A 133,585-nucleotide genomic window follows, 5' to 3' on the forward strand; every position below is an offset into this window, starting at 1 on the left:
GGAGATTTTGGGCGAGACACCCACCCTTGGTGACATTATTTAAAAAAGGGTAAAAAGATAAGGTAGAAAGAAGACGGGGGGGGGGAGAGAGGACCGCCAACCCATCAATGATAATGTAATTAATATTGACTTAGAATCTACGAGTTGGGTAGGGGTCCATTTTATATCCCTTAGTGTAGGATACAATTGTTATTTTATATCCCTTAGTGTAAGCTACTACTTCACTCACCCTAAAACCCTAAAACCCTAAAAAGCGTACTTCTCTTTGTTATTTTGTGAGTTAATAGCATTGAACTAATTCCGAATAAAACCAAATAAAGCTACAACGAGTACAACGAGTACATCTTGTAGGTGTGGAACAAAGGCCGACATTAGAGCCCTTGGGGGGGGTGGGGGGTGGGGGGTGGCGGGGAGGATGGGGGCCCTGCGCTAGCCTTCACTTTGCCCTCGTGCCCACGCGCCAGTCCACATAATATCGCCCTGATTCGGGGAATTCACCGTACTTTCTTAGGGCACACACCGGTAAAAGGTGCAGATCATCATCTTGCTTCAACAATTCCCGAACTGGGCCCGGCCATCATGCGCTTCACCCCCCTCCACAAACCCGGGTCTACAATCATAATCCCGGTCCAGAGCATGATGGCCTTTTATACCCTTCGTAATTTTTTTGTGCTAGGTCCCACATATTATACTGGCTCGAGCGTGGCGGTTTATGCAGAGAAACGAGCGAACGGCCCCGCTGCTGGTCTGCCCCCGAGATTCCAACCTGACCGACTGTCATTGTGGCCACCTGGCCACTCTTATGTCCAAGTTGCCGTCTTTTCTCTATCAATCATAAACCTACACGTGTTATTTTATTCGTGTCATTGGTCTGCCCCCGCTGCTTTTGATCGATATATTTATATTTCTAACAAATTAATAGTAAATATAAAATATAGAAGAATTTTTAAAATAATTTAGAAAAATAAATATAATACAAATGAATATTACTAATAATTTTTTATATATAAACAAAAATAAATAAATAAATACAGGAGAGCTCGAGCGATCGGGCCTCGCAGGCGACAGAGGAAAATCTCGCGCGGCGGGTCCAAGTAAATAGTGCACATCAGTCCTTCAGTGTATCATATGAAAATGGGACCCACTTGTACAGCTTGCATATCACGTCACTTATCCTAACAAGTGATTTACTATAATACCCATAAATTTGTCAGCACACCATGTTTTTCTTTCGGTTCAAAACTTGATATTGGGGGTATTATCGTCTTTGTGACATTTAGTTTTAACGGAAGCGGGTTGTACCATAAAGGCTAGTTAACGAGTGTGCAACTTTGGCTTATCGGACGGATACGATTGCGTTTAGGTTCTTAACTTGATGAATCTTTAATTACTCTTCCTACAAAAGGCACCCTGTGCTCCAACCAGCTCAGCTCCTGCCGCTTCTGCGACCGGCAACGTTTCAAAGCTCCGACAATGGCGACTCTGCGGAGCGGCCTTTTTTTCTCGTCAGAGAATCTGAAACTTCTCGTTAATATGCTTCGATCGGCTGTCCTTGAAAACGATCTGTGATGTCGCTTTGTTAAAAACTGGTGAAGGATCGCTGCGAGGTCGAGGTTATAATCTCTGTTCGTGTCAGTAGCTGTAGAATTCGTGTTGCTTCTTTTAATAGACCAGCAGTTTTGTATTTAATACATTCCTGCGGATTTGGAGGAAATCGCTCTGTTTTATTTTTATTTTTATTTTTATTTTGCTGTTTCTAGCAGTCTTTGTTTAAAGCCTGCGATGAAAATACTGTCCAGGAAGCTGTTATAGTATGCGATCTGGTGATTGTGGTGTTCTTGCTTTTTATTCGCGCTTTTGTTGCTGAATACTAGGTTTAGCCAGCTGAATGCCACTTTAATGGCAGGTTTTGGAAAGTTGATTTAGAGTCGTCTGGTGATTTTGCTTCCGGTAATGTTGTAGCTCTCACGCAGAGACGAAGAAAGACAGCGTCTCAGAGCTTAAAGAACTTTTAGGCTCAGAGCTTTGAGGAGCTGAAATTTGACATACCGGGCTTGGTCACAGTCAACAATGACGTTTGTAAATTTCAGTGTCTAGACTTACCTTCACACCTCCTACAACACTCTTTTCTAGTTTATTTCTTTCCGATTTCTGCCGTCGTTCCGATGCGCCTCTCGTTCAAGAAACTAATGGACTACGCTTTCTCGGTATCGTTCAAGGGCAAAGTCCAGACGGCTATCTGGACTGTCCGGCTGGCCTTCCTGTCCATCGGAATAATCTCCACGGTCCAGCTAGTGAAGCTTTCTATTCCTTATTCCTTCAGCCTTCTCCTCTCAGCTCTTCCGCGCCTTTGGGCTTCTCTCTGTGGCTGGCTAGCTCCTCCGTATCTCTACATTACTGTTAACTTCATCATCATTAGCATTGCAGCTTCTTCGACTTTTCAGCAAAAGCAGAAGGACAAGAAAAGCGATGAACGAGAGGGAGAAAATCTTCAGCAGCAGAAGAAACAGGGAGATTATGATGCTCCTTCACATCAAAAGCCATCGTCAGAGATCTGGTCTGAAATCTCACTGCTGGCCACTTCCGGCGAAAATCCCTCCGACTCTGAGGAGAAACCGTCTGCGTTTGTACTCCACGAGAAAGCCGACGACACATCGACGGAGAATTGGTCGGATATCTCGTATTTGACGGTTTGTGAAAAGAAGCCGCCCGTTTCTGCCGTCAAAGAGAGCGAACTTTGGGGGCAAAGAGCCGAAGAATCACCGGTAAAGCCGTCGATTGCTCCCGTCGACGAGAAGCTCGAGCAGCATGCGACGTTGGACGCAACGTGGACGGCAATCACAGGTTCAAATGCCAAGCCGCGGCTTGAAAAGAGTGAAACATGGAACGCGCGGCCAAGCATTGTTGAGAACAATCGTTTGGCCTCGGCCAGAGGCGAGCTGAGAAAATCCGAGACCTTCAACGAAACATCTTCTGATTCGCCTGGTTCATCTTATTCGAGAGGTGGAGTCGGGATAAGGGCTAGGGAGTCTCAGGTGATCCACGACGACTTGAATCGGCGGGTCGAGGCGTTTATCAAAAAGTTTAATGACGAGATGCGACTGCAGAGACAGGAGTCTTACCAGTATTACATGGAAATGGTTAATCGAGGTTGTAACTGAACAGAGGATACAGAGAGAGAAACAAAGGGAATCGTTTTCTTCATATTCCCTTTTTTTATTCTCCCTCGGAAATTTGAAGACCCATTTGCAGGTTTTTTTGAATTGCCGTAAAGATGCCACCAGGTGGACAAAACAGGGGATGATTTGCACAGTGGATACCTTTATATCAAACTAGTTGTGGTTAGTATTTTTTTTTTTTAATCCTATATTTTATGAATGCTAATTTTCTGGCACATAAATAAAAGTGTATTCAGCACGGATAGAGAGGTAGTGTTACTTTATGTTGTCCCTGATTTTGTCTTTCTTCCGCCTCTAGTGTTGATAAAATATACTCAATTTGTATGAAAACAGAGTAAAAAACAGATAATTGTTGAGAAAATAGAGTCATATAGAAAAAGGTAGTGTTTATATACAGAAAAATAAAATGAGTAAGTTGGCTAACTTAAATTATACAACTTAGTATTATAACTCAACAACTCAGCATTACACTTTACAAGCATAAAACTCTTAATACATGTAATATCATCGGATGAAGTATGGAATTAACCAATCTAACTGAATGCAGATCAAGAAAATTTATAACCATGAGAAAAATATAATTGTTAATCTGAATTAATTTACAGGTAAAAAACGTCACAATACAGTATACTGCAATAATTTATAATAACATCATAATAATGGTGGGCAATAGTTGAAAATTAAATTGGTAGCACATGAACAAATAACCGATTCAGCCACCAAAGTAACTAAATAAGAGGATTCGATCTTTTCCCATCGCCTCGACATACCCAACGAGTCCTGGAGTCGGTGGTCAACAATCTGAGTGCCCTCTGGAGTTGTGAAAGTAACCATTGTCGAAATCGGCAAGCATGGTTACGTCGTTGAAAGGAGACCCTGGTCCAGACATGGGTTTCTTCGGCTGTGGGCGAAGTGTTTGTCCATGGTGAGATTGATGTCAAAGGTCTTATTGTATGCGCATATCCTGGACATTTAACTCTTTTAAGCGGGAGAGGTCGATGGTGTGGCCTCCCGATAAGACCACAATGGTCTGGACTGTTAGCCCTTAAAAAGATGTGATATCTCTGTTTTGTTGCCGACATTTTGTGGGACACCTCGTGGGCTAACCAAACCATCAACTCTCTTTTCCATTACCTAAGTTTAGAGTTAGGTTAAGGTATTGAGGTATATAAAATTGGATATATGAACACTACTTTTCATGTACTCGAAGGTACACCTCCAGATTAGCATCTTTTATGTGAAGTTTGATTTAACACAAAATTCAATGACGAGATCATATCTGACTTACGACATATCAATGAAAAGTTAGGGTTTGTGGTACACGTGTTACTATTAATCACTACGGGGGGAACCATGAACGAGAGACTCTTTCACCATGCCATCTAACCAACCAATGGTTAGTTAGTACTAAGCACTCTATTACACAAGGATAAGGTTGTCTTTTTTATTGAGTGATTGTCGGATTCCAATTTTCAATACCAAGTTTACAAGGTCTCTGGTGGCAATGGCCAGAATGTCAGCACACAGGGCACGAGGCTATCAACACGGAGGCGTCATCCCTGTCAAAAGAACTACACGGTAAGAAATCTGGAACTCTTGTGTTTTTTTTTTCCTCAAGGAAATTGGTAAAAAGAACTCGATAGTGCGTGTTCCCGACATCAACAATGCAATCGTGGAAGAAAGTACGGAGAGCTTCGAGCAGCTTCTACACCCAAGAGTTGGAGACTGATAAGGTGTGGTTCTCAAATAACATTAATAAGGAGACAAACACCAAACATTCATACTCCTCTCAAAATTGTCCATTTCCCAGCAGAACTTGCAGATGCTGCTACAATAACTCTGAACTGTCAACTGATAAAGAAAGCTATTACCTTCAATGTTATTTTTCCAGTACCTATGAACAACCCCACAGATTTAATTTTACAGAACAAGTCCACGACCTGAAGACAAAATCAGTTTCATGGACTAAAGTAAGAGAAAGAAATCGGAGCCTTATACAACTGTTTTTGGCATGGTAGTCTCCTCTTCTTCTTCCTTTTTTATGACAAGCTTTCCTTCTGTAAATTCACAAGCCCTTATGGCAACTTCTAGCTGTCTTCTCAGCTTCTTTACAACAAACACCTCTGGTTCTTCGCATATAGTAACCACACTACCCTTCCGCCCCAGCCGACCTGTCCGGCCTGCCCGATGAGCATAGTGAATAGAGTCGTTTGGAAGCTCCAAGTTCACCACAAGATCACATTCTGCCACATCTAACCCCCTTGCAGATAATTCATTTGTGACCAACACTCTCACTTCTCCCTGTTTAAATTTCTTCAACGTTGTTGACCTGCCAAGCTTGCCGAGGTCCCCATGCAATTCGGCAGCTTCTATTCCCCGTGCCTCCAGTTTGAATACAGCATCTTTTAGCCGCTTAGTATGATTCATGAAAACAATAACAGACTTTGCTTCAAGTGCATGAATACATCTCCTTAAAGCGTCAACCTTGTGCTGTGCTTTTGCCACACAATAGTAGTGTTCCAAAGCCGGTGGCAAACTCTTGATGGCTCCGTGAGAAGCTGAACCCGATGAAGATTCAGAAGCAGTAGTTAGTACAGGACCTGATGGGGTTATTGCTACAAGAGGAACAACGGTTTTTGCTTGAACAAGAAGTGGCTCCCTGCCCCAGCTGTTTGCTGCCCTTAATACTGAGAATGGTACAGTTGCAGAAACCATGATAATCTGACGTTCAGCCCGTCTAGCAAGTGGGCCAAGGGACCCGACTCGCCCTGCACCACATCTCCTCCCTACATGTTCCAATATTCTATGCATATCCTCACGGAAATTGAAAGCAAGAAGCTCATCAACTTCATCCAAGACTAGAAAACGACATCCATGTGTGTGAAGCTTCCCAGAAGCACTGATCTCTGCAATTCTTCCCGGCGTCCCCACAACAATTACAGGTTTATTTTTCTTGAGAGCTTCTTCTTGCCTTGCCCTGTTAGCACCTCCCACAAGCTGTTGAACAAACTTCTTATTCTCAGGTCCAAACAATTTCTCTACTTCTCTCACAATCTGCATGCCCAACTCTCTTGAAGGTGCAATTACAACAGCTTCTATTCCATTTTTTTGGTCAGAATCATCTCCTGCTGAGAGTTTCTTCAATGGACCCACTTCTGAGAGTATGGGGAGAAGGTAAGCAAGTGTTTTCCCAGAACCTGTATATGACTGAATAACCACATCATGATTCTTGGATATGGTAGGAATAGCTGTGGACTGAACATCAGTTGGAACAGTCAGGCCAGCTTTCTGTAACCTTTCAATCAACAATGGTGACAAGTTAAGTTCAGAAAAAAACTTTGCAGAAAAAGGAGCTGCTTCTATATCCAGTGGGTTTTGCACCTTCTGAGGTCCTACATGACCTGTTTTAAGAGGTTTTACTTCAGCAGAAAAAACCCTTTCATCTGAATTTATTTCTTGAATTCTGATTTTATCCCCCTTCTGTTCAGCTTCTTGTTTGAACCCAAGAGTTGCAAGGGTAAGGGAACTTCGTTCATGATCAACCCGGTTCTGAAACTGAGTGGCAGTTCTGAACTTGACTATCCTATAACTTGGTAAGTATGTTATAGGTAGAGAATCTCCAAACGGTAGAAATGATCTTGTGGAGAAGAGGAGGATCATATTTCGGTAGGCAAGGATGCCCCTCTAGTAAAGCAAATACCTATGCAAGCTTCTTATGTAGCAAGGAAGTCTCAGTTCCAGTTCAGTTACCAATCCAAACCCATAGGATCATAAATGAAGATACCATGACTTAAGGTGTGCATAGCCATCAACTCACCTAGCCTGCAGAGAAACAGAACCAACCACGAGCATGAATCAAAACTAACAACATAACGATTGAGAAGTAAAAAAGAAAGCGAAGACTTGACTCACTGAAACAGGAGCTTCCTTTGACTACTTAATACAGGGAAAGAAGCTCACCGTCACAGAAGAACTGCATAACAGTATCTTACATCACCGTACTCAATAATATTTATTTTTTAAAAAACAGTAAGCTCTAAGAAATTGCTTCGAACACCTGACAGGCATTTAAACCGCACCATAGCCCATCCGCACATCACTTACAACAAGGGGCAAAACCACAAGTAAGGAAAAAGAAAAAAGTAAATCGTTCCAACCAAAGCAGGCGAAATGCGTTTAGCAGAATAAAAGTGATATGAGTAATGAATTCAGCATCTAACAATGGAAACGAAAATCCACGAACAGCGTTACCTCGAATGAAGGAGAAGGGGTTGAGCGGAGAAACCTGAAGCACGAACTGGCAGAAGACTAACACTGAATCAAATAAGATATTTGCAACGGTGGAGGCTTGTGACTTGTAAGGCTATTTCTCGCTTCTAACGACGGGCAAGTAGGGCGTACAATCACTTGAGGGCAGCGTATAATAATGAATATTATATTAATTAATGAGAGCAATTAGAGTAAATTATATTTTCATAAAAAATCAATATTAACGAACGAGCTAACAAGCCGAGTTTGAACTAAATAAAACTTTAGCTGAGCGAAGCTGTTTTTCCACGTCAGTAAATATAAGCATCCCACCCGGCACCACACTTAAATCTACGTGTCCTTCTATTAAGTTTGTATCTCTTTACAATAGTCTCAACAGTGAGGGCCTTACTTTAAAAGAAAACCTTCTTTTCTTCAGTCGAGCGGAACTGCGAGGCTTCCCTGGATAGTCCCTCGCATTCTGCAGCTGGATAGCCGGAATGGCGATGATGCTCGGTAGACGAATTGGGAATTTGGGACGTAGGTTCCTCAGCGCAAGGTCGGCTCACTCTATGTTTTCTGCGCCCTTGCAGTCGGCGATTGACACCTCGACCGGGGCTCCCGCTGTTCTGCCGGAGTTCGATGGCGGAGTTGAAAGGAAAAGCTTCGATTTAGGTGGTTCCATTGAGCTCATGGCTGTTCCAAAGAAAAAGGTTCTATTCCTTCCGATGTTAGGGATTTTCCCTTGGCGTATTACCTTGTCCTTTTTGGTTATCATTTTCTGTTGCTTCTATTTTTCCGGCGATCGATTATTGTGTTGTTTGTCGAAGTGGTCTATTTTTGCACTTAATGAGTCTTTTCTCGTGCTCTCTTTTACCCTATTTTTTTGGGTTTACGAAGTATTTTTTTTTTTTTTTTTTTTGTTGTGTGATATCTTGAAGTGTCTTTCCATGATTGTCACGGTGTTCATTGTTCTCTATAGTAGAGCCAAAAAAATTTTTTAGGAACAAGAATGATTAAGGAGGGTTTTTGAACTGTGCAGATCTCTCGTCATAAGAAAGGCATCAGAAACGGTCCAAAGGCCTTAAAGCCCATTCCTGTGATTGTTCGGTGCAAGTAAGAGTACTTATCACCTTGACTTGTCGGTTCAATAGTGGTCCATGGTTACATTAATGATGGATTGAAACTTTTATAATACATGCTGATTGTAGTGTTAACTGTATGCTGTGAGAGGGTCCTGAACTTGGCAATGAGTATTCTTAATAGAAATTATCTACAGTTTATGTTACTGTAGATTGGATGTGGAGTTAACCTGTAATTTTTTATTTGTTTAAAGAGGATTTTTCCTTGTTGAAGATGTCTATAACTTAATTCCTTTACTTATATGAGCTGATTGCTCTTACAATTTGACATTAGGACTTAACGTCTGTCAGTAGACACATAAAAATTAAAATAAACAAAGCAATTATACTTTTTTTCCAAAAATGAGACTGAATGAAAGAAAGAAAATGGTCAACTTTAGAGATCTATTGACTTAAGTGGTGAAAAACAGTTGTATCAGTAATCTGTTCATTGTCACTATTTTTTTCTCATTGTAGTATTGGGCCATGAATGAGAGGTCAGATTATTGGCCAAATTTTTTTAATCTATATGCTTGTTGAATTCACTAGTATACAGAAAAGTAGCCATAAAATTAGTTAACATTCATTCATATGTACCTTGTATATGCATGCAAAAGAAAATTAAATGATCCATTTTAGAACACGAAGTGTTATTTTTTATGGATTTTTTATTTTTTTATTTTTCTGAATCAGTGACTGTATTAGGCCAGAGGCTAGAAGCTTGACATTAGCAACAAGGCAATGAAGGAGGCATCCTAGCTATGAGGGATCGAGGATTCCTCTTGTTAATGATCCTGCTACATATGATATCTAAAAATGTGGAATAGGATGTTTAGTCATCAATGACATCAATCTTAGGTAGAGGATGCACCACTACTAGTTGGCAATCACTTCCTCCTTTCCTATGTCCCACAGGTGGCTTTCTGCCTTGTTTGTGATGTCTAAATTTTGAAAAAAAAGTAACTAGTAATGAAAAGTCACTGAAAAAACTGAAATTTTATTCTTTAAGTCAAAATCCATGCAGCTTTTTTTCTGCTTGTTTTCTATCACACCATAGCTGTATTATCCAATGTTAGGCCCTTAGGGATAAGCCAACAACGGATGGTTTCATCAGGAATGAGATAGGCAGGTATTAGTACAAAAATGCCTGACCTGGTAAATACTGCCTTAGGAATTGGGTAAGCATGGAGATTTACGATTGTTTCCTAGTCAAGTGCATAAGACAGTATCACATGGGTGGTGCTCCCTTGTTTAACATATTAATGGAAAGGTTTCCTACTGGTTCAGCCAACCTTGTTCTGTTATAAACTACGAAGTGGTAAAAGTAAGGTTTCTACTGAAATTGCTTCCGCTGCATTACGTTTTAAAAATCTTAGCTACTTGGGTTAGCAAATTCACAAGCTTTTGAAAGTTTAATCCCTGCATGTTTTACATATGGATGAACTTCTTTCACTTAAAGGTAATGTGGTTATCCATAGTATGTGGCTGAGCACAAAATGAATGTAATGCTACATCTTTTACATTTGAATCACATCAAAGGCTTAAATCCACTTGGTAGTTCACAATCCATACATTGGTTGTTTATATAGGAATTTTCAAAAAGACAATGACCCACATCTCACCCACAAACACTCCTTGTGATGTACATGGCAAACTTTAGCTCTCGTCTTTCCACTGTTTGTTGATAGAATCAATTTTATCTTGCAATATTTTCTGATAACTTGAAAGTATACCCAAAAACAAAGTCAAAGATGTCTAGAAGTCTTCATGATTTGGTTTTAGAAGATATTTGTAGTAACAGCTATAGTTGACAACTGTTTTTAATTGGACACTACTGCTATTAGCGCTGTACCCCTGGATTTTGTATCTAGCGTCCTTTCTGGCTGGGAAGCAGTCTGGCGTTTCTTTGGGGGCCCTATGGCTGGACAAATGCATAACCCGTAGTTGTAACCATTCATAATGCAGTTCTTGTGAGTAGCGTATCAATGGATCTCACAAACTCCACCCAGAACAGAACAATTGGGTGGAATTTCTACTACATGGATGGGTTTCACTTTTTAGTAACAGTTGATTTTCTTTCTCTCTCTCTCTCCCCCCTCCTGTCTTCTTGTATTTGTTGGCCAGTTGGCTCTTAAATTTTTGGTTAAGTCAGTGAACAAGTGGTTAAGTCATTTCAGCTTTTTACCTTGTTGTGATGATACTTGATATTTCATTCGTGTCAGTTTGCAATTGTTGTCTTTTAGCACACATCTGTTTTTGGTTGGCTTGTTTCCCTTGATTCGAGGGTTTACTAGTTTCAATCTTGTATGTTGCAGGGGCTGTGGACGTGTTAAACTTCAACATTTCTACTGTTGCAGCGGGGATAGAGGGTCAGCAGATGGGCATTCTACGAATTAATTGCAGTTATATACAAGACTGTTGATTTGTTTTGAAAACATGTAGAAATTTTAGGCCTTTTTTTTTTTATCATGTAACTGTTCAATGGCTTCGTTCGCCATTACCCATTTTCACATTTCTCCAATTCCTTAGTCTTTTATGCCAATGAAATGTAGCTGAAGTTTTCCAGCTGTAGAGAACAAGATAATGAGCTAGATCCAAATCGGCCTTTATCCATTGTTCATCAAAATGCACGAACAAATGTTTGTCTCCAGTGTTTCTGCTCATGTGAAAATTTCATATTAATTGCAAATCCTATATTGAAATTGTATGTGCTCTAGGGAAAATTCATGTCAACCCATTGAAACTGCAAATAATGTAGGGTGATTATGGAAACGGAAATCATAGAGATATGTTCTTCCTGCAGAGTTTTAATAATGGGTTTAGTTTATACTAACAAATATATTAAAAATACTGTACTGAATCTCACTTGAATTGTCACTCCCATCTTGCTCTTAACAAAAACCCCAGCATTTGTTTTCTTGTACAGAACATTGACTGAAAAAAGGGGCTTTAGTGTAAAGACTGATCTGCAACCTGCAAAAAACATGCCTTAGTCCTGTCCAACAGAGCTCCAAAGAGTGACTTTAACATCCAGAACTCTTTCAGCCCTTCTATTCTATTTCAATCATGAACCACCACAACTACCCATTTCGTACTAGCAAGCCTCTTGGCTTCTGGGTATGGCCCTCTTGTCACTTTCACACCAGCACCAGTCCCCACAATGAGTTGAGCAATTCATGCTTCTCCCCCTTCCCAGTTTTCCTACGAGAGACATCAAAGTCAGAAACCTCCGGAACCCACATTTCTTCTCACTGTCAGTTGGTCAACAAGTGATGGAGATTGCTCATTCAAAGTTCCATGATCCAGACAGAGGTTACTTCATTTGTGAATGACAGATGTAGATATAGATATTTCATATTAATTATCTAATAGTCTTGCTAGAATGGAAGCCACATTGATGCAAGGGGGCCTGTCATAAAAAAGCAGTTTGTGAGTATGAAGCCTTGCATTATTGTCTGAGCATTGGACCCCCTGGTGTGACCTTTTTATCTCTCTTTTTTCCACCCCTTGCTTTACAACACATGGGTGGGTAGCTTGTTCCCCTCTCTCCACTTCTCCATTTCATTCAACGCTCATCACCCTACTCAGGGGCTTACAATCCATATCACCTTTTAAGGACAAAAGTTTCTCATTTTTTGAGATTCATTTCTTTGTTGGCAACGACCAACCCTCAAAATCAATTTGGGAATTTATCCATCCCATTGGTTTAATCAAAATCATGCGATCAAACAGTCTTCTAGTTCTCCTCGGAGTCCCCAAAATCACCCTATTCACAGGCTTGCCACCCATATTAGTCTTCAAAGGACTAAAACTCCACGTTTTTGTTCTTTACTTGCTGAGTTTGTAGAAACCAACCCAGAAACTAGTTTGGAAATCAACCAGTTTTCCTGTTGGCGTCGTCCCGTCCCTGTTCATCATCTATTCTCAGGCTTACTGCCCAAAATCAGCTATCAAAGGACAACATTTCCTCGTATTTTGTGGTTTGCTTTTGAGTTCGGAAAAACTAACCGAGGAATCAAACTGGGAATTTGGGTAATTTATCAACTCTCCGGTTAACAGTTTCCAGATCTCTTCCATGCCCATTACCTATTCACAACGCAGGACAGAACTTCCTCATCTTTTGTGGTCTACTTCTAAGTTTGTAAAAACAAACCAAGGAATCAAACGGGAAAACTGAGTAATTTATCAACCCTTTTGGTTGACTTCTGGTAAAAAAATGTCGACAAACAGTTCTCCAGTTTTCTTCAGCTCATCATCCAATCACGGACCCATCACCCAAAATCACCCGTTAAAGGACAAAACTTCCTCTTCTTTTGTGGTTTACTTCCAACTTTGCAAAAACAAACCTAGAAACGAAACAGGAAATCTGGGTAATTTATCCAACCCTTGGGTTTACTTATGGACGAAGTCATTTGATCAAACAGTTTGTTAGCGGTTGGACTTGTCAGCATGTTGATGTGTGTATAAGAGCTCACCACTTGATCTCGAAGCTATCCACTGTCCACGGAGAAACAACTTTACTTCAATCTCATTCACAGAACCAGAAGGAAAGAGAGCGAACACCAGAAACTAAAGTTAGCTCGCTGATGTTCAACAAGGCCCAAAAAAGGCTTCAGGAGCACCAACTCTTCACAGACCAAATAAATGGTATCTAAGAACAGTTCGACATTACCAGTAGGGTCGGTGTAAAGGGTCTTCTGAAGAGCGGAAATCTCTCGGTCAAAAGACTCGAATCCATTAATAGTCAATGCGAGACATATTAAAACATAATAAATACGATTCCCATCCTGTTTTCTTTCAATGGGTCGGACAGAGGATCTCAATTAAAAAATTTACGGAGAAGACAGCAATACGGACCGGATTAGTCGTAACCGTCCTCAAATTTGTTGTCTTCCGTTGAAGATTGAATCAGACTCTCCTCCAGACTGTTCCAAGCTCCAAAATTTGCACGACAGGTGTTTTGCTTAAGAGCCTGTATGAAAGCTTCCCTTGATCTTCCACCCATATCAAATTCTCCCTCTTGTTTCTCTTTTCAATCTTTGTTAGGTGGGTTTGATTAAGACAGATTGAATCTATTAAGCATCAGGCTTCCAATTAATGAAGATGAACTACTGAATAATCACTTTACTAATTTCAACTCCCTTATTGCTTTCAGTATAAAATTTAATTTTGATTAAAGGCATGATCCTCTTTCTTTAATCTTCATGTTCTTCAACTGATTCATAAGTCCATATAATTTCATAAATAAATTTCAGAATTTATACTAGAACACTCAACCTGAAATTAAAAAACGAAAATCTAAATTTATCATTTATCAATTTTTGATAAAATATTTTTTTCCCAGTGAAGACTAATTCATGAATTTCAATTCCGTTTGAAGTTTGAAAATGGGATCGTTAATAAAGAAGCTCTTCAATTAGCACCAGACCCGGAAAGAGTCAATTATGATTTATGGTACTATTTATTATTTATTATTTGATATTTATTATCCTTCCAAAAAAGAAAATTTGAAAAATAAATGACGTGTCTGATAGAGAGAATCTAATTGGCGTGAGCTGGGCCTGGAAGCCGGAGAGGGACCTACGATTAGCCGACTTTCAGTATAGTTTCGGTCATGTTCGTCCGATCTGGATCGGACAGTCAGAATTTTAAAACGGGCTTGTGGCGTGTTCACTCTGCGTCGTTGCCGCCGCTTTTCCACGACGGAATAATTGCTTCCACAAAATCTGTCACGTGACTTATATGAAACCAGCACGCCAGCATCTGTATCTGTCAAATTACTCTTTTGTCCCTTAAAGAAAATTAATCAATTATTGAATAACTAAATTCGCTTCTCCAAAGGAGAGAAATCTTTATTAAGTCATAAATAACCCAAGTTGTTGTTCAACCTCGTATTTATATATAAATTAATTAAAAAATAATATTATTTTAAATTGAAAAAAAATAAAATCCTGAAATTCCAACTAAATTTTTATGTTTATTTTATTATAGTTTAAATACCAAAAATTAATATTTATCTTTAGTATATTAAGTATATATTTTCTATGGTGATTTGTGTCATTCTAAATCCCTTCGGCCTTGTTAGTGCTCTTTAAAGGAAGAGTTGAAAATGTATTTATAATAGAAATATGATTTCCTTATAACTAAAAATTATTATAAAAAAATCATATATTTTTCTAAATAAGATTTTTCATCCAAGATAGGATGAAAAACCGTATGAAAAAATTTTAAATAAGTATTTGATGATTAAAACTGTAATAATTTCAGCACGAGACGATATTTCAAGATAATGTTATATTTGATATTTTATTGCACTAAAAATTTATCAGATATTTGAGATTAATTATTAATTTTTATTTATTTCCTTGGAAAAGATGGTCGATGTAATTTAATAAAAATATGTATTCTAGGAAAAATATTTTCAACTTTTTTGGAATATGGATTTCCAATCAAGGGCACTAACAAGCCCTTAATTTAATTTGCACAGAAAAATAAAACTAATTGTTGAAAGGTAATCTGTTATCAATAATGATTTACATTTTAGAAATTTTACTTATCCAAAAAATAGAGATATTACTGTCTTTGCTAGCAAAGGTGGGGGTAGTTGTGTCTTTATACAAATTTGATTTTTTTTCATTAAGTTATTGGAGTCCATTGTCCGTATAAAATGGTAAAACCTCTGACAAGACTCAGCTGCTTTTATCTCCCACCAAATGAAAGAAAAACGAAAGGAGCAGAGAGAGATAAAAGGTAAAGCTGTTATTTTTCCGGCCTCCACTCTCCCTGGAAAATTTTGAATGCTTCCGTGAAGGAGATTCAATTCAACCGTCTGGAAGAACGAGTCGCGGAACTGCGAGGAGACTGAGACTCTTCAAACTACGATGCCTGCCCAACTTCTGTTGTCGGTTTGGAGGTTTCTAACAGCTGAGTCTCATCACGGGCTCCCGGAATTTTAAGATTCTTGTAGCAGATTTAGTGTTGCAGTTTGTTAATTTCTGGGTTTTGGTGTGGGTTTGGGAAGTAGATCTGTTGGTGGAGGTTAAGCGTTCGACTCTCTTTTTTTCGTGTCTTGTTTCTTGGCCTGGAGGTATCTGCTGAATTTGGTGGTTTGAAGTTCTCGTGTTTTTTGAGAAGGTGTTATATTGATTTTGGGTTTTTTTTGAGGGTGGTTGTGAGCTTGAAAGACAAGTCTCTGGGACTGGATCGGTTGAAGTCGGACGTTTTTGAGGTTTTTTTTCAGGTCTGCGATCACTTTGAGGGGAAAATGGCTGTTGGATTTTATTTATTTGAAGAATTATTTGAACATTTATCATGTTCTCTGGAAGCGTAAACCGCCACCTTCTATAGAGGATTTCGAATTGAAGTTTGGAATTTTTTTAAGTTCTGTAGTCAGGTTGTGTTTTCGTTCCCTTCTCTGTCCGGCGGATGTGATCGATTTTTTGAGCTATTCGCCTATAACTGTTTACCATTTACACTTTTATCTTGAGAATTCTTGCGATTCCTTGTGTGGGACTCTTTCTTCTTGAATGCGCAACTAATGATTGACAAATGAGAGCACTTTCCATGATTTTTCGAAGCAAAGGCTAAGTGGAAGCAAAGGAGAGACCTTTCTCTTCGAGTCTACTTACAATGACATCGACTGAAACGCCTTTATCAGGACCACAGCACCCTTTCGAAAAAATGCCTGAGAACACGCATCATGCAACCCGGCTACCCGTTGATTTCAAGTCTGCTGGTTCACCTGGGTCTCTTCCTACGAGGAGGTCTGCTGATGACCTTGGTGCAGAAAATGGTCATATAGAAATTTCTGATCAACCTGTGAAAGACGATAGTGAGGGTATGGATCGGATTAACGAAGATTCTCCCTATGGTCGGAAAACAGTATCCTATGAAGAGGGGCCTTATGATGGTGATGACTGCTCCGATTCCATGTCTTCTCCCTCACCTGTTTTCTTGCCATCTCGTGTGGATGGCAGGTGGAGTGACACTTCTTCTTATACTGCAAAGAAGGTAATTTTTATTCTTATACTTGTCTTTGTATCTGTCAATTCGATTTCTTTGGTTTATTTTCTCTTATTTTAATGTGGACTCTGAGGATTGAGTTGTTGTTTTTATACACTTAAATGTGACGTTGATTGTCATAAAATTGCAAGTACAAAATTTTACTGCAACGTTTAGCTGTATTACTTCAGCTAGTTATACACGTGGGCATGCTTCTCATGTCTGGGTGTCACACATACTCTTGTACTTAGTCTAAATGCACTTTGATAGACTAACATGTACAAGCTTTTTTAATTTGAGTTTCAAAAATTTTCATGAAGTGAAGCAATTTGTCCCCCTCCCCCTCGCCTAAGTTGGCATTGCTGAACAGGTATATCTGTCTTGTTTATTGTTGAAAAAGTAATACCTCCAAGAGAACGGCTTATTAAAGTACAGCAAATTAGTTTGATATTCATGAAGCATACCTCTTCTACAAGATGCTTTCAAACTGTTCTTTGATTATACCTCCCTTTGTTTCTGTTAACTTTACATGCAAGAAAAAAAGTACATGAATAGAATGCACTCGGTTTATTGATTGCAAGACCTACATGTTGAAGTTAATTGCTGCAGAAACTTCAAGCTTGGTGCCAGCTTCCAAATGGGGACTGGGCCCTGGGGAAAGTACTATCAATTTCAGAGGCAGAATTTGTCATTTCACTTGTTGATGGAAAAGTAAGTCTTTCTCAGAGACGATATTTCATGCGAGTGTTCTATATAATTTCTCTGTCTTGGTGTCTCTAATCAATTGTTCAAATCCTGTTTTTAGGTTTTAACTGTCAACTCTGAAAGTCTATTACCAGCAAATCCAGATATCCTTGATGGAGTAGATGATCTCATGCAGCTCAGCTATTTAAATGAACCATCAGTTTTATATAATCTTCAGCATAGGTACAGAGGAGATACAATATATGTAAGTGCTATTTAGGCATCAAAATGTTTACTATTTTATTTTCAATATTATATTAACATCTCATTATCTTTTGTCTTGCAGACAAAAGCTGGGCCAGTGCTTGTTGCAATCAACCCCTTCAAGAAGGTTCCTTTATATGGGACTAGCTACATCGAAGCATATCGGCGTAGATCTATGGAGAGTCCACATGTGTATGCTATTGCTGATACAGCCATCCGTGAAATGATTAGAGGTTAGACTCTATGAGTTTTATCTTGGCATTGAGCACTTGCATGCTGAAAGTAAAATCTCAATTTACTATTAAAAGAAAAACCAACCCAAAAAAAATCATTTTTGACTGTCGTATTGGCAAATAGCCGTCCTATTGGTCACAACAGGGTAGTTGCAACACGGTTTGCTATATTGTACACCGAAACTGCTGATATGATCATGCTTTGGAACACTCACATATGATATATGCATATCATCTTATCAACTAAAAGGATATTCTCTGCCCATTTCTGAAACCAAGGGCAATGTTTATTGGATGTTTAGGTGCCTGGTGCATGGGCACTGCTGATTTGGAGTACTTTCTCAGAAAGACTAGATGCATATGCAGAGTAGGAAATCTCAGTTCTATCTATAATGATTCAACTTCTCTAATACTGTTTGGGCTCATTTTTGCAGATGAAGTCAATCAGTCTATCATTATAAGGTTGGTGAGAAATCTTCCCCTTCAGAATTACTGTTTGACCTATTTATGCTAGTGGTAAACACATTGTGTCTTTCCAGTGGTGAAAGTGGTGCAGGGAAAACTGAAACAGCAAAAATTGCGATGCAATATTTGGCTGCACTTGGAGGAGGTAGTGGAATAGAAAATGAAATCTTGCAAACTAACCCAATATTGGAAGCTTTTGGAAATGCAAAAACATCCAGAAATGACAATTCTAGTAGATTTGTAAGCTTTAACTCCTACTTCGTGTTCTTTATTTCTGCAAATTTACTTCATTTAGAAGTCTTGACTTACCTTTTCTAAACCTTTTGTACTGGCAGGGGAAGCTGATTGAGATTCATTTCAGTGTGACGGGAAAGATATCTGGTGCCAAAATTCAAACTTGTGAGAACAATCCTTGTCATTGACATGTTATTGTTTCCGAATAATTTTTTTTTCCAATTACAATTTAATTTGCTTTATATTCTTTCAAAAAAATTGACTTAATTAATTTTCTTTAATCTGTAATGTCTACCGCTTGGCATTATCAACTCTCAACAGTTCTCCTTGAAAAGGTATTATCTTTATCATCTTTCCACCATAGGCTTGAGGAAAGTCTTATTCTCCCATAACAGTAATTTGACACATGCCTACATTTATGTAGTCAAGAGTGGTCCAATGTGCCGAAGGTGAAAGATCATATCATATATTTTATCATCTCTGTGCTGGAGCTCCTGCGCCTCTAAGAGGTGTGTTAATCTCTTTTTTCTCCCCAATGTTATCCTCTTCCTTTAGAAATAGGTTGTGACTCTGCTTTTAAGATGTTGTGTTCTTGCTATTCTTACACAAAGGTTGATCACTCCACACAGAGAAATTGAACTTGAAGAAGGCACATGAGTATAAATATTTGAAGCAGAGTTATTGTTATTCCATTGCTGCTGTTGATGATGCAGAAATGTTTCATGTTGTGATGGTACTGTCTCAACTCATATCTTTTACTGTGTTGGGGAGAGAAGAAATTCTTATTCCCTTGTCATGGGGCATGATGTAGACTTTTTTAAAATCTATATTTCTTATTTCAATCATTTCATACAAGTACATCACATTTATATACAAAGAGATTACAGTTATTTTAACTAGTATCTCGGATCATTTCTGAATCCATTGTTACAGAGGTCTTCTTCCTCTATTTTTACGGATCTGGAAGCTCCAAAGGAAAAAATTCTCCTTTGGAGGAACTCACGCCAACAATCCCCCTCAAGTTGGTGCGTATAGATCTGCCCAACTTGCCAAGTGAGTTGTAGAAGTTCTTGCCACAACTGATTTTCAGATTTAACCAACGGGAATCAAATTATTTTGGCTTCAAAAAGTTTTTCTCCATGATCTGATATGGTCTAGGCCATATATCTGCTCTTCTTTAGTGTTTTATCAAGTACGCTCAGCGGAAGTCTATTTCATGTCAGAGGCCCTCGAAATTATTCTAGAATATTTCAAGATAGTCACCAAAGATCATACACCTGGGAGGTGTCAATGCCATCAACATATGTAGTAGCGATGTTGGTGGTTTTGGTCGCGACTGAAACTTTGCTCCAAGCTCCAGTCATTCTTGTGGTCACCTCAACCATGAGTAAAGGAGATCGCCTTCCAAATACCCAACTTGTCTTTGCCTGATATATACATCTCGACAACCTGGATAGGTTCGAGTCTGGTCCGACTCGAGTCGAGTCGCGACTGAAACTTTGCTCAAAGCTTCAGTCATTCTCGTGGTTATCTCGACCACGAGAAAGAAGATTGCCTTTCAAATACCCCAACTTGTTTTTGCCTGAAATATACATCTCGACAACCTGGGATTGGTCCAACTCAAGTTCGGGTCTGAATTTGGTCTGATCTACCAGTCTGGTTCGGGTCGAGTCTTGTCTGGTTTGAGTCGAGTCTGGTCCGAATCTGGTCCGGGTCGAATCTTGTCTGGTCTGGTCTGAGTGGAGTCTGGTTCGAATATGGTTTAGGTCGATTTTTGTCTGGTCTAGTCTAATCCAGTCCGAGTTCCGTCCGGTTGGGTCGCTGGGTTCGAAATTAAATCCTCTCCCTTACTTTGGGTGGGTTTAATTTCAAACCCTCATTGTCCCCGCGACGCTGTCTCTGAGCCGTGCGGGGCGAGGTATCTTTCGTTGCATAGTTCATCATCTCTGCGAGTGCCGTCTCCCTACGACGTCCCCGAAAGATCAAAAGATCTTGATCAAATCTTTGGGTTATTAACCTGCTCTGATACCATGTAGACTTTTGTAAAATCTATCTTTCTTATTTCAATCATTTCATACAAGTACATCACATTTATATTCAAAGAGATTCCAGGTATTTTAACTTGTCTCTCGGATCATCTCTGAATCCATCGTTACAGAGGACTTCTTCCTTTGTTTTTACGGATCTGGAAGCTCCAAAGGAAGAAGTCCTCCTCTGGAGGAACTCACGCCAACACATGAGAATGACAATTGTTTTTCAGGCTAATTATATTCTATGGCTCTTGTTCAGGAAGCTTTGGATGTTGTTCATGTCAGCAAGCAGGACCAAGAGAATGTTTTTGCTATGCTTGCTGCTGTCTTGTGGTTGGGGAACATCTCCTTTACTGTCATTGATAATGAAGATCATGTTGAACCTGTGACAGATGAAGGTAAATTTCTTTCAAACATTTTGGACCAAGTCCAATGTCCAGAATGGCACTGTGATTACCTAAACATGTGATGGACTGGGGTTTAGTGTTCTTAACTGCTTTTCTTTGCTTTAAAAACTCATTAAGCATGCCTGTTCAATAACAGTGTTTTGATTTGTGTTGGTATTCTTTATTGCAGGGTTAAATACTGTGGCTAAACTGATTGGATGTAATGTTGGAGAGCTGAAATTAGCTTTGTCAACCCGTAAAATGAGAGTGGGAAATGATAATATTGTCCAAAAGCTCACATTATCTCAGGTTACTTTCTTTCATTTCTATCTAATAGTCTTCTTGCATGGACAACATCTAAAGTCTCTCACTCCTTTTCTTCAGGCAATTGACACTAGAGATGCGTTGGCAAAATCAATCTATGCTAGTTTGTTTGAGTGGCTTGTTGAACAGATCAACAAGTCTCTTGGAGTAGGCAAGAAATGTACTGGAAGATACATTAGCATACTTGACATCTATGGTTTTGAATCGTTTGAGGTGCATTGGCCATCATTATAATCATCGTCATTGCCTTCTCTATCTGATGCAATTTATTGTTATTTTTGTCCATCTCCTTTGGAGAAGTTTTTAAATATAGTATCCTCCATGGTGCAGAAAAATAGTTTTGAACAATTTTGCATTAATTATGCAAATGAGAGGCTGCAGCAGCATTTCAATCGCCACTTGTTCAAGCTGGAGCAAGAGGTAGTTTGTTGCTTTCATTGTTTTATAAATTTTGTTGTTGGGATCAGAATTACAAAAAAAATGTGTCATAGTTTTTTCTATTTCTTTTTCTTTGTTTTCATATTCAAATATAACTCACTGTTACCTAATACCACTTTCTTTTCTTCTCAGGAGTATGTTCAAGATGGAATAGATTGGACGAAAGTCGACTTTGAGGACAACCAAGACTGCCTGAATCTTTTTGAAAAAGTAAGCAAGTGCTACATCTTTTCTTTTTAGGTTCTGACTGCTACATTGCAACTGTTTTTTCCCCGGTTTCTCTAGAGATTGCAACATTGTGATGCTTGTCTTAGTTAGTTTTTCATATTAAGCTACATTGAAATGTGTCACCGAATAACTTTAGGATCTTCTTCAATGTCTCAATCCTATTCATGCAGCTACCTGCAAAATCATGGAGGACATACTACTGGTTTATGACTTCTTCTTTTTATTTAATTTTATGTTATTTTTAGCTTTTTTAATTTTCTAATTTTAATTATTTTAAAATTGAGTGTACAATGCCTATTTGGTGGACAACAAGGTTGTTAACTTTTTCAACTCTTCTGTGTCATCCAAATTTCTTTCTTCTGCTTATATGTAGTGTTTGTTTAGCAAGTAAAAATCAGTAGCTATGAAATTGAGTGCCTTGAGCAATATGTTAACTCATTTAGTTGTACTTTTCCTGATATCCTTGTGCAGAAACCCTTGGGATTATTATCTCTTTTGGATGAAGAATCCACTTTCCCAAATGGTACTGACTTGACATTCGCCAACAAGCTTAAGCAACACCTGAACTCCAATTCTTGTTTTAGAGGAGAAAGAGGCAAAGCATTCTCTGTATCCCATTTTGCAGGAGAGGTTGATATTAAAATTCTTTGTACTTAATTTGATACTATATCATGTTCACCTAGCAAGGAAAATGAAAACATGTGTCTGATGGTTTAGCTGCTTTTCCCACCCAGGTTATATATGACACGAGCGGATTTCTGGAAAAGAATAGAGATCTTTTGCATTTCGATTCAATTCAACTTCTTTCTTCTTGCAATTGCCCACTTCCTCAGATATTTGCATCCAACATGCTCAGTCAATCTGAGAAGCTGATAGGGAATTTACATAGATCCAGTGCAGTCGATTCGCAAAAATTAAGTGTCATGACAAAGTTTAAGGCAAGCTTCTATAGATCTTGAGATCACTTCCAAGATCCCCAGTGGATTGTAATTTGTTGTTCCTGTTTGCTACTACAAAGTAATTACTTTGATGATCTGCTGTAGTCTTTCTTCTGAGAAAACTATTTCCTGGTGTTAGGGTCAACTATTCCAATTGATGCAACGGCTGGAGAGCACAACACCACACTTTATACGTTGTATTAAACCAAACAACTCTCAGCTTCCTGGCCTCTATGAACAAGGACTTGTACTTCAGCAGCTAAGATGTTGTGGGGTGCTAGAGGTGGTTCGCATATCCAGATCTGGTTTTCCTACTAGGATGTCTCACCAAAAGTTTGCAAGAAGGTAATCTTATAAGAGTTTCCAACTTATTTTTTTAGCGAATCGTCTCCATTTCCTCTCGGAGTATTTTGTATTTATATTTATAATTTCTGTCCTGTAAATGCTATTAGGTATGGCTTTCTTCTACTGGAGCATGTGGCTTCTCAAGATCCACTTAGTGTCTCTGTTGCAATTCTTCATCAGTTCAATATTCTGCCAGAGATGTATCAAGTGGGCTATACAAAACTTTTTTTCCGGACGGGACAGGTAATATTATTTTTTTATCATCATTAAATTTGTGAAAGGTTGCATAAACTTCTGTGCTACCTTTTTGATGCACAAATTTGACAGCCAAATTAGTCTTTTTTTTTTTTTTTTTTTTACCCTTTTTCTTTTCTGGCACTTGATCATTAGATTGGAGTTCTTGAAGATACAAGAAATCGCACTCTCCATGGCATTCTAAGGGTACAAAGCTGCTTCAGAGGTCATCAAGCTCGAAGCTATCTTGGAGAGCTAAGAAAAGGAATTTACACATTACAATCATGTATTGCCTCCTGCTAAAGCTGATTTTTCAAATTCTTCATTTTTGGCGTAACTTAAAAAATTCTTCACCTCATCCATGTTCATGCAGTTGTACGAGGTGAGAAAGCTAGGCGAAAATATGTGGAACTTCTATGTAGACAAAGAGCTGCCATAACTATACAAAAAAAAGTAAAATCCAGGATGATGAGAAACAATTTTGTCAAGGTTCGGAATGCATCAATAGTGATACAGTCTGGTAAGACGATTAAATGAGTCACTCTTTAACCTGAGCATGATTAATGTGTATGATAAATTGGAGTCCGCACTAATGCATGGTCGATAATGATTTCTTTGACAGTTATCCGTGGCTGGCTTGTTCGAAGGTGTTCTGGGGATGTAAGTTTATCGATCCCTACGAAGAAAGTAGAAGCTCCAAAGGTATGTATGTCGTGTTCTAAATACTTTCAGTACTCCGCATGTTTTCATGGTGCCATTTGAATATTGATAAACTGCAACCCTCATGGAAATCCAGGGCTCCGAGTCGGATCAGGTGTTTGTAAAGCCGTCAGTGCTTGCTGAGCTTCAAAGAAGAGTTCTAAAAGCAGAGGCAGCACTAAGAGAGAAAGAGGAAGAGAATGACATTCTACGCCAGAGACTCCAACAGTATGAGAGCAGATGGTCCGAGTATGAGCTGAAAATGAAATCTATGGAAGAGATATGGCAGAAACAGATGAGATCTCTGCAATCAAGTCTCTCCGTTGCCAAGAGGAGTCTTGCCATTGATGATGATGAACGGAAGTCGGATTCATCGGACTGGGATAATAATGGTGATTATCTTGCAAGCAAGGGTAGGGAGAGTAATGGGCTGATGACCGAGTCTCGGACCACTACGGATAGGGAGATGAATGCAGGTCTGAGCGTTATTAACAGGTTAGCAGCAGAATTTGAGCAGAGGAGGCAAGTATTTGGTGATGATGCCAAATTTTTGGTAGAGGTGAAGTCAGGGCAGGCAGAGGCAAGTTTGAATCCTGACAGGGAGTTGCGAAGGTTGAAGCAAATGTTTGAAGCATGGAAGAAGGATTACAACTATCGCTTGCGTGAGACCAAGGTACTTCTTCACAAGCTGAGAAATGAGGATGGGAGTTCAGATAAGGCACGAAAGAAGTGGTGGGGAAGGATAAACAGCACCAGAGTATAATTTATCATTCATAGCAACGCTTCATCTTTTCATTCTTCTCTTTTGCATATGTTTGCTGAGTGAAGAGAAATTTTAAAAGGTGTTCAAGGCAAAGGATGGATGTGGTTTTTGCTAGTGTTGTGCATATGAAATATCATCAATACCATTTGAGTTCATTAAAGCTATCTTCTGTTTTTTAATAGTTTTTGCTGATATCAACTGCTGTTTGCAGTCAAATTTCAAGACATCGTAATGGCTAACTTTGTTCTTTGGTCCTCCATTTTATTGCATAACAAACTGCAAAGCTCTAAGAGGCAGAACAGGAGAACTTGGCCCAAGAAAAAGATGTCAACTTCTTTATGCCAGCTGAAAAAATTTATCCAGTCCTGCCATCTCAAACAAGCATGAGTAATTCCTAATTAACAATCAAACATTCATTTCTTCTTCCAACCACACAATCAGACTAACTTTAGACGCATCAATATGTTCACAGGTCCAGAATCAATCTTTACAAGAGTTGATCCCCATGTTTAAACTTCCAGTCATTGCTGCCAAAAAAAAAAAAAAAAAAAACAGACACCATATAAACGCATTTTTGACAACATGAACAAAACATTAGCCAGTTGCGGCTTCTGTTTTCAGTATTCCTCAGCGCGCTTCATATTGAACAACTGCAACAGAAGTTAAGTGGCTGTTAGTAGACCATCTACATGAGAAAATGAGAGCCAAGTAGGGGTAAATAAAAAATTAATGAAGATCTATGTATGCTTGAATGAATTCAAAAGAGAAAAAGACACAAATACATGGATTTAACGTGATGCTATTAGAGAAAAGTAACATCATGAACAAATGGTGGTTTGTTTCTGAGGGAACTTCAGTACATCGGTTCTCCAAACTTACGCTGGTAAATGGACCCCATTTATCTATTACTATAAAAAGAAGCATCGTTTTCTTAATTGAATCTCTACTAACATGACACATGGGCACTTAGTTTCTATCAAGAGATTTGTTATTTCAACAATCAGTAATCAATTCTCTTATAAGTCTCAACATCCCATTATCTAAACTTTGATCTAGGAAACCAAAAGTTATTCCAAAACTTATTATCAGTCCCAGACATAACTTGTGACCTTTGGATTGTAGTTCATTGTTTTACATAAATTGACTGCATAATAGCATGTACCCATTACCTAAATCCGTCCCTATGAATGAATAGCAAACAGTTAATGGATAATAAGCTACGTTGCTGAGCTGCTTTCTAACTATACGTCCTTCACTACAGGCAAAAACAATCAAGATTATGCTTTCTTCTAAACATAGCGCAGAAGGCAAACAAATTCAAATTAAAAGCCAACATGCAAAACACCAAAATTACATTCAAGACAAGTTCGCCAAATGAGTTCTTCATTAAACAGCTTCCACATAAGCACATACAATAACTCCTCTTTTTTGTTCACTCTTTAAAGGCATCCTCGATCTACAGAACCAACACAAGTAGATTTTTGGCCCTTTATACTGCATCCAAACTTAGTTATCTAGCAATTTTCTTCAGAACTTTGTAATCATATAAGTCAATACAGCCAAAGTCCTACTTAGTCTTAGGCATAGATAGGCTAATCTCGGGAAAGGCATGTGCATGAACTGTGCTGCCTGATGATAGGGAAAGTAATTCTAATGCAAGAGTTTAAGATTGAAATATATATCACCACGCACTTTTTAATTTTTACCTGCAGATCACTGATTTCCTTGTAAAGATTGACGGAACATAAAAAGACATCATAAGACATCAATAACTTAAAGAACAGAAACTTTACATACTTCGACGAGTGCGCTTCTTGTACAGAATACGATAACCACATTCACGGCATTGAATCACATCGCCTGGTTTGAGTGTGTTCTCTGCTCCACAATCTACAAAACAGGAATCGAATTAAGAAATATCATAACTATGTTAGGAAGAGCTATAACGGGTTTACAATAAGCGGAGTAAGAGCTACCTCCGCAGATATAGCTCACTGGTTCCGGTTGAGGGTCCATAGCCCTAGACTGACAGGTCCCTGAAAATTGGTAAAAGATACTATCACCCTCATATAAAAGAAGCGCAGAAAATCAATCTCCAAAAGGGAAGGTCACAAAGTAAAGAATAATGGACGAAGAGAAAAGCTTTGATAACCGATGAAACTGACACCGAAGAATCAAGCAAGTGGTTCGGAATGTCAACGCAAGAATGCAGAAATAAAAATAAAAAACATTGAAATTCGATAAATCTTCAGGTAATTTCAAGAGCATACGATATTTTCAGAAACTTGGAAGAGAGAGAGGCTAGGGCAAGACTTGGAGCACGGATCTTGCAACTTCAAACAGCTGAGGATCGTAAGAAATATATTTATCGAGCGGCGAAGTGGGAAGAAAAGAAAAATATTACGCGGCAAAAACTCGCTTTTCCCTAATCAAGAGCTGGATATTAGCTCAACCCATGGGCCAAAGCCACTTGGGCCCACAGTGCGGAAAACGAATGCACCTTTTTTCTTTAGGAATTTTATTTTATTTACAAAATATGATTTTTATCATTAAATTTTTATAGAAATAAGAAAAAAATCTAAAATAAAATTCAAGATATATGCATAAATAATGAATAAAATTATAATAAAAATAAATCAATTTTAGATCATTCAATTCAAATTTGATGATAAATTTAAAATCTGGATGCATTTAAACTTATGTGAACTTAGATTCATAATCTTTTTTTTTCCTAAGTATTATAATCAGTAATACCATATATTATATGATAATGGCAATTTAAAATTTGCATAAACTAAAATTATATATACTAAACTATAATATAATACGAACAATTATTTGATGATTCAAGCTGTTGCTTCAACTAATGTAAAAATTACCAGAACAATTTCCAAGCCATCACCTGAGTAAGTGTCAGGTTCATAAAGCAGACTTTGAAACAGGACTTTCTCAGTATGCTAATGATAAAACCATATCAAGTTTTTCAAAGAAAAAGTTTCTTTAAACGATCCATAGATGCAGCATTTGTTCAAGAAGGACTTCTTTGCTTTCAGAGTAATCCGTCTCTGTTGTCTCCCTACAAAGAAGTTGGTGCTAACCTGATGGAAACATTTTGATCCATGGACAGACTGAATCATTTCTTCTTTTCCTCCATCTTCTTCTCCACTACTTTCCGTGGCTGCAAAAGAGTGAAACAAAGATCAGAAGTAAGGTCTTTACAACTCCCATCTCCCAAACAGGTGATCAAGAGTTCCTCTGAAATCTTTCTCACTTTACTACCCTCCCCCAAACCCTACCACCAAAAAATAAAAGTTTCTGTCATCCACATGCAGTAAGACCAACAAAAGAGAGAAATTTTACAGTGGTAATGGTCTAAAAATTTGGGCATTTCGGTTACGATTCTCATTTGTCTTTCAATTCAGAAGATACATTGGTTAAGGGATTTGCTAGAGCTTCTTTCATTGTAATTTTGATCAAAACAGAAAATATCTATTAATTAAAACTTTTTTGTACTTCACAATGGAATAAAAAATCTTACTCATCACAAAGTGTCCTACAACAAGTACTTGAACCGGACAGAGTAACACGGTCTCACTTGTAGGATGTATACAGATAGCATGTTGAAAAACTTACATTGCAATCAGTACTCAAGTTAGCCATTGTACAAACCCTTGGTAAAGTTCCATGGGGTCTAATTATTGTTTAAGAAAGGTGGGAAGACTCAACCATTAAAAGACGGATATTCAATACCCTCCTCAAGTTTTCCAAGCTGGTGAATATCAGGAGCAGTTCCTTCCTTCATTAATCTTTTTTCTTCAGCTTAGGCGTAGCTATGTCACTCAGTTACTAAGTACAACAGCAACAGACTAACCTGAACTACAATGGAAGTAAACCAACGCAGATAGGGTGATTGATTCACAAGCAATACCTTTTAACTACAATTATTAACTGATCTATGACTAGACATGCAGTTTTACTAAATAATTTTTTGGTCTAAATTCATGGGAAGCTGCCACCATTACTTCATGAACAGAACTTAACAATGCAAATAGACACCAATTAGCAATAAGAAAAAAAATTGATGTCTGGTATTTATCTTAAAGCAGTAGTAAAGTTTTGCATGAACATATCCTTCACCATAGAAAACACAGTCCTGATTGCAGATAGAAGAAATTTTTTAGACTCAACGCTATCTTGACCTTTTTCACTACAAAAGCTATTCTATTCGATGTTCAAATAGTAAGAAACAAAGCCATCAGATGGTTGACCTACGCATAGAGATCTTCATTCTTCATGTTTGGGCAACCATCAACTGCCCAGACCATTAACTTGGTAGCCATTGTTGGGTAGCTTCCCCAGAACAATGCACCAGCTTTTATGTGCAAAATGTCAGTTTAAATAAAAATCAGTCCTATTGCTTGATGAAACACCAGAGTAGAAAGACGAAACAACTAACTCAAAACATGCTCTCAGACCAACACCTACTATTTGATATCATCTCCCAACAGAAGCATCCATAAGAGAGTCAAAGAAAGATGAGATGAAAAGCTCATTACCTTAATTCCAGGGTAGCTTCTGTGAAGCTCTTCTTCTGGTATAACAACTGGCCATGGCTCTCCAGCCTCTCTGAACATCTGCTCTGTCTCAAGCATTTGACCCTTGTCGAGTATATTTTGACGTATTGTCTGGGCAGAGGTGGAAGTAGCATCAATGACCTCCTCAACGCCATTAACAAAGGTGACTGTAATCTGTGGTGGTTGGTCGTCCACCCGTCGCTTCACTATTAATTGGCAGGCAGGGTTGGACTCCTTGGCCTTGCGTGCATTGCATTGAGCCAAAAATTCCATACATGCTGCGGTTCGTGGATCCAAAGCATTGAATTCAATGCGTACCTTGGACAAAAACTTCAGCATATTGTAGCAGTCGTCTTTTTCTCCTCCCTCTCACTCTTCCTTCCTGCTTTTTTTACTCTCTTTGTGGAGATGAGCTTTCCCCTAAAACAACAATCGCAAACATCCGTAAATATATCTAAAAACATATACATAACATAAATGGTGAAAGGACTATGTACACCACTTATCTCCCCATTGATATGATATTGTCCCTCCCCATTTCTAGCCAACGGGACTTTAGTGGTATACCCGACAAAATAGTAGAATGCTGTAAAACAACGAAAAACCAATCTTCTCATGGAATAAGGAGTTTTCAATCAGTCAAAATAAAAAAATTCAAATCCTGCCCCAAAAATGTTTAGTGATTACTGATTGAGGAAAACGATTCAGATTGCCAAAGAAATACGTCAAAGCAGAAATAAAATAAAAAAATAATTTTTTTTAGCGTATTGAGAAAAGCCGAAAATTTTACAATGAAAATAATAATATTCGAAAGAGCCATCACCAAATTACTAAAAATCCCCAATCTACCATTCGATCAACAACAAAACACATCAAAGGACCCAAAACATACGATTGTAACAAAAAACAGCGAAATTGCGGCTGAAAGCACAAAAAAGAACACCCACGAAATGAAACCAAAGACCCAACCTGACCTTCCGGAGCTCCAATCCCAAATCCTCCTTCGCCGGAAGCAAAAAATAAAAAACAGCACATAGAAGAACGCCTAACAGCCAACGAAACGGAATAAGAAAAAACGACTTGAACCATGTTCTCTTGCCTAAATTCGCGTGCCGTCTCAGCTATCATCACATTAATAAAAAATAAAAAAACTCAAAAACTTACCGAATTTCACCCTTTCGAAGATATTCAAAAGTTCGCAGATGGAGGGAGAATGAAGAGAAAGCGAGAGGCCCGAGCAGGATTATGCGGACAGCTATTCTACGCTGATTCGCGAGTAACACTTTTGATGGGGATGGATGGCATCCCACAATCTGGCAGGGGACCCGCCTCTTTCTGGGATCGAACGGTACCTTCGCGGACCTCCGTTTCTTTTTTCCGGCCCGCTCGCGCTCTATGGGCTTTGTCCGCGTGTTTTGAATGTGGGAGCGGTTTTATATACGTGGCGTAAGGTGATTTGAAGAGAGTAAAAATTTACATAAAATAACATACATATCATCATTTCTAAAATCATGTATTGTAGTGTACCACCGTGACAAAGACCGAGTTAAACCAGTCCCTGCTATTTCCTACGAGTCAACTTGACTCACCTAGTGTCCAACATAGGGCTAAAAAAAATTGACCCAATCTGAATTTCATTGGAGCCATGTCAGATCTGAGTCAGGACTGTGATACCTTGGTTAGAACTAAAACTATCATTATTATTGTAGAAAATTTAACTACTTAAATGCCCTCAATATACATTAGAGATAGTGAAATACCTTGTGTATACCCCCAAGGCTAGGTTGAAAGAACTTTTGAGTGTTAGATAAAATCAGGCAATAATTGTTTACTGAGTCCTTCCAGGACTGAATAAATTTCTTTGTACAGATGATGGGTCTTGTCTTCAACAAGAAACTGATGGGCAATACCATTTACTTCAATCCAACTATACCCGGGTTTCTTCTTGACTCTCCTCTTGATCATCAACCTTCTCACTTTCTGAGCTTCCTTCCATCTCTTTCCAGAGGCAAACATGTTCCACAGAAGTACATAAACTCCATCATCGTCTGGTTCTAGCTCGATTATCTTCTTTCCTGCTTCTACAGCTAATTCCATGTTTCCCTGAACCAAACAAGCGCTCATGAGTGACCTCCAAATGACTCCATCTGGATCTACACGCATTGCTTCTATAAGCCTCAGTGCTTCATCTAGATGGCCTGCACGTCCAAGAAGGTCCACCATACACCCATAATGCTCTAGCTTGGGTTCCAAGTCATGGAAACCTCTCATTCTGTCAAACCATCTACGACCCTCTTCGATCAGTCCAGTATGGGAACAAGCAGAGAGAACTGCAAGGAATGTAATCTCATTTGGTTTTATTCCCGCAGCCAACATCTCTGAAAATAATTGAAGTGCTCTGCTTCCGTTTCCATGACTTGCAAAACATGAAATAACTGTAGTCCAAGTGTAGACATCTCTCTCTGCCATGCTTTTAAAAACTTTCTCTGCTGTTTCAACGCTCCCACTTTTGGAATACATATCTATAACTGAGTTGAGGACGGTAAGATCAGAATCAGTGTTTGTTTTGCAGATATACCCATGGATCGATTGGCCAAGGTCCAAAGCACCAATGTCAGCACAACCAGAAAGCACACCCACGAGTGTAACCACAGTTGGCATCTCCCCTGCTAGTCTCATCCTTTGAAAGAGCTGTAAAGCACGAATTGGGTCCTCGCATTGTATGTAACCTGTGATCATTGTTGTCCAAGAGATTGCGTTTCTTACAGGCATTTCGGTAAAGACATGGTAAGCAGACTCCAAATTCCTGCATTTTATATGCCCGTGAACCATACTCGTCCAAGAAACCACATTTTTTACCCCCATACTGTTAAAGACTGTTTGAGCCGTCCGAAGTCTCCCATTTCTACTGTACATATCAATTAACGCATTATTAACAAACACATCATCGACCAATTCAAGTCTGTAAATCATTCCGTGAACTGTTTTACCATGACCCAGATTTTCTTTCCTTCCACAAGCTGAGATTGCACCAACCATGGCGAAGGAGTCTGCTCTGTATCCTGCAGAAACGATATCCAAAAAAACCGAAAATGCTTTGTTGGGATCATTAATTTGCAGGTAGAGAGACATGAGACTGGTGAGAGACACTACATCTGGGTCTTGTATTTGGTTGATAACCATCTCCGCCTCCGCTATCCTGCCAAAACTGGCATAGGCGTTGAGGATTTTGCATGACGCAGGCTGGAAATGTAGGAAACCCTGGATTACTCCCTGAGCATGGATTTGCTTCAGTTCTTCCAGGCTTTTACGCTTGAGCAGGAAACAGCTCCAACTTGCGCGGTTCATCTACACATACGTGATTCATGTAGATAGACCAGACCGGATATTAAAGGAACGTAATCTCATTAAAGTATTTGTTTGTGTTAATGTGCACAAAGTAAAGTTCAGTGTAAATTACTTGTTTGTATTAGTGTTTACAATGGAAAGTGCGATGTAAAATATTAAATATAATGACGAAACAAATTCTTACTTTTATACTATTAAAATTGTAATCAAATTCTTACTTTTATTCCTTCCGGTCATCTAAAGCTCATAACAAGTAGACAATGAATCAAAAATAATTTGTTCTTAAAAAAAATAAAAGGAGAAGAAAACAAGGAAGGGGGAATCTCCCCCTTACCTTACCACTTAAAAATAATAAATGCCACTAAAACATTAATTAACATAGTGATAAAGCAAATAAAAGGCTAATGCATACAAAATTGAGGATCAAGAGAACTAAAGGCCTCAACAATTCCAACATCATCAGGTTAGGTGTTGTCAATCTCAACTGTGCTGGGTGTGTCTCTTATAACGTGCCACACATTCAAACAACCGCTAAAGAAGGGTAAGAGCACCAATATGCTATACAGTAAGGAAACGTATTTCCTTTTATGCTTTTAATTGCTCAAGCAAAGCTACAGACTCCAACCGAATACAAATACAAGTTTCATTGCATATAGGATGTCTTTGAGAACAAATAATGAAACTGCAGAAATTTGTCCTCAGGAAGATTTTCTGACACTGGATACTGAATACTTGAAATAGTAAAATAAGAGAGACTTCGGAAAATCACTAGGAACATTCAAAGGAACCAGATCTTATACTCCTACATACTCTGTTGGGATCTTGTGAAGAGAAAATTACGCAAATCAATTTGTTTAGAGAACGGATTGACGACGAGCAAGAGACCAGGTTGTTGGAATTGGTTGCCTGTCTTTAATATTCACGTTACACCTTCTCTAACAGGTCAATCTTTTAGATCAAATGGTTTCAACATGGTATCAGAGCAGGTTGGTCCCATGTTCAAGTTCCGCTCCCACTGAATTTGTCTCGGGTTTTTCCGGTGAATTTATCTCAGGTTTTTCTGGTGAGTTTGTCTACGGGTTTTCCCCGTGCGGGGGAGTGTTGAAATATTTGTTTGTATCGACCGGTCAGTCTTTGTATAAAATCCGTGCGGTTGCTTTCCTAAAAAGTTTGAGCTTTTTAACCCACTGGTTTCAACATGGTATTAGAGTAGGTCGGTCGTGTGTTCGAATCCCATCGCCCCCAATATCTGTGTTGGCGGATTGACGACAAGCAAGAGACTAGGTTGCAAGACACCCCATTTCTAACCAACGTGGAACTTTAATCGTATACCCAACAAGTCGAGGGAGTAATCCAAAGTTTCCTACATTTCCAGCCTGTGTTATACAAAATCTTCAATGCCTATGCCAGTTTTGGCAGGATAGCGGAGATAATTATCAACCAAATACAGGACCCAGATGTAGTGTCTCTCACCAGTCTCGTGTCTCTCTACCTGCAAATTAATGAACCCCACAAGCATTTTCGATTTTTTTGGATATCGTTTTTGCTGGATACAGAGCAGACCCCTTGGCCATGGTTGGTGCAATCTCAACTTGTGGATGGAAAGAAAATCTGGGTCATGGTAAAACAGTTCACGAAATGGTTTACAGACTTGAATTGGTCGATGATGTGTTTCTTTATAATTGCGTTAATTGATAGGTACAGTAGAAATGGGAGACTTCAGACGGCTCAAACAATCTTTAGCAGTATGGGGGTAAAAAATGTGGTTTCTTGGACGAGTATGGTTCACGGCCATATAAAATGCAGGAATTTGGAGTCTGTTACTGAGTTGTAGGAATACGAGTTTGACTCGTTCAGTTTTTTCTTAAGATAAGTCTCGAGATTTCCTTTAACTTGTGAGTTGACTAGTTAAAATAATCTTTTTATTAAATACGCTCTTCAAATCACTTTACGCCACGTGTATAAAACCGCTCCCACATTCAAAACATGCGGACAGGGCCCACAGAGCGCTACGGGGGCCGGAAAAAAGAAACGGAGGTCCGCAAAGGTACCGTTCGCTCCCAGAAGCTTCGGGGAACCGCCTCTTTTTGGCGGGTCCTCCGCCAGATTGTGGGATGCCATCCATCCCCATCAAAAGTATCTGTCCGCACAATCCTGGTCGGGCCTCTCTGTTTCTCTCTTCGTTCTCCCTCCGTCTGCAAACTTTCGAATCTCTTCGAAAGGGTGAAATTCGGTAAGTTTTTGAGGTTTTTGTTTTAATTAATGTGATGATAGCTGAGACGGCACGCGACTTTAGGCAACAGAACACGGTTCAAGTCGTTTTTTTCTATTCCGTTTCGTTGGCTGTTAGGCGTTCTTCTCTGTGCTATATATATATATATATATATATATATATTTTTTTGGGCTTCCGGCGAAGGGGGATTTGGGATTGGAGTTCCGGAAGTTGGGTCTTTTGGCTTCATTTGGTGGGTGTTCTTTTTTGGGCTTTCGGCCGCAATTTCGCTGTTTTTAGTTACAATCGTATGTTTTGGGTCCTTCGATGTGTTTTGTTGTTGATTGAATGGTAGATTGGAGACTTTTAGTAATTTGGTGATGGCTCTTTCGATTATTATTATTTTCATTGTAAAATTTTCGGTTTTTCTCAATACGTTAAAATTTTCGTTTTATTTTTATTTTTTTATTTTTTATTTTTTTTATTTCTGCTTTGACGTATTTCTTTGGCAATCTGAATCGTTTTCCTCAATCAGTAATCACTAAACATTTTCGGGGCAGGATTTGCATTTTTTTGTTTTGGCTGATTGAAAACTCCTTATTCCATGAGAAGATTGGTTCTTCGTTGTTTCACAGCATTCTACTATTTCCTAGGAACCGAAAATAACTTGGATTTCCTGTTTTATGTGATGTTATTTTTTTTGGCGGTAAAGATTGATAGCCTTTCCTGATGTTTTCTTTATTTTCCGAGTCACAGAAATTTTTCAGGAGACGAAGGGAGAGCTGATACTGTAGCTAGCGTCTTTTTTTTCCGAAGGACTTCTATTCGTGATGGCCAGGCTGTCAAGATCCTTGGCAGCCTGGTTCTTATGAATGTACCATTCGTCCATCGTAGACTTCTCGGTAAGGCCACACGTCTTTCTTCTTCTTCTTCTTCTTCTCTGGACTTTGCATGTGGCAGAAGACGACACCATTTCGTAACTTTTACGTGACCCTCTTGATCTGATATGTAAATGTGAGGTTACGCGGGTAGACTTCCTTCTTTTTTCTCCCTCCTGCCGACCAAAGTCAGCTATTGTGATTTGATTCATTTTTTCATCAATTATCTCGTGCACTTTTGTCTTTCAATTTTTTCACCCTGCCGACAAAAGTCGTTTAATTTGATTTGACTCATACTTTCATCAATTATCTCGTGCCTTACTTTCTCTAAGAAGAGTAAATCTCGTTCTTGAATGAACGAGTTATTGACACTAAATCTGTTGTTGCTTTCAGACGTATTTCTTAGCATCTTTCGTTTTTTGGTGCTGCCGGTTTCTCTATTTTGCTCGAAGTATTGAGCACTATCAATTTGTTTCTGCATAGTGTTATCGGAACCAGATATTCTTTGCGGCAATGTCTGGCTTGTCAGGAATCATTCGTCGACCTTTAACTGCCGTGGCTGCTGTTGGTGTAGTTGCTGTTTCTTCGGATTTTCCTGATAAATTGTCAAATTCTACATCTTCCCATTCTCTTCTCTGTACAAAACCGTCTGATATTCATTCTTTTCACTCATTAAAAGAATTGAAGGCCTGGTTATCTCAAATTTCGTTACCTAATCTCTCCCAACTTTCTTTTACTTCTAGAATTCGTATTCCATTAGAGAGCATTAACTATCCTACCCCTAACTTGAAACTTCAATGGTCACAAAATCAAAACCTTTTTTTGCAATATTCCTCAGCAACTGTTGCTTCTCCTCCTGCTCTTGTCAAATTGTATCGGTCTGTGAATTTTGCTCAGCTTTCACGGTCAACTGAATTCACATCTTTTCCTGTTTCTTCCCCTTCGGAGGTTTTATACAAATGGCATTTACCAAAGGTGAATGCTGATGGCATCTCATCAACACCTGATTGCTTGGCTGAGAAGTCTCAAACTGTTGTGATTCTGCTTGGGTGGTTGGGAGCCAAACAGAAGCATCTTAAGACTTATGCTGAGTGGTACACTTCCAGGGGATTTCATGTTGTAACCTTCACATTTCCCATGTCAGACATCATCAGTTACAATGTTGGTGGAAAAGTTGATCAGAATGTGGAGTCACTCGCTGACCATTTAGCCAGTTGGGTGAGTGAAGAGCAGGGGAAGAAGCTGATCTTTCATACTTTTAGTAACACTGGTTGGCTCATGTAAGTAGTATGCTCATTTATCCCCGTGTTTATGTGTATCTTTAGATTGTTAGCTAAATTGTATTGTCGCTGCTGCAGCTATGGTGCTATTCTGGAGAAGTTTCAGAAGCAAGATCCATCATTAATGAAGAAAATTAAAGGTTGCATTGTGGATTCAGCACCTGTTGCATCCCCTGACCCACAGGTGAAATTACTTTTGTGGTGAATATTTGTGGTCTACTTTTCTCATATGGTATCTAAACGTAGAGCATAGATCAAGTTAAGAAAAACAACATAGAGCAAAAATGTGTCTGCAATATCTTGAGGCTGGGAAAGCAATGTTTCTTTAGCGTTATGTCTTTTGTGGCAAATGCAATGTGATAAAGGTGAAATAGCTTTGGTTCAGATTCTATTTCTATGTTCCAACCATAATATACACAAAAGCTGGTTCTTTTCATCCTTTGTGCATCCTGTCTGTCAGTCCGGTGGTCTTACATGTACTGAACTTGGTGCTGGCATCTAGATGCTGCTATTTGGATGAATATTTAGTACTATTCTGATGTGTTGGTTTTTTATATCCAGGCGACATGCTATTTGAAGTTACTTTCAGTTCTGTGAATGGATTTCTTAATGTTAACATATACTTGCTAGTATTGAAACTTCCATTATTGCAGTCTTGCGTATGGCCAATTGAAAGTCAGTGTCCTAGAATCTGAGTGTTCCTATTTTGGGACTTTAATTAACATTCATGGAAACATTGTTATGCTCCATTGTCTAATTTATTTAGTTCTGACGTATATTGCTTTTTCCTGTTTTCAGGTCTGGGCTTCAGGATTCTCCGCTGCATTTTTAAAAAAGCAGAGCATTGCTACAAAAGGAGATCATGCTTCCCATGATATCACAGCCACCATGGAAGTCAAACCTCCAGTTGCAGAACAAGCATTGCTTGTAATACTGAAAAAATTCTTTTCAGTGGTTCTGAATCTCCCTTCTGTAAACAGGTACTGTCTAGTGTATTTAAGTCATGATAGCTAAAAAAAATCACTTAAAAGTATAGAGGACATCAGAAAGGGTGCTTGTAACTCACTAGCTCTGAGCTGGATGAGAACATTGCCTATTAAGAACCGCAATTTAGATAGTCGGGACAGGCTTATACTCCAATTGGGATGTCATCTCAAGTTTTATTCCTATATTACTTGTGAGCTGAACGTGAGGAAGCAGGGTACAGCTCCATTATTTTATTGTTAAGATATAATCTGATCCTTATGAGATTGTTTTGTTGTGGAAGTTTTGCACTTTGTAGTAAGGATCAGGCTAATCAGATCAAATTACTCGCGGTTTCTGCTCCTAATAAAAGTTGCATGTGGCATGGTGTCTGTATGTGCAGGAGGTTATCTGATGTGTTGGATACACTTACATCAGAGCAGCCAAAGTGTCCTCAATTATACATTTACAGCTCAGCTGACCGGGTTATTCCTGCCAAATCTGTGGAGTCATTCATAGAAAAGCAGCGAGGAGCCGGACACAACGTGAAGGCGTGCAACTTTGTCTTTTCACCCCATGTTGATCATTTCCGCAATTCTCCTGAGCTCTACACTTCACAGCTCACCTCATTTTTAGAGGAATCTGTACTCCCTCTTTGCAATGGTTCCTCTTCGTAAAAGTAGAGGACAAGAACTGAGTATGTTTCTTCATTCTTTTCATTGTTTACCATTCTTACATGATAATGAGGCTATATGGTTATTGCCTTGAAGATTCATACACGATTATGAGGAAAGACAGGGACATCTGCTTTATTGTTCTTCATATGCAGAGCCGTAGACCTTCCTAGACTTTCTTGAACATGACAGGGAAAGGGGTATCGGTGAAACCCAACCATCTCCTCCCCTTTTCCACGAAGACGCCGATATCCCCGCAAATAACCTTGCAATAGTTGCAGACATTAGGACAGAATACAAGTTTGTAGTCACTCTTGTTTTCTCCAGATTTTTCTATCTTGAACCAGTTGCTAAGCGTACCCAGACCCGGATTTCCAGTCACGCCGCCGGTTGCAACGTATCTCTGCTGCGTCACCCGGTCCGGACCCAGGAGCCTCCACACCGTCGACTGCACGCAGGTGGTCGCCGCCGAGAACACCACGTTGGCATCCGTCCCCAGCTGTACGAACTTCTCCTCGGCCGTCACCGGGAAAAACTTCACGGGCAGACCGTTTGCGAGCTCCGATCTCTCTTGGACCACGTTAAATGGGCAAGTCCCATTTCGGGAGGCCAGAGTTAGTCCGCCGCCGCGGCCCCGGATGACCGGAAGAATGTAGTATTCGGCACCCGAGAGGAGCTTCTTCCCTGATATATCTAGGACGGCTTTGCCATTATCAGCAACACTCAGGGCAGGACCGCGTGCGGATAAAAGAAACAGGAGGACTATCGCCGACAGAAGCTGCTGGGTGGACATGGCGGCTACAGGGAAAGACTGAAGAAGTTGATAAAGTAGACTGGATCTCTCATGTATTTATAAAGAGAGGAGACTCGCGAGAGGGCATTAGTCGTAGGCATCTGTTGTTTCTTATGTTTATCTAGATGGGAAAGAAACGCCAAATGGCTGACGGAGGAAGAAAAACTCGTGGGTTAATTCACACTCGATTGGAGAGACAGACAAGGGATCACAATTCGCGGCGGCGGGATCTTGAAATTACAGAAAATCTAACATCCCACTTGACTGCAAGCTGTGTCCAAGAACACAGATTAACTTGCTTCAAAGGCCTCATTAAATTTCTAAAAAGCCGCGTCGTTTAGCGTGAGGGTTGTGGCGGTAGTCCAGCGTGGCATTTTTGGATAAACTAGGAGATGATTACTCACTCATTCGACCTATAGAAGGCTTTGCCGTGTCTGAGTACGATAAGCCATTAATGCAGAGTATTTTGGTCTTCGCCGGCGGGGTAATTGGTCAAACTTTGGCACCTCTAAAATTCATTGATGGATGCTGATGATAGTAACCTCCAGACCATTAGTCCCCGTAAAGCCTCAAACCCTAAACCTTAAGCTCCACACCCTAAACCTTAATCCTCAAATCCTGACCCCTTTTATGTTTATTTATTTATTTATTTATTTTTATCTTCTCTTCCCTGAACTAAAGTATTCTCAGTTCAGTTTTTAAACCGGCAAGGTTCTGAAATGGTGTTCCGTTCGATTTGAGGGTGCTCACTGGTGTATCAAAGTTTTGGATTTCTGAGTTGATTATTCTGATTTAGATTAAAACTGATTGGGTACTTAAATTTCATGTTTTGGATTTGATCAAATGTGAAAAGAAGCATTAATTGGGTTAAGCACCTGAAATTGATGTTTTCAATTCTGATTTAGGGTAAATGAGTTCCAAAATTTCATGTTTGTCTCTATTAAAGCTTGATTAGAAGTAGATTAATTTTAAAATTTTGAAATTGAAGTTCCTAAATTGGTATAGGGTTGAAATTGAGACTCCTGAGTTGGATTGGTATCAATTTGAGTTCTGAAAATGTCAATTTTCTGTTTGATTTAAGTATGACTATAACTAAATTGAGTTTAGAACTATGAAATTGAAGTTCCTAAATTTGGATTAAGGTTGAATTGGTTCTAAAATATCATGCTCTGATTTGATTTAAGTATGATGAGAAGTATATTAGGTTTAAAATTCTGAAATTGATATTCCTAAAGTGGATTAGAACTAATTGGGTGGGACAGTACACATGTGCAGTGGATCAGTCAAAATTAGGTATTTTTATATTAAGTTTGAAAATTAGTTATTTTTGTTAATATTTATTAAAATGGGTAATTTAGTAAAATTCCCTTTCTTTTACTAGTTAATCAAATTCAAGGAAAATTATTATAAATGTGTTGTTTTTAATCTTGAATGTGAGAATGTATCATGGAATAATATTGAAAATATTTTCTTGTCCATTAATAAGCATGGAATTAATCTAAATTAATAAGCATCACAAGGGGTTGGACTTCCCTTTCCAGCACAAATCCAACCCAGTTCCATCCTTCCACAAGATCATTCCTACGATTCACCACTGCAATTGTCAGCTTTGAGTAATCAAACAATTCGAGATTTTCTTGTAACTGTACTGGATTTCTCTATAATTCATATACAGATATGGAAGATACAAAAATGGGTGAGCAGATATCTGATAATACAGGGGAACGCATGATAGCGGTCATTGAGGAAAATTTGTTGCAGACAGGGAGACTGCATGCTGGAGATACTTGAAAGCTTTCTGGTAATTGATGAAAGCCATGAACCAGAACTCGTAATTGTCCACTGTTACTATTTGAATGTACTTTTGGCTCGGTTTGTTCACGTTCTCACTCGGGTTTGCTCTCTGGAGATTCTTCAATGGAATCGAAACCTGCACGATGTCACAAGATTCAGGGAAGAGAAAAAGAAGAGCCGTTGTATCATTCCCATTATCCTTCCTTCGACCTCCACTGGATTGATTAAAAAGCTTCTTTGATGAATTGGGTTTCTGGGATAGTGAGTTTACCTTGTAGGGAGTTCTGAACAATCTTCCGTCGGGAGATGTGAAGGTCAGAGATCTGTCGCTGAAGAAGGCAATCTTCTCTGTGGAAATAAAGAGAAGACCTGCGATGGGACCAGCACTGGTTGACAGATAGCATTGGCAAGCCTTGAGAAGCTTCTCACTTTCCCCTACATTGAATATGCGCCTGAAGACTCTCTCTACTCCTCCTTTCTGAAGAATCCGAGCGCCCAAGCTCAGCTTGCCCATCACAGTTTCAGAGATCTTCGGTCCCGTCTTGACTGAAGTCACATTCCAGAAATAAAATTCAATATCCTCCCCATTTTTTGGATTACAGAGATTGGTTAATCAATTCTCGATACAATCAGCACTTGCTGATCAATTTTAGGAGTTTCCATGCAGGCCTTAGATGTAATGAGTTTGTCTTTAAAGCAATTCGAAAGATCTGGCCGAAACAGCTGAGAGTCGCTTGTATTTGAAATTTTCAGACTCAAAAACTTTCATTGCGTAAACGGTAAAAGTACGCGTACCGTGTTCTCGGAAGCCGCTTGCAAAACTGTCGGCTCTTTTACTGAATTTGTTCATCCAGCCAATGATCGAATCGATTTTTTCTGCAGTTTAACACAAACCCAAATCCTTAATCTGCTCAAAAGGACCATTACAGAGGCGGAAAGTGAAAGAGAAGGGGATTCTTACTTTGATTTGATTGAGGAGAACTACGCGAATGAGAAGAAAAAAGAAACGGGCTGCAGGGAGCCGATCCAAGTGTCTCTGATTTTTCCACTACAGTGTACCCCACACCATTGACAGGAACTCCAATCACATGACCGCGTACTGGCGACTTCATCTTTGATCCTGCTTTTGATCTTCTGTTGCTTCAAGCCAGAACAAAGGCAAGAATATTTGGAAACAGAAATGGAATCCGGGGGACTTCTTAGAGCAACCTAGAATTTATAAGAGCCCCCAGAACAATAAAGTTCGCATTGAATCTTAACTTTCTCCTGCAGAGTCATCTTCAGCTCATCACCAATAAAGGCATTGTCATCGCCTCATCAGCTCCAGAAGACAAGGAAAGAAAAGCGAGTTCTAATGCTGGCTTCTTTTTTTATTCTTTTACAGCATTTGCAATTAATCGAATTCTTTTCGGGGTAGATCGGAAGTTTTTCACCTTTTCTCTTAACTGATCTTCTGTCTTAATCTATTTAAATTCAGGTTGAAGTTTGAGGCCAGAAATTATCGTTCTTTTCAACACCTGAAAAGGTATTGTCGGTGTTATTTTTTTTATGATCTATCGTTCTTTAGTGTTTGTTACTAAGATTAACTTTCGAGCTGGCATCTCACATAAAAAATTTAGAAATGTTGGAAGAATCTCAGTGACGAAAAGCTTGTCTCCTTGAATTTTTAGAGAGAAATGGAAGAATGATCCTTCAGCAGCGAGTTTATCAGTCACCTGTTTGTAGGAGTAGATGTTGCTGAACGCTGATTCACAAAAGCCAATTGGCTGATTCCAAGAGTCCTATAAATTTTAACTACAGCCTTTTTGATGAATTGGGAAGGATATGTTGACTAGCCTTTTCATGAGGGCGTCCACGTGAATTCAATTCTGAGCACTACGTGAAGATATGTTTGATTAAATGCCTGAGAGAAGCTGAGAAAGCAGCCCCACGTCCACCAGTCTCAAGTCTTGGAACATAAGCAATCTACAGGGCGACCAAACAAAAGATATGCTGGAGCCCACTTCATCGACATTTCTGAGTCACCCACCAACTTAAAGACCCTAATGGTGGCTCCACACGTAAACACATCAAAATGGGTCAGTGACAGAGAATGGTTCCCTACAAAAAGAGAAAAGATTCGGATCACGTCTGCCATCAGCAAGAAAGGAAGACGAAGTATGGACCAATTGGTAAAGGCTGTTCAGGCACTAAATGATATGGGGTTCTCTTTACATCTGCAGACTAGGCTAGTGAATGAGATATGGCAGAATGCATTGGCCATCATGCTGCAACTTTGTTTTTCCTACATACTTCGCATGTACACATTAGCGTACTTCATACTCTACTTATTCAGACATGATATGAATCGACAAAAACCCAACTACAGTCTACAAATATACTAAGAATGGGGTTGATACCCATGCGCTGCTCATGGCTTGCTTATTTTGCCTGAAGAAGGTAGAGGAGGAGGAGCACTGCCATGATCGGTCTTGTCTGCTAATTTGTACAATGGAGGCGTGTCGTCATCTGAGGACAGAGGTGTGTGGCATTGGGTATGTCATTGGAGTCAAATTCATTGGTGCTCCAGGGACTAAAGTCCCAGGAACAGGAGCTCGCATGCCATAGGCCAAGTGTGGTGGTGCAGACAGATTGACTGGAGTCCCAACAGCTGAAACGAGTGGTCCACCGACTGGTTGCCCTATTGTAGGTGTTCCATATACACCAACTCCTGAAGTGCCAGGTGGGGGCTGAGACGATTGCTTGGAAGATTTTCCGGATGTGCCAGTGGTCCCATTTGATTGACCTGTGATGGGGCCTTGGGGGGCAGATATATCCCCGCTGCCCACGCTGGTGATATCATGAATGCTAGATCGTCTCCTGTCCTTGTTCATGGAGTTCAAGCGAATGAAGTACTTCTGTGCATGGCTAGCCACCTGAGTTGGTGTCCTTGATACCACAAAATTTCTAGATATGCTCCTCCAATCACCTTTCCCATATTTGTCCAATCCAAGCAGAAACAACCTGTTTCATCAAAAGATACATCAGGTGTTTCAAAAAAACATCTATATCCTAGCATTTCATGCAGAAATACGATGAAGATGTCAAACTTTTTGAAAGAGATTTCAACACTTGTTCGTAATGTGGAAAGTGGCGAATAAATAAACACAAGTTGTGATAAAGAAAAATATAATACAGACTGAATGAAGCAAAAAGGTTGAATAGGTAGTATGATACCGGATGTTATTTGGCAAGATCCATGCCCAAGACAGTATAAATATCAGTAATTTCATACCATAAAAATCAGAAATCTCATAATGTCTGAAAATAATATTAGGAAAACTACCATTCTGCTCTCCATGCACGAAATGCTTTCAGTGGAACTGGGAGAAGGTATGTAGAATGACAGGAGTATTCACTTCACTGTGTTTTCCAGGATGAGAGAGACATGTTATTCTGACATAGGTGAGAATCAACTTTGCTTTTAGAAAGCTTTATTTTGTTATGAGATTATTGTAAAAAGTAAGGATTTTGGTGGTGGAAGAGGAGAAAATTGAGGAGAGAGGAATTTGGAGAAGAGCCAGAATAAGGCTCGTTGGGAATAGTGCACGACCCCCAGCTCACTTAAATAATAGGTTTAGGATAAAACTACAAAAATATCCCTATACACTTAATAAAGCTTATTCTCCTTATATCTCCCCCTAACTATGTATCCTTTGTACATAAAAATTTAACCACTAACATAAATCAACACAGAGAACAAAATTACATATAGAAATTAAACCACAGATGAAAAGCAGTTTACATTCCAATCATTGTGTCCAGTACAGATCTTACCCATGCATGTAAACACAAAAAAAACACCACAATAAGTGAAATCCATTTTTTGTGTCTGAAATGACCCTGACACATTTATCCAAGTTTAGCATGCATCTCATGGCTGAACCAGGTCATACAACAAAAACTGCATGAACCAGCTAGTTTGTATCAACTGACTCATTCACTAAGTAAACCAGTTTGAATTGAGGTTGCTTGAGAAATATCCCACCTATTATTCAACCAACAAGTTCTACCAATTCTCATTGGAATTGATTCACCAGTGATTTCAAGCTGAGCACAGAATGGAAATGGACTTTATAGTCCAGGATATGGCATGTTACTGAAGAGTACTGAAAAAAAATTGCATAAATTTCAAAAGGTTAAGCAGCTAATGGTTCGATTTGAATAAATTTAGTCGGACAATACACTTGGAGTTCAAGTCTTACTATAAAAGTTATGAAACCCATCTGGTGAATCAACGGTCATCTTGCCCACAATTGGAGGACTCTGGTCTACCTCTTTCAAGATTGTTGATATTGCCTCAGATTGTGTTTGTAATTGGAATCATGTATTGAGATCGCCTAATGGTTTAACTGACTTCCTTTGCAAAAGATGGGTTTCCCTCCAATCTCTCATTGTAAAGAATCAGCCTCCCTAGTGTTGTCTATTTTGGTTTTGGCCTCTAAGCCTGCTAAAATGTACCATCTTCCAAAAAAAAGAAAAAAAATAGGATATACCATGTAGGCTATTAATATACAATATCTCTCGCTCTTGACAAACATAATCACCTTATAGCTCGAAGGACTGCCATACAGCTGTTACTAGTTTCCTCCCATCATTATCAAGACGAATACCATGAAAACAATGTGTTGCATCATTGGGTTGAGCCTGGTCCATCCCAAAATGACTAGCTATCTCATAATCCATTAACTTTTCTTCTCATTTTTCAATGTGGAACTTTTTTCCAATCAACACTACCCTTCACGTCCAAGCTTACACATAATGGGCATGAAATGTGGGCACCAACCCTCTAATGGAGCACACAAACTCCTTCATGAAGCCCACAACATACAAACTCCTATTTTATGGAGTCAATAATACACAGATAACCTGCTATGATACCATGTTGTATTTTTGGGTTGAGCGCTCTATCCCAAAATGACTAGCCACTTCGGAGGCTTATTGCTCAACTGTATTGCCCATTAACTTTTCTTCACATTTTTTAATATGGGACTTTTTCCCACTTACGACAATGAATTACTCAAGCCTCTCCTGTCCTAGACTTCAATTGGCAAATTGTATACAAAAAGTTGAAATTAGGTCTCACAACAAAGCTGTATTTAATCAGCTGTCAATACTCTTGAGGAACCAAAGGTTATCCAGTAACAAATTGAAAGCACTACAGACAAATACAGAGAAAGAGCTAAAAGTGGATAACATGCAAGTTGGCCAAGTTGCTGACATCAGTAAGTTCATCATGTCTCACTAGTTGTTTGGCTTCAAAAGTTGGTCCCCTCGATTAGATTGAGAAGACACAATTTTGTATAGCTTTATGGGCTTTTAAGGTTTGCCAATAATATAGTTATTTTCTTACAGTTGTCTTAAAACCTAATGCACAACCACAATGACATCTCTTTCAGCTTGGAGGTTCTGATTCCACCATCTATTGGCTTTTGCACAACATTGATTAAAATCAAGGATTACTTTGTTGATTCCACCATTTATCTACTCTTACAACTTCTGCTAACAAGCTGCCCTGCATTAAAAGTTATACCATTCTAAAGATTGTTCTGAATATGAAGCACAGCGATCAATATGTATGTAAAACCTCATTGCTTCACCGGGAAAGGTACTTGGTAAGCCTGAAATTCACTGATGCTAATAGCAAGCATTTGCCATGTATATCATTTTACTTATCAGGAAATCATATTTCCATCTGATACAAGTATCCTCCACCCAACAAGAGGTCTTTAAATTGGTTTGTCATATCAATCTCATATCATCTCTTAACCCATATATGATTTTTTTTTTTAAAGGAAGAATTAGTAACAAAGAACACATGTTCTTACCATATGAGAACTATAATCAATACATTTACATCATTAAAGCACATTATTATTCCTATAATCAAAGATTTGATGAGAAAATTTTAAAATAGTAAGAACACAGCTACAAATTGAAAACATCCAGTTCTTTGTAATTACCCCCATCTACAAATCAATTCCTTTTAGAAAATAAAAAAAAAAGAAATTTATGTGTAATTAATACCTTGAGTTTCTCCAATATAAATTAACTGAACCATTTATTGCACTTTAAACTGATTCACCAAGATCATACAAGAGCTAAAGCTAAACAAGCTCTTATTGTCCTCTATGATACAGAAAATTATGCAAAATCTACCAAAATACACAAAGAAATACAAAATAATACCATACAGATAACAAGGATAAATAACGACAGATTACCAACTTAGAACTCTTTTCAATGCATGCTACGACAGTAAAGCTGGACAATAACTTTGCTACGACAGTAAAGCTGGACGATAACTTTGCTACGACAGTAAAGCTTGACTGTAACTTTACATATATCATTCACAGATGTATGCAAGGTTTATCCGGGAGAATTGTATTAGAACATTATGGATACTAGTGCGTCTCTTTTTACCTCGTCAAGGGCACTTTGGACTAATGCACTTTGAGAGTCTATTAGGAGGTCCAGACAACAAATCCAGGTTTCCAAGCTTGGATATTTTATAAGACTTTGATGTTCAGCTTTTAGTCTCCTTACAGTTTCATAATTTTTCTTTATTCTCTATTTGTAGGCACAATCTTATTATAAGAACAATACAACAAACAAGTTGTCCTCAACAAAGTTATTGTCTCTAGTAAATCTGATTACAGTGAAATAGCATATCTTATGAGTATGATTATTTCTTTTACTATTGGGTGTCAACTCTCAGAATCCAGTTTAATACCCAAGGATTCACGTAGGATGAGAGGGATTTTTTTAATGTTTAAATTATTTTCCTTTTCTCCTTATAGTCCCTTGAAATCTAAAATGAAAAGTTAGAAGTTTTGAAAATCACCATAGCCAGTCTAGCGTTCTAAAGGTGAAACCAATTGAAGAATAGTAGCCTCGGAGCTGAAATATAAAGTAAGAAAGTACTAATACAGGACCTAACTTTCAATCAGACCCAGTCAAACATCCGAGATGAAGAAGACGTGTAAGTTATTGCAAGTAGGAAAATATGCAAACCTACAAAAGACGTGAGCGTAAAGCAGATTAAAAAGAAGAAAATCAGGTAATTCATAAACTCGGTATCTCAATACTATGAAGCCTAAAGTAATAAAAGAATGAACCATGAATGTGTAAGATCATGCCAGCACCAATCACAGTCAAAAGTACTTCCACTACTTTTTCTGAAACAACTCTATTTAATTAAGGAGGTGCATATCCAATACAGCAACTATTCCATATCCATAGATTCTATATAAGCTCAGACCCAGAAACAAGAAGTACCTGTGCTCATCCTCTGTCCATGCTATTCCTTTGCGACGTTCTTGATCGGATCTTGAAGCTTTCCCCCCATGACTGGAATCATTCCGGTAATGGCCAAAATGAGAGCTTTTCCTACTCAACCCGCCTTCACTTGTGTGCTCGGCGGACCCATCTGAGGAAGAAACATAGCAAGGCAGAGGCACCCGTCCAGATTCGATGCCATTAATGTCTTCCACTAGGAGCTCATAATGATGTTTAACATCATCGGCGGTTTTTCCAGGTACAGAGGTTGCAATCTTCTCCCAACGATCAGTGGAGTCTTCAGGGTGAGTTGCTATACCATTCTCAAATGCCTTCTCCTGTTCTCTAGTCCAAGAGGAGCTCTTGGCAGTCTCATCCATTGTGGTACTTATTTAAGCAAGGAGCATAATCCACAGAGCAAAAAAAAAAAAAAAAAATCAATAGCACACGATTGATATTGTTAGAGGTTCCCCACACTTGTGTAATAACTAAAGGTGATCGGAGAGGTAGATGCTGACCCAGAAACAGCAGGCGGTCTTGCACTACACACTAAAAAGGAAAATCAACAGTCAAGAAAGTAAGGTATCTGGGTCTGACGAAATTCTAATGCTCAAACGTCAGAAATTCTAATGCTCAAACAGAAAACCATTCCAAGAAATCTCGGCAGAGCCGCAACAGTGCAATTCATTCAGACAACAAGAAAAGCCCCAACCACTGTAAATGGAGGCAGCGAGCTTGGTGGTGCCAGAGAAATAAGAGAGGTTATGAATAGAATTCTAGCAGAAGGAATTAGGGTTTTTGGATTGCGAGATGAAAGAGACCACAACAACCAGACAAAGGAATCATATGTTTTTATTGGTAAAAAGAGATTCAAAAACAGCTTTTCAGAAGGAAAACCCAATTACATATAACCCCTTGATCCTCATTGTTTTCTCAACAAAAAACCCCAAAATCAAACCTCGTTAAAATGATCGACCCTCCCATAGACCTCCGCTCTCCAATCAAATAATAGCAGTCCACCATTTCCAGACACCCTTCTGTGCACTCACTGAAATCCAAACAGAAATAACTAAAAAGTTCCCACCAAACAGCGACTAAATAAATAAAATCATCTCTCCGCAAGAAGAAAGGAGAAAATAACCAATAGTGAAAATCAAAATTCCCTCTTGTCCCAGTGCTCCGGTCTAAAATCTGACAGTAAAAACACGCAATCAGATACTTTTTCTAATCACCGACATCGACCCAGGCCGTGTAAGTGAAGTCCACTCCATCCGTCTTTTGACTCTACAATAGCTGTAAAAGACCTGCCTTCTCCTGATCCCTTGGTTTCACCCAGTTTCTATCCTAAAACGACAAAAGTCATTTTCAGCACCCTTCGCTTCGCTATTTTGGACAGAACAGTAACACTCAGCTCCAGACGCTCTTGGTCTCCGGGTGTTTTTTTACCGCCAGAGGAAACAAACCCGCCAAAACACGATTATTGCTCTTCAACCCAACAGAAAAGACGAAGGCAACTGTCTTTCAAAACGTATACCTCTAATGGGAATGGTAATAGATTTCCCAAGTCTTCTTGCTTTTGCTACCTGTTTATCAAAATTTCCATAGAAGTTCAGCTCTGTAGTGCGCCATAAATATCTGCCTACCTAAGAATAGAGAACATCAATTGCTTTAAATAAAGATGATCGATTGATCATTCACTTGATGACCTTTCATAGACAGGGATTGCAGAGATAACTGCCTGAAATATCTGAAGCTCCATTGATTAAAACCACTAACACGACGGGAAGATAATTATGATAGTCTTTGACATAACACCACGAAACAAGTCTAAAACCAATTCAGGAAGGTAAAACGGAAATACAAGGAAGGATTAGACCTAAAAATCTCGAAGGTGATAAGATAATACAGATGGGTTGAATATCTGCAAAAACAATCTTTTTGCAAAAGAGAAAGCGCCAAGGGAAAGATATCCCCACGGAATAAACCAAATCTTTCCAGTGTTGCGGAAGCTAAAACTCTCAAAGGAAAGGTTTCTATTATCTGGTATTTAGCAGATAAGCTTGTATTAATCGGAGTCCTAACTGGGGTAGATGTGAAATTCGCTGAAGGTTAAATTGGTTATCGAAGAAATGCAGCGGGTCCTATCGGAGCAGCTAGTTGCAACGACACGATTACGACAACTGAAATCGAAAGGCTCCAAATTGCTAAAAAAAAAGTGAGAAAGCAACGGAATCTGCAGACCCAACTAATATCTTCTACCACTTGAGAAGAATAAAGTAACAAAAGATTAACAAGTTCACTTTTCAATTTCCAAGGGAAAAAAATTCGGAAGAAGAAAACGAAAATGCTATTGAGTCTCAGAGGAGATAGATATCCATCTGCCAGCAGTAAACAACGCAGTAAACCTGTCATAACTCAGATTTTTGTTCTTGTCTTTCATTTCATTCTCAAATGCCACTTATTATCTTACAAAGTAGCTCTTCCACGGAGGTAGAAGAGTAATCAGCAGAGAATTATGATGCTTCTAGTGCGTAACTTGGCCGACCGTTTCATGATTTTTTGCGACCTGGGTCAGTAAGAAACCTCGATCGTAGATGAAGTACAGGAAACCTGAAAGCCAGTTACTAAAAGACAAGAGAGTTGATCATTCTAAAAAAATATCTCGATGCTCCCCTTTCAAACGATGCTTTCAAGAGTTTCTTTCACCCCATACCTTTCAGAGTTCAGAAATAAAGAAAAAATATAAACGAAACGGAGATGAACTGCAACTCCACGACCAGAAGGTCGAAAGCTTTCAGACCCGAACAGTGTAGTCGCTAGAAAGCTCCTGTGCCCCTTCCTCGGAGCCAAGAGTTGCAAAGGAACACAATCGCCAACTTTATCAAGGAATTGAAATCAATCAAAGATGAACCATCACATTCCAAGCAAGCACGGCATCCATCGAAGGCTCCAGCCACTGTGACAGAGATGTGGCCTCTCGGAACGATGATGATATAGACGTTGATCGTTTTGTTTTCTTCTCAGCTGCTTCTGCAAACCTGAGCTTGATCGGTATGGGTCTCCTCAACACAACTTTATGTGCTTCTGCAGATGATGTTGATTGATTTTATGAAGAGACAAACGAATTCTTATAGGCATTGGTTCGAATCTTTTTCTCTCAACTAACTTTCACCGGTTTGCATAAATTTGATTTATTTAGCTTTCCTGCTGGCACAAGAAGAAAAAAAAAAAATGTTCCTGAGACTCTGGGTGATATAGTATGATGTTAACTTCAAGATTATTTAAAAGTTTAAATAATGATCGAAGTACAGAGTTGTACTTGGACGATGACCTTTTTTTTTTATTTATTGAAAACGCAGTTCTGTTCGTGACCAGGAATCAGTTCTAAGCTCGTAATGACAGAAGGAGGTGGCGGAGATGGGAGAGGAAACGAAACGGAGTGGAGGGGCCAGAGGAAATTAAATACGAGGCGCAGACTCTCTGAGCAGTGGGATTTGGCGCCTTCCGTTCTTCGTTCATTCAGTAAGGTTGTCGTCCGTGATTCCCTCGGTGCAGACTCTGCAGTGTGGTCCTGCGTGCAGTTGAGGTAATTGAAGCCTGAGATTGAAAAACTTTTCGCCATTAACGAAGCTTTTTTGAGCCATTTTCTCACTGAGAATTAAAGATTCGAGAACAAACAAGTATAGCCTGATTCAGAATTCATCTGATCATTATAACAGATTTTTTATATGATTTATAATTTTTACATGATAAATTTAAAAATAGTTAATAAATTATATGATCTTAAAAAAAATTACATAAATACCTAAATATTTTGTATTCGTCTTTGTCGCAAAAAAGGGTGGATCTCTTCTCTTTTCTAAAAAAATCCCATCAAAGATTCCTAACTTATGTCCAGAAGAAAGGAGAAGGTCGGAAGGATCTCACACTCTTGCATGCAAATTAAGAAGTGTTCTTCCCGAGGCTCCATCTCCTTTTCCCCTTTTAACTTAAATAATTAGAAAACTTCTCAATCAATTAAGCTTCTTAATTACATCAATCAAATAAAATTATAAAATCAAATGAAAAAACTTGAGAAAAATAGAAATTCTAAGAATCTATCAAAAGAAAAAGAAGGTAGGGTTCCCATTTCTACCCTTGAATTTTGATCTTTTTTTCATTTTTACCCTTGAGTGCCATTTTTCCTTTTTTTTGCCCTAAATCCAATTTTATCCACACGAGCTAAAATGCACCATATAGCCAAGGTAATGGCATGGGCCTTTTTAACTGGACTAGATCATCGGGTAACATACAAGGCTTGGCATAACCCAATAAAAGAGACCGACCAGAACTTTTATTTCCTCTCTTACTATTTTACCCTCAACAATTTTCAAAATGACAAATGGAGAGTGGACTGGTTAACATGGTAATTCAACAACAGATGATGAGTGCCGTCTTCTCACATGAGGGCGCGACTCGGTAAGAACTCAACAGAAGCTCTGTGGCACTCGCCGCTTCATTTCTTCCTTCATTCGTACTTAAATCTTGGGAGGGAAAGGGCGGCAACTCGCCATTTGCAGCAGCGGTTTCCCCCCTCACCCAAGCGGCTGCAGCTAGCCGACTGCTCACTCTCCTCTGCCGCCTCGTCCCGTTAAAATGCTGCCGAATTCCGGCTTCGATAACGGCAACCGCTACCCCGATCTGTCGGACGGGCGTCGGCTTGCGTTCGGGCAGGGGCAGAGGTTCCGGAGAGGCGGTCGTGGCTCCAGGGAGTACAGGGGATCTCGAGGTTTAAGGGGTTCTAATTACGTGAAGCCTCCATGCACGGACTTCGATAGGGCTTATTTTCAGTCGTATTCGCATGTTGGAATCCACGAGGAGATGATCAAGGTGAAAAACCTACCCCTTTGCCCTTGACTTGGTTTTGAAATCAAGATGTTTGTTATATTCATTCATGTGGTTTTTTTTTTTTTTTTTTTTGTGCATGTGCTTTTATTGCAGTATATGAGTCCTGGTCTAGTGGATTTTCTGTGTTCTTCTTGAAACGAAACCGAAAGCTATAGTTATAGGCAAGCTTTAGGAGGAGGTCGTGGTGGTCAATAAGAATCGGATTAAGCTTCGCAAACTTGCCCATCTCTTCCTTAGTCAATGATCGTGCGAAGTTTTGTTTCAGCTCATTTTTTAATTTAAATTTATATACATTACATGGACTCTGATTTAATGTTTGTACCAATCAGAGCTTGGATTTGCATTTTCTGAGAGGTTCATATGAGCACTTGGCTGCTATGTTGCAGTAATCTCAGTGTGTCTTGTCACTTATTTCATAAAGAATCTTGCTGGAAGCATTCCAGTTCTCTAAGTATATCGCTTTAAACTGCTATTACTGTCTATATAGTATACCGGTTAAGCTCTTCTGGGAGGGATGGCTGTGAAACCACCAAGATTATTTTTAGCATTTCTTCTCTGCTTCTCGTGTCTGGTTAAAATGTGAATAAGACGACATGTGGAGCTAATCACATTTGAATAACAATCTATGGTGCCAACTGCCAAATGATGGCTCGATATATTCGTGATTTCAACTTGATCAATAAGTATTCTTTTTTATTTCATTAGATTTATTAATGCATATCACCACTTCCTTTAACAAGCTCACCAAGATGTTAACATAAACTTGTAAAACATTCAGTTTAGACATGCTCTGACGATCTCCATTGTTTTCATATTATAAAAGTGATTGTTGAGCTGTTATAAGATATTTCATTTCAGCATTGACATGTGGACAGACAGATACTTTCTCACTTCTTATGAAAAACAATATTTGTGTAAACTATAACAGAATTCAGCTGTATGGGCCAGGTTGCATGATCAGGCCTTGCACCTTTAAGCTATGACTGGTTTCTTCACTTGGTCCTCTTCCTCATCTTTAAGGATTGCATTTTACCCTTCATATCAGTTGTAAATTCACAGGTGCAGGGTGGACATGCAAGCAACCCCTTTTTTCTCAAATCGAATATGGCTTCAAAGTTCAAACATGTTTTTTTAATTTTTTATTTTTTTATTAAAAAAAATGGGTTGCAACTTCATAAAGTAAGTTGAAGAATGTCCTAACTCTGTTTGCTTATACACAGGATCATGTAAGGACTGAAACCTATAGATCAGCTATAATGCAGCATCAGAGTTATATTGCAGGCAAAGTAATATCATTTGTCTTAATCTTCTTTTTGGTCTATACTGCTTTCACAATTTGGATAATTTGCTGTTAAAAGAAGTCATTGCTAAGCTCTATCTAGCAGATATATTTTTAGTTCTCCCTCAACTTAATACTTTTTAAACTGAAATTTTATTTACAGGTTGTAGTAGATGTTGGTTGTGGTACAGGCATTCTTTCAATATTTTGTGCTCAAGCTGGTGCAAAACGGGTAAGACTTCAATTTTCTTACAAGTACAGAACTTTTGTAAAACCTCCTTTCTCTTTGTATAAATGCCATCCGTTTTAGTCTTTCTCTTGCATTGTGCTATGTTTGGAGTTGTGGATGCATAAAACTGACTTTGAATGTTGTCTGGTCATCTACTTTGAACCCAACTTTCAAAACCAACGTGTGTGGGTAATAAGTTCCTGCTATAATTGATTGTTTTCTTGTAAGGGACTTTTCTACTTCTTATAGTTTGTTTGACCATGCGAATCTTACAATAAACAAAGAGCATTAAATAAATGCATAAATAAATAAAGAAAGGAAATTCAGGCTTTTTCCCTGAAAACTAAATAAGGTTCGTTGGGCCCTACATAAAGCTGGATTTGATTGAAATTTTTTGTTTTTTGTTCCATACCTTTTAATGTTATAACCTGTAATGGTTACCATATTCTGAAATTGTATGACCATTTCCTTTTCCAGGTTTATGCAATAGATGCAAGTGACATTGCTGTGCAGGTATGTTCTTCTTTGTTAGTAGTCTATTTTATCATCATTTAGTAGCAATTAGTTTTCAGTTTACCTATCTAAAAAAAGTGTTCAATTTACTAGCAGAAGTGCTAATAATCTCTCCGAAAAATTAGCTAAGGATGGGGTAGATCATCAATCTCTGTTATTATGATTTCCCCTCCTTATTCAGCCTTTTATGCTATTTGGCCTCTTGGTTCTTAATGAAATTAACGTTTTCAAATAATAATTCTATTACTTTGATCATAACTTTTAATGTGAAGTCAAATTTTTCATTGTGTGGACTTTAATCATTTTAAAATTTCACAGGCAAAAGAAGTTGTTAAAGCTAATAATTTGGATGACAAGGTCATTGTTTTGCTTGGTCGAGTTGAGGTATGCTTCTGTTGACTCTCAGTGTCTTTATCTATATTCTTTTTGATCATGAAGAATGTCTTGTTGAGTAGAATATTGATCAAAAGCAAAGGGCAACAATAGATCAGTCCAATTAATATGTTGTTAAGGGGAAAGCAAAAGAGAGAGAATTCTTTTTTATCTCCAAACAAGTGAAGAACGGCGGTATCTCCCCTCGCTTTTCAGTCTTTGTGCATTTGAACTTCTGTAAAAGAATAGATCTACAGAGAGCGACTTTTCTCCCCAGCCATTTAGGTATTCAGGAAAGGATCAGGATGATCACTACCACATTCTTGTGCTAAATGTCTTTATACTGGATTGCAGGATGTAGACATTGACGAGGAAGTTGATATCATCATCTCAGAATGGATGGGCTACATGCTTCTATATGAGGTGACTTTTGTGGATTAACAAGTTTGATTTTCTTTTTAATTTTCTTCTTGTTCGACTTAAATGAGTCTTTTGAAATACTATGATGACTTTCTTTTTCTTGTTGTAGAGTATGCTGTCCAGTGTAATTATTGCAAGGGATCGCTGGCTCAAACCTGGAGGGCTTATTCTTCCATCACATGCATCAGTAAATAGATTCCTTGCATATGCAGCTCAGACCGGTTTATAGAAATATCTAATTCCTCTAATGTTTGAAAATTAACTTCCTTGGCTTTCCTGTGTTAAGTCTGTGATGGAAAAATATAACAAATAGACATGAGGCTTGGTCTTTTAATGTGATATGTACTACTTTTATTTTTAATGAAATGTTCCATAATTGCAAATATAAATAATAAATAAATGTCTAAAGGTGTTTTGATTTGTGGCAGCTATATGTGGCACCTGTTACACATCCAGAGAGATACAGTGAGAGCATCGATTTTTGGCGCAATGTCTATGGGATCGATAGTGAGTCCTGCAATAATGGCTTTATTTTTTCTTTAAAGTGATTAAAGAATCTCATCTTTACTATTTTTGTACCTAATATGTTCCCAAAAAAAAGAGAGAGAATGGTAGGGATAGTAGGGAGTTTTTGGCCAACTACGTATTTTTCTCTTATTATTGGTGGATGAAAAATGTCCCTCCATCAAGTTAAAAAAGGCCCACCATTTTGTGGTTGTCTAGGCTCCCTGTCTTAGACTGATTCTTTGAGAACGAGAAGATGTGTTTGGGCTTCGAAGATCATGTGCCTAGTAGTTGGTAAGAGATATATCCTAACTTTGACTAGTCATTTAGGAGGAACCAACCTAACTTGACATGGTATTAGAGTGAATCCATGCTTTGTTTCTTTCTATTTTGTGGTCCTTGAGCGTGTTTTCTGGCCAACGTTGCTGTGGCTCATGTGTATATTATTCATCTTGGGCAGGGTTTGTCTATTTGACCTTTACATGTGTGCTTCACATGTCAAGCCCGTTTTCCAAGATAGGGACATTTTTTTTTAAATTTAATTTAGTGTCTATTATTATTATTATTATTATTATTAGAACTAAAAAGAGTGTTGTTGTGGAACAATAGTCCCTAGTCAGTTTGGACTTGTAAAACATCTGCTTATAAGTCCAATAAGGTTTCCTAACTTTCAGTCATTTTGTAACTGGTCTCATTAGATAGTTTTGAAAGCATTAAATATGGGAACTGATTTTAATTGTTTACAGTGTCTGCAATGTTACCACTGGCAAAACAGTGTGCATTTGAGGAGCCTTCTGTGGAGACTATCACGGGTGAGAATGTTTTGACATGGCCATTTGTGGTGAGTCTCTTACTATTTATCTTTCTGGGATTTGAGCTTGTTTGCATGAAATATCTTATTCTTAGCCTATAGCTTAACAGCCACATCAATTTCTGGGGCAGAGTGGTCTTCTTATCTAATATTATTTATATATACTATGAAAAGTATCTGATTGTATTTATTAGGGCAAGTAATGAGATTATATTGTGTAGTTCTAACACTTAATACCGGATCATGAAGTTGTCGCGAATTTGATGAATTACCCCTAAGGGTTCACATCATAATAGTGCTAGTTGATGAGAGTTATTTCAGGACAAAAAAAATAGTAAAGTCATATTAAAATTCATTTGACCTTTTCTCTCAACTCCAATAGATTGCAACTGGATGTAATAGGAACAGGCAATCAGAAAGTATATGGATAGAACTTATAACAGGGTCTTGAAAAATAAGTAATTTCTGCTGAGCCTGTATCCCTTTTTTAGGCTTACTAGGATTCTTATTGGTTGGAATTTCCAGTTATCTTGGTCAGAATTTCATATCTTTGATTCCGTCTCAGAAAATAATTTTTTTCCCTCAAGGGATCATGATGTCTTTTTATGGAATAGCTGATCTGTTCATTAGTTCCTATTTGTGGTTCACAATTTTTGTGGAATGTAGGTAGTGGTTATGATTGATTCTTTCAGTGCCTTGGGAAGATTAATCTTTGTTTTGGATTTTGTGGCCAGGTAAAGCATGTAGATTGCTACACTGTCACTATTCAGGAACTTGAATCTATTACAGCAAGATATAGATTTACATCAATGATGACAGGTAAAAAAATTGCAGAAATTTAGAAAAACAACTGTCCGTGTGCTTCATGTTTTTCATCCTTATCTTTTGTCTGGGAGAAGTTCAAGTGTAGGTATTGTACACACTTAGGATTTCAAATGTTGCCACACCATGTCTCTCAAAATGAACATGCATATATCTTGGTCAAAATAGAAGCATGCTAATAACCCTCTCATAATGTGAAGAGTGAGGAAATTGTGTAAATATGGAAAAACATATTGCATGATTGTGTAAGGGCCTCCATGTTATTGGGTGTGTATCAAATGTCAGCACATGAATCATTTTCAGAAGATTTTTTCGTGACATGGAAACAAGATGAGCTGCTATGCTGTGAACTTTTGATAAAAAGTTATCTCCGTTGTAGTTATTTATATACATTTCAATTGGAGGTGATTCCCCTATCTAGCTAAGAGGTGCAAGGGAACTTGGGAGTTCCTCTAGGGGCAAATAGCATCAGAAACAATGAGTAATCTGTCTTTTAGACAATTGAGAGAGATTAATAGCATGATCCTCCAACCCAGCAGAGCTAATAACTGCTTATACATTGCTAAGTTGTTTGTCTGTTTCTTAGTCTCCGATTTAAATATCTTATCTTTTTCCTCTTATTCCTGTATCATCCTTTTCTCTTTTCTGTTTTTTCTGTAGTTCTTTCTGGTTATTATTACTGCTTGTTAGAATTCACACTGGTTTTAAGCCACATATGTTCATGACAGCACCACTTCATGGATTTGCATTCTGGTTTGATGTTGAGTTCCGTGTACCCACTATTTTTACTGCCAACCACTCCTCTCTTGGCAATGAGCCATTTTCTAATGTCTCTACAAATGATCCTAATCTGGGAAATAAGAGGCCGAGATCTAATGAAGCACTTGTCCTTTCTACTGCTCCTGAAGATCCACCCACTCATTGGCAACAGGTGAGAATCCTTTTTCTTAATTTCACAACTTATTATTATGTGAGCTGTAAACTGCCGTATTCAGTTTTTTGGATGCATTGCTTCACACGTACCTATGAACTGCCTAAAACTTATTCCCGGTCCCTTACACATGCAGACGTTGCTTTATTTCTTCGATCCGATAGATGTGAAGCAGGATCAAGTAATCGAAGGCTCTATAACATTATCGCAGAGCAAGGAGAACGCTCGCTTCTTGAACATTCACCTTGAATATGCGTGAGTCTTTATAGATATTTAGTACATATTCTTTTACCAGAGCCTGTGCCTATCTCGTGATTTCTCCGTTTTGGTTTTCACTGATGTAAGTTCTCTCCTTTTTGCAGTTCTGGTGGTCGAGCATTTGTGAAAGAATCCGTGATGCGATGACCATGTTTTCCCGGTAGTTGAGGTCGTTTTCTGCTACAATGGCGGCTTACTGGACTATCTATTGGTCATGCAATCAAGAACCATCTATACTACTGGGGGCAAAACGTCCTCCACAGTGGGCATAATTGGGTTTCAGCTCCCTCTAATTTAACACCCATCACATCCAAAAGACTGCTGATCACTAATTTTTGCAATCCACTTCCATATTTTCATGTGACCAGGTTCCAGTAGGGCTTGGAAGCTTAAGTAAACATATGAATACTGATTCTTGTCTCACAGCAAAAGGTTGTATTTTAAATTTTTTTAATGTATTTTTTTTCTTTTTCTTGATGGAGGTGCTAGAGCTTCAAGGCTTATTGTTGTCTAAAGAGTTGACGAGAATGCTTAATGTGAAATATGAATTGCACTAGTGACAACAAACACCATTCCATACTGAAGAAATTTTTGTTCCTCTTCAGACTCTTTCAACGCTTTGAAAATAATCTAAATAACCCCTTTCTTAATATGCAATTCTTTGATTTTAAATAACCCCATTTAATCAAGTAACTTGATATTTAGCTAACTGTGATTGGGGTTGTTATTTCTGTTGTAAATAGAGCTCATTTTACCTAATCAATCCAAAATATTATTTAGTATAATCCTCCTTTCCCTCTCATGGAAATACGATGATTTACCTGCATAACGAGATGCATCCAACTGTATGATTCTTTCTTTATTCTTATATTAACCAACCGGCATTTGATTTGTTTTTCCTTTTCCTAAGTCTGGTCATGAGATGAATCAAACCAAATTTCAGTCTCCTTGTTTCACTCATACCCACCATGAATTCTTCTCTGTTATCCAATCGATGCCCGTCACTTCAGGAACTGCTACAATCAGATTTCTGCACTGCTCAGCCCATTCATGGGCGGACCCCAGAAGCAGAAAATGCTGGAGTCACAAGAACCTGGCAAAAGCTCCAGTACTGCTCTCCAGGGTGTAGTACGATTTTCCACCCAGAAATTAGTGTTCAGATTTTGATATTGGACTGGTTAGATTGTCCGTCTGTCTCCCCTGAAACAATGTACCAGAGGCTCTACCCAGAAACTGTACTCTCAGCTTGCAGAGTTGAAGAAAGTGGGAGGCTCTGAGAGAAAGAGAGAAGATGATTGCAGTATTATATTATCAGTAATAATTGCAACTTTTAGGCGTGATCATGCCTCAATTATTTGAATCTCATGCCTTATCGCATGTCTTCCAACTCGAAATTCTTTTCCTTTGTGAGTTCTCCACTCCCAGTTCCCAGTCTTTCTTTTATCCACCCACCTTCGCTTCTGCTTGTCGTATTTCTCTGCACCCATATTTTTTAATTCAATCCTTTTCATTTTCATCTCCTCCGCAGACGACCCAGATGTTTGTTTTTTCTTCAGAAACTTTCTGGGTTGATGGTTTTACCGATGCCCAGACGATTTCCTCCAGATATTTGCAGCTGGTAAGGCGGCAGCCGTGTTTAAATACTAGTTTCCTGCAATCTCAATTTCAGTGCAGAGATTTAACCAGGTGTTTTAAAACGTTTAAGAGTTTGTATCTTCTCTTTTGTATCGATTACCTGATATCGACTCTTCCACCCAAAACGCTGCCATGCGTTATCACGCTATTGAAACACAGATTTGAGATCTCACCTTTTTAACTAATCTCTTCCACTCATTGCAGAAAAAGGAGTAGTAATAAAACAAAAGGAGCAGACCTTTCTGAGATCAACCTCAGTCGCGCACTTATCTATTTGATTATAAAACTGCTGCAAGTATATATCCTGCAGGTAATCGCAGTAAAGTCGTGCGAAATGTTAAGAGATGATGTGGGTAACTGTCTGCTCAGGGCTCAGAAGACAAAAGCCAATTATCTACTTAAACCTACGTTGTTTCTGGGTTCCAGAAACCTGACTTCTGAGACTTTCAACCTTTTCGGGAAAAAGAACGAAAGATCAAGATGAATGGAAAAGCAGGAATGGCTCTTGGAGTTGAGAAGTCGCCGAGGGGCAAGACCATTTCTGGGAGGTGAAGAGGGACCACCACAGAGCGTTCATGGAGTTGGTTGTATATCAAGGAGGCTGACGGAACAGGCCATGATAATACGTTAATGGGTTACACCTCCCAAGTCCCACCAGTTCCTGCCAAGACTCAGGGTCCACTTTATTTCTGTAAAAGAAAACGTTTTCTTGAAAACCCTGTAAATTTGAATGAAGAAGAAGGAAACTCTGAAAGAAAAGAGAGTTTGTCCTTCTGTCTTCCATCTCATGTTGTTGTTTGTTAAAAAGAGGAAGATTAATTTTTTTTTCCTATGTGATTCGTAAAAGCAGCAATGTTTCACCAGTTTCTACACGCTGGAAGTTAATGGCTGCAAGCCGCTTGCGAATTCTACCAGAAAAGAAAAAAGAAAAGAAAAGCCGCGTATGGATGTCTGATAGTATAGTCTCTGCGTGAACATAAAGCAAGGTGTTTAGATTTTTCTGTTTTTTAGTCATGGCTTCTGATGCAAAGTAGATCGTCTGTTTATGTCAATAAAGGACAAACCGTGTAGCTTCTATCATTTTCCCTTTTCATTCTTGAAAATTTCCCGACATTCATGCCGGCTGATGAGTTCTTTTCTTTTCTTCTTCTATCTTTGCTTGATTTTCTGATATTTTCATCTAAACCCAAATTGTGATTGAACCAGACGAGACGATCATTCTGTCCGTTTAAAATGAAGAATCGATTGTTCATTGATTCCTGATAACGATTCTGTAGCTTACATGGGTTATTTGGATTCATCTTTTGTTTCTGTAGCTTTTAAATTTATAGTTCAAACAGAGATTTTCCTCCCGAAGCTCTCACAAAACAGTACTCTTATCATTCATAATGTTCAACCGGAATAATAACAACGGAAACAATCCATTATTTCATTCCTTCGAAGGATGAGAGATTGGTCCTCCATTATGGGCTTGTTGTGGGGAAAAAGGGTTTGAATTTCTCCATCGCAATAGTCGTCCATCATGACCATGTTCTGGAACAAAATTGTCTGGATTTCTCCATTGGAACAGTAACAGCATGTGCAGTTGAAAGTTTGAAAATCACTTCCGATAAAAAAGCAATAAAGCGTTTTTCATCATTTCGATCTTCGACAGCCAAAAATGATTTCTCCCACTGCTGGCCCTGGTTCGTTCAACGCAAGCATGCACTCCCACGAGCGCTCGTAGTTTTTCGTTTTTAACCAGGCGTAGCCATGAAAAGACCCAGCTTTTTAATTACAGTATGAAAAGGCACCCCTTCATTAACAAATTCCAAACGCTGGAAACCGAATAATCTAATCGATCGCCTCGTCTTTTAGAAACTGAACAGCTTTCATGATTTGAATAGGAAAGGCTACCCCTCCTGTAATCCCTGTTTTAAGAGCACGATTACAGCTGCTTTGGTTCTACATTACCATCGCCTTCCACTTTTTCAAGCTCCACTCAGTCTCACTCGTGGGTGCAGGGAATGGAATGCAGACCCTGTTTGTCTTTACTTGGGAAACAGACTGAGAAAGTAGGGCAAAAAGAAAAATTATTCATCAGAAACAACAGACTAATTAATCGAGGTATCAAACAAAACTGATATTAAATTAAGGGTGTGGAAGGAAACCCGATTCTGATTAGACGCAATTGCTCCATTATTTCATTCTCTCGCTTCGTACCCAGTACAGATAAATATACCTTCCTGCACCGCCTCCTCAAACCCAAAGCTTGGAAACGCAGGCTTGTGCACAGTGCCAGCTTCGCGCACAAGATTTTTTTGAAAAAAAAGATGGGATTGATGTTAACGCTGTCAACTATACTGGTGGCGCTGCAAATCTTTATTGGCGGCGCCGTCGAATTCCAGGAGTTGAACGTGCGGGAGGTGATCAAGGGAGCGAGAATCCGCCCAACTCAGGTCGAGGCGCCTCGACAAATCTCCAAACACGACGATGGGCAAGCGCAGGGAAAGTGGCGGCTGAGGTTGGTCCATCGAGACTTGATCATTACTCGGCAAGGGAAGAGTACCAAGAATAGTAGTAGTTCACTCGTTCGAGACCGCCTGAACTCGCGACTGAAGAGAGATGCCGCAAGGATGGCCGGCTTGACTCGCCGCCTGACTCAGTCCGACGGTGGAGCGAGCTACGAAGTGGAGGATTTTGGGTCCGAAGTCGTGTCGGGAATGAGCGAAGGCAGCGGCGAGTATTTCGTCAGAATTGGCGTCGGGAGTCCGCCGAGAAGCCAGTACATGGTGATCGATTCCGGGAGCGATATTGTCTGGGTGCAATGCCAACCCTGCGCGCAGTGTTACAGACAAGCCGACCCGGTCTTCGACCCGGCTGAATCCGCTTCCTTCGCCGGAGTCGCGTGCACCTCCTCAGTCTGCGGAAGGCTAGAGAACGCCGGATGTCACGCCGGCCGGTGCCGGTACGAGGTCTCCTACGGCGATGGGTCTTACACGAAGGGCACGTTGGCGCTGGAAACGCTAACGTTCGGACCCACTGTGGTCCGAAACGTCGCAATCGGATGCGGTCACCGCAACCGGGGCCTCTTCGTCGGAGCGGCCGGTCTCCTCGGCCTCGGCGGAGGCTCCCTCTCATTCGTCGGCCAGCTCGGCGGCCAGACCGGCGGCGCCTTCGGGTACTGTCTGCTAAGCCGCGGCACGAGCTCCTCCGGTGAGCTCATCTTCGGCCGAGCGGCCCTCCCCATCGGAGCCGCATGGGTCCCCCTCCTCCGCAACCAGAGAGCCCCGAGCTTCTACTACGTGGGCTTATCGGGTCTCGGAGTGGGAGGCGCCCAGGTTCCAATACCTGAAGACGTGTTCCGGCTGACAGAGCTCGGCGACGGCGGGGTCGTGATGGACACCGGCACGGCAGTGACGAGGTTCCCGGCAACGGCGTACACGGCGCTGCGGGACGCCTTCCTGGCGGAAACAGCAGGGTTGCCGCGCGCCGCCGGCATTTCCATCTTCGATACCTGTTACGATCTGTTCGGATTCGAATCGGTCCGAGTCCCGACGGTGTCGTTCTACTTCTCGGGGGGTCCGATACTGACGCTGCCGGCGAGGAATTTCCTGATTCCGGTGGACGAGGTGGGGACATTCTGCTTTGCATTCGCCCCTTCTGGTTCAGGGCTTTCCATAATAGGGAACATACAGCAGGAAGGGATACAGATCTCCTTCGATGGTGCCAATGGCTTCGTTGGGTTTGGCCCCAACACCTGTTAAGCTTGTTAATCTCTTATTAATCTTCGTCGGGTTTGGCCCCAATACCTGCTAAGCTTGTTAATCTCTTATTAATCTTCAATTACTTGTTAAAGATGAGTGATCACTGTCGGTCTGAGTCTTCCATGTAATATGTAATGTAAAGGTACTGGATTTTTCCGGTTACAGTGAGAGAAGTTTTCTGTATGTAACCCCAAGCTCCTTTGTTTTATGGCTTTCTAAGTCATTTTGTACTGAATTGGTGAGTAACAAAAAATTTGTCCATATATTATTGCAGAGAGAAATGATTTGATCCGAATATGCATTTTGATCCATGTTTGATGCAGAAGTAGCCGAATTCTATAGATTAGTAAAACCCTGTTTACTGATTGATCTGATGAATAAGACCCTCTGGAATTAAAAGAGAAAAGTGAGAGAGAGAGAGAAGAGGATGAAAGGTGAAGCTACTGGAAGAGGAAGGGATGAATATGCTTAGTAAAAGGAGATTTAACAAGGCGATTAAATAAAGAAGAGTCAAATGTTTGTAAAGGGAAAGCTCAGCTACAGTCAAGATTCCAAAAGCAAGAAAGATCTCTGGTTCCCCTTAAAAATGCATAGGAAGTAGAGCAGGATAGTGTGAAATGAGATGAAATGAGTGATGAGATGGGAGGAACAGGCAACAAGCAACAACACTCCCCTTTTACACTTCCGAAAGAAGGAAAAGGCAAAATGAAAGGCCAAGTCTGCGCAGTGTCCAACACAATGATGAGTGCAGAGAGTGATCCAGCCATGATAACAGTTCTTAAGGCATGTGAAGCCCTCTGAGTCACAGTCATTGTTGTTGTGGTAAGGATTCACTCGATCCCTTTTCATTGGACCAAATTTAGAGGCATTTGAGCAATGACTTTTGCAAAGGCCAGAGGCTCTTTCACCCAGACATGGCTTCAGTATCCCACTTTGAGGAAAAGCAGGCTTTGGTCTTAAAGAATGAGAGCAAAGGAATCCCTTAAAGAAAGCATCAAATGGACACTTGGCTTGTCAAATGGATTTTGGATTCTAGGGTTTTTGGGATCCTGTGAGGGATATACACTCAAACTTCCTTTGTGTATCCACAGGATCATTATTATTGACTGTGATGGGGAATGAAGCATAATCTCTATCCATCATCTTACCTCAATTTATCAGCTTACAAAGCCACTTCATCATCTACTAACATTGGCTTTTCTTTGAGCTGATAGAGCTGCTTTATGTTATTTGAGGGTTTATCGTCACTGCCAAGTGTCTAAACAAATACCAGTTCTGAAACAAGTGATGATTTACAATGGATAGTTCACCGAGATTACTTTGCTTTTTGGAAAGATAACACACAACTCACAGCCTCTGGAAGATGATGATTATTCCACTTCCTGTCTATTGGACAGATAGAAGATGAAACCATTTCTCTTCTTTCCCTGAAAATCCAGATGGAGAATAGAAAAGAACAGATTTTGATGGTCAGTTTACTACCCAGAGTAAGAAACAAGACCAAGATCGATTAAAGTTTCAAGGGTATTTCCTACATCTTCTCGTGGAATGAAAATTTGGTCTTGAGAAGTGTCTTCCACTATCTACTTTAAAAGTCCATTTAACAAGAATGAACTGGACAAATGGATTTACTTTGAGCGATTCAGTAACTCCTCAAGGCGATATATAGATTTGCACTAGGAAAGCTTTAAAAAAAGTCAAAAAAAAAAATTATCCGTCTTCTCTAGGAACCCCAGAGGAGGAAATGTAGACATGAAACAACAACGCCACATTAGTTCTCAGCATCCAGTGAAAACTGAAACGCATGACTACCATTCCTAACAATTAAAACGATATCCATATAAACTACAAAACCATTCATAAAGCAGCAAAGATACCATAACTCAACAAGTCTGAAATCTGCAGACATACAGATCATCTCTTCCTCCTCTTGTTTTCTCGCAAATCACCCTTCTTAAAATCCCTGGAGTTCTTTGTTGTATCAGCTGAGTTCTGCTTCTTCAAACCCTTCCTTCCTCCATACCCGAACTTGGAGTCCTTATATTCCCTATCCTTCCTTTTCTTATCCTTTCCAACAAACCTTCCTTTACCTCCAGACCTATCCCCTGGCCTCACCCCAGGCCTTACTTTCTTGGTCTTCTCAAACACTCCACCATCCTCAAAATCCAGGCCCATCTCCTTTTCTTTCCCACCCTTAAACCCATTCTGCTGCCTCTGCTTCCTCCATTTCTTCACAGACTCAATCTCCTGCTTCTTCTGTTTGGCACGCTCCTTCAGCTTCTGTGCCTGGACCTCTTTAGCTATTTTCTTGGCTTCTCGAGCCTTTCTCCTCTCTTCAGCTTCTTCAATCCGTTTCTTCTCCTCCAGGAGCCTGCCCTTCACTTTCACCATGTGGGAATCAGACTTCGCCATCTCTGCATAGTAATCAGCAGGCCTGAGAAAAGGTAAGCCCATTGATTGAAGCTTCTCAAATGCTTGGCGTGATCCCTCCACTGCTTGCGTATAAAATGCAAGCTCACGTGTCAGATCATCATTAACATCTACTTTCTGTTCTTGTTCAATATTTACAGACAGTGTATGAATCCAATCCAATTTTTCAGGCCAGCGTATATCTTCAAGCTTCTCAAGAAGACCTTCCTTGTTGAAAACATGTTTTTTTGAAGGCTCAGTAAGCATTACTTCCTCATCTTCAGATTCAGATTCTGATTCATCGTCTGTCATATCTTCAACATGATCATCCACAGGGTTTCTCTTATTTAACCTGAAATCTTCGCCTTTGAAACCACCCATCTCACAGAAACTGTACGAAAACAAATGTAAACTGCTGGTGAAAGAAAGTACCTTATAATCATAACACAGTTACAACTACATAAACTCAGACAATAAAATTGTTAAAAATTAGCAACAAGGGACACTGGTTGAGCCCCTCTCTGAGGAAATATAAACAAGACAGCATGAGGCAGGAATGAGTTGCAATCATTCCACAATCAAGGGCCACAATATGTCCTGAAGTTTTACAGGCTACATTTAACCCAAAAAAAGAGTTAAAAGTACCTAAACAAGGGAAAAGCTCTAAGTAATTCTTCAATTATCCTTTGGTTGAAGTTTATTTCAACCAAGCATTTGATTTTCTTAATTTTAAGAACAAAAAAAAATTATGCTTATAACAAATAGAATGAACATTGACTGAAAAGTATTGGAGCTGAATGAACAGAAAACAGTGAACCAACAAAGAAGAGAAAGGTAAAGTACGCCCACTTTCCTACAACTACAAAGACAACAATAAATTCCTTGAACTAGAACAAACTTTACTGGCAGAAAGTCTTATTCATTCTGGCTAACTTAACCTGCTCGTTCAATAAATTTTTAACAGAGAAACGTATTGTTTATATTTTTTTGTTAAAAACATAAACCTTTACAGCAAAAACATTGTAATAGTTAACTCAAACCAACTCGATTAAATGCAAGTCCACTTATTCATTCTGAAGTTTCAATTAGAAAGCAGGGCTAATTGAAGCTGCAAATTAATCATTTGACTTGAGGGTTGCAGAGATATTGCGGTACAGCATAGCCACTCGTTCATGCCTTTCCAGCATGAAACTATATCTTTGCCCCTTCCACCAAGAACAATCCTTTGGATGTCTAATATGAAGCTTCAAGTGTTGGGCAGTGATGCTTCCAAGGAGGAGTGGATCTGAGCATAGTATCATCGAGAGAGAAGAATAAATAGGGGAGACAGTGGCAGTAGGATTATTGTCTAAGAATGAGAAATTTGAGATGGAGAGTAGAGTAATCAATGGTTGGAGGATTGTGTGTGTGTGTGAGAGAGAGAGAGAGAGAGAGAGTTGCACCCAGATGATTTTGTTATATAAACAACATTAAATGCTGGCTGAGGTAACAATATATTTTAAAACAAGCAGACCATGTATTATGAGGAATCTCCATATCCAAGCCAAAACAGTTGAGAGAACAAGAGTGGAATCAAATTCGACTGAGATAAGATATTTTTCACACGAAGGGCCATGATTCATCACAATTCATAAAGCTATGTCACCAAGACAGTGAGAGAGGAGTTTTCTCAAATGAAGCCACATAACACGATACTTCTGCTCTAACCAAGTCGGTACCGAGGATGAAAAACAGGTTTCATCCTTGCATAGAGGAAAGTAGCTGTAACTGTGCCGGCGGCATCAAAAGAGGACGACTCTTCCTACTTGAATATCTCTTCAGCCAGAAAAGTTACGAATAGAACGAGAAACACACCATAAAAATAAAAGCGCATTGAAAAAAATGGAAGTCTTTTGAAGGGGGTAAAATTTCGTTCCCATCAGAAGAATTCTAAACGAACAGCCGCACAATGCACATCTATTGACATACTGCGAGCTTTCACTAATTTCATTTATTATCAACCTACGAGAGCAACGAATGCAGAGAAACTCGACCCAGTACATGATTTCAAAAAATAAAAACCCGTTTTTGCGAACCTTTTTTTTAAAACACTTGCAGCTTTTATCTCCATTCTCCACAAGAAATCATAAATTCATGACCAAGACAAAACTACTGCAAACATCATCAAATGCAAGACAAGACAAAAATCGAAAAAAAAGGCGAAAGCGAGGAAATAGCAAAGCACAAACCTTGGATATTCTTCTCCAAGACTCCCACCGAAAAAACGAAAAGCGCAGAAGACGGCTTTGGGTGAAGGAACCAGGGTCTAGGAATCACCAAGCAGACTCTGCAGAGAAGCTCACGAAACACCTAATATCGACGGTGTTCGTGCGATGGCTGGGGCCCGTGTTCAAGCTTAAGTGTTAACCAACTACAAAACCCAAATAAAGTCCTTATTTACAATTAAGCCCTCTTACTTTCTAGGGTTTTCTGACTGTCGACTCCCTATGCATAAAAATCCGAATAAAATCAAATACAACTCAGTCACGAATTGACTCAGCCAGTCAGAAAACTATGGTTCTTACGGGTAAATCAACCGGGTGAACTCGAATTTGACAGGTCAAGTCAAAATGGGTCAGATTTACTCTTATTTTTGGTAAATCGCCCTCCGCCCCACTTGATCTTAATCCAAACCCAGTGAGTTAATAATTAAAAAGGAGAAATTCACATTTATTCTTGCTTCATTAACAGGCCATGTTTGAAACAGCAAGAAATCATGAATCTCTCCACCCATTGATTCTTATATTCAAGCTGAATTAAAATTAAAATTATTATAATAAAAAGTATCTTATCAGGTAACCATCCATGCATCTCCTCATCTAAGATTTCTTAACGAAGAATGAGATGGTGAATCTCTTACCAGTTACAGATTACAGAACTGGAATTTATGAATCTTTCTTCTCAGTCCCAAATTGCCGTTCAGAACATTTTCCAGTATACGATGCTCCCCATAAAGGAGATACAAGAAATGCCATCAATGGTCACCTAAGCAAGTAAGATTAAGCTACAAGAAGGAAGATGAATTTATATTGGGATAGAGACACAGGAGAAAGGCACTGGTGTCGGTGATAAAGCTGCTGCTAGGCTGTATCCTACAGTAAATTTGAACTCGAAGCTCCTACTTAAAAAAACCCCATGGTAAAATGATACTTGAGGGTGGAAACAAAGAATAACTTTAGTGAGGTGGATTGAGAAGTTAGGAATTTACCTGGTTCTGTAGATTTTTTTTAAGTTTTTTTTCCTGATCTGCAGTGATAGTGGGTCCGCAATCAAATAAGTGATTACAAATGAGAGAGTTTTTGTATTGAGACAGATCATGTGCAGATTTTTCACCTGTCTAGCCGGCTCCTCCTCTCTTGCCCGTGATCACCGCCCTGATTGATTTTTGCACTTGAGAGAGAAATCGAAATCATGGGCCATTAAAGTCGGTCTTTGAGGAAAAAAAATTCAAATTCCAGTGCAACAATGTCAATTGAAACCAGTGAATGATCATCATGTCATAGCTCAAACACTCAACTGAAAAGGAAAGGACCGACCCAATCAAGGGTCGTTGGTTTCCTTCTGCTCCTGTCTGCAAATGCCAACAAAAGGGGCAATTTGAGCTACAGTTGGGAGTTATCGAGTTACAGATGGTTTACTTTTCATAAGCTTAAGAAAATAAGGACTTCAGGTCCCTCTTGGGTTTCTGGAACGAGAGACGGGTGTGGGGTAGAGTTCAAATTTTGAAGAGAATCTGAGCCGTTTGGAATTTTCACCATGAGCTTTAATAGACAGCTCAAAAAAGAATATTTACAGGTTGTTAAAGGGGTGCTCTTTCTGAATGTTCGGAAGAAATGGAGATTGCTAGAAACTTCAAATAGAGCTTTCATTAGCTAAACTTTTTTTTTATTAAATAAATAAATAAATAAATAAAACCAGAGAAAGCAAAAAAAACAAGAAACTGCAAAGAGGAAAAGGGAAAAGAAACCATGAAAGGAGGACGCATAAGAAACTTAATTAGAGAAAAAGAAAAAAAAATGCAGCAACAGGAAAGAAATGTTGCAGTGGACCATTTACATCATGCCAAAATTATTTATTCACTGATCCACAGATTGGACAGTCCCAAGAAAATTAATACGGTTTTCTGAGGTTTATGCTTATCTGATTAATCAGAATGTACTTTCCCCATGGCGGGATTCAACAGAGGAATGGCCCATCACATTCTGCTTCTCTGTCACTGCAGCAAACATCAGGGAATACTAGTATTTTTATTCAACCACTTACTCCCAGCACTGTGTATGTATCATCACTACCGAGTCCTTTCTCTAAAATTGGAAGCGACAGAGATAAAGAACCATCAATTCCTAAACCTGTTTCTGTCAACATTAACGACCCTTCTTGACTTTCCACAAAACTAAACAGAGAAACTGGAAGCAGTATTTCAGTTTAAAAGCAAAAAATGCAAATGTCTTTAACCTGTTAAGTTCGCGGCCGAAGAATCGTTGCAATAATGTGTTGATGGCTTTGGAAGTCTGGGAGGAAGACGAGTAATGAACAGCAGAAGCATTTGAATCCAACAGGCTCCAACGTTCGGGTGAAATTACAGTCCTCGTGAGCAGGGACGAAAGTCCATGTGAGTGGAATAAACAATAGGGGAGGAGAGAACCGCAAACCCTTTTGAATTCTGATTCTATAAATTTGGAATGGTTAAGTTCAAACGGAAAAGCAGCAACAGCAGCACGGCAAGATTTCTCTACATATTCGTCAGTCCCTTTTCATCATTATACCTTCCACCCCAAGTGAAGGAACAAAACTGAAACTTCCTTGGAGGTTTCCTTTTTATCATTTTTCTTCTTTGTTTTCTGCTTGCCTGTCACAACATCTCTCAGAACCGAACTAATATATTTTCTTCCGCGGTGTCCTCCTTTCCCAATCAGAATCAGACCCACTTACCAAAATGCAGTGCCAGAGATGGGTCTTCCTCCTGCTACTGATAGTCTTGGTTGATTCTGTCGTGTTCGCGCAAAGTGTAGCCGATTCCACGGCAGCCTGCTCGGCGGCGGATAGAGCGGCTCTCGTGGGCTTCAAGTCCGGGATAATCCTCGATACAACAGGAGTGTTCTCTACGTGGATTGGGACAGATTGCTGCGCCTGGGAGGGCGTCCAGTGCAACGATGCGACGGGGAGGGTCATTTCTCTACAACTTCAGAGACTCCATGACGACGAGAAGGGCGGCGGCTACATGAAGGGTAACCTGTCTTCTTCTCTCGGGAACTTGCCGTTTCTGGAGGTGATTATGCTCACGGGACTGAAACAAATCAAAGGCATCATACCCGAGAGCTACACGAAGCTTCCACGCCTCACCGTATTGGTGCTTGAAAACATGATGCTACAAGGGACCATACCCTCGAGTTTAGGCCAACTTCACTTGCTCCAGGCCCTCTCTCTCAGTGGGAACCGCTTGCAGGGCCAGCTGCCTGCAACTTTGGGAGGTCTAAGCAACCTGATTCAGATGAATTTCGGGAGCAATTTTCTGACTGGAACAACACCTTCATCATTCAAAAACCTCCAGAAATTGCAGTACATGGACCTCAGCCACAATCTTTTCTCTGGGGCCATCCCTGCTTTACTTGGGCAGTTGCAGACTTTGACCTATTTGGACCTCTCTGCCAACCAGTTTTCTGATCAAATTCCCACAAGTTTGTGCAATTTGAAAAAAGCAGGATTCATAGACTTGAGTCAGAACAATCTCACAGGTGAAATCCCAAATCAGATTGGTAACCTCGACTCCCTTACCACTCTTTCCCTGGCACACAATCTCCTCACAGGCCCCATTCCACCCTCTGTTGCCAAACTTGCACAATTATCATCCTTCAATTTGTCTAGTAACACCATTTCAGGAACATTACCAATTGAGCTTGCCTCAGGAGTTCCTCGTCTTACATCAATAGACCTGTCCTACAACAAACTAAGCTTAGGAGCCGTTCCAAACTGGTTAAGAAACAGAGACCTATACGACTTGAACCTTGCAGGCTGTAATATTGCTGGAAGCCTTCCAAATTTTACAAAACCTGGTAACATCCATTCCATAGACCTTTCTGATAATCATCTCACAGGTCCAATAGATCTCTACTTCAAAAAACTGTCGAACGTGCAGAATATCAAGCTCTTCAACAACCTCCTCACTTCAGATATTTCAAAGATTGCTTTTCCGTATGGAATTACTTTGTTAGACCTTCACTCAAATAAGCTCTACGGGTCACTGACAGGATTCTTGAAAAACAACCCAGGCAAGTTCCTAAAGATCATGGACCTGTCAAACAACGGAATTGCAGGGCCAATTGCAAGCTCAATATCAAATATCACAACACTGGAGCGATTGAATCTTTCAAGAAATCGAATAACAGGCACCATCCCACCTAGCTTAGGAGAGCTGGAAGGACTAGAATGGCTAGACCTCTCGATCAATAGGCTCACAGGAAGAATCCCAACTACCTTCTTGGATCTTAAAAAGCTCAAACACTTGAACCTGAGAGCTAATGGACTCTGTGGACAAATCCCACAAGAAAGACCATTCAGTATCTTCCCACCCGTTGCTTATGCCCACAACCAATGCCTCTGTGATAAACCACTTCCCCGTTGCCATGGGAGAGACCAGTGAGAGTCAGTTCAGCGCTGGCTCCTGTATCATGCAGCTCTTGTTGTATACAGTTTCAGATAAATTGGGATTGCATCTCTCTACTACCACAAGGGAGCATCATCACCCATTCAGTATTTTTCTTTCTTTTCCTTCAACATTGTATTGGTTATTTAAGAGTGTTTAGCTTACATTATCACCCATTTGGAGTGAGCAATGTAACTTAGTGATGATATATTGAATTTCAGACAAGCACAAATTTGTCCTTGTCGTAAAATATCAGATGCTATCATGAATCTCATGGAAAGGTGAACAGACTTAAAACAACTACAATCAAAGTTGAAATCGTATGGAGGAGACAAGTTCAGCTAAACATTTACAAAAGACGAAGATGCTCCACAAGCCATCCCATGAAAAGACAACGAATGAGCAATTCTGCTTCACATCACTGTTCGGTTCCTTCCTCTTCTAAAGCTTTTTCGTCCTGGTCAAGATAATTAACGAACCCATATCATAGTTAGAAGCAAACACTTGAAAACAAAACTCACGAAGACAGTGAAGTTCAGTGGCATACATCCTCAATTCCAGCTGTTAAATTTTCAGATGCCTTCACATACTCTGCCTTCAACTCAGCTGCTTTGTCCAAATAAGGCTTCTTTTCCTGCCCAGACCAAGAGTTTTGGTTGAATACATTTTATGCAGCACGTACATTCATCAGAAATATACAATCAATGAAGAACTAACCTCTTCTGACATAGATTTCCATTTCACACCGCCCTCTTTCGCAACCTATTGTACATTTCATTGAATAACAATCGGATTCGAGTCATGATTAACTCAAATATCAGAAACAGTTTAATTCACAGATAAAGACAAAATTCCAGGCACTTTACGTGCAAAATTTACCGCTGAAACGTTTTTGGAATCAGGGTTGGCCACTTTATATTGTTTTCTGAAATCATCTCTGTGTAAAAGAACAGAACAAGTAATTTCATATAGCTAACTGCCAACAAAGTTTTCATATAGGAGTGCTCTTAAAAAAAGAAAGCCAGAGAGATGCAGAGAAAGGCACAGTACAGGAAGATGAAAAAGGCAGTCGGAGGACGCTTAGGCTTGTTAGGTTCCTTTACTTTCTTTTCTTTATTGCCCTTCTTTGGTTCAGAAGAAGCAGATTTCTTTTTACTGTCGTATTTGCAAACATGAATCCATCAGCAAAAAAATAAAATAAACATTAAATATATAAGAAGAAATAAATGAAAATCAAACAAATGGATTTAGTACAGATACACTCCAGAAATTACCTTTCAGCCGGCGGCTTCTCAACCTCGGTCACCTTTTCAACCACTTGAGCCTCTGCAGATGATATTTCAACTCGAAAAGCTTCACATAAAGAAATTGATACACGAAAAAGGAAAATAACAACTGAAAGAAAAATAAAAAATAGAAAAATTACCAAGGTTCATCTTAATCATGGAATCTAAACTGCAGCTATGCATATCAATTAACCCAACGGCAACATCCTTGTTACAAGCCTCACTGGTTAATCAGAAGAGACGAACCCACAGATCAGCTTGAGCAAAATACATGAAATAAAAAATAACAAAAGTGCTAAGAGAAGGAAGAAATATATATGTATATATATATATATATATATATATATATATATATATATATATATAAAAAAGAGACAAAGAGCACTTACCATCTAGTGAAACCGCTTCCATCCTTGGCACGTTTGAGAGAACTGGCCTCTACTTCGACTCTCTTCCTCGTCCTCGGAGGATTTGATTTCGAGGGAGCCATTTCACTTCGAGACACGGAAAGCCGGGACGGGGGAGAGAAAAATGACACGGAGAGCAGAAGCACAGAGGAGAATCAGAGCTCCAATTTGAGTCGGTCTTCGTATGGAGGAGGGAATGAAATGGAAATGATGAGACAAATTGGCGGTGAGAGTTCGCGGCAAACTTTTTATGTTTTTACATGGATCGAGATGAACTTTCGACCGTCGATTCCTTCATCTGATGTACGGCGTGGCTTAAACTATTTGTTATTTCCCGCCTTCTCAATTGCATTGAAAGCGTGTTCGTGCCCCGCGCGCGCCAAAGTTAGGCGAGTTCAGTTGGATGGTGACTCGTAGCTCTGCAGATGAGTCAAACGGGATTCGGCTGGAATAAAACGGTCTAAATTCGATCTGACTCGTCCGAGTCACAAATTTGAGCAAAAAATAAAAAAATCATAATTGACAGAGGTTCGGTTCGTTCGAATATTTGTTTTAAATAACTCGGACCGGTCCGCCGGTTCTAGTTTGGGTCCTCTAATAAATATGGATTATTAATCACTTACCTCTTAATTCAAGCTTAATTTAAAAAGTATTATAATATAAATATAGATATAATAAAGAAAATTAAAATGCAGGGAAATCGATCACAAGGAATGGAGCGATGAACCAGAGAAAACGGTGGAAACTGGAAAGCTGTAAGCGATTGGAGAATGTTAATGTCGGGGTGACAGGCAAGAGAATACGACCGCTAGCATAAATGCAACAGCTAACAGTTGAGCTCATTTATTAGATTCTGACCTCTCTCTCTCTCTCTCTCTCTCCTCTGCGCACGCTTCTTCACTCCCTTCGACCTCGCGCTTGTGAAATCGCAGACAAGGAGCCTAGAGCCTCTCATTGTCCCCTGGATTTAGTTCGCCCCGGCTTCTGCCATCTCTTTACAAAAACGACTCCCAGAACCGAGAAGGGCCCCGTGACTCAGATTAGGTCAACACTTTTCTTAGAACGACGATACTCTGGTAAGATCATGCTTACACGGTCGAGTTAATTATCTACTCGAAGAAAGCAATGGTTAATGCATCAGTCAACCTCCTGCTGCTCTCCGGCAGTTTGCTTTCAGTAACAGATGGAATAATAATTCGACATTCATGCTTGCATTCCTTTGCCGAATAAAGGCAAGATAAAACTTACACAGAAGGTAAAGCAAGAAGCCATTGCGGTGACTGGTGACAAGCGACATTAGCATCGAGGGAATCAATCCGGTGCACGACAAAAGAAGGATCAATAGTTCAATACTGGTGAGAGCGCTTTTATAATTTTATTCCAAACCTGGAGATAAGCCAGAGGCAGGACCCCAAAAAGAAGATACAGCAAAGGTAACTGTTTCATTACAGTGGAGAATGATAATGGCTGATGGATTTGCGGGATATCGCACATTGTTTCATAGTTAGATTTTGGTGGAGACCCTGTGTATTTAATAATGCAGGAATTGGGTTCTGTGAAGCGTGATCTAATTATAGATTTTTAACGTAGAATTCCACTGAAGCAAACAGAGCCTATACCAGTCTAAATTCTAAAACAAGCAAAGTTTCCAGGAGAAGAGAAGCGCTCATCTCTGAAAAGGCTTTTTCTCTTCTACCCAGAAGACAAACTCCTTCGTTCACGGGAGTTCACGTTTCATCTGGGTTTAAGCAAGTTAGTTGGATTCAGCTGTAGGATCCTCCTCGCCCAACTGCCACCTCTGTCCAGAATAAACTCTCTTCTCACTTACTGGGAACGTAAAAGTTTACAAAATGAAATTTTAGATAAGACATCGATGCAGGAAAAATAAAAAGAGTCCAGAAATCGACTCTCTCGCCTACTCTGTTATCTGTCGATCAAATCAGTATAAGGCAGGTTAAAAAAGAAAGCAGAAAGATGCAAAGGAAAGTTAAGGAGAAGATGAATGACATCCATGATAAGCTTCATTTTCACCCTTAAAACTGCAACACACAAGGGAATAGACACACTCTAGACTCCATTTACAGGGAAAAAAAGAAGAGACAATCCTTGGCTTTTCACTCCTTCCGTGGCAATCCTACACTTCACAACTACTGCTACTACCATCGCCACCACCATCAGAATAAAGAATAAGAACCCCTTCACCTCTGCCTGAAAGTGGGACCGCTGAAAACTCAGCAGATGAAACCGGAGCCACCGTCGTCGAAATTGAGAGCGTAGCTGAACGGGTCGTAGTTGAATCTCAACATCCTTCTTCTCGACCGTCCTCTCACTTGTCTCCGTATCTGAGCTCGAATCCTCCAGTAGAGGTTTCTGCACCTCCTCTTCCCGCAGTCCAACACCACCGCAGTCGGTTCCAAGAATACCAGAATGGCCGCCATTTGCTACTTGAGAACAGCAGAAAGCGCAGTTGAATATGAGAGAGAAAGAACCCCAAAACCAAATGTATTACCGTCTCTTTTATGGAGACAACGAGGGATGAAATAGAAAAATTTATAGCTTGTGAGACAAGGCAGCTCCGTAGTAAGTGACCGGTGATGGACGCACTGATTTGTGAATTCCTTCTGAGAGAAGACGACTTGATTTACTCTTTCTATATAACTTTTCTCTACCCTTTTTCTGCAGACGGGTCTGTACTGATACGGCGCTGTCGAAACGAGGTGGGGCGTCACATGGGCTCGAGAGAAAGTTCATAGACGAGGAATGGTGGATGTACAAAGCAGCGAATGTGTTTGCAGTAAGGTCTGTGGAGAAAGGTTTTCTGATTTTAAATTCCTTTCTGAAAAGAGAAGATATCTTTTCTCGAATAGCGCGGCGATTTGTTTCATCCAGTACTCTAATCAAACGTCTCTTCATTCACGATTATCTTCTTCAAATTCGAGCTTTGGATGTCAAATCTCTGTTCTGAAAAACTGATTTACAGTAATTGACTCCTTATCTTCTCCAACATCGGCCCCTCCCCACGCTTACGAGCAGTGACCCGACTTCATCATCTTTTCCTCTTTTACCGAATCAACAGTTTGCTTTATGAATCCATGGAGTACTGTACTGCTGCAGCTCTGCATCCGTCATTTATTTCTCACGCCAGCTAACAGTGACACCCTGAGGGATGAACCTTGATGGCATGGATGCACTCTCTTTTCGAAGAATCAGATAATTTCTTTGATTATATACGACGATGATTTGCCAATTAGGAGATAAAGTACAGTAGATTGAAGTGGCTAAATGACAAGAGGCTGCGATTGATCTTATCAAATTTCCGGCGGGGATTAAATTACAAAGGGAGGAGCGGTAGATATTATTTCCAGCGACACAATTGATAATTCACGGTCTCAAGGCCTCTTCTTTGATAAAAGCAACGAACAGAATGAGAAGTCAAAACCTACTGTGTTTTCTTATCCACTTTGCAGTCTTACTGTCGGATAATAAACAAATCATCTCTCTTTGACGACGCAAACAGGCTATGGATTCCCTCCATTTTAAGATCTAACCAGGACGGTTTACCAAAAGCAGGAGATGTTTGCAGCAGAAAAAACAGAGTAAATCGCATTAATGCTCTGAAATTCACAGGAAGGACAAAAACTTTAATGGGTTGAATTGAAATGGGAGCTTCTGATTGCACAGAGCTAACTAAACCGTTTGAACAACAATTGAACATCAGGTCAAAAAAAACTTTTTCTCACTGCAACCGACTCACCCTCTGTAACTAAAGGCTTTGCCTTTGGGCGTTCGGTAGAAGATGCTATCTCTCGCATTCTGTATTGTCGTTGTCAAACTTCTCTTCCTGAATATAAAGAAAGTCACTTTACTTTGAATCCTGATTTCAGTACCCTGTAGTCGTTGGCTCGTTGCACCTTACCAGACCCAGAGGCCAAAAGTCGTACTGCAGCATTTTGTTTTCGGTGCCTCGAGACTTACTTTTAACTGTAACATTGGTTGATCAAATCTTGCGATGGAAGAAGACAGCAGAGACGACGATGAAAGATTTGAAGAAAAATGAATGAAGAAATGGTAGTTGCCTCGTGGAGCTAAAATTCCCTCATAAAAATGGCGGAGAATAGGTGTAAGGAGCAAAGAGGACAACGAGGTGGGAACGCGTGTTGGATGGAAGAGAAGGAGCAACAGAAATGTCTGGCCTCGTCCGGCGAGCCCGCCGAGCAACCGTCAGAGGCAATTGGTTGCTAAAGTAAACCACCCGTCGCGTCGCTATCCTTTCCTTTCCCATCTCACACTCCGCCCCAAGCCTCCCCTCCTCGCGACTTTGCCTTTAATCCCAGACGCAGTCTGCTCCGTCCGGCTCCTTGTCTCTGCAACTTCTGGAAATCAAAAGATGATTAGAGAAGAAAATCAGAGCATTCTTTTCTTCGCCGCTTTTGATCTTTTTGACCGGTAATTCGTTCTACTCAGCAGTGCGAAAACAGTAATGAATTAGAGGATATAATTGCAGAAGTTTCGAGCCCGAACATGTCGGATTTTAGCTTTAATGAGCTTGAATGTATCATGTATGGATTCTAGTGACTGGTGAATGGTGATGATGAGAGTAATAACTGTAATATCTATGGTTCATTCTGCGATTTTACCGACAAAAATTTACAAACAGAAACAAATTTCTTCCTTTCAGGCTACATAATGGATAGCTCTGAATCTGATTCAGCCTCCAGCCAAGACGTTAGCTTAGAGTAAAGAAACCAAAAAAAAAAAAAAAATCTGAATAAGTAATTTATATTGTTCAAATCTTGATTCTATTTCTACCATTCTTACTTACACTAAAATATTTAGGATCTATTTGGAACAAAATCATCTCACGAGGCCAAGGTTGAGGATGCCCCAACCCGTTTTAGGCCAGGACTCGTCTTTGGCTCTCATCAGCAAAACTCTGGTCCAAGCAATCCAACCTTCCCAAGACATCCTTTTATCCCAAGGACTTCCCCACTCCAGCAATAGTCTCAGCCCTTGCTCTGCTTCTCTCTCTGCTTCTTCAAACCTGCCCTTTATCAAGTAGAATTGAGCTAATACTACATGGGGTTCCCCCACAAATGGGTTCTTTTCGATGCTCCTTGACAGCAACTCTTCCACTCCTTCCAGCTCCTTGCTACCTCCATGGTTGCAGACAGCTTCCCAGTACAGATCTCTGGCAATTATCTGCTCCCCTGCATTCAATACCTTCGTGCAATAATCAAAGATGGGCGGAACCACAAGTGCAAGGTCTTCGTCCCATTCTTTCCCGTCTTTGTTTAGAGCATTCACGGGGAGCTCACTATTGACAATACTGTCCCCCTTTTTCCTCTCCAACGCGAAAATCTCTTCCTCCCGCACAATGAGATTGTACAGAGCACCCATCCTGGATATGGAATTCATCCATAACCCTGGTTTTCCATCTCCGGGCCACAGAGTGACAGACGAATTCTCGCCGGAGAATTCCAGCCGCCCGTTTTCGTTCTGGAACAATTGATCCTGGAAACCGAACAACTGATCGCTGAAATCAGCCATAGTCATCAGAAGAAAGGTAGCAACTATCCGCCTGGACACCCTCACATCCTCCCCAGTCTTAATATGTTTCACGATAACTCCTTGGGCAGGCAGGGCCGAGTGCAATTTCTTCCTCCAAGCTTCCTCCCGCGAGAAAATTCCCTTTTCCTTGGCGTTTCGGACGGATATCATCGAGTCTCGGAGATGATCGACGAGGTCGTTATCGGAGTAATGAAAGAGAAGATCGTCGTGGATGAGCGGCTGCCGCGGCACGATGCAGAAGAGATGGATGAGGCGCTCCGCCTCCGGACCGACATGACGGCAGACAACATCACGGCCGGTGGAGGGATCAAATATGGCGAGGTTGACGTAAGAATTGGAGTAAGCAGAGTGGAAGAGGCCGCAAAGAGCGACGGGTCTGGGACAACCCCAGAGGTAAGGGATGCGATACATGTCGAGGAGGTGATCAAGGAAGCTGCCATGCTTGTGCCAGCACTCTCCTGAGCCGACGGAGCGAAGGACGGAAACGAGAGATGGAAGCTGGGGGTCGGCCGACTCAAGCTCGCCTCGGAGGAAAGGTCGGGCGGAGTCGAGAAGGGTCTGGAGCTGCTCTCGTGGAGAGGAGGAGGAGGAGGAGGAGGAGGAGGAGATGCAGCAAGGAGAAGACGGCATAGCTGTTTGCGAGGAAAAAGAGAGACAGTGAAAGAGGAAATTGATAAAGAGTAGATCGGCAGACTGCGGATTAACAGGAGAAAGATAAGAAGAGAATTCGAAAGGGAGGGGGAAGACGATCAGATAAGATAGAAAGAGTGATTTGGTAACAGAAGGATGGTTATTAGGGAAAATCGAAGCCGTAGAGGCTCTTGACTGGGTAAACGACGGGAAGCCATCTTCTGCTCTATATGATGCGTAATCGACGACGGCGATTCTCATGCCATTACTGCAAAAATAAGTTTGAAAATCCAGTGGCTGCTTCTCCTCCAGCAGAAAAAAAAAAAAAAGTATCTAATTACCCTTCTATTGATAATATCAATACAAAAAACTGCAGGACCCGTTTCTAAATATTGCACCTAAGAAGCCCAACTGGGATTTGAAAAGAAGAAACCCCCGTTTCTTTAGAGGGAGTTAGCTATCAACAAAGCAGCTGGGTTTTGTTTAAGTATGGACTGTGGATATTGACATTTTAAAGGACTAAAAAGCAATAAAGTCGATTGTGACACTGATGTAACAGCAAATACTTTTTATCTCTACGAAAATAATAGGACATGAGCCTTTATGAAGAGAAGACAACAAAATTTTATTACAAATGATTGACACATTCCCTCACAGCCATGGAATTTGTCTACACAAGATGAACGCGAGCAAACCCTGCCAAAACTATTTCTGATTTAAATACGAGAAAAGCGGAAAAAGGGCAGGGATCAAAAAAATACAAGCAGCTCACATAGAACCTAATAATGCACAAACAGACTCTGAAATATTTCTACACTTTTTGCTGGCGACGTCAGTTCCCATCTCCACTGGGGAACCATTTTCTAACTGGTCCTGCTCAGCCCTTCACCAGGCCATCTTCAAAGTTCCAGGCGGAATCCACAGGAGGAAGCTGATATTCATCGGGTTTTAGAGCCAATGCAAAATCTGGCAATGTTGGTGCGGTCTCCATAATCCTATGGTCACATTTAATCATCCACATTAATAGTAGAGATGCAACATGACTTAAATTTCCTTATAAATTCCTATGCCTTGAAGATATTGATAATATGATTCTACTCTGGAAAGTAATAGCTTGGGATAGAAATAGTCAAAAGAATGGTCGAGATTAAAGGTTCATTCATGTCAATAAAATGAATTATAATGCTAAAAAAGACGATCGAGATTGACTTCTGCAAAGAAAAAGTGAAAATAATTCACGTTCAAACAAAATATTCTACAGATAATATAACTGGAGTGATTTCTTCGGCCACAAAAGGTTCTGCTGATGGAAGTCAAGTTTGTAATCCACTTCAGACCAATTTCTTACTACCTCATCTTCTCTCTACATTCAGATTCATGGAACCTATACATGTTCATTGTTGCATTCTACTGCAACAACCTGATGTTCAATGCCCAGGAGACGTTACTCTAATGCAACTGAAATGATGATGCCAATTTGACAAATTTACAACAAAGAAACAGATTTTGACATAGGGGGACCAGAGGGCCATGTTCCCCTTGGTTTTGGAGAGAGCAGTTTACTGTACCAGTCTTAGTAAAAGGAAAAATCCAAACAAGAAAACATGCAAAAAACATACCTAAGGTAGTCAGCAACTTGATTAGGGAATACAAGACATTTTCAAACACTGGATTATGCTCGTGTAAACTTTACTTCCACTGGAAAACTCACCTCTCAGAACTGTAAAGATCCCGGTTGATGCGCACTTTGCTTGATGCATCCTTTGGAATCTTCTCTGACAGATATTTCATAGTACCCCAAAGAGGTGGATTCCTGTAGGATGCAGCACCAATGTTTTAGAATTCGATCTGCAAGAATTTGGAACCACTATTTCTACAATCACAACTGATTAGTTAGAAAAGAGTAACATATCAGGCATCTGAAAAGTTTTAAAACAGGGCAACAAGTAACATTAGACCTTGAACATTATAATGGATTCTCAATTACTGCCAGAATGTCTATTTCTTGACTCAGAAATTAGCACTCCCAAGTAATTTTAGTGTAACAAACAGAACTTTGACATTAATCTTTCACCAGTATTTGCCAATAAATCAGTATAAGGGAAAGTAGAAAATAGAACTACTGTAATTTAAGGAACGATGTACAATCTGAAGGAGAAAAAACAAACATTTCAGACAGCTTCCTTTGGACAGAGGCTCGGACCAGGGTGCTTAGCAATACTGCCTCAAAATCTTTTATTATGCATCCTCCAAAACAAGAAACTCTAATTGTGACATAAGCTCGTATTGTCTATTTTCAGACAAAAATAATATAAGCATGAACTGTCAATTCTTTTGGCCAGTAATATTTACTCTCTTGTCACCAACAGCTCCAATAGGACTGGATTGTTCGTTGTTATCTCATATGGTGATTTTAGTTAGAAGGTCCAGCGTCTCAACTAACTTTGATGTAGGAGGTGCCGAATTGAATGCTTCACAAGCTCTTTTGCTTTCTTTGAGAAATTCATCTGCTGCTTGTAATGCAGCTACAGCCATGCTATGGGACTGCTCAGTGTTCCCTTCATCAAGTATTGAACCATGATAATAATATGCTGCAGCCTGGTAAAAGAGCAAAGCATGAGAGTATTATAAGCAAGTTAGAATAAAAATATGGCTACACCAAGATAAAAGAAAATGTAGGCTACATTTTATATAAAACTATAGGTCGTGAGTAAAGAATGTCTAAACTCTACTCAAGTGGTCTTGGTGATCAAAGACAACAACCCAAAAGGAAAAAAAAAAACCATATTGGTCATAGGAAAAGCAATTATGTGACATTCTTTTCTTTTTCTCTCATCTATTCTAAATTAATATAGGAAATATTTTTGAATCAGTACTCTAGCAAGTATCAGGGGCAGTCAGTACTGTTGTCAATTGTCATGATAACAAACTCCACTCAAGGTTTTGTGTGTAACCTTGCTCAAAGTATTCCTTGACACATCAGATCTTCTTTAAGCAGTAGCTCTCACATATCTCTTTTACCATGGGAATCTAGCCCCAAGGACAACAGGGCCTTCGCTATCCCTGTCTGAGATGCTTCTTGACTGGATGAAGCTTCCACCGAATAATAGCAGAACACTCCAAGCCAACCCAAGATTTGACACAATTAGTATCCACCAAATTGAGAGAAACTAGGATAATGAATAAAATAACTACGAGCAATCAAGCAAATGACAAGAAAACAGAGAAAAGGAAACATGGACAAGCACAAAAGACGATTACCTTTGCTTCAGCAAGTTTCCATTTGACAAAAAGCTGATGCTTTTCCCCCCAGCCATTTGTTAAAGGAAGTTGCATAATATTTTCTTGAGCCTGTGAAAATGAGAGGGGACAAGAATAGCAAAAACAAATGTAGTTCAAAACATTCATACTGTAAGTCAATTAGTAAAAAAGTACTAGTGGTAAATGTGTTGACTACACAAGCAGCTACATAAATGAAACATAATCATGATTTTTTTTCTGAAACACCTACTTCAGCACAAATGGCTAAGATATCACAAAAGAAGCTAAGAGGAACTAAGAAAGACCGAGCATTAGCGGGCAGTTTAATTTGACAAGTCAAATTCTACTTATAAGCATTATTCTATGATTAAAGGGACATTAGACAGGTTTGGAAGACTTTATTTTCCTAAAACTAATAAATAAATCTGAGTGTATTTTGCAATTTGCTCACAGATGGTAAAAGAAAAAGAGTGCAGCCCGTAGAAACAGAAGCATCAATCATAAAGCATGAGGCAGGTGAAATGATAGAACTTTCCTGAGGACATAAAAACAGAGAAAAGACCAAAGTTTTTTTTGGACAAAATATAACAAAAAGGGGGCCTTCATCTTGCGGTACAACAGAAAGGGGTTCCAGAAAATTGAAGAAACAATCAAGTCAAGCTTACTCACGCCTTCCAAAAGCATCATAGAAGTGGGATCCAATACAAGCACTTGGAAAATCCCATGTTTCTCTTGATAAATGATGAAAAAGTTGGCTATGATTCAATAACAAATTATTATACCAAGATGACACTATGATAGGAGAAGAGCAAAAGAAACCATCAACATTGCAAATTTAATAACCAAAATAGATCTTTTCCTAGATAAAAATTTCAAGCACAAAGCAGTGAGAATAGGCATAGCACGGAGATGTGCCCATGAACTTCAACTCTACAATGAACGTACCTACACAGACCAGATGTATCTCTATAAGGTGATCAGAAACCTATAAACACATAATATGTGTGCACCTTATAAGCAAATACATAACTTAGTCATTTCATGAAGTGAAAAGAAGCACAAGTAACAAATACAGAATAAGTACAATGATGTGGATCATGAAACAAAACGAATGCAGAGATTATACCTGATGCCAATACTTCACCATTTCACATGCAAGCCTCCTCTTGACTGCTAATGTGGCCTTTGCACTATCAATTGCCATACCAAGTTGAATATCAACCCCCTGCATCACCCATCACGAAAAATAAATTCAACAACATTGTTGACGTTAGGCCTTCCTCCTAAAATGGTTAGCCAAAGTTACAAGGCTTCTTCCCGAGCATAGGTTCTTTCCAATCCCAAACGGATATGGAACTATTCATTCACAACAACTCTCACTCTCAGACAAATAGCCTGAGATGTAGCCCACACGTACAACCACAGAATGTGGGACTTTTAAACCTGCTAACAAATATTTTAAGGGCTATGCTGCTTATCCACTCCCTGTTTTGAAACGACCAAATTATACTGTTTTAACAAAGTCCCTGAAAATCTGGTAGCCCCAGAATTTTACTAAAGCAACAAGAAGGAAGATCACCTGGCCTAAAGCTTGCTGACAAAGAGCTTGCAAGACCCCCTCTGCCAAGTCCACTGGAAGATCTCTCCTACAGTTATATAAATAGTAAAGAAATAATGGTTCAGAAAACATTTCAACTTAGATAAACGAACAACAATGATTTAGGAAACATTTCAACTTAGATAAATGAAAAACTGAAAGAAAATAATATAAAAACCTTTACATCACAAGTTTAGATAGATCAAATGCATTTGACAGTTTTAGGTAGACAAGAAACTGACAAGGGAGACTGACAAACCTCACTTCAGGGGGGATCTGAGGGAGAACATGTTGAATTGCACAATCCAAGTATCCGGCTGCTTTCAGGAAAACATCAACAGATGTTTTCTTGCTCTCTGAAAAAAGAAAGAGTATTCTTTTTCTCTAAGGGGAGAGTAAAGGAAAATCAACCAAAGGAAAATGTCTCTTTTCCGCACCATGTACATACATGGAAGAAGAAATAAAATATCAAACAGGAAGTAAACAAAAGAAGAATTCCACAGTCAGAGACTTCTCCAAAGGCAAGAAACAGAAATGTACCCTACATGGCAATCAATAAATATTAACTTACTCCAAGTCCTATTCAGTGTCTTGCAAAAATTAAGTGGCAATTTATCCGATATGTGAAGTTTGACTCTGTAATTTATAACACCGCTATACCACTCTTTTCAGCTCCACATATTCTACTTTCTAGGCACTGGGGACCATTTTATATTAAAGAATATACCTGAGATGTTTAATTTGCCCCTTCTATGAATTAAAAAGATCTCAATTATAACTTTTTACTACATATGACATAGATATCCATTAAATAACATGTTGAGATGCACTAAAGTGTTTATAATCTTGATTATTTGTACACTTTGTTTTTTTGTGAAAAAAACTTATTTGTACACTTCTCATTCCCACAAGCCAGAGAAAGGAAGCACTGCAATAAATACACAATTAAACAAAGTTAGGCCTATGTAGATTTCTTGAGCATGTTCCAACAGTCGGTATCATAAGTCAAGTATTGTATCTCTGATCAAGACAGATGCTAACCCTATACTCTTTGCTCACTAAAAAAAATTGGAGAAGATGTGCTTGAGATTTCACCTACATTAAGTAGACTAAGCAAGCATAAAAGAAATGAACCATAGGGGATGGCCGTTCCACTAACACTCACCTTCAGAGACTTTAGGCTGATAACCATCCGTAGATGTTTTAGGAAGAAGCAATAAGTTGGCCTGTGATAACGACAGCATAGCCATCAAGTGTAAAACAGACAATACCTCATACCAAGCATTTGACATGGCAGTTTCCTGCAAGTATAATTACCAGTATTATGCCAGAAGTTAAAAGCTGAGACGAGGGAAGTTAATGAAAACAAAAGAAGATAAAGTTCAATATCATGTTTCTAAATATGTACACCAATAAAAGGAAACTAAACCTACCTCTGCATCCTCCTCTTGATTGACCCACACAAACTGCACCATGTGCTTGAGATGGCTCCCTGCAAGATTCCAACAAGAAATTGTCAAAGGATGTAAGAAGAATTTTGCATAGGACAACCTTCTTGTAGTAGTAGTAAACTCAAATACCATCTTTTATTAATCCCAATAAAACTGGCAAATAATCTTCCAGAGCCTGCTGAAGATCTGCTAATGTTGAACCTCCTGCAATCATCAAGTCCCACTCGGAGTTAAACACTACCACATTTAATCACCAATACAGAGATGTCAATTTTTTTTATTGAAACAAACCATGTTGTGTGGCTGTTTTTCTCCTGGGCTTTGCAGCTGCATGCCCTTCATGGGCAGCAATGACAACTATTCGAGTCCTAAGAGCTGTTAAGCGCTCCACCAAATTCTTCGACAAAGAGTCACCAAGAGACTGAGAAAAGTCTACTTGTTTGGGGATGCGTAAACCAGGAACAAAAACGGCAACGTCCCCAATATTTCCTGGCTTTCTTCTATTTCCACCACCATCCTTCAGTGTTGATACAAAGCATCCCATATTCTACTTCCTATTTCTGCAAACAAAATTATAAAAAAAAAAAATTAGAAAATAAAGAGATAAGCTATATAGTGGCTTCTATGCTTGTTAAAGTGCAAAATATATAGCAATATATTTTGATATCACTGACTAATTGGTATGAGTGGAAGCAGGTAAATAGAAAATAAAGGTTAAGAAGGTGAATGGGATTAATAGAAGGCGACAGTCAAGTTACCATAGCTTTTTACAATCTGGAAAAGTTATAAATACAACAAAACGAGAACCATTAAGAGAACTTACCAAATGTCAACAGATGGATGAGAAGGCTCTGAGTAACTACAACGTAAATGAGATTAATAGTAGCTGATACTTAAATTATCACAGGTTTTTACAATATGGAGAAGTGATAAATACAACGTAATAACCATTAAGAGAAGATCCTAAATGCCAACAATAGAGAACTAGGGCTCTGAGTGACAATCTGGAGGGTACAGATGACAAAAAAAAAAAAAAAAAAGAACAGAAACATATTTCAGGAGGTAGAAAGAAACTCAAGGAACATGAGATAAATGAAATTTATTTTGGAATTCAAATGCAAGGGTAGCCAAAATTCAACAGACAGTAATCAGTTCTTCTTTCTGTCTCTGAAACAAAGTTCTTGATTAATTAAATAAGAGCTCGTAGAAAACAGAAAAATATCCAATTAAACCATTCAGGAACTTAGTAAATCAAATGACAAGACCATCCAATTGGTGATCCGCTAATACATTTCAAAAAGTATACAAGATGGAGAATTCAATAGGTGTTCCGTGTCATTGCTTTCACTCAGCCTCTGTCGAAAGGAAGAAAACTTGCCTGCTAGACAATGACATAAATTGACAGTGTGGAACGGGTATTCCTCACCTCTTCCCACGGTACTAGAAGTTCAAGCGATCCCTCAAGACGTTAATCTCTGTAGAAATACTTCACGAGTCAGAAGTTGAGAAAGGAAGGAAAAGCAGCACATCACGGGAAAGCCATGACGAGAGACAAATTTCTTATATTTTTCAACCCGTAAAGTCAGGTTTCTTTTACTTATGGGATGAGGCAGTTGAGGACACCTCGCAGATTAACCAAAAATTAAAGGTACAGAGATCCAAAGAGTTTCAGTAGAAAACCCAGTAGTCCAATATAAACTTGCAAGTAAAGAAAGTTCAAGAAAACCTGGTGAAAATGAAAAGTAGCTTCTTCGAATTTCAACAAAAGACATAACGCAAACTGAGCTATAATAAGTATTTCCACATAAAAAAAAAAAAAAGTCCAAATGTCCCTGAGGAATGGGAGTGAAGGCAGTCCAAACTAATTGAGAAATGCAAGCAAGGCGGAGTAAAACTGCAAAAAGGCTAGGGACGACAAAGGTCAAAAGCAATTCAAATTAAGCAAAAAAAAAAAAAACACAAGACGTGCCCCTGAAGCCTAGAATGAGAAGCAGAATGCAACCGATAAAAGAAAGAAGAAACAAACAAAATACCATAGGATAAACTGAATGCCTCGGCTTTAAGCTAGAATTCTATGTAAACACCACAGACTCACGCGTTACACAGCAAGAAAAACCAGTTAAAATTCTTTGCCAACCTCCCGTCATATAAAGGCAGAAAAAGAAAACATCAATCAGTAGCTCCTCCGAATACAAAAACGAGAAGCTCCTGAGGAGTAAAACCTGAGAAATTGAATGAAAATGAGGAGAACAGGCTCTAATCAGATCCGGCAGTTTTCTCAGCTATCCACCCATTTCCTACACCTTCAGTTCAAATTCAAGTAAGCAACTCCAGAAAAAAACTTCATCGCTGTGGGACAGTACTTTACCTTATCCAAAGCCATCCCAATTCTTCTTCCTTCATAGACTCTCAATCGATAAACAGTCGCAGAAACGGAACCAAAACTTATCAGCTTCTCGAATCAACGACTCTCCCGCAGTCAAACCAATTCAAACACACAATTACAAAAAACAAAAGCCTCGGAATTCGGCGGCAAAGTGAAATCGACGTAATCACCGATGAGAAAAATGTATACAAAAAGTAGTCGACAGAAGCAGGAAAGAGTAAGAAGGAAAGCGTTCTTTGCTATAGGAGAGGTGGAGGGTGAATGCTAGCGTCCAAATGGTGCCCGAATCAAAAGCTTTTTTAATTTAATTTTCCTTTATGAGAGGAAGCCGATCCTGGAAAGGGCATTAATTGGAGGTTGGCGAAGCGGATCGGATTGCTTTCAGGTATAGAGATCCCGAAGAAGCGTCTCGTTTACAGGAAAAGAAATGGAAGCCTCCTGTCGGAACAAATTTATATATCGTCCAGGCTTCCACCTCTCCTGCTCTGAGAAGCTCCATTTCACCGACCCAAAGCGGCGTTTTTCACCAACCCGCCACCCTCCCTCTCTGTTCTCTCTCCGGAAAAATCCACTTGCTTTCACTACGTCAGGGGTGTTTCCGTCATTCTTCACGCCGCTCCGTGGTCCCATCTAGTGGGACAAACTCATAGTTTCCGCCACCTCGTGACTCGGAAAGATAAATAAATAATCCCATTTTATAATTTCTAGCAGTTAATTTCACATATAAAATACGAATATTTTATATGCAGGTAATTAAATTTAATTATAAAAAATGAATGACTAATATGCCCTTTGGAAATTCTAAACCTCCGTCTCGCTGTCGAACTGAATTATCAACAAGAGCCAGGTTTGAAGCTTTGAATCTTCTGCTACTCAAATATTTATTATTGATGGAGAGGTAACAAAAATGAGAGCAAGTGACAACTCCAAAGTTTAGTTTAAATAAACAAAGTCAAAAGAAGTTCTGTCCACTCTTACAGGCGGTAGTTTTTCGCACCTAATAGATCGGTCTATTGGGTTATATTGGTTAGTTGTTGTCAATTTTTATTTATTTATTTATTATTAGAGGATTTGGTCTACATATTATTGTCTTATATTCATTCTATACTAATTTAAGTATGGATAAACCACTTGATTAAAATAAAATTCGAGACAACTAGGCATATTCAAAGGTATTGCTAGAATGTACTTAGTGATTTGCATCATATTAAATCATTGCTCTTCTCTTGCAAGATTCGAGTTATGAAGTACGAAATAGTAGTTCACCGATGCTTCACTACAACTAATTTATTCAGTTAATTAACATTGAGATAGATAAGCCATCACATTATTTTATGAGTCTACACTCCCAGTAATGCAACTCCAACTAAACCATGATTAGATTATCTTAATCAACATTTTAATGTTTGATTATTAAAAAAACCCAATCCTAATCTTAAAACAAATCTATCATATTCGAAAATGCCAGCCACTCTTCTAGTAAACATGGGGGTAGGTTTGAAAAGCAAAGGTCTTGCTAAAAAAACATTATACTAATTTAGATGTTATTTATATGAAATTTCATGTATCAACTCAATTTATAATATGTCTTAAGATATGACTAAATATAAACTTTGCCCTTTGGAGGATATAACTGGTATTTCAATTAATACAAAGGGGACACATATAGACTAGTACACAAATATCTGAATATATACAGGCAAAACAATTATTTACACGTTGCTCCAAAATTCTGGAACATTTACAGATTCCCATCTTTTGGAGTTTGAAATTGATTGGCCAGAGGGGAATGTTGAGTAATTTTATAATTTTACTTTAAATCTTTGTTGGACCCGGGCGGGTTTTCTGGAAAAGAAATAAAAAACAAGAAAAAGACATCGTCAGTTGAGTCGGGTTCAGATAAATTAAATGCGTCAGGTGACGGACTTGGAGAACCCACCTGGACCGCTGATATTTTCAGAAGCGTGCATTCGTAGTCACACACTTGGCAGCCTCCCCTCTGTCTTCCAACAAATAATGCAAATGCTTACATGATCAATTATTAATTCATATTCTTGTCTCCTATTTTTTTATTAATAATCATTTTTAGATAATTTACTATAATTTAAAATTCACTTGGAAAAATCTAAAGAATCTGTACTGTGAAAGGATAGAACAAGAGAAGGTCACCGATGGAACATGGGCGCGGGGCATCAACAAGGACGGCGCTGTCGGACGTTCTGGCCGCCCATGTAATCGTAACCATCCACGTTTCTAATACGTGGCAGAGGATGAGAGAAGAAAGCAGTGCTAGGAAACAAATCCCAGCTTTAGGAAGGCGAGAACGACCGGCCCACGTGGTGGGCTGAATAAACGTGGCCAGTTCTTGTCCATCAAACTTCTCTGACGTCAGCAAATAATGTGCCTTCCCTTCCGGGGCGGGGAGAGCAGCAGACGGTTGACCGCCAAAACCGAAATATTTTTAAAGGAGTGAGTTTTCAATTCGAAAACAAGAAGCCAAGGTCGTTCTCGCGACGACACGTCATCACGGCGGGTCTGTTTCGCGGGTCACGAGGATTGGAATGCGAACACGGAGAAAAGGCATTTTGTCTTGGTAGGGTTACGACTTACGAGAGGTTTGGCGACGACGAAGGGCGGCGAAATGGAGGAATTTTGTTTCCAGATTGCTGAAATGACGTCGGCGATGGAACTAGCCATAACTTCTGTCCTGTGGAAATTGGAAACGTTTGCTGTAAGTAGAGTTGTAGGCGTCATAGTTCCTATTTATGTCCCTGGTATCCTTTTCCGTTTCTTTGTTTCTTTCTGATTTCTCTTTTAGAAGTTACAACTCAACGAAGAAAGAAAAGGAATATTGACACCAGCAGATCCGTTGCGAAGGGATTTTCATTTTCCAGTCATATGCTTCCGCCTTCTAGGCTATTTCTCGGAACTCTTTTGACTGTAAGTCGAGTGCTTTTCCTTTCGTGATATATTTTCTGTTTGCTTAGATGAGATTCAACGGCTATCTATTTACGCAACCTCTCATGATTAGTAACTCTTGGAGTGAGCTAGAGCCGTACTCTTCTCTTCTCTCCATTGTTCGCTCTTGCTTCAAAGGAAGATCCGTACTCTTCTCTTCTCTCTATTGTTCGCTTAATCAGGATGATACGCAACAATCACTTGTTTAGAAGTTTTATTTTCTTTTATTTTTGTCCCTAGAACTTGGATTCTTGATATTCCGGAATCTTTCGGCCATGTTTTCTGCAATTAAGAACTCCTTGTTGCTTCCAACATTTCATCTAAAATAGTGTATTTTACTTGCTTGAGTTTGGTGTGACGATGCAAGAGGTTTCCCATAATATTGTAAAGAAAAGATTGCAGGTGGAGATGTGGGGAGTTAGGCTCCATGTGTAGCAAAAGCTTGAGCTAATCAATGAAGGTGGAGAGATCCATGGAGGAGGTAAGCGGGATTACTTCAGCAACACAAGAAATTTAAAATGAAGTACCAGAAAGCTACCGTCACCATCCTGACCATCACCATCTAACATGAATTAGTGATGACAAGAATAACTGAATAACCATTACGGACTGGCATTTCACATCACTTGTCGATTATTGCTTCTCCTCAGATGTTAGGAGTGGTCTGTTAATCTGCGTTACTGATATAAAGGCTACATCATTTAACAACAAGGCTGTTTGAAGTTTATAAGAGTAGACAAGGGAATCGACTGCCTACAAAATCAGCCAAAGACTGATCAAACAGATTTAAAATCCAACCTTACATAGAAATCAAAATGAACTTCAGGCTAGACTGATGGCTCGACAAATGAAGTGGGGAAAGACCTGACTAGCTCAGCCAACGTCAAAGAGCAATTGAAATTCATCTATAATTTGACACTAACGACGCATTTCCTTCTTGATTGATAAAAAACAACAATGAATACCATTCCGATGACGAAAGTGATTATATAAACGAGAAGAGTACCGGGTGGTTCAATTCATAGAAATTCCAAAGATGTTATTGTAAGTCAATGATATCTTAAATCTAAATCTATGATTTATATCATGCCAGTTCACGGTTTAGGAACAAATACTTGGATTTATTTTAATCAATAATTTATAGAATAATTTATTTTAATCAAGTGGTTTATCCATACTTAAAATAGTATAGAAAGAATATAAGACAATAATATGTAGACCAAATCTTCTAATAATAAATAAAGAAAGAAAAATTGACATTGGTTAGCCAATATAACCCAACAGATCAATTTGTTAGATGCGGAAAATTATCGCCTACAAGAGTGGACGGAACCATTCTAACACCCGTCCCGCCCATTCTTGATCGCCTTTCATGGGATTTGAATACGGAATGTGGCATACCTAGATTTCATACCATGATAGTGGTTAGCCAATACAATCCAATAGACCCAATAGACCAATTAGGTGTAAAAAGTTACTGTTTATAAGAGTGGACTGGACAGTAATCAGATAATTTTGTTCCTAGAAGTATTTTTTTTTTATTTTATGCTATAGTTTGTTTTATTAGATATGTTAACCTTTATGTCCACGGACTTTAGTGAAAATATCTCATTCATGTGTTATTAATCATTAATTAATTGCATAGTTAATAACAATACTATTACTACGTATTTAAGGCGGCTAATATATTACTGGATTCCAGCACCATTTGAAAATATATAGTTACTATTAAATTAAAATACTTATTGTTTAGTATAATTTGATAATAGTGAATCCCTATTTTTCAGCCATGCTGCCCGCCTCAAACCTGTTGGTGAGTCCGATAAACGCCTCAAGCTTACTCAGCTGCCAGCGTTCGGCGCCCTCCTCTCCCCCATCGATTTTGGACCGGCAAGGATTGGTTGGTTTTCCTTCCCCCCTCGTCTCACTTTTCCGTTCTCTCTTTTCATTTTATGTGGTCTCTTCCTTGTTCTTTTTTGGATTTTTCTGCTGAATATAATCCAGATTAATCCTCATTTTTTTTGTTAACTCTATCACTCTGATTCCCATGCCCACGGAATAGCTCTGGTTAGATTAGTTCTTCTTCTCTCGGGCTTATAAACGAAACCTCTGAAAGAAGAATTACCTGCACTCTTCCAATTTATTGTCATTGCTGCTGATTGTCTTGTTTAGAAACAATTGGTGCTCCTGTAACATGTGGTCCTGCCTAAATAGTACTATTCGTTTGCAGCGATCATCGTCAAGAATTCGGACATCAAGACAAAAATTTCGCCTGGATTTTATTTCTTCAGGTGTTCTGAATTGGTGATGGATGGCTTGCTCTAAATGCCCAATGTGTAACGTAACAAGCTCATTTTAGCCCTGCAGTTCTCATCCCATAGGAAAGACCATGTACCATTCCTTTTCCTCGAGCAGACTGCCGCCTTTGATTGCCCCTTCAAATTTTCAGTTCATCAGCCTTAGCAGTTAGGACCTTTCCAAACTGTGATTCGGTTACTGAATGTAATGAGGAACAAGTATTGGTGCTAAAGAATCCTCAAGGATTCCACGTGTTTGATGAATTTACTCACCTAAATAGATAGTATGTTTAGCAAGTATGAATGAGACGTAGCCACCGGCTACTTCTTTGACCTGAGGAATGCACACTAGTTCTAGCATGTGTGTGTTTCTTCACGCATAGATGAACAGGAGAAACAACACCTAAAGAAGAAGGCCGTTGAGTCTCATCCTGGATCCTGTATACCCTGCTTTTATGGAAGAAACTGTTGGGTACTTTCCAAACAATTATTTTGTGTCTTTTAGCTAGGCACTACACTGACTCTAATGGTGTCATCAGAGTTCAGCAGAGGTGCACAATCATTAACTAAACATAGGCTTATAATAGAAGGAACTAGTTATTTGGTCTCTTCATGGATATCCTATGTACTTGCTTAGTGTGAATCATCCTTTGTGGTCATCCAAACTTTCTTGTTCTCATATTTGTGACCATGCAAATGTATCGATAATATTTTTATGTAGTTGCCAACAGAACTTCATACCTAACACAATGCCATACATTTGAATGTCTACTTTTAATGACATTTTATCAAACATGTGAAAGTTTAGAGTAGGTGCAATATTGATGGCATTAAGAGGAATGAAGATATGTGGTTTTGTGGAACCTGCAGCTGAAGTTGTGCAGCATTATTGCACTGTGTAGGTTCTTGAAAGATGCCTGATAGGTATAGGTTATGGCCATTAAGCAGAAGATATATCTGTTGAATTATGGAGAGGGCAGATTGCACTTCAATATAAGATTTCATGATTCATGAGAATTTCATTCTGTGAAGATTTTGTCTTTAGCTAGGTACAGCATAATAAATCGAATTTGCATGAAGAATAGTGAAAATAAAAAATGCCCGAAAGGCAATATAAAAGGCAAAAGAAAGGAAAACATAAACAAATTCGAGCTAAATCAGGAGTTGAAACTTAAGGGGGACCTGAACAGCAAGGTGTTATTGTTTGACCCTGTTTCTCTCTAGTGTGTTGGAGAACAGGTTAGCTCACAATGTATGTGAACCCTTGAAAGAGAGCTGGAAACAAATGTCCTGGATCTCATAAGAGTACTGATGGCAAGCCTAACAAGGTGGGGAAAAGAACTAAGTTTTGGATGCAGGGATTCTGAATGAGCAGAGCAGGTAGATGTCAGTAGAGTTGCTTAGCTGGACTATAATGATCGGGTTTTTCAAATTGTCGTGCTAGTGAACTTTCATATAATCTTTAGACAGGACATTGGGTTGGAATTATTGTCTTTTTGGAATCTTTCAAGAAACACTAAGACATTGACATAGTCTGACCCCATTGATGATTTGAAAGATAGTAGGGACTGGCTGGTGCCTCTCTGTTTCTCTAATCATCAATGGAATTTTCAATTCTTGTTTCTTGGCGTCTATTCCATGACTAAAGCTTAAAATGATGACAATGTTTACTAGTCTGTCGTTTTATTTTTAATTTTTTTTAAAAAGCAGTTAGTTGAACCTGTGTCTGGTGACTATCAAAGGAGAGTCAGCCCTAGTAATCGGCTACTCTTCTCCCTTGTGATGGCTTTGACACTCTCTTGAGGAAAGAGGAGTAAGATGTTCTTCTTTACGTATTTAAAAAGAAAAAAGTTTGGTACTAGTTGTATGGAGGCACACTTCTTTTGCTGCAAATAATGTCTCTAGTTCTCTTGCAAATAAAAAAGTATCTCTTCATTCATTAGTGTTTGGAGAATCTATTGTCGCTTTCCCTGGATGCTTGAGGTGTCCCTCTCCATTTTTTACTAGTAAGATTTGTTTTCTTTGTAATGGAGACTATCCATCCACTGAGAAACAAAGAGTTACTGCATGCATTTTCTTGGCCTTTAATTTACAAATTAAATTCTGCATTTATTTGACTTTAACTTGATCACATGCTATAATTTATTTTCGAGGATTCTAAATCGGTTGAGCTGAAATAGACACTTAATATGCGTCTATGAACTTGTGTGGGATGACCTTCCCTTGCCACTGATTCAAGGTTACTTGCTACCTTCTGACGACTTTGTGTGTATCTCGGCAGGCAACTTCATCTGAGTATTCTTTGGGATTCTTCTGGATTAAAAGCGACATGCCACACAGAACAAGGCCTATGACAGCATTATTAGTATTCACAGGAGTAAACGCCGTTTTGGTGACAACAATTTCTCCAATTTATGATTTCATCTGCTTCCATCCATACTGGGAAAGAAGGGTATTTTTATAGTAGTAGTCTATTTCTTTTAAAGATGTCACTTCTATTTCTATTTGCTTTGGTTCAGATTCTGTGAACAAACTTCTGATGGAGTAAAAATGGCTTCAACCTGAGCAAGATATGCTTTGTGCTTTGTATTTGATATTTCACTTGATGTGATAGAAGTTCCTGTTTGAGAAGTGCCAACATACTCAAAGTGTGAGAAATAAGAATGTTTAGGACGGTTGATGACTTGGTTTTTTCACATTTTAGAATTGATGAAGCCATGCTGCAATGCTCTCTGTTGTATTATAAATCTTTTTTTAAATAAAATTATGTATTGTTTAAATGAATTATTTACCCTATTTGTTGGTTTATCTTTCTATGTGATTTGATCTTACATTTTGTAAATATGTGCAATTCTAAATTATGTCATGTGGATCTCAGAGAGAACGACGACGCAAGGAACATGAAGCTGCTGCAGTGAAGGGTTTTGGACCATCTTAAATGGGTTTGTGAGGCCCTGCTATTGTGCCCGCGGATGTGAAGGCATAGTTCAAAAATCAAAACTCCCTTATATTTGATGATTAATGACAGCTTCAAGCTTAAGGAGACGATGCACCTCCCTTTCAAAAACAAAAAAGGTGATGCACCCTTGAAGGACTGCCTACAGCGTTGAACATACTAGCCCTCCAAAAGTTCTCTGATAGTAATAGTATGATCCTGTTACGTATTGATATACCATCTTCCTTGATTCTCCCTCTTAGTTCCATATAGAGCTCCTTTTCAAAGGACTTGCTGTCTGTAGGCAATTTAGTAAGAAACTCAAAAGTATTCGCCCATTGAATCTGAAGATAAAATGCGGATCTTAATGACATGGATGAGTGTAGCAATAACGCATATCAATACTAGAAAATATTTCAGGCTTAGTCTTGTAAGAAATAGTGTTTTTGGTACGGAGATGATGAAACTCAGAAATTCCATCCACTCCCTCGTTACTTAACTGCATTGTATTTGTTTTTTTTTTCCTCATTATGTAAAAAGACTACAAGTAATCGATATCTATGAAGACAAATACCAAATGCAACTAAAACTGAGTCACAGAAACGGAAGTAACTTTCGTTACTAGATTTGTTAAAAGGTTAGTCTCATATATATTAGTGAATATAAAAATCTTATATTTATTAGAAAGAAAAAAGGTTTCCTAAGTTTTTATATGTGGGTATTCACCCAAAATTATCTCACGTGTTATCACGTGAGGGTCTTTACCCAAAATTATCTCACGTGTTATCACGTGAGGGTCTTTACCCAAAATTATCATGTGAGGGGGAGTGTTAACAGGATAGTCTCACATTTATTAGTAAGTATAAAAATAAAAAAAATTTCTTAAATGGCTAATCATTTTGGGATAAGGCCTTCGACCCAAATTTAATAATATCCATGTAAGCATTTTGACTTCAGGATTGGAGCGAGAGTTGTCTTGAAGCCAATGGTAGTCGTCGTTCCTGACGTCTCCGAACATGGCCATCTCGTGCTTGGCTGGTGCCATGGCGGAGGTAGAGAAAGTGAGACTGGTTTTAGCAGCGGCGGAAGCAAGTGGCAAACCAGACTCTTGCGTCGTCGTCGCTCTTCTCCTTCAAACCCAAATTTTTTAGCTTTTTAATTAATTAATTAACCTTTAATTTGGTCCTTTTTGGTCAGCTGTTCGAATCTCGAATGCTACGGCCGTAGGAACCGGAGACGTAGAGAGGAGAGCAGTTTTATACTGTTAATCGGTCCTGGATGGGTAACCGGGCACCCGACTACCCCGGCTTCAGAATTTTAATCTCGAGGGGAGCGAGGCAGCGAGCAGATTCCCCGAGGATAGACCGGAAGAGAGCCCTACGCCGGTGATTTCTCTGGGCATATGATGGACAGAAAGCGCTTCGACTCTGACGCCGATTCCAGATCCGTTCCAAGCAACCACACAGTGGATAGGGCGAAGGAGAGATGTCAAGCTCAGTTGAATCGAGTTCACGATCTTTCCCTCTCCAGAGTGACTGATTCCTGCAAACAGACTCTCCTTCGATTAATCAACGCCGAGCTTAAATTCCTCTCCCGCTTACAGGATTCTTCCGCGGCCATCAGGTACCTTACTACTCTTTTCCTTTGCTCGATGTCGGATAAGAGTTCTCTATCTGTTCGGTTCAAGGGAAAGCTTCAACTTTTTTTCGTAATTGTCTTTGAATTTGTATCGGCAATATCTTGAAATCCTCACCAGCTTTACTCTTTTTGTCGAGCTTTTACTGAATTTGCATAAGCACTTTCCTTTTTGCGTTTTGTTTCCGTAAATGATCACGGTGAAGGCCGGTGTCTCTCTCATTGTCTGTGCAGTGTTAACATTGGGTACATCGAGTCAGTTGTCCACATTCTTCAGCAGCCATTTATAACTGGAGTCTCTCGTGTCTGCAAGGAAGTCCCATTTTCAGGACACGATAGAGAAGAAAAAGCTTCTCATCCAAAAGGTGCCCACGTAGACATAGTTTGCACTGCTGGAAGAAGTCCAGTTTGGTTCCTTGTATCAGATAGGAACCCTAAATACATTTCTTGGTTAGATTCTCGCAGAAATAAAGGGTTAGGGATACGCGTTAAAGAGGTTCTCAAAGCTGCGTATTCCACATCAGCTCTGAAGCCGGAGTTCATACTACTTTTCTTTTCCAATGGGATTGATGAGGCGATTGCCCGGAAACTCAAGGATGAGTTTGGGGCATCTGAGGTTGGGCATGAGGAGAATAATATTGTTGAGGAAATGGAGGAGGATTGGGTATATGTAACCACGAGAGGAAGGACATTGGCTGGTTTTACAGATACTGATAGTTGTAGAGTGTATCACGGGAGCAGAGTTTTTCAGATAAAGATTGACTACATTGAGAATACTGATCATCTGTTAGACGTCAATCACAGAGATCGATGTGTAGGAGAATCCAAATCAGAATTTTCTGAGAGTCAAAGTGGAGTATTCTCAAATGACAGATTCTTATCCATAACTTCAGTTATCAGGTCTAGTTCAAAAGATTTAGTGGATGCTGTGCCTCATCTAATGTTGGGTGAAGTGACAAATTTTGATACCACAGCTTTGGTGGCTCTTGTTTCTGGAATAAGTAATGGTGGTACGGATAAGCTACTAACAGCGGCAGATAGTGCACTCAGAGAACGTTTCAAGGGGAATGTAAAATTCATTATGGAACAGGTAAACTGCTTCTCTCTCTGGAGAGTTGATCCTTCTTCCTTTTGAAAAATTTAATCTTGAAATGATTTTCTCATTCCAACTAATGGGACTGTGTATAGCCATTTTTTGGTCTTCATTTTGTGTCACCTTGAAGGATTTGGTTTTCTAAACTATCCGGAGTAGGGAATTGTGCAGCATATGCTTTTGAAGATGTTTGAGAAAAGATTGATTTAGCTATCCTTTTCTTAGTCTTGTAAGTTCTGTTGAGAGCATAGTAGTGAGCAGGTGAATATGTTTCCATTGTTCTGTGATCATTTTGCTACTTTCAACCATTCAGACAGTGATTTATTCTGTTTCGTCAAGTGCTGGGTAGCTATCAAACTCAAGTTGCATGACTGTAAAAAGTTTTCCAACGCTTTAATTTGATGTATTAATTGATTGCCTTCTTAACTTTGTAGTGTCTAGTATTCCTGCTGATTGAATTCTTTAGCAAGAATTTTTGACCAAATGCAGGTCAAGTCTGAATTACAGAACCCGTTATTGGTGGTCATGAAAGATTTAATACACGGTAAATATGGCATCATTTGTGAAACTGTTTATTCAGAGTTCAAGGAACTTGTTTCACTGTATGGAGGACCAAATGAGAAGGCGAGAGCAGATCAATTACTAAAACGGCTCCAGTAAGTTTTTCTGAAAAATCCTTCCCAATTCTGGCGCTTTTAACAATATTACTTCAGTATCTTACCTTTGAAGAGAAGCTTGAAAAGCCTAGAGAACCTTGTGAGGCTTCCAAATCTTCAGGAGGCTCTAGGATTTTAACATTTAAATGGACAGGGTTGTGCCAGACCGTCCTTCTGAACGGATGATGGGGCTCCCCACCACCAGAAAGATTGCCTTAAAGAGCAAGATCATTTTTGGGACAGGAGATCACTGGAGGGCTCCTACCTTGACAGCAAACACAGGATTTGTAAGAGCCATTTCTCAGACGGGTATGTCTTTATCGACTCTGGAGCATAGACCGCGAGCACTGACTGGTGATTGAACTAATCTTTCTAATGGTTGTGACCTTGCTAATGAGGGCCAATGGAAGGAGACACTGTCCAGAAGAGCAGATGAATAGATTTATGTAACTAGTAAAATCATTTCATGAGATTATAATAGAATCATGGTAGCAGAATTTGGAATGATGTTGTGGATGTTGACGAAGTGGTCGGTCGGTGATGCTGTGTAACTTTTTTAAGTTCAAAAGTAAAAAGAAAGGATGACTACAAGTCATTAAGGTACGGTCTCTAGTAAGTCATCTGATTCCACGTTCACTTGGGTCGGGTTAGTCAACAAATATAAAATTTGTCTCCTGTTTCAAAATCATTTCATTCGTCTAAACGAAATTGGTGCCAAAGATTTTACCCCCAAAAACCATATATCTTCAAACTGGGTGTAAGTGTGAGAGTTTAAGTGCACTGTTGTGTTAGTGTTCCAAAATAAAAAAAATATGAAAATTATAATAACTTGTAATAGTATATTTAATTAAACATAATATTTAAACATTAAATTAGGTAAAAAAATATTATTACTATACGAATAATTTATTTAATGTATAATTAAAATATATTAATATATTAATTAATTATATTACATATTATATTAGTTAACGAGTATTATTTATTATACATTAATATTGTAATTACGTAAACCAATTAACTTTGTACATGATTAATTATAAAAATAAATAAATAACGTTAAAAATAACATAAATGAATATAATAAGTTTAGTTATTAGTTTATTGATAATATATGGTATACTTTAACATAAAAAAGACGTGATTAAACAAGAAAAATCTATCAAATGCTAACTTTAACACACTATATATTTTTACATATTATTAATTAATAATATTTTTCATAAATTTTATTAAGTATGAAAATAAGTTAATTAAACCAAAATAATTAATCAAATGTTTGAGTTAACAATATTTTAATTACCACTACTAAATCACTAATACAATAGAGTAATTAAAAAAATATATAATAAATAAATAAATAAGTATTTTATTAATAACACGATGGATTTTTTATATAGTATTCATTAATAATATATTTCCAAAAAATTAAAAATAATTAATTAATGAAATGCATACTTTAACTATATTTTATTTACCAAACTTAAATATCAAAGTTTAATATAGTAATAAAATTTAACGAAAAATATTAAAAAATTAATATACAACTTTATTAATAACCTACAAAAAAGATTATTCAAATAACAAGAATGTGGTACACGTTTGTTGCAATGGTAGAGATAGTATCTTCCCATGGCGAAAGAAAAACTTGTGAATGCAATAATAGTTGCAATATTTTCTTCTCATAATATCCATGAAAATCTACAAATTCAATCGCCTAAAAGTCATAAACATAAATAAACATCAATCTTCAATTATAACCTATTTGCAATCACACCTATACACAACCATATTCATCCACATTCCCACATTCAATCACATCCATAAGCAACCATATCCATTTAATTGTCCACATCCATACTCATCCACCATATTCATCCATGCAATATATTAACACAACAACCATATAAAATAAAAATATTAACCATACTAATAAGTCTTGCAATGTCATAATTCAAACATCATACCTAATACATAACAATCTTCCCAAAAAAAGATATTGTACTTAAAACGCATTACAAATAGTTTGTTGTTCAATATTTAAGCCACTCAACCCGCTCTTCCACTGTCATTTCCACAAACATGACCTTCTTACCTGGCGTATCAAATCATTCAAGAGCGCGAAACTTCAAGTCTACCGACAGGTCCGAGATTTCTATGAGGGCTTTGACCCAATCTCTTTCGATATCGCCCTCTTTAGGCTTGATGACATCCTTCAATGCTTGAACGATTTCCATCATTGCATCAATGAATCTACCAGTGTCATCACCTGACATTTTGCTTCTCTTTCTACGACGACTTGAAGATGACCGGTTACTTCTTCGAGATTTATCAGCTATCGACTCATTCCCGCTAAAGAATGGCGATGGAATATCCCTAACTATATCGACATCCTTGGGCTCGTCCATTGGGACATGTTCTGACTCACGGAGGAGTTCATCACCGTGATCTACAACAATTACACTTCCTGTCTCCATGGCTATTGCGTTTCCAATCACCACAACCAATTTGTCGTAAAAGGGGCAACCTCCATGTCTATACTTCTAATGGAATTTTTTTTATCAGACAACCTGTACCCGTCACAAAAATACAAACCACAAAAAATAGAATACCATGTGATGGATATGTATAACACCCGAATCTCCTCACCACATGTCAAAAACCTTCCATAGCACTTCAAATTTTTTTAACAACATTCTAAAACATTTAAAAAATAATCAAACTATTTCACTACAGCAGATGCACTAAACAATGCAAATAACACACACATCAAATCCAAATTCACCGAACACCCCTGGTAGAGCCCCATATGACTTCGTAGTCACTACAAACTGTACCTCGTCAGTGACAGGGGTCGGGTTTCGTTGGCTAATGGACGCCCATGTATGCGACTCAGCCTTGTTTGAGCTGGACTAAACACCCCAAACTCTAAACCCTAATAAACCCTAAACCCTAGACCTTAAAAACCAAAAAAACCCCAAACCCTACCCCCTATCACCCAATAAACCTAAACCCTAAAAAAAAACCTAAACCCTAAAAAAATTTGAAAACAAAACCAAACCCTAATTCCAGAACTTAAACCCTAAAAATACCATAAATCCTAAACCCTAAAAACTTAACCCTTAAATACCGAGCACCAAACCCTAAATAAACTAAACCCTAACCCTAATCAAGAATATACACCATAAAAACCATAAAGCGTAACCCTAAATCCCACAATTATGCAACAATCACCCCAAATTAGGCACTGGAACTAAAATTAAATCAAATACAATACTAATTTAATCGAAAAAAATAGGGTTTAGGCGTACCTTCTAAAATTTGGGGAAAACCGAAGCCAAAGGGTGAAATCAATGCCAAATCGAAGTAGAAATGAAGAAATCGACGCCCAAATGTCAAAATCGAAGAAAATCAAAATCGGAATGGGGGAAATTGAACGAAATCGGAAGGTATCTTGGGGAAAAAGAGAATAGCGACAGGGAGAAGGGAGTGGGAGGCCGAAAGGGAGAAGAGAGGGAGAAGAGAGAGAAAAGAGAGGGAGGCCGAGAGGGTAAGAGAGAGGGAGAAGCGAGCGGGAGGTTGAGAGGGAGAGTGAGTACGAGATAGAGAGAAAGAAGCTGAGAGGATGTTCGCAGCGAGAGGGAGAAAGGAAAGTGAGGCTGAGAGAGACGTAGGCCGGAGAGAGATGGTGGAGAAGAGAGAGGAAGCAGGGAGAACGGGGGCTGCTGGATCTTGTCTCTTGTTTACTCACGGCGTGTTCAAAATGAAATATAGTGATGGCGGTAATGATTTACTTGCTGTAACTTTGAGGTAGAAATTATGCAAGGTACTATCGTTTTTTACCAAATTACCTATTTTTAGAAAATTATTTTGATAAATAACATCACTTTGAACTTATTTTGAAAAATACCTAATTTTAACCCGTCGACTATACATGGATACAGTCAAAGGTGACACGTAAGCTTTGACTGATTACGTATCGCCACATCATCAGCATTGCGTGAATAAATTGACACATCAACTGATATGTTACTATTCTGACCTGTTAGCAGCCAAATAAGATGCCACATCATTAAATGATAAAAAAAATTGAATAAGACATCACCTAAGGGTTGCTCTTGTCTTTTGTTGGTCTAGGAGGTCAAGTGAGTTATTTTCCAATTGATCGGGTAGAGCCCCATATGACTTCGCAGTTACTAAGAACCATACCTCGTCAGTGATGGGGGTCGGGTTTCGTTCGCTAATGGACGCCCCTGCAGGTGACTCAGCGTAGTTTGAATTGGACACAACCCACCCTCCATTACCCAACCTACTCTTAATCACACTCTCTACCCATCCCTAGGAACACATGGAAACTCAATAAAACATAGACAAAAAAAATACTATGTGGTGGTTATTTATAACACCCGAATCTCTTCACTACAAGGCAAAAAGCATTCCATACCACTTCAAAATTATTCAACAACACTCTATAAAATTTAAAAATTAATCGAACTAATTCTATAGTAGATGACTAGTCCTAACAATGCAAAAACACACCTAAGTCCAAATTCACTGAATACCCCTGGTAGAGCCACATATGACTTCACAGTCACTAAGAACCGTACCTCGTCAGTGACGAGGGTCAGGTTTCATTGGTTAATGGACGCCCCTGCAGGCAACTCAACCTATTTTAAACTGGACGCAACCCACCCTCCATTACCCAACCTACTCTTAATCAGACTCTCTACCCATCCCTAGGGACACATGAAAAGTCGATAAAACATAGACAAAAAAAAATACCATGTGGTGGTTATTATAACACCCGAATCTCCTCACCACATGGTAAAATCATTCCATAGCACTTCAAAATTATTCAACAATATTCTACAATATTTAAAAATTAATTAAACTAATTCTATAACAGATGACTAGTCTTATCAATGCAAAAACATACCTAAGTCCAAATTCATCGAGTACCCTTAGTAGAGCCCTATATGATTTCGCAGTCACTAAGAACCGTACCTTGTCAGTGATGGGGGTTGGGTTTTGTTAGCTAATGGATGCCCCTGTAGGCGACTCAGCCTAGTTTGAACTGGACACAACCCACCCTCCATTACCCAACTTACTCTTAATCAGACTCTCTACCCATCCCTAGGGACACATGGAAACTCAATAAAACATAGACAAAAAAAAATACCATGTGGTGGTTATTACAACGCCCAAATCTCCTCACCACATGGCAAAATCATTCCATAGCACTTCAAAATTATTCAACAACATTCTACAACATTTAAAAACTAATCGAACTAATTCTATAGTAGATGACTAGTCCTAACAATGCAAAAACACACCTAAGTCCAAATTCACCGAACACCCTTGGTAGAGCCCCAATTGACTTCGCAGTCACTCCAAACCGTACCTTGTCAGTGACGGGGGTCGGGTTTCGTTGGCTAATGGACGCCCGTGCAGGCGACTCAGCCTAATTTGAACGGGACTCAACCCACTCTTCATTACCCAACCTACTCTTAATCAGACTTTGTACCCATCCTAGTATTTAGGCCAAGCACAAGAAATCATTAAAAAAAAAAAAACCATGTGGTAGATATTTATAACACCCAAATCTCCTCACCACATGGCATGATCATTCCATGACACTTCAAATTTATTTAACAACAACTAGCAACTAAAAATCCTGCAAATCTTATCTCAATAGAGTAAATTGCAACTTCATAAATAAGAAAATTAAACTAAATTAAACTAGCAACTTCAGAAAATACAACATTCAATGGCATAGGAATCCATAAACTAAAATACAAAAAATTAATAAATACGGAGAGGGAAATTCAATCAAGTTTCAATTAAACTTTACAATAATTTTAATTTATCTGCAATTGACAGAAATTTCATTAACATAAAATAAAAAATTAAACAGTAAATCACAAAAAAAATAATACAGTAATTAAACACCTAAATTTAAATCAACATTATTATTAAACACAGTAATTAGATTCAATTAACAAAAACCCTAAAAAATCACCCTTCTAAATCTGCTTCTGAAATTCAAATTCGGGCTTCGGTTTTGAGAGAAGGGGCGGTGAGAGAGTGAAATGATAGGGTATTAAGAGAGGGGGCGCTAAGAGGAAATTATAGAGTTCGGTTTTGAGAGAGGGGGCGGCGAGGAGATGAAATGATAAACTTCAGATTGGAGAAAGGAGCGGTGAGAGAATGAACAGTGGGGAATGGAGAAGAACAGTGAGAAATGAGAGAGGGCGGTTGAGAGGGGGGTATCAAGGCCGAGCGACAGCAACATGGGAGCAGTGGGGAGAGGTGACAGCAGTAGGGAAAGGCAGTAGCAGGGGAGTGGTGGCAGCTGGCACGGCGAGAGGAGTGGGGAGGAGAGGAGAAAGATCAAGCGGGGAGAGAGAGAAGGAAAAAAATAAGAAGCGATGAGGGCTTACGTGGTGCAAGATGATGTGGCATCTTATCTAGCAGATGACATGTTGGAATAGTGATGTGGCAGTCAATGTGTCTATCTACTCACGCGTTATTGAAGACATGGCAACACGTAATCAGTTAAAGCTTATGTGTCACCTTTGACTGTACACATGTACAATGGACCAATCAAAGTTTAGTATTTTTCAAAATAAGTTCAAAGTGATGTCATTTATCGAAATAAGTTTTTAAAAATGGGTAATTTGGTAAAAAACCCTTTTAACAATTTTCTTCACTCCAAAAATTCTCCCAAAGGTTGGGTTCTCTATTTATAGAAAGGTGGAGTAGATCAACCACCCACCTTTCAAATTCTTTTTTTTTTTCTACAGGGTTCCAAACAGAACATAAGTAAACCAAGATTATCTGAGTTTTACACCGAGTTTCTAAAACTGGGTGAGTCTAGTGAAAACTCGTTTATGACTCAATTTTCCTATTAATTTGAGTTAACTTGTCAATTAAGACCAAAGTTTTAGTTTGATTCATTAAATCTTATTGAGAATCGGAGCACCATTTACTTGTCTCACTATGAACATACAACATGCTACAGATAACGTGTAAAACTGGAGTGAAGATATGTATAAATGCAGAAAAAACTAAAGGAGAAACCAACCAAAAAAATCAAAGCTTCAACTTATTGAATCCACAGCTGCTTGTCGTAATCCGGATCAGATTATTAGCGCTCAAGCTATCGACCACCAAGCTGCAGCTCACCAAGAACCTCACTTTCATCAGCTTCAATCTCCCAAACTTTACCCTCACAGGCACCTCTCCTTTGAATTCCAAAGGAATCCTCCCCGTCTGCTGTTGCTGCTGCATGGCCGTCCACAAGGTGCTGCCAATCTGCGTCTGACCCGTCAAGGTCACGTTGAGGACAGTGGTGTTGCGGTGGCCCTGGTAGAACTTGGGTAGAGTTCCGCTGCAGAGATTGTTATCGGTGTACCAGACACTGAGGTTGCTTCCCTTCTCGTAGTAAATCCCAATCTTCTTGTTCGGGTTCCTTGCGGTGACGGTGACGTCGAACCGAGCGTAGACGCTCATGTCGGTGTTGACTTGGAAGTCGGATATCCTGAGGCGATCGACAGAGTATTTGGGCAGCTTTGGGCGGAAAACGAGGTAAAGGATCCCTCCAGTAGCAGCAATGAGGACGAGGAGGATGAGGAAGACGGAGACTGTCCAGCAAAAGAACCGGCAACAGCAGCTTCTCTTCTTCGGCAGCTTCGATTGAGAAACTGGGATTGTCCTTCGAAGCGGAAGGGGATGCTGTTCTTCAGCGGCTGCGACTGGATCACCCTTATCCGACCGAAACGATTCACGGGGCGCCAACGGTGCGCTCGGCGCTTCCACGTCTACTGGGTGGATTTTCTTCTGGTGATCCGCCATGGGAGAGTTTTAAAACTGAGGGGCTGAGTTTTTTTCTTGCATGCACTGGAACTGCTTAACAATCTGGGCGGAGCTTTCGTTACTTGCAAAGAGTTGGATCATCTCTACCAATCTTTAAATAGTACAGACATTGGTTGAGTGTGGAGGCGATATAATACTTCTGCAGGTCATGAAGACTCACCTTCCTCACCTAATCAAAAAATTTAGGTTGTTTAGTCGAAGAAACAGTGAATATTTTTGTTTCTCTCTGATGTGACTGTGACTTCATGGACAATAATCACGTTTCCAAAGTCTTTATTATCTCCAAGAAAAGGAACCTTAAGTTTCAGAAAAGGAAAAAAAAAACGGCTGACGAAATGCCAGAAAACTGCTTCTTTTTCTTCCCCAGTTCTTTTGACTTTGTGCCGCAGCCTAACGTTTTTGAGAAGCTTCGGTGTTCACGCGTTTAATGAAAGCTTAAATATGGCAAATGTGGCTTGGGAAGAAGAGAAGATGGATCACATGCTTAGATCATAATCGAGAAGCAGAAGATATCTTACCTAAGCCATCATTTACTAAACTGAAAAGAGATCTTCAGTGGACCAAAATCAAAGACTTTAGCAAGTCAAGAAAAAGTAATTTTCAGTCCGAAGAAGACGCGTCTGTGTTTTGAACGATTCTATTTTAATTCTGGTTATTTTACTCTTTTTCAAAGGCCCATTTGGGGAATGAAGACAAATTAATTGTTGTTAGTTCAGCTGTTCTCATCTCAAGCTCCCATTCAGTTCTGCAGTCGGTCTGAATTGGTTTAGGGCCGGGGGCTCTTCTTGTCGTTTTCAGAAATGGGAGTTACTGCTACGCCGTTGCGAGAAAGCAGAGGTTTGAACAGTAGAATCAAAGAGCCTTCACACGAGTTATCGTTTTCGGGAATCTGTCGGAGGTGCCGGTGACCAACCGGAGGGCATGAGAAGGTTCGCAGACACGGCAATCCTGAAGCCAACGCTGCGGTGCTGCCTGTGTCAGTTGTGGTCGCCGGTCGGTGCCCTGTTATAGAGCTCAAAAACTCAAATAAAGGAAAAAGAAACAAAATATGACTCGGTCACTCGGTTCACGTGGGTAGTAGATCTCGGCCTTCTCTGGCAGGCGATCCGATTCCACTTCTAACCGAGCCCACTCATGCCTCATTGTAGACCAGGTCAACGCGGTTATGACTCGGCAATTTTACTCAGTATTACGTAGCGGAATTCCCCTTGTGATGCCGTTACGTCGCCTTTGTACCGGCCGATATACCGTTATATAATGTTCATGTTCGTATCGCCCGATAATATTCTTGTTATGGCCGATATGAGTAAACTCGGACGCGATTTTTCGGCGATATGTCTGGGTAAATCGTATCGGACTCATATGTAACGTAACTGATATCGGCCGATGTATCGGTCGTTTCTTTTGTTTTGTTTTTATTTTCCTCCGTTTCCCGACCGCAACTTTCGCTTCCGACTTCTCCACGGCATGACTCCGACCACCTGCAACTGGAAATCTTCTCAATTTAATCTTTCGCGTTGAATTCTGTCGCATCTAGCTCTGAATACGATCGAAGAAAAGTAATATCCGCCTGATATATCGGCTAGTTCTCTCGTTTTCGACCGCAATTTTCGTTTCCATCTTCGTCGCTGCAAATTCCGACCACTGGCAACAAGGAAATGTTCATCATTTCTCGTTTAAAATCGTAAGACTGCTTTATGATTGTCTTCCACGTTGAACTTCATCGTAACTCGCTGAAGTCAACGTTTCCATTGAAGATCTTGTAACAGTGGGAAGAGCTACAGATACTAGTTTCATTCTCCGCCGAATAAGTGGCAGTTTAGGCACAACGGCTTTGAGGTGAAGTATTCCGTTGCTTGGGAGTAGGAAGGATTCAACCCCAACCTCTTCCCGCCAGGGGTCTCTCCAGTTCTCAGGCTGCAGCAGCTCGCACCAAATTGTACAGACGAAACAAAAATCTTTTGTGGGTAATAGCAGCACCAACTATACCGATAATGAGACAATGTAGATTGTCTTTGATCCATTCGGGTAAGTCCGAGGGTCTTAGATTCTCACCTTCAATCTCTGAGGTCATCCGCCTTTTACAAGCAAAAACAACAAAACAAAAGCAAACAAACAGATGCTCAGCTTCACCATGTAATACTCTATGATCTAGATCAATTCTCGCGTTCCAGTCAAAGCTGCTGTTGGTTACAGGATCAAGAGAGAATCTCAGTTTCAGTAGGGCATATGGATCACACATCGCAAACATTTCCCTTCTTGCATTAGGTTGAAGGCCTTGTTGATATCCTCAAATGGCAGGTTGTGCGTAACAAGCTCATCTATTTGGAGTTCCTGAACAATGTCTACAATTAGCTCTGATAAGAGAGTCTACATATAGCAAGGGAAAAGGACAATTGTCCCCTGCTATACAAAGGGTTTCAAGAACTCACTAAACTTTTCAGTTTTTAGTTTTTGATCATCCCATTACCACCCACTTAACTGAAAGTACTTCAATGGGAGAACCAAGAACTTCATTTAAGAAATGTAAAAAAAGAAAAGTGTAATTCTACCTTCCTTAAATACATATCAACCAACAAAGGCACCTCAGATTTAGGTTTCCAGCCTCCATATAGAGAACCTCTCAGGGTTCTTCCTGACAGGAGCAATGCATAATGTGCTGAGATCTCAGGTTTAGCCTTCGGTACGCCAAGAGTGACTGTTACACCCCAACCCTAAGCAACCATAGAACAAAAGGATTATGCCAGAGCTAGATTACAAGTAGTGTGATTGAGATAATGAACTAAAGACAAGGAGACTTACATCAGAACATGACTGCAAAGCGGTTGAGACCATTTCAGTATCACCAATACATTCAAAACAATAATCTGCACCCCCACCAGTGATACGTTTTATGACCTGAAAATTTTAAGAAATGATATGTTCAAGTAAGTTTTTTGGAATTTTTATCAATTGTTTTGGTTGCAAAAACTTTTCTAGGCACAAAATGCTTTTAGCTTGATGACTCCAACTTCAGTTTTTTGTTGTTCCTATTTCAATTCATCTCCCAATTAACATGTCTGGAGAGCCCAATCTAGTGTAGTCATCCTACATTGCTTGTATACTCTTCAATTCAATAAATTCTTTCCTCCTTAGTAACTGAAACTGTAGGCATCATTTGTAACAAAGGTTCATTTAGCCTCTATTTGTGAATGCAAAAATAATTTTGAGTTTGAGAGCAAAACATTTAAGGACAGAGGTTATATCATATAATAGCCAAGTTATAGTTGGTCTCAAATGTTTCATCTTCCACAGATTTTTTCCACCGGCCACTGAACTCCGTTATGGTACCCAATTGTTACTTTGATGCTGGGAAAACAGAGAGAGAGAGAGAGAGAGAGAGAGAGAGATTCAAATAATGACTAATTTCTATGTCACAGGGTTGAGAGAAAATGAAAAACCTGCTGAATAGGTTCACCACCACAGTCATTAGGATTTATAAATTCAGTTATTCCAAAAGCCTTTCCTACATTGAGAAAGAAGGTAATCAATAATACAGAAATCTTAAAATGGTCAAATAATCAATTCTGGATTTGGTGGCTGAATTACAGTTTACCTTTTTCAAACTTCAATGGGTTATTGTCCACTCCAATTATCTGAGCTGCTTCCCTTAGTTTGGCACCTTGAGCAACCTACCGATACACCACACCACAACATCTCAAGCAACAGCAACTTTAAATGCAGAAAATACTTATATAGTGAAAAGATACTACTTGGAAGACTTGATTATTTCTAGGGTTTCAAACTTACAGAAAGTCCAACAGTTCCAAGACCAAAAATGGCCACAGTTGATCCTTTGGAAATGTCAGCAACATTCCAGGCTGCACCAAGGCCTAGTGACAAAAATCAGAGCTATAATTTCATACTGGATCCAATACCAAAGAAGTTAAAGGACATGTCTGAACTGTTGAGTGTATTACAACCACAAAACAACATGTGTCAACAAAATTGATCTACTTAAAATTGACTTTCATATTTGTACTTGAATTGAATTGGAGAAGGTTATAAAGAACCTTATCACCAAATGAAGAAAGACGAACTTTCCTAGTTGATGATACCCAATGGAAGACAATTTCAGGATACAAGAGACGAGCAAATTCAGGCCACTATAACACAAGTAACAAAGCTTACCACAAAAAAAAAAAAAAAAAAAAGTAGTAGAAGTAGAGAGAGTACCTGCAGCAACTCCACAACTTAGCAGACATATTTTCTCCATTGGAGCAGTTGGGTTAACTTTAACAGCACACCCAGAGTGTACTACAGTATATTCACTGAAGCTTGATACCGCACAGTAATGGTAAATGGGTTTCCCTTTGATTGAGAAGCGAGTCTTCTGGTCACTGTGCATCACACCCTTCCTTTCCAGTCCCAGTGTCTGGCACATATTACTCTTACCAGAAACACAATGTCGGCATTCGGTGCATTGGCCCGTGAACAATGTTAATACATGGTCTCCAACTCGAAATTCGTTTACGCCTTCTCCAACGCTCTCAACGATCCCTGAGGCTTCATGCCCAAATATTCTGGGAAAGAGATGAGCTTGCGCCTGAAAACGCAGTAGACAACAAGAGTAATTTTAACAGGATATAAAGATAAGGAAGTGAGGCAATAAAGTCAGTACAGTGGGTCAATTACGCTACAAGATGGAGCTGGAAAAAAGGAATCATCCATACCTTTGATTCCCACTGAGTGACGTCGCTGCGACAGAGAGAGGTACAAACGACCTTTATACGAATTTCCATTGCTTTGGGAGGATCAACCTCCACTTCTTCCAGCACTAGGGTCTCTCCAGGTCCCCAAGCAACAGCAGCTGCGACAAAAATTAAACAGGACGACGCACAATCAGAATAGTAGGTCGAGGGAAACGAAAACCATATGTACAAAGAAGTGCGACGGAGAAGCAAATGATTGCAGGAATATAGATTACCTTTGTAAGAGATGACACAAGGCTCTCCTGTAGAAGACATGTTGCCTGATAGAAAGTGGAAATTTGCCAAGAACATGGCGAGACATTTTGTAGTCGGAGTTGAGGTGGAGTGGTAAGCGTTGGTGGTGGTAGGTGACACCAAACACTGTTAAAAAAGTTAAACTAGCTCTGAAATTGAATAATTTACATCATATCAAGTCCCATGGCTTCCTCTGATAAAGAAATAAACTGCAATCTTTTACAGCGTGTTTTCACAGTCAAACGTATTACAGGTGAAATTATGCAACTCAACTTCATGAGTGCCGCTTCAACTTCTTTTCTGCGTCTTGCTGACTGCTGTCCGGCAGTGCGGCAGTTATGAGGACTTACGCTATGTGATTGAAATCGTGAAGGGTCCGTGAAGCATTCGTCCGAGTGCTTTGCTTCAGGGTGGTAATTGAAAGTGAAGTGGCTTTCGGCTTCGGATTTGGACTTAATTCCTGATAAAACTTTATTGGATTTGGTCAACAAATAGTGCCAATATTATTCTTGTTTTTAGTATCTTTGCTGGCATTGCTCTTTCAGAGAGAAAGAAAAGAGTTTCGTGCTACATGGCAAACTCACTTCCCAGAAAGGTTGAGACGCGATTAGTTCAGAGTGTCTGTGCAATTGTTCTCAAGGGTAATTGGGTACAGTTATCAAAGTCCCATGCTATTTCGAGATTGACGTCTTCCGCAGTAGACCGCATTTTGATAGAAATTTCATTCAGCGGTTGCTTCCTTTCTCTGTCGTTCTTTAGATGGTTACAATCCCTTCCTCATTTTCAAAACTCTCTACAAACTCACTGGACCATGGTTCATCTCCTCACCAAGCACAGGCAGTTCAAATCAGCGCAGAAATTGCTGGAAAGGATCACTTTCAAGGACTTTCTCTCATCGCCCTCAGTTTTAAGTACACTTCTCAACAGTCATGACGAGCCCATTCCAAATTCACAGATTCTAAGTTGGTTGGTGGTCGTCTATGTTCGTTCAAAGATGATAAATGATGCAGTTCAGATATTTGAGCAAATGAAAGCTAGACGGTTAACGCCTGATTTACATGCTTGCAGTGCCCTTCTGAACGCTCTTGCGAAGGCCAAACTTACGTTCATGGCTTGGAAAGTTTATAACGAAATGCTTCGCATTGGAATGGTTGCAAACGTCCATATTTTTAACGTCATGATGCATGCTTGCTACAAGTCAGGGGATGCAGAGAAAGCACAGGACTTGTTTAATGAAATGGAAGAGAAGGGTATTCATCCTGATCTCTACACTTACAACACCTTGATCTCTCTACTCTGCAAGAAAAGCATGCATTATGAAGCCTTGGCCATTCAGGAAGAAATGGAAAGAAAAGGTATCAATCCAGACTTAATAACTTACAACTCACTCATTTATGGGTATTGTAGAGAAGGTAGAATGAGAGAAGCTTCAAGACTTTTCAAGGAACTCAAGGGTGTGGCTCCCAACCAAGTGACTTATACCACTCTAATTGATGGCTACTGTCGAGTCAATGACATCAATGAAGCATTAAGACTTCGGGATGAAATGGAAGTGAAAGGGCTACACCCTGCAGTCGCCACGTATAACGCTATTATTCGTAAGTTCTGTGAAGAAGGGAAGATGAGAGTGGCTAATGACCTTTTGAATGAAATGAGTGAAAGGAAGGTTGAACCTGACAATATCACTTGTAACACTTTGATTAATGCTTACTGCAAAAGAGGGGATATGGGATTTGCATGGACAGTTAGGACCAAGATGGTGGAAGCAGGATTAGTCCTTGACCAGTTTACTTACAAGGCCTTGATTCATGGGTTTTGCAAGGTTCAAGATCTAAACAAGGCTAAAGAAGTCCTCTTTGAGATGCTTGACACAGGTACTTACCCTGACTTTTTGTGTAGTTATAGATCTACTATTCCTTGGCAGAATGACATGATAACTAAACTTCCATAAGAAAGAAATGCTCTGTTTTCTGCTCATTTGTATATCACGTTATATGTAGTCTTATCTGATTTTTTTTTATTAGTCTGGCAACTGTATGAGTTCCTTCTAGCAGAAACTCCACCCATGTAGACCATGTCCTGGAATGTGAGTAGGCACACTGAAGTTGCAATTTAAGTAGCTATAATGTTCTAGAAACATTATCTTTGGCTAAAAGCAGCCACCAAATTTCCTTGTTCAGCATGAACTTGCAGCCATCAGTTCTCTGGTTCAATTATAAACTTACAAAATTGAACCATAATCTTGAGGCTTTGATTGGATATCCAAGAACTTTTTGAGTCACAACACTTCTTGGACCATTTCCATATATGGTCAATTCATTCTGTAGAAATTCATTTGACCAGTCTTAAGGGCAACAGACCATTCAAGTAGAGATTTTAATGGAGGCAGTTTAGTTATACCATCACTAGTTTTATCTATTTTTTATTATTTGACATGTTATGGTAAGGGCTTAATTGTTTTTGGTTTAAAAATTAATGTAGGACTACCTCCAAGTTATGCCATCTATTCATGGATTGTCGATGGGTATTGCAAAGAGAACAACCCAGAAGCAGTTCTCAAAATACCTGATGAACTCACAAAAAGAGGACATTGTGTAGATATTTCTGTTTGTAGGTCACTAATACGAAGACTTTGCAAGAGAGGAATGATTGACTATGCAGAAAAGATGTTCAGTTACATGAAAGCAATGAATGTGTCAGGCGATGCTCTTGTTTATAGCAACTTGATTTATGCTTACTTTGCTGCTGGCAAGTCAGCCATGGCATCAGAATTGCTAGACGAAATGGCTAAGAACCACCTAAGAATAACTCCCAAGATTTATAGTTGCCTCAATGCTTCTTTTGGCAATGTCAGTTGGATGCAAGACATTTTTTGGGATCAAATCTTTAAAAAAGGTTTGATCACTAAGAATCTGTACAAGTTGATGGAGCAGTCACCGCGAAGTTGTTGATTATTTTTTTTTCATAGACACTTCAGCATAAATGGGGCCTGTCGATATGAGCGCTTGATTTGCAAGGGTAAGACACACCCCTCTTGCCAGGTAGACATCAGTTTCAGAACTGGTTACGACCTTTTTAACAGTTTCCATTCTGCAGGTGAAGATGGAGCACATGATCAACTCTTAGTACACTGACACCTAGAGTTTTCCCTAAAATTTCAATGTGGATAAATGGCAACAGTAAAGCATGAAAGGTCATTAAGAGATACTGTTAAGGTAATTTATGTTGATGTTTGCCAGTTAAGCATTTGCCTTGTTATTGAAACTAGATTGTTTACCATGTTCAGCACTCCCAACCAGTCTCTGCTGCTCTACCTCGTTTGAAACCTCCTATTTGAAAATCTCAAGCACTATTTGATCATTGACATATGCAATTTATCTCAGATGTCTTTGCATTATTTATTTGTTTTTTTGTCATTATCAGCTAATGTCAGATCTCTTTTGTCTCACTTCCAAGTGCTAATTGATGCTTTGTTTAATCATCGGCATCATCTTCAGAGCTGGTAATTGACAATATTTCGTCCTATCCAGAATTATATGCTGGCTCTGTTTTTTCAAACTAAAGAGATTAATATATTTATATTTTTTTATAGCAAATGTAAGGTATATTTCAGCATTTTTCTTTATGAATTGTGTGCTTAAACATCTGCATCCAAACCAAAGCATGAAATTTCTCATGCATCACAACGAAAGATCTCTTGACTGATCGAATCATCAGAAGAATATTTTTTACCTTTATACACATTAATCTCTCTGAGAACACATTATTTCATTGGATTTAAGATTCTCAGTTGTTTCAAATTTGTGCTAATTTTGAGCTCAACTCAATAGGTTCTCTGCCTAATTTCCAAGTACATTTTCTTCTGGAAGAGTACACATACTTGGCGGTACAGACTGCAACTGTCTACAAAATGATCAAATGACCCCTGGTTCAACGTGTTATACATTCCATCTGCTATGAGTGGATCAGCAAGGTCCCTTTTTCCTGCCAATGAGTGTATAATGGATGTTTAACTTGGAAAAACCATGCTTAGGCCATGCCAACTCAGGAAGTCAAAGCACTTTTCTACCTCTTCTTCAGATGAATGACAAGCAAAATCTTGTATTAATCAGATGAAAACTGGAACTTGGACACCTATAAGATATTACATGTTGATAGTTTCAATTAAAAATCCTGACATATGGAAGAGCTTGATCCAATTTGTGAACAAACCGACAAATTCCCAAAACCAAAATGATCAGTACTTAGCCTTTGCTGGACTTCAAACTCGGATGTTTCTTTACCAAAACAAAGATGGCTACTCGATGACTGCAATAGTCTGGATGCCAAAATGTTTGATCAACATGCCCAACTTCAAAATCTTGCAGTGCCAACTCCAAAAAGTATTCAAGCACAACATCTGCCAGAGAAGTAACTCTTAAGTTTCTTCATGTTAGCTGCAAAAAAATAGATTACAGGTACTTAAGAATTAAATATGACTGCATTTACCATTTCTTAGTTCTCCAGCCAAAAATATAGTTGTGTGGATGCTGGAAAGTTGCTGCAGGGTGGCCAAGAGATCTGTTACTGCCCCTTCACTGTAGATAACATCTGATCCAAGAACTAGAGCACATTCGTATATGAGTCAAGTACCAGTTCCAACACGAAGGAAAACTCCATATAGGGTGTCTATGAGATTAAAAGAATATAAAAGAACTCTGCAATTGCAAGTTTTAGAACCCAACTTAACGAAGATGACTGTGAATGCAGCATGCAGAGATCAAACCATCCTATATATGCATTATTCTCTTCCACAAGTCAATAATGGTGGTTACCAGGAATCATACCAAAGTCAGGCATAGGTTCCGTCAACTTGCAGTCAGGATCATCACCCCACTCGAGTTCAGCCACAGTTGCCGAACCAGGTGCATATCCTTGTTCCACATTGGCCTCGACGTTCTTCTTCAGAAGTTTCAGCCGATCAGGCAAATCAGTTAGAATAACTTGAGCACCCAGAAGAGCAGCAATGCATCTGAAAAAAGTACATCGCCAATAAATAAATTTAGTCCAATAACATGCAGACTATGATCAGTAAACATAGAGAAACCAAATTAAATGAAGAGATTATATGTACCGCACCCGACCAATCCACAGCCTGCTCCAAGTTCGACAACCTTCTTCCCTCGAAGGAGAAGCATCCCGGTTTCGACAGCATGCTCAAGGAACTTCGCCAGAACAACTCCACTGTCCCACATCACCGCTCCAGTTACCCCAGGTGTACTCTGTTCTCCAGACAAAAATAAACAACCACGAAAAGGGGCCATGAGGAGGAGAAAATCAGAGCCTACAGTTACTGTGAAACTACAAGAGCCGATTCAGTCCATTTTCTTGCGACAAGAAGACAGCTGAAAATTTATACGACAATTCAGATCCTGCTATAGTTGAAATGCTCCAGTGTTCCCCCAAATCTAAACGAGCGGAAACTAGTCTCTCTCACAAAAAAAAAAAAAAAGGTAGTTTCTAATCGATGAGCAGACTAATAACAACTCTCAAGCAAATTAACAAACCGGATACCGTAAAGAAATGAAAGGAGATTCGAAAATTTATATATACCATGGAAGAGGGAGACTGGAAGATGGTGAGCTGGCGGCCACACGCATCGAGTTGAAGACGCAGAGAGGAATGGATTACGAAAGAGTTGTGCTTATGAACTATTGGCTGCTGAATCGCCCACAAGAGCAGAATCTCCTCCGCCGCGTCCTTCACCGGCCGGACAGGTTTAAAGAACGACCCAATGATCAGCGCATCGACTGCCTCCGCTGCTTCGCTCTCTGTTTCCGCCATCCAAGCCGAACGTAATCCAACCTGAGTTTTTTTCACTCTCCAAACCCCAAAAAGTTTCGCTTCCCGCCGTCAGCTGTCTGTCATTCATATAATGAAATCGTGGGTTGTACAGTCTTTTGCATACATAATGTGGCGGTCGAAAGGAAACTAAAAATTCTTCTCCCTCCTTGATTTATCAACTTGGAGTTGTTGTTTTTTTATAAATAAGATCTCCTTGCAGCCAGAGTGGCCGGAAGTCCTCCGTTGGATAGAAATTAAATCAAAGCAAGAGCTCATTAAGAGTTCTCTTATGCACTTGTTCATAAGTTTCTTTTCTGTTTTTTGTTGGAATCTATGAAACGGTGAGACCAACCAGGGAATGAACTTTCTTTTCTCCAACTAGACAACGCCGGGCAAGGATTGCAGTCAAGAGTTCTTAATCTACAGCATCCAGATAGAAAGGTCTATAAGAAACAAAAGTCAGAATAATCAATGACATCAATGGATCAAGAATCATAATATTATACAATACACGACTATGTAATCTTTGGGTAGGACCAGCTCTGCCGGTAAAAATAAAAACATCAGCTGCCTCCTGCAATTGTCGACGCCCTCGAGGATCCAAGCTTATTTCGTGGTTTCCTTTAGCTCTCTAAGTCGACAAATCGTCAAACGCTTACCGTACACTTTACATGTGGACAAGCCAGGCAACAACAAAATGCCTACAAGAAGTATGGGACCCCTGTCCTGGGCCCTCTCATTTGGTTGTTCTCTTCGGTTTCTGTGAAAAATTTTACCTCCCTCTCCTGCAATGGCAAAATAACAACTATGACTACAGTTCAATGGGAAATTATGCGGCAAAACCCACCCATGTTCTAATCATTGCTCAACCTGTCAGAAGCTGTAAAAAATGACTAATCCTCAAGCAATACATAATGAACAGCTAAATACATCATGTTTGTTTACATATATCTGTGGTGTATGCAAGCACATGACCTGAAAGAGAAGACAGAGCTACCCAGATAATTAATACTCACCATGTTCTCATTAAAGCTCAATATAGAGGCAACGTTTCCACATCGATAGCAGTAGTTTGGTGCTGACCATACCTGCAGAAACAGTAGGCAAAACCATCCATCATAATCGATCTGGCACTAACATAAATATAAAAGATTTTTTTGTGGATAAATAAATAGTTTAATGGAAAAACATACAGTTACGAGGCCTTTGTCTTGGAACATGTACTTGAGACCTTCTTGCACAAGCTGGTGAGCACGACAAACTAGATCCAGATTGTTTATATGATTGAACTGCAAAAACACAAAATTAGCCGAAATCTTAAAATTCAAAGAACAGATAATTTCATACGAGCAGTAAATAAAACTTGAGGTTACCTCTGATGTAACTCGAGAACCAAACAGCCAACCTGCACCCCGCGGACTAACTGCCCATGTTTCAATCTCTTCAGGGTCACTCCACATAAGATCACAAAAGGGCCCTTCGTGAGGGATCTCACAATTTCGTTCAATGACCCTCATCTGCCGAAAATATCAAGAGCCAGAACATAAGCATACATAAGATGATTTCATGACATTACAGATGCAGTTTTCTTTCGCTTGTGGTGGAAAATGGCATCATAACACTTTCAATCGGAAATCTATGTTTGTGTGAAATTTGCAGAGTTGGAGAACCGAAGTAATATAAGACTTGAATCTACGATCTAAAGATCTGGAAAATTTTCATGACAGTTGATGGACTGGCCAAAATATTTGGATCAACTTTGTAAAGTCTAAAATTATCAGTTGAATGCATAGACCAAACTGAGAATCTACAAACCTGATCAACTGTTCGGATATCAGGAGAAAGGCCACCATGGACACAAAGCACCTGAGTGTCATATACAAAATAAGAGAATGAACCATATAAACTCAGGTGATAATGTGGACAAACTAAACCCTGAGAAGAAGGCACTGAAATATCATACCGTTCCATCAATAATTGCGGAGAGAGTGAGATAGTCAAAAACGTCAGTGCAGTACCGCCATGCATTGGCATTTCCATACTTCCTCTGGCACTCATCATAAAAACCATACACCTGAAAACGTGTGCAGTACTTAACATAATCAGGTTACAGAAAATATTTTGGTAAACTAAATTATGGATGGCACCTCTAAGTTTTTCAAATATCTTGATGTATGAGGGGAATAATTTTCAAAAGCTCAGATGCTCACATACAATACATGATGAAAATACAAACCACCAGTGCAAAAGCCTAGTACAGTCACACATAAGAAGAGACCGTAGTTTGAGCAGACTGACCAGAGAACATATATCATGCAACAGATAAGACAGACACTATTGACTGTATTATGTTCTATTATCTGTCTAACAATCTAACTTTTTTAATAGTCCCATAGAACACCTTTGCTACACACTCCTCTTCCTCCATATTTTCAATAGAAAATCCCTTCAAGACAGGCTAGAGGCAATCGTTTGCAGATTGAGATTTTTAGACACAATGTGACCAAGAAAGTTTCCTTTTCCTTTTTTCGTTGTGAAGTCAGTGAGGAGTAAGATTATACCAGAGGAACAAGACCACAGAGGGCTGCCAAAGGCGAAAGAGATCAAAACAGAAAAGTACTAAAAAAATTCTATGATCTCTTTTTTTTTTCTTTTTTTGAAAATGGCATTTCTATGATGACTTTCACAATTCACTAACTGAATAATGAATGTCAGGAAAATGGACTTTAAATTGAATGTATGTGCATTTTTTCGATACATGAATGATTATGTTTAGCACTTCCGCAATTAGTTCAGGCAGGCATAGATGAATAGCTCATATTTCTGTGAAATAACATGCAGGTGAACAAGATTTAACATGCATATTCAGTTCATGTGCAATGAAGTTACATATATTTATGGAATTCGAGCTGCAGAAGAAACTACTAAAAGAAGCTAAAAAAAAAAAGATGAGCAAGGGATTCAAAGATACAAGTAAATAAATTCCAAAAAAACAGAGACTTTCTGCAAAAGAAGTATTTGCTACATGCACATTCCTTTTTTTCCTTAAAAAAAAAAAAAAGAAAGAATAGTTCAATCACTTGCAGAAGAAAACATAAGAAGTTGATTTAAATAAACATAATAACACAGTGGCACATAAGGCTTGTACAAAGCTGTAAAGCTGTAACTCATTGGCAAAGAGAGCACATGTAAATAATGCAGTTACGGACAAACATCAACACATGATATACTCACGAAAGTTGCATGATTCATGAATACAACACTAACATTATCTATAAAATGACGCAGTGATATGTCTACCTACCTGAGTTAGTTGCCTGCTTTCATGGTTTCCTCGCAAAAGAGTTATATTTGCAGGATATCTGAAAGCAGAGAGAAACAAGTGCAATTATAAACATTAAGTCCTCGAAATACCAATGGAAAAGAATGTAATTGATAGATTGAAACGCAATAGAATAAAAGAAATATGCTTTTCTGTTTTGCAACTAATAAAAGAAAAAGAAGAATAACCCTTTATGCATTAGGTAGCAAACTTTACCAGGAGTAATATTTTTACTAGGACATACCTTGCTTTAAGCAGCAAAAGAATTGTGAAAACTTCCAGACTGTTGTACCCGCGGTCAACAAAATCACCCTGGAATGATTTGCATAACGCTAAATTATAGCATGGAAAATAGTACGACACTAACAAGCAAGATGTGGTTGACAAAAAACACAAGCATACAGTTAAAGAAGAAAAAACAAATACCATGAATATGTAGTTGGTCTCTGGTACATGGCCACCAGTCTGGAATAGTTTCATTAGATCATGAAACTGCCCATGGATATCACCACAAACAGTAACTGGACTATTCACAGGTTGAACATTTGACTCCTCAATGAGAATCTCCTTCACCTGAAAAATAAAGTAAAAAATTCACCTGAGAAATAAAGTAGAAAATGCAAATAAACAAAGTAAATCCAAGTCTCCATTTTCTGAAAATAAAGAATAAAAAAAATCCAAGTCTCACACATGAAAATAAATATCAACATCAACAATTTTACTGACTAACAATCATACAGTGGCAATCAAAAGATAAAATTACTTTCCCAAAAGACCAGTCATTCCCCCTAAAAAATTTCCATCATTACTCATTGCTATGTCATCCATCTTTCACCAACCCCCCCCCACCCCCACAGTACCATTTATTGTATTCATCCCTGCTCCCTTTCTCATAGATCCATCCGCTAACATCTCCCAGACCCTTTGTCACTGTTGCTCTAGCGCATCTTCAAAATCATGCCTAATCCACCCTTTTTCTAATTTGTCATCTAGAGAGTTACTCCTAGGTTTTTTCTAGTAGATTCATTTTAATTACTTCTTTAGTTGTATCATAACTCTAGGATGTGAATAATATCTCAGATATTCTCGCCAAAGTGCTCCAGACCCTCTTTGTTCATTGGTGACCCATTCTCGCCTCAATCTTCTGTATTTGTGCTAAATTTTACAAGTAATAAAAGTACTCCACCATTTCAAAAAGGAAAAAAAACTGCACCAACCGCTTACTAACCTCAAATATTTTAATATTTGGCATTCTAACTTTCTCTAATTACTAAAAATTCAATTCCTAATGTTCTGCTCCATAAAATATAACTGATCTATACAGCTGTTCTCACAAATTTTTCCTTCACCTTTTTCAGTGTTTACTCTCACAAGTGCTGCAGATAGAACCACTACCGTGGCATAACATCTTCTTATGTGATCCAATCATCCTAGAAGTCTCCACACCAACAAGGACATTGGAGGCTCCTAATCTAATTGCTCTGAAGAATAGCTATCATTGTTATTATCATCACCATTCAAAAAATAAATAATTATTTTCATCAAAACCTTCAACTATGTGATCCTTGACTCATGCTGTAAGATGCAACAAAAGTTCAATGTTGGTTTTGAGCCTACTGGACACAATTCCAACTTTAATTGTGCTTGAAACTGGAACGTACTGAATACACACATCAAGAAGCGAACTTGACTAATAAAAAATCTCCTTTTCTATATGACAAAACTATGTTGACATATAAGAGAGAGAAAATTCAATTATGAAAAGACTCCCATGTAATAGGAGGTAACACAGAGATGAGAATCTCTTTGTTTATGCTTGACTCCAAATTTGTGAGACACACGAGAAGCATGTAGAGCTGCTCCACGAATTCGATTCAATCTAGACTTAACCCAGTTGAGCTTGGCATGCTGCAACCACTAGTAAACTAATCCAAGCTGACTTGAATGGAAACTACTTCTTTACTGAAAAAAGGAGGTGAAATACCAGTCACAATAAAAAAATCATAGTTCATATGAATGAAGAAATTGCCACACATATTCATTTCTCAAGAAGTTGTTTAAACACAACGAGCTTGAAGAAAAACTTATAACCACTCATCCCTAGGATGACATGGTGCAGATACTAGCACCCACATATGTACCAAAGTCTTAATAGTAAGAGAAATATGATCAGAATAAGTTATGGAAGAAAGACTCCAACATGATCGCTTCTAATAGACATCCTGCACATCTTCTTTGCAATGGAAAATGGATATCCATGCCTAGTTTTTCTCTTTCCTTGAATAATTAAGGTGACAACATTTCTTTTGAATGATATTAATGCGACTATACTCAAACAAAAATGTCAGAAACTGCATGAGACAACAAATTCCAAATACAGAATAACATCCATGAGAATATGTGACCAGCAGGTTTTATTCTCTTCTTTTATTCCTCAAATATGCATAGCAGTGAAAATAGTAGAACGAGCAAAAGAGTAAGTCCAAGGCAAAGTTATTTGAATAGAACTCTACTCTAGCAGACGTGTACGGAACATAATACACACATTAATGGTCTTAAATGAACAGATAAAGCAAGGTCATGGCAGAGGAACAGTCATCCATGCGCGGGATCACAGAGATTTAGGATTCTGCACCCTTTAAGTGTCTGACTACAATGAACGCAAAAATATACCAAATGAAGTATCTCGTTTACGCCCAACTGCTTCGGTGGCTTGAAGCACACAAAGGCCGTCCAGTGCAAATGGGAAATACAAAAAAATTGTAAGAAAGTACTAATTAAGATCATTAACTCCGCACCATTCCAACCGTGCACAAAACCTTCAAAAAATGAATGAAGTCAACAAATATTGAGAAATCTTCGATACAATACACCCATGTAATCGAAAATTAGGAAATAACAAATAATAGAGAAATCTGCATGATGACGAAAGAGTGAAAGCAGTGAAATAGAAGACAGGACATGAAAAACTGAAATTAAATTCTTCGTATACAGAAAAAAGAGTCATCACATCCTGCCCTACAGTTAGAAAAGAAAAAAAATAGAGAGAAACGAAATGGGGTGACCTAGGAAGACGAATTCATAGCTTACATATTCGCAGAGAAGCTGAAGCTCGTCTTCCATCAAATGCTGACCTTCTTTAACCTTGGATAACCAGAGATCTAGATCCATGGCTACGCTGCAGAAGGAGCGATTCAGCGACAGAGACAAAGAGCGAGGGGATTTTGAAAAGAAAAAGAGAGGCAGAATGAGTTAAATAAAGGTGGAGGAGAGGGACAAGATGGTCAGAAATGTACACGAGTCCGGGCGGCTGTATGGGCCCACTTCTCTATGGTGGAAAAACATGGAAAGACGCCCAATGAATTAAAATCTGAAGGGATAATCAATATTCATGCTCACCTTTTTGAAAGTTTGCCGAGTACTACACTTGGGAACAAGGGTATAACAGTCAAACTTGTAACCGTCAGGCTTTTCAAATTTGTTAATTAGCCTCCTTTACTCTTTTTTTTTTTTTATCATTTTATATGTTAGCATTTATCAAAAATAAAAATAAAAATATTAAATCTTATTAATTTGATCAGGTTCAAATTTTGTTTTTTTACTTCAAATAAAAATTCCCTCGAGGTTATATATTTCATTTATTTAAATAATTAATATAATTTATCAAAAAAATAATCATAAGTTTCTATGTCATTTTGATTTAAATGTGATATACCCTATGTTCATATGTTCATAGTTGGGTGGTGATATTGAGAGCATGAATTATCATCTGATGAAAATAAATTACAAATGAATCATCTCATTTTATATGGTTAATTAAAGTTATAAGAACTTTGTGTAGGTAATTTTTGTTAACTAATACATCATAATGCCAAATATCATGTATTAGCCGTGCCTAAAACTGATTAATGTAGAAAAATATTAAACTGAATGGGCAAACCCTCAATTACAAATAGGTAAAAGAGAATGATAGAGAGACGAGGAGAAGTCGGAGGCCAAGCTTTGCTCTTGCATAAGAACAAATCCAAAATAAACCTCTTTTCATTTCTTTTATTTTCTCTCTATTTCTATGTTTGAAACACAACCAAAGAGATGGAAGAGGGTGTTTTTTGCCTTCTTCCCCTCTACCGCATGGCAAGATCCAAGTAGTGTAACATTTCTTACCCTTTTCTCTTGACATCAGGAGGAATTAAGGGTCTATTTGGAACACTGAGGAAAATATAAGAAAATGAGAATTTAACCATTATTATTCAAAATAAATAATTAGTACAAAAGAATTTAATTATTATTTCAGTTTAACTAATTATTTATGGTAATAATAATAATAATCAAAATTTCATTTTATTTTCTAGGGGTTCAAACAGACAAGTTTGTATTATATCAAGTTGGTTGATTAATTAATTATACATAAAACAACAGCAACTCTCACATGTGAGTTAATTACTACAACCACCTTGAAGTTTCTAAATTATTTATATACCCCTCAGATACGGCAATTTATTCTCATCTCCAGCGATCTGTGCGGGCCGAACTGGATGCTGATCGACGAAACTCCAGATCGATCTAAGATTTTTCTCATTTTCTTCAGGCTGTAGCCTGTAAGTTGTATTTGTTTTCATATCACTTTCATTATTTCATATGTTGTATTTATTTGTGTTTGACGAATCTGAGTTTTCCATTTGAGCATTCTTTGTTGTTTTCTCTGCTAGATGCCTCCGCATTTTAATCGAACAAGTTAGGAAGTCTTCGAGAATTTTTTTCTGCTAAACATTGGATCAGGGCCCTGTGTAGTAGCTTGGAACACTCATCATTGCTCTTTTTTAGCCATCTTCTTTTGTTATAGAGCCAAAATGCTTTCGTTGCTTCACCAAAGACAGCAACAACTGCCTCTGGTGAATTCTTATCCTATCTCTCCTCGATATTCGTCTGCTCAAAGATCTATACCTATCTTGAGTCGGTCTGGCCTCTTAGTCATCTTATCTCTCATGGTTATGCTTGGAGTTCTTTTCCCGTTGATGGGCTTACCAGAACAACTCTTTTCCAGCAAGGCGAACTCTGTCTCTAGATGGAGAGATTATACCCTATCTGAGGCGGTGAACTTCGTCGCTAAGAATAGGACGATTATAGTTTGTGCCGTAAGCCAGCCATATCTTCCCTTTTTGAACAACTGGTTAATCAGCATCACTAGGCAGAAGCATCAGGAGAAGGTGTTGGTTATTGCTGAGGATTATGCCACCCTTTACAAGGTAAATGAGAAGTGGCCTGGTCATGCTGTCTTGGTCCCTCCGGCTCCTGATGCTCAGACTGCTCATAAATTTGGCTCACAGGTACAAGGGTTCTCTCTCTCTTTCTCTCTCTCTCTCTCTCTCTCTATATATATATATATATATATATATATATATGTATGTATGTATCTGTATAATTTTTTTTGTCAGGCATGGAAAAGGAACAACACCAAGTTAGGAGAGTTGAAATTGGTCATGCACTAATCGTCTTTGAAAGGAATTTATATACGTATGCTTGGATACGTTCCGCATCTCACTGATCCAGGATCTCATATCATTATCTCACACTTGAGTCCAGAGACACATATTAAAACAGGAAAGATAAATTCAACCTTAAAATATGAAGCACCAATACCACTTTATCTATTATTATTTCTCTTTTAAGGTGAATCCCCTTGATTTACATATACTAGCTGGTATTGTGAGACTGGAACTGCATATAGTTTTTGTGTGCAACAAATATATGCAATACAGTAGTACCTTTCCATGCATGTTTAGTACTCAAATAGTGCCTTTTGATACACCATTTTGTTGCTCCATTGCTTCATGCAAGTTCGATGTCATATCTTGTTTAACCCTTACTTTTCTAGCTGTAGGAAGGAGATTTATTTTTTGCAGCAGCTCTAATCTTATCCTATTCAACAGGGTTTCTTCAATTTTACATCCCGTAGGCCCCGTCATCTCCTCCACATTTTGGAGCTTGGGTACAATGTGATGTACAATGACGTTGATATGGTCTGGATGGCAGATCCATTTACCTACCTGCAAGGGAATCATGACGTATACTTCACTGATGACATGGCTGCAGTAAATATTTTACTCTCTCTTATGCTTTGATTTTTCATCTTTTCACTGTGTTTGTTGCAATTTGGCTTGCCATTCTAGCCGAAGAAGAAGATGAAAGAACATAAAATAGATGTTTATCATGTTAATGTTGTTTATGCTTTTTGTTTGATTGATAGGTGAAGCCTTTACATCACTCTCATGATTTACCGGCACCAGGGAAGAAGGGACGCACGTATATCTGTAGTTGCATGATTTTTTTGCGTCCTACAAATGGAGCAAAGCAAGTAATGAAGAAGTGGATTGAAGAACTTCAAGAACAGCCATGGTCTAAAGCAAAAAAAGCCAATGATCAACCTGCTTTCAATTGGGCTTTAAACAAGACTGCTACTCAGGTTTGTATTTATTATTAATCTGTAACTAAATATAATTTCATATAATTCCTGATACTCCTTTTTTCGTCTGATATACTACGATCATCAGCCGATTGGATCAACTACTTCTGGTCATTATAGTTGCTTTATTAGTGGCAATAAAGTTATAGCTAGTCCTATGAATGTGGCCTTCACTGTTTACTTATTGAAATTGAGTCAGTTCGTCCTAAAATGATTAGTCTAACGTAGGAAGCTTCTTCCTTACTAATAATATAAGATTTTTTATCGCCCAAACTAATGTGGGATTAATCTATCATAATAACTCTTCTTTTTTTGTTTGGATGTTGGGAAATTGTATTTAATCAAAAGAGATTAAAGTAACAAATGAAAGGCATCAAGCCTCAACAAAGTGTGAATTAAAGAAAATAAAGGACCTTAAAAAAATCAGGGTGAATTTTCTGTGTTGACAACAGGATGCTGTAGTAATATCCCTTCCTTGGCTAGGGCGTCAGTTGTGGAATTTGCTGATCGGTGCACAAGTTGCCAGGTTACTTGTAGGCCAGAGATCAGGTCATTTATTCTGAGCAATTCTTGAAATCTCCTTGTAGGATATGATGTGTCTTTCCCTGAGCAATTACAACTGGGGAATTTCCTTCAATAATTAATATTTGCGATAAATGATCCCTGTACAGGACTATTCCTCGTAGAACAGCAGTGATCTTAGCCGAAGTAGAATCTCCTTCCCCAATTGAACCAGGATAAGAAAGACATAGGCGACCCTCTTTCTTTCTGACAGTCCTACCTATACCAGCCAGCCCCAGATTACCACTAGAACACCTGTAAAAGTTCAATTTAAGATAACCTAGAGGAGGAGTCCAAGTTTTTATGTGAGATCAGCCAAAGATGTGAAGTACAACAACAAAATAGTTGGACTTTTTACCTACAAACACTCCACCCCATACCCATACCTAAATAGATGTCTTGCCTGAGATATGTAGAACATGCATGCAAAACTCATATTCGGAAACACTGGCCACTAAACAGAAATAACTGGGCTTGTATTTGCTTTGGTGCCATATTGAAGTTTGAGATATATGCTCATCTTGATGCTGAAGATGAAGTAATGGTTAAATCCTGTGATGAATATAAAAATATGATACAGTAGTTGTGGAAGCTTTTAGCCGAGCACCCTATGTCCTCATCTACTAGCGCTGCTATTTCTCAGATCTCAAGTATTTCTACTTTCATTGCATTGTCATCATCTTCTTAGTTCAAATTGTCCTTTCATGTGGTAGATGATCTCATGTATTTTTTTTCTATCAATACTTTCCTTTTTTTTGTGAAAAAAGTGAGAATTTCATTAAGAGAAGAAAAACAGTATAAAGGAGCCTAGCAAACTAAGTGCTCCATAGAATCAAAATCAGCCTACATTAAGCGAGTGCGAATTACTCTCAACAAGTTGATGAAGAGTAATTCCTGCCCTAGCTAAAGAATTCACAATACAATTAGTACTACATACAATGTGCACCAGACAACATCTGAAAAGTTTTATGTCACGAATCTCTAATGAGTTGACAAACACCATGGAGGTCTACCATCTAAAGAAAACAGTCTGATGATGGCTGTTAAATCACTCTCCAGGGCCTCCACCATTGGTGGACACAGGAAGATACTTTTTGTTTTCTCTCTCCAATTACCATTGCTGATGGATCTTCTACCCCACTTCTAGAGAAGGGTTGGTTGAAGCTACTTTCTCTATTTTGTTTTTGAGAAATTCCATTTTGTTGTCTTTAGTGTTGTTAATTCCTTGTTTTCCAATATTTAAAAAAAATCCTTGTTTTCCTATGAATATAGTAACGATCAATAAACTAGCAGTGTTTAGTTGTTCCATGAACTTTTCCCCTTCCTCTTAAAACGTTTATCAGTGGAAGGCATGAGAAGGATGGACTATACCACAACCAACACATTTTGGAGTCTCATCTTACTAGTGGCACTTGTCGCTTTATCAATTTTTTTTTTTGAATACAGGAGCATTTCATTCCAAAGCCTGAAGGGAAAAGAATACAAATCAAGAGGGGGAACCCCTTACAATGAGAGATTGCAGGTTAACCTCCTCCTTACCTAGAACATCTGCATGCCCATTAGCCAATCTAGGAATTAGTGTCCTGTTATAAATACAATTCAAACTAAGATTCTGAATTTCTAGAAAAATAGGTCAGTCGCACCAAGGAGGCTTCTTCTTTCCAGCACACCAGCTGAAGACATTGCTGGAATCCCCTTCTATATGAAGCAAGCCACTAAATTTTGCCCCTGAAATTCCGCAAACCATGAAAGACAGCATGAAGCTCAGCCGACTAAGTGGACCAGCAAACAATGTGAGAATTGTCTCATGTGAGTTCCTAAAGACACCACCAAATCTAAAAGGGCTAGGATTACCGAAAGATGAACCACCAAAATTTAGCTTTAATATCCCATTATCTGGAGGAGACCACTCAACCAGTGCTGGCTTTTTGGCCTCCGATAAATTTGCAATCTGATGGCAATTGGCGTAGACAAGGCCTCCTGTAACTTCTTTAGCGATACGAAGAGTACATAACTAAGGAATCAACTGCGACATTATCTTGTCAGCAGTAGAGTGCCAAGAAGAAGACGTTCGTCGAAAGCAATGCCTCATTCTACTCCCACCAAATATTCCAGGGAATGAAAGCCATGCATGCCTTAGGCCTTGTTTTCCCCATAAGAGGTAAAGAACACCTACTGCTATTGTCTGGAAATCATCAAATGTTTGGGCATGCCTAGACAGACCCCAAACAGATCAAAGTAGTTCTGAATC

At 39.0% G+C, this 133,585-nt stretch overlaps 26 protein-coding genes across 33 annotated transcripts in view; 11 read left to right on the forward strand and 15 right to left on the reverse strand.

Moving 5' to 3' along the window:
- Positions 1–1,450: 1,450 nt before the first annotated feature.
- LOC137945025 (uncharacterized) lies at positions 1,451–3,421 on the forward strand. Its single transcript, XM_068790895.1, has one exon. The coding sequence runs from the start codon at positions 2,166–2,168 to the stop codon at positions 3,159–3,161; it is 996 nt and encodes a 331-aa protein (XP_068646996.1). The 5' UTR covers positions 1,451–2,165; the 3' UTR covers positions 3,162–3,421.
- A 1,203-nt stretch (positions 3,422–4,624) lies between these two features.
- LOC137945022 (DEAD-box ATP-dependent RNA helicase 47A-like) lies at positions 4,625–7,553 on the reverse strand. Its single transcript, XM_068790892.1, has 2 exons — positions 7,431–7,553; positions 4,625–7,001 (listed from the first exon to the last, which is right to left on the reverse strand). The coding sequence occupies exon 2, from the start codon at positions 6,837–6,839 to the stop codon at positions 5,172–5,174; it is 1,668 nt and encodes a 555-aa protein (XP_068646993.1). The 5' UTR covers positions 6,840–7,001; positions 7,431–7,553; the 3' UTR covers positions 4,625–5,171.
- A 294-nt stretch (positions 7,554–7,847) lies between these two features.
- On the forward strand, positions 7,848–11,198 carry LOC137945027 (uncharacterized). The gene is made up of 3 exons (XM_068790898.1): positions 7,848–8,140; positions 8,470–8,543; positions 10,864–11,198. The coding sequence occupies exons 1-3, from the start codon at positions 7,928–7,930 to the stop codon at positions 10,943–10,945; spliced, it is 369 nt and encodes a 122-aa protein (XP_068646999.1). The 5' UTR covers positions 7,848–7,927; the 3' UTR covers positions 10,946–11,198.
- A 4,070-nt stretch (positions 11,199–15,268) lies between these two features.
- Positions 15,269–24,995, forward strand: LOC137945031 (myosin-1-like). The gene is made up of 23 exons (XM_068790901.1): positions 15,269–16,558; positions 17,159–17,260; positions 17,355–17,498; positions 17,580–17,730; positions 18,165–18,192; positions 18,270–18,435; positions 18,531–18,594; positions 18,751–18,764; positions 18,854–18,938; positions 19,059–19,162; positions 20,719–20,857; positions 21,036–21,154; positions 21,230–21,382; positions 21,500–21,589; positions 21,740–21,817; positions 22,307–22,465; positions 22,570–22,773; positions 22,913–23,118; positions 23,226–23,361; positions 23,509–23,638; positions 23,726–23,872; positions 23,975–24,054; positions 24,149–24,995. Exons 1-23 carry the CDS (start codon positions 16,178–16,180, stop codon positions 24,812–24,814), a joined length of 3,546 nt encoding a protein of 1,181 aa, XP_068647002.1. The 5' UTR covers positions 15,269–16,177; the 3' UTR covers positions 24,815–24,995.
- A 214-nt stretch (positions 24,996–25,209) lies between these two features.
- LOC137945030 (DNA-directed RNA polymerases II, IV and V subunit 12) lies at positions 25,210–27,197 on the reverse strand. The gene is made up of 4 exons (XM_068790900.1): positions 27,085–27,197; positions 26,791–26,850; positions 26,612–26,704; positions 25,210–25,464 (listed from the first exon to the last, which is right to left on the reverse strand). The coding sequence occupies exons 2-4, from the start codon at positions 26,828–26,830 to the stop codon at positions 25,442–25,444; spliced, it is 156 nt and encodes a 51-aa protein (XP_068647001.1). The 5' UTR covers positions 26,831–26,850; positions 27,085–27,197; the 3' UTR covers positions 25,210–25,441.
- A 475-nt stretch (positions 27,198–27,672) lies between these two features.
- On the reverse strand, positions 27,673–30,637 carry LOC137945026 (uncharacterized). Of its 2 annotated transcripts, none has more exons than XM_068790896.1 (3): positions 30,553–30,637; positions 29,371–29,808; positions 27,673–27,992 (listed from the first exon to the last, which is right to left on the reverse strand). In XM_068790896.1, the coding sequence occupies exons 2-3, from the start codon at positions 29,725–29,727 to the stop codon at positions 27,948–27,950; spliced, it is 402 nt and encodes a 133-aa protein (XP_068646997.1). In that variant the 5' UTR covers positions 29,728–29,808; positions 30,553–30,637; the 3' UTR covers positions 27,673–27,947. The 2 variants fall into 2 exon arrangements, with proteins under 2 accessions (XP_068646997.1, XP_068646998.1); XM_068790897.1 differs by lacking the exon at positions 30,553–30,637 and adding an exon at positions 30,358–30,474.
- A 553-nt stretch (positions 30,638–31,190) lies between these two features.
- Positions 31,191–32,736, reverse strand: LOC137945023 (pentatricopeptide repeat-containing protein At2g13600-like). Its single transcript, XM_068790893.1, has one exon. The coding sequence runs from the start codon at positions 32,734–32,736 to the stop codon at positions 31,192–31,194; it is 1,545 nt and encodes a 514-aa protein (XP_068646994.1). The 3' UTR covers position 31,191.
- Positions 32,737–34,862: 2,126 nt separating this feature from the next.
- Positions 34,863–38,819, forward strand: LOC137944097 (uncharacterized). Of its 2 annotated transcripts, none has more exons than XM_068789620.1 (6): positions 34,863–34,969; positions 35,705–35,850; positions 36,220–37,106; positions 37,185–37,290; positions 37,905–38,086; positions 38,473–38,819. In XM_068789620.1, the coding sequence occupies exons 3-6, from the start codon at positions 36,340–36,342 to the stop codon at positions 38,744–38,746; spliced, it is 1,329 nt and encodes a 442-aa protein (XP_068645721.1). In that variant the 5' UTR covers positions 34,863–34,969; positions 35,705–35,850; positions 36,220–36,339; the 3' UTR covers positions 38,747–38,819. The 2 variants fall into 2 exon arrangements, with proteins under 2 accessions (XP_068645721.1, XP_068645722.1); XM_068789621.1 differs by lacking the exon at positions 34,863–34,969 and adding an exon at positions 35,154–35,201.
- Positions 38,820–38,912: 93 nt separating this feature from the next.
- LOC137944098 (kunitz trypsin inhibitor 5) lies at positions 38,913–39,575 on the reverse strand. Its single transcript, XM_068789622.1, has one exon. The coding sequence runs from the start codon at positions 39,534–39,536 to the stop codon at positions 38,913–38,915; it is 624 nt and encodes a 207-aa protein (XP_068645723.1). The 5' UTR covers positions 39,537–39,575.
- A 1,615-nt stretch (positions 39,576–41,190) lies between these two features.
- LOC137944389 (putative GEM-like protein 8) lies at positions 41,191–42,678 on the reverse strand. The gene is made up of 4 exons (XM_068790062.1): positions 42,292–42,678; positions 42,126–42,206; positions 41,602–41,876; positions 41,191–41,466 (listed from the first exon to the last, which is right to left on the reverse strand). Exons 1-4 carry the CDS (start codon positions 42,440–42,442, stop codon positions 41,275–41,277), a joined length of 699 nt encoding a protein of 232 aa, XP_068646163.1. The 5' UTR covers positions 42,443–42,678; the 3' UTR covers positions 41,191–41,274.
- Positions 42,679–43,498: 820 nt separating this feature from the next.
- LOC137945033 (transcription factor SRM1-like) lies at positions 43,499–50,108 on the reverse strand. The gene is made up of 2 exons (XM_068790904.1): positions 48,648–50,108; positions 43,499–44,333 (listed from the first exon to the last, which is right to left on the reverse strand). Exons 1-2 carry the CDS (start codon positions 49,025–49,027, stop codon positions 43,835–43,837), a joined length of 879 nt encoding a protein of 292 aa, XP_068647005.1. The 5' UTR covers positions 49,028–50,108; the 3' UTR covers positions 43,499–43,834.
- A 3,083-nt stretch (positions 50,109–53,191) lies between these two features.
- On the forward strand, positions 53,192–60,145 carry LOC137944099 (probable protein arginine N-methyltransferase 6). Its single transcript, XM_068789623.1, has 13 exons — positions 53,192–53,516; positions 54,755–54,820; positions 54,977–55,045; positions 55,520–55,555; positions 55,874–55,939; positions 56,282–56,350; positions 56,457–56,534; positions 56,776–56,854; positions 57,598–57,692; positions 58,397–58,481; positions 59,213–59,415; positions 59,552–59,670; positions 59,778–60,145. The coding sequence occupies exons 1-13, from the start codon at positions 53,283–53,285 to the stop codon at positions 59,818–59,820; spliced, it is 1,242 nt and encodes a 413-aa protein (XP_068645724.1). The 5' UTR covers positions 53,192–53,282; the 3' UTR covers positions 59,821–60,145.
- Positions 60,146–63,523: 3,378 nt separating this feature from the next.
- On the forward strand, positions 63,524–65,315 carry LOC137944184 (protein ASPARTIC PROTEASE IN GUARD CELL 2-like). Its single transcript, XM_068789757.1, has one exon. It carries the CDS (start codon positions 63,621–63,623, stop codon positions 65,052–65,054), a length of 1,434 nt encoding a protein of 477 aa, XP_068645858.1. The 5' UTR covers positions 63,524–63,620; the 3' UTR covers positions 65,055–65,315.
- A 1,380-nt stretch (positions 65,316–66,695) lies between these two features.
- Positions 66,696–69,821, reverse strand: LOC137945034 (probable rRNA-processing protein EBP2 homolog). The gene is made up of 2 exons (XM_068790905.1): positions 69,692–69,821; positions 66,696–67,854 (listed from the first exon to the last, which is right to left on the reverse strand). Exon 2 carries the CDS (start codon positions 67,842–67,844, stop codon positions 66,969–66,971), a length of 876 nt encoding a protein of 291 aa, XP_068647006.1. The 5' UTR covers positions 67,845–67,854; positions 69,692–69,821; the 3' UTR covers positions 66,696–66,968.
- Positions 69,822–72,114: 2,293 nt separating this feature from the next.
- LOC137945035 (MDIS1-interacting receptor like kinase 2) lies at positions 72,115–74,423 on the forward strand. The gene has a single exon (XM_068790906.1). It carries the CDS (start codon positions 72,439–72,441, stop codon positions 74,140–74,142), a length of 1,704 nt encoding a protein of 567 aa, XP_068647007.1. The 5' UTR covers positions 72,115–72,438; the 3' UTR covers positions 74,143–74,423.
- A 13-nt stretch (positions 74,424–74,436) lies between these two features.
- LOC137945036 (high mobility group B protein 7-like) lies at positions 74,437–76,058 on the reverse strand. Of its 2 annotated transcripts, XM_068790907.1 has the most exons (8): positions 75,821–76,058; positions 75,572–75,654; positions 75,420–75,471; positions 75,196–75,300; positions 75,025–75,082; positions 74,863–74,907; positions 74,693–74,779; positions 74,437–74,602 (listed from the first exon to the last, which is right to left on the reverse strand). In XM_068790907.1, the coding sequence occupies exons 1-8, from the start codon at positions 75,919–75,921 to the stop codon at positions 74,564–74,566; spliced, it is 570 nt and encodes a 189-aa protein (XP_068647008.1). In that variant the 5' UTR covers positions 75,922–76,058; the 3' UTR covers positions 74,437–74,563. The 2 variants fall into 2 exon arrangements, with proteins under 2 accessions (XP_068647008.1, XP_068647009.1); XM_068790908.1 differs by lacking the exon at positions 75,196–75,300.
- Positions 76,059–80,461: 4,403 nt separating this feature from the next.
- LOC137945037 (uncharacterized) lies at positions 80,462–82,340 on the reverse strand. The gene has a single exon (XM_068790909.1). The coding sequence runs from the start codon at positions 82,295–82,297 to the stop codon at positions 80,693–80,695; it is 1,605 nt and encodes a 534-aa protein (XP_068647010.1). The 5' UTR covers positions 82,298–82,340; the 3' UTR covers positions 80,462–80,692.
- Positions 82,341–82,587: 247 nt separating this feature from the next.
- LOC137945038 (uncharacterized) lies at positions 82,588–91,252 on the reverse strand. 3 transcript variants are annotated; one of them, XM_068790910.1, is made up of 13 exons: positions 90,714–91,252; positions 89,772–89,820; positions 88,637–88,905; positions 88,475–88,549; positions 88,328–88,386; positions 88,060–88,195; positions 87,154–87,250; positions 86,877–86,943; positions 86,424–86,522; positions 85,298–85,387; positions 84,480–84,634; positions 83,748–83,849; positions 82,588–83,031 (listed from the first exon to the last, which is right to left on the reverse strand). In XM_068790910.1, exons 3-13 carry the CDS (start codon positions 88,887–88,889, stop codon positions 82,914–82,916), a joined length of 1,251 nt encoding a protein of 416 aa, XP_068647011.1. In that variant the 5' UTR covers positions 88,890–88,905; positions 89,772–89,820; positions 90,714–91,252; the 3' UTR covers positions 82,588–82,913. The 3 variants fall into 3 exon arrangements, 2 of the variants coding, with proteins under 2 accessions (XP_068647011.1, XP_068647013.1); XM_068790912.1 differs by having other exon boundaries at positions 89,724–89,820; XR_011110879.1 differs by lacking the exon at positions 82,588–83,031 and having other exon boundaries at positions 83,759–83,849; positions 84,205–84,634.
- A 4,238-nt stretch (positions 91,253–95,490) lies between these two features.
- Positions 95,491–99,335, forward strand: LOC137944655 (uncharacterized). 2 transcript variants are annotated; one of them, XM_068790361.1, is made up of 3 exons: positions 95,491–95,589; positions 98,268–98,438; positions 98,865–99,335. In XM_068790361.1, the coding sequence occupies exons 2-3, from the start codon at positions 98,316–98,318 to the stop codon at positions 98,922–98,924; spliced, it is 183 nt and encodes a 60-aa protein (XP_068646462.1). In that variant the 5' UTR covers positions 95,491–95,589; positions 98,268–98,315; the 3' UTR covers positions 98,925–99,335. The 2 variants fall into 2 exon arrangements, with proteins under 2 accessions (XP_068646462.1, XP_068646463.1); XM_068790362.1 differs by lacking the exon at positions 95,491–95,589 and adding an exon at positions 97,204–97,366.
- Positions 99,336–100,044: 709 nt separating this feature from the next.
- On the forward strand, positions 100,045–102,895 carry LOC137944299 (uncharacterized). The gene is made up of 4 exons (XM_068789942.1): positions 100,045–100,544; positions 100,791–101,646; positions 102,139–102,305; positions 102,460–102,895. Exons 1-4 carry the CDS (start codon positions 100,324–100,326, stop codon positions 102,665–102,667), a joined length of 1,452 nt encoding a protein of 483 aa, XP_068646043.1. The 5' UTR covers positions 100,045–100,323; the 3' UTR covers positions 102,668–102,895.
- Positions 102,896–109,304: 6,409 nt separating this feature from the next.
- LOC137945012 (NDR1/HIN1-like protein 6) lies at positions 109,305–110,159 on the reverse strand. The gene has a single exon (XM_068790872.1). It carries the CDS (start codon positions 110,157–110,159, stop codon positions 109,398–109,400), a length of 762 nt encoding a protein of 253 aa, XP_068646973.1. The 3' UTR covers positions 109,305–109,397.
- Positions 110,160–111,857: 1,698 nt separating this feature from the next.
- LOC137944102 (alcohol dehydrogenase-like 6) lies at positions 111,858–115,211 on the reverse strand. Its single transcript, XM_068789627.1, has 9 exons — positions 115,147–115,211; positions 114,893–115,029; positions 114,396–114,765; positions 113,970–114,052; positions 113,776–113,851; positions 113,621–113,685; positions 112,983–113,078; positions 112,733–112,894; positions 111,858–112,514 (listed from the first exon to the last, which is right to left on the reverse strand). The coding sequence occupies exons 1-9, from the start codon at positions 115,184–115,186 to the stop codon at positions 112,398–112,400; spliced, it is 1,146 nt and encodes a 381-aa protein (XP_068645728.1). The 5' UTR covers positions 115,187–115,211; the 3' UTR covers positions 111,858–112,397.
- Positions 115,212–115,736: 525 nt separating this feature from the next.
- On the forward strand, positions 115,737–119,179 carry LOC137945039 (pentatricopeptide repeat-containing protein At5g38730). The gene is made up of 4 exons (XM_068790913.1): positions 115,737–117,039; positions 117,647–118,183; positions 118,262–118,380; positions 118,996–119,179. The coding sequence occupies exons 1-2, from the start codon at positions 115,737–115,739 to the stop codon at positions 118,114–118,116; spliced, it is 1,773 nt and encodes a 590-aa protein (XP_068647014.1). The 3' UTR covers positions 118,117–118,183; positions 118,262–118,380; positions 118,996–119,179.
- Positions 119,180–119,248: 69 nt separating this feature from the next.
- Positions 119,249–121,312, reverse strand: LOC137945042 (uncharacterized). Of its 2 annotated transcripts, none has more exons than XM_068790916.1 (5): positions 120,758–121,312; positions 120,284–120,426; positions 119,992–120,176; positions 119,654–119,755; positions 119,249–119,564 (listed from the first exon to the last, which is right to left on the reverse strand). In XM_068790916.1, the coding sequence occupies exons 1-5, from the start codon at positions 120,986–120,988 to the stop codon at positions 119,410–119,412; spliced, it is 816 nt and encodes a 271-aa protein (XP_068647017.1). In that variant the 5' UTR covers positions 120,989–121,312; the 3' UTR covers positions 119,249–119,409. The 2 variants fall into 2 exon arrangements, with proteins under 2 accessions (XP_068647017.1, XP_068647016.1); XM_068790915.1 differs by having other exon boundaries at positions 119,654–119,767.
- Positions 121,313–121,387: 75 nt separating this feature from the next.
- LOC137945040 (phytochrome-associated serine/threonine-protein phosphatase-like) lies at positions 121,388–127,530 on the reverse strand. Its single transcript, XM_068790914.1, has 10 exons — positions 127,401–127,530; positions 124,737–124,883; positions 124,555–124,622; positions 124,293–124,350; positions 122,952–123,062; positions 122,804–122,854; positions 122,362–122,505; positions 122,182–122,277; positions 122,005–122,076; positions 121,388–121,773 (listed from the first exon to the last, which is right to left on the reverse strand). Exons 1-10 carry the CDS (start codon positions 127,479–127,481, stop codon positions 121,690–121,692), a joined length of 912 nt encoding a protein of 303 aa, XP_068647015.1. The 5' UTR covers positions 127,482–127,530; the 3' UTR covers positions 121,388–121,689.
- A 1,316-nt stretch (positions 127,531–128,846) lies between these two features.
- LOC137944103 (UDP-D-xylose:L-fucose alpha-1,3-D-xylosyltransferase MGP4-like) overlaps positions 128,847–133,585 on the forward strand; it is a 10,266-nt gene continuing 5,527 nt past the window's right edge. The window contains exons 1-4 of the mRNA XM_068789628.1: positions 128,847–128,908; positions 129,020–129,637; positions 130,241–130,402; positions 130,558–130,773. Coding sequence (XP_068645729.1) covers positions 129,161–129,637; positions 130,241–130,402; positions 130,558–130,773 — 855 coding nt within the window. The 5' untranslated portion in view covers positions 128,847–128,908; positions 129,020–129,160. The remainder of the gene's footprint in view (positions 128,909–129,019; positions 129,638–130,240; positions 130,403–130,557; positions 130,774–133,585) is intronic.

The sequence above is a fragment of the Aristolochia californica genome, unplaced genomic scaffold, assembly GCF_029961685.1.
Source record: "Aristolochia californica isolate CCGP_79_NKW_82.1479 unplaced genomic scaffold, dmAriCali1.0.hap1 SCAF_11, whole genome shotgun sequence".
NCBI classification, from domain to species: domain Eukaryota; kingdom Viridiplantae; phylum Streptophyta; class Magnoliopsida; order Piperales; family Aristolochiaceae; genus Aristolochia; species Aristolochia californica.

What these genes read in the sequence shown, in the direction of transcription:
- LOC137945025 (XM_068790895.1), top strand. Translation starts at nt 2,166, where the DNA reads ATGCGCCTCTCGTTCAAGAAACTAATGGACTACGCTTTCTCGGTATCG.
- LOC137945022 (XM_068790892.1), bottom strand. Translation starts at nt 6,839, where the DNA reads ATGATCCTCCTCTTCTCCACAAGATCATTTCTACCGTTTGGAGATTCT.
- LOC137945027 (XM_068790898.1), top strand. Translation starts at nt 7,928, where the DNA reads ATGGCGATGATGCTCGGTAGACGAATTGGGAATTTGGGACGTAGGTTC. An exon ending in TGGCTGTTCCAAAGAAAAAG is followed by an intron (nt 8,141 to 8,469) that starts GTTCTATTCCTT and finishes TGAACTGTGCAG; the next exon opens with ATCTCTCGTCATAAGAAAGG. An exon ending in CCTGTGATTGTTCGGTGCAA is followed by an intron (nt 8,544 to 10,863) that starts GTAAGAGTACTT and finishes TGTATGTTGCAG; the next exon opens with GGGCTGTGGACGTGTTAAAC.
- LOC137945031 (XM_068790901.1), top strand. Translation starts at nt 16,178, where the DNA reads ATGACATCGACTGAAACGCCTTTATCAGGACCACAGCACCCTTTCGAA. An exon ending in AAAAGCTCACATTATCTCAG is followed by an intron (nt 21,155 to 21,229) that starts GTTACTTTCTTT and finishes CCTTTTCTTCAG; the next exon opens with GCAATTGACACTAGAGATGC. An exon ending in TATCCCATTTTGCAGGAGAG is followed by an intron (nt 22,466 to 22,569) that starts GTTGATATTAAA and finishes TTTCCCACCCAG; the next exon opens with GTTATATATGACACGAGCGG.
- LOC137945030 (XM_068790900.1), bottom strand. Translation starts at nt 26,830, where the DNA reads ATGGACCCTCAACCGGAACCAGTGAGCTATATCTGCGGAG. An exon ending in AGTGAGCTATATCTGCGGAG is followed by an intron (nt 26,705 to 26,790) that starts GTAGCTCTTACT and finishes CCTGTTTTGTAG; the next exon opens with ATTGTGGAGCAGAGAACACA. An exon ending in CAAGAAGCGCACTCGTCGAA is followed by an intron (nt 25,465 to 26,611) that starts GTATGTAAAGTT and finishes CTTCTGTTGCAG; the next exon opens with TTGTTCAATATGAAGCGCGC.
- LOC137945026 (XM_068790896.1), bottom strand. Translation starts at nt 29,727, where the DNA reads ATGCTGAAGTTTTTGTCCAAGGTACGCATTGAATTCAATGCTTTGGAT. An exon ending in GAAGCTACCCTGGAATTAAG is followed by an intron (nt 27,993 to 29,370) that starts GTAATGAGCTTT and finishes ACTCTTTTGCAG; the next exon opens with CCACGGAAAGTAGTGGAGAA.
- LOC137945023 (XM_068790893.1), bottom strand. Translation starts at nt 32,736, where the DNA reads ATGAACCGCGCAAGTTGGAGCTGTTTCCTGCTCAAGCGTAAAAGCCTG.
- LOC137944097 (XM_068789620.1), top strand. Translation starts at nt 36,340, where the DNA reads ATGTCTGGCTTGTCAGGAATCATTCGTCGACCTTTAACTGCCGTGGCT. An exon ending in AGTAACACTGGTTGGCTCAT is followed by an intron (nt 37,107 to 37,184) that starts GTAAGTAGTATG and finishes TCGCTGCTGCAG; the next exon opens with CTATGGTGCTATTCTGGAGA. An exon ending in AATCTCCCTTCTGTAAACAG is followed by an intron (nt 38,087 to 38,472) that starts GTACTGTCTAGT and finishes CTGTATGTGCAG; the next exon opens with GAGGTTATCTGATGTGTTGG.
- LOC137944098 (XM_068789622.1), bottom strand. Translation starts at nt 39,536, where the DNA reads ATGTCCACCCAGCAGCTTCTGTCGGCGATAGTCCTCCTGTTTCTTTTA.
- LOC137944389 (XM_068790062.1), bottom strand. Translation starts at nt 42,442, where the DNA reads ATGAAGTCGCCAGTACGCGGTCATGTGATTGGAGTTCCTGTCAATGGT. An exon ending in TTCTCCTCAATCAAATCAAA is followed by an intron (nt 42,207 to 42,291) that starts GTAAGAATCCCC and finishes GTTAAACTGCAG; the next exon opens with AAAAAATCGATTCGATCATT. An exon ending in TGTTCAGAACTCCCTACAAG is followed by an intron (nt 41,467 to 41,601) that starts GTAAACTCACTA and finishes GACATCGTGCAG; the next exon opens with GTTTCGATTCCATTGAAGAA.
- LOC137945033 (XM_068790904.1), bottom strand. Translation starts at nt 49,027, where the DNA reads ATGGATGAGACTGCCAAGAGCTCCTCTTGGACTAGAGAACAGGAGAAG. An exon ending in TGGACAGAGGATGAGCACAG is followed by an intron (nt 44,334 to 48,647) that starts GTACTTCTTGTT and finishes TTGATGAAACAG; the next exon opens with GTTGTTTCTGCTTGGATTGG.
- LOC137944099 (XM_068789623.1), top strand. Translation starts at nt 53,283, where the DNA reads ATGCTGCCGAATTCCGGCTTCGATAACGGCAACCGCTACCCCGATCTG. An exon ending in ATTTACATCAATGATGACAG is followed by an intron (nt 58,482 to 59,212) that starts GTAAAAAAATTG and finishes TGTTCATGACAG; the next exon opens with CACCACTTCATGGATTTGCA. An exon ending in AACATTCACCTTGAATATGC is followed by an intron (nt 59,671 to 59,777) that starts GTGAGTCTTTAT and finishes TCCTTTTTGCAG; the next exon opens with TTCTGGTGGTCGAGCATTTG.
- LOC137944184 (XM_068789757.1), top strand. Translation starts at nt 63,621, where the DNA reads ATGGGATTGATGTTAACGCTGTCAACTATACTGGTGGCGCTGCAAATC.
- LOC137945034 (XM_068790905.1), bottom strand. Translation starts at nt 67,844, where the DNA reads ATGGGTGGTTTCAAAGGCGAAGATTTCAGGTTAAATAAGAGAAACCCT.
- LOC137945035 (XM_068790906.1), top strand. Translation starts at nt 72,439, where the DNA reads ATGCAGTGCCAGAGATGGGTCTTCCTCCTGCTACTGATAGTCTTGGTT.
- LOC137945036 (XM_068790907.1), bottom strand. Translation starts at nt 75,921, where the DNA reads ATGGCTCCCTCGAAATCAAATCCTCCGAGGACGAGGAAGAGAGTCGAA. An exon ending in GGAAATCTATGTCAGAAGAG is followed by an intron (nt 74,780 to 74,862) that starts GTTAGTTCTTCA and finishes TGGTCTGGGCAG; the next exon opens with GAAAAGAAGCCTTATTTGGA. An exon ending in TAACAGCTGGAATTGAGGAT is followed by an intron (nt 74,603 to 74,692) that starts GTATGCCACTGA and finishes TATCTTGACCAG; the next exon opens with GACGAAAAAGCTTTAGAAGA.
- LOC137945037 (XM_068790909.1), bottom strand. Translation starts at nt 82,297, where the DNA reads ATGAGAATCGCCGTCGTCGATTACGCATCATATAGAGCAGAAGATGGC.
- LOC137945038 (XM_068790910.1), bottom strand. Translation starts at nt 88,889, where the DNA reads ATGGGATGCTTTGTATCAACACTGAAGGATGGTGGTGGAAATAGAAGA. An exon ending in ATTGGGATTAATAAAAGATG is followed by an intron (nt 88,387 to 88,474) that starts GTATTTGAGTTT and finishes GGAATCTTGCAG; the next exon opens with GGAGCCATCTCAAGCACATG. An exon ending in GGAAACTTGCTGAAGCAAAG is followed by an intron (nt 84,635 to 85,297) that starts GTAATCGTCTTT and finishes CTCTTTTACCAG; the next exon opens with GCTGCAGCATATTATTATCA.
- LOC137944655 (XM_068790361.1), top strand. Translation starts at nt 98,316, where the DNA reads ATGCCACACAGAACAAGGCCTATGACAGCATTATTAGTATTCACAGGA. An exon ending in ATCCATACTGGGAAAGAAGG is followed by an intron (nt 98,439 to 98,864) that starts GTATTTTTATAG and finishes TGTGGATCTCAG; the next exon opens with AGAGAACGACGACGCAAGGA.
- LOC137944299 (XM_068789942.1), top strand. Translation starts at nt 100,324, where the DNA reads ATGATGGACAGAAAGCGCTTCGACTCTGACGCCGATTCCAGATCCGTT. An exon ending in TAAAATTCATTATGGAACAG is followed by an intron (nt 101,647 to 102,138) that starts GTAAACTGCTTC and finishes GACCAAATGCAG; the next exon opens with GTCAAGTCTGAATTACAGAA. An exon ending in CAATTACTAAAACGGCTCCA is followed by an intron (nt 102,306 to 102,459) that starts GTAAGTTTTTCT and finishes TTAAATGGACAG; the next exon opens with GGTTGTGCCAGACCGTCCTT.
- LOC137945012 (XM_068790872.1), bottom strand. Translation starts at nt 110,159, where the DNA reads ATGGCGGATCACCAGAAGAAAATCCACCCAGTAGACGTGGAAGCGCCG.
- LOC137944102 (XM_068789627.1), bottom strand. Translation starts at nt 115,186, where the DNA reads ATGTCTTCTACAGGAGAGCCTTGTGTCATCTCTTACAAAG. An exon ending in GTGGTGAACCTATTCAGCAG is followed by an intron (nt 113,079 to 113,620) that starts GTTTTTCATTTT and finishes TAAAATTTTCAG; the next exon opens with GTCATAAAACGTATCACTGG. An exon ending in TTGATATGTATTTAAGGAAG is followed by an intron (nt 112,515 to 112,732) that starts GTAGAATTACAC and finishes GACATTGTTCAG; the next exon opens with GAACTCCAAATAGATGAGCT.
- LOC137945039 (XM_068790913.1), top strand. Translation starts at nt 115,737, where the DNA reads ATGGCAAACTCACTTCCCAGAAAGGTTGAGACGCGATTAGTTCAGAGT. An exon ending in CTTTGAGATGCTTGACACAG is followed by an intron (nt 117,040 to 117,646) that starts GTACTTACCCTG and finishes AAATTAATGTAG; the next exon opens with GACTACCTCCAAGTTATGCC.
- LOC137945042 (XM_068790915.1), bottom strand. Translation starts at nt 120,988, where the DNA reads ATGGCGGAAACAGAGAGCGAAGCAGCGGAGGCAGTCGATGCGCTGATC. An exon ending in GCAGGCTGTGGATTGGTCGG is followed by an intron (nt 120,177 to 120,283) that starts GTGCGGTACATA and finishes TACTTTTTTCAG; the next exon opens with ATGCATTGCTGCTCTTCTGG. An exon ending in GGCTGGAGAACTAAGAAATG is followed by an intron (nt 119,565 to 119,653) that starts GTAAATGCAGTC and finishes CTTCTCTGGCAG; the next exon opens with ATGTTGTGCTTGAATACTTT.
- LOC137945040 (XM_068790914.1), bottom strand. Translation starts at nt 127,481, where the DNA reads ATGGATCTAGATCTCTGGTTATCCAAGGTTAAAGAAGGTCAGCATTTG. An exon ending in ATATCCGAACAGTTGATCAG is followed by an intron (nt 122,506 to 122,803) that starts GTTTGTAGATTC and finishes TATTTTCGGCAG; the next exon opens with ATGAGGGTCATTGAACGAAA. An exon ending in GTTCTCGAGTTACATCAGAG is followed by an intron (nt 122,278 to 122,361) that starts GTAACCTCAAGT and finishes GTGTTTTTGCAG; the next exon opens with TTCAATCATATAAACAATCT.